Genomic DNA, 144,179 nt, shown 5'->3' with positions numbered 1-144,179 from the left:
TTCCACGCAAGCTAAAGACCTCAGTGCAGGAAGAATAAATGTTCATTGTATGCCATTGAGGTTTCTTTTGGGAGGGGGGCACCCAGGCATGCTCAAGGGTTAGTTCTGGCTCTGCACTTAGGAATTATTCCTGGAAGTGCTCAGGGGACCATATGAGATGCTGGTGATCAAACTCAGATTGGCAGTGTACAAAATGAGCACCTATCTGCTGTACTATATCTCCAGCTCCTACCACTGAGTTTTGGTTTTTGGGGCCACACCCAGTGGTGTTCAGGGGTTATTCCTTGCTGTGCATTCAGAAATCGCTCCTAGCAGGCTCGGGGGACCACATGGGATACTGGGGATCGAACCTGGGTCTGTCCTGGGTCAGCCACATGCAAGGCAAATACCCTACTGCTGTGCTATCACTCCAGTTCCTACCATTGAGTTTTGATACCATTTATTATGCAGGATGGCCAGAAAGATGGTACAGAAATTAAGGCACTTTCCTTGCTAGTTACTTATCACAGTACTACAGGGACCCCTGAGCACTACAATGAGTGACCCTTAAGCATAGATCCAGGAATAGCCCTTGACACTACTTGATGTGGCCCCAAACGCCCCTCCCTCCCCGACAAAAACCAACTTATTATGCACATTATTCTTTTTTTTTTAATTTTTATTTTGATCATAGTGGCTTACATATCTTTCACATTAGTATTTTAGGTACATATTAACATTGAATCAGGGGAATACCCACCACCAAATTTGTCCTCCCCCTTCCCCATTCCCTTTCTACAGCCCATATCCCCCACCATCACATCCCGGGATGCTAGAGTAGATGGTCCCCCTTTGTCTAGCTTACTATCAGTGATCATACACCTGTTTGGTCCTGGTGCCCTTCCTTGTTTCTCCCTCTATTTGAGAGGATAAGCTAGATAAATCAAATTATGTGGTTTTGTTTGAGGGAAAGAAAAGCAATAGAAATGGGTAAAGATGGGCTCGGAGAGGTAGCACAGCGGTGTTTGCCTTGCAAGCAGCCGATCCAGGACCAAAGGTGGTTGGTTCGAATCCCAGTGTCCCATATGGTTCCCCGTGCCTGCCTGGAGCTATTTCTAAGCAGAGAACCAGGAGTGACCCCTGAGCACTGCCGGGTGTGGCCCAAAAACAAACAAACAGCAGCAACAACAACAACAACAACAACAAAGCAAAAGAAATGGGTAAAGATTAAGAAAAAAATTTAAAAAATATGCTGAAAATGGGCAGAGTCCTTCTAGTGGCTATCAGCCTCAGTTTGAGAGAGGACTTGAAAAAGGTAATTGAAACACCATAACAATACAAAAATAAATGTCAAATTAAATATCCAGTGAGCCCTACAGCAATAAAGAGAAGCACCACACAAGTCTCGGTTCTGAATTCAAATCATGCCAGAGTGCAAAAAGAAAGAGAAAGATAAGATAAAATAATATAAAATAAAAAAGGAGACATCAACTTCAATATCTACACCAAAATAAGGACGTAAAAAAAAAAACCAGTCAATCAATAAATAAATATATATGTGGAAAAATGATTATTTTGTGTTTTTTTTTCTTTTTCCCCCTGCATAGGCACAGTAACTATTGGGGATATTATAGAGGGAATTCCCTTGGCCTAGGAGATACAGGGTTTCTCCATCCCTGAAGTATACTGTCATGGGATTAACTATAGACTCCTTGCATGATCATTTAGTCTCCCCTCGGTGCTTTTGTGGTGTATGGAAGACTTCTGCTTCGTCATGGATGGTAAAATCAGACCACTGTATCTAGAGATCTTGGTGACTGTGCAGCTCAAGGAATGGAGCTAATGATGAAGGCTTTCTTTGTGGTTCTAGCAGTTCTGCTTCTTCAGTGTCGTTTTAATTCATCTTCTGCAGTTGGTGTTCTTGGTCATCGTGTTGCTCCTAGGATGGAGCCTGGGACAGTCTTTCGTTATGTTTCTGGAAGACCCGTTCACTTGCAGTTGTCTCAGTCAGACCTCTGGAATTGGAGCTCTTGTTTGTTGAACAGATGTAGACCAAAAGCTAGGTTAGAGCTTTTTGTTGTTGGTGGTGGTCCCAGGATGCGTACTGTCTAGTCCTGGTTGTAACAACCAGTCATCTGTATATAGCAAACTTGATTTTTGCACAGATCAAAGAGTGACATATCTTCTGATTTTGTCTTATCGTTGTCTGGTGAGGAAGGATAAGCTCTTAGATCTAGTTGTTCCCATTTCCTCGTTGTCAGGTTATCAATTTAGAACTGGCGTATGTTGGCATCAGAGCAGCATTATGAATGCCCTGGAGGGGACTTGGTTCCTGGAGCTGTTGTGGAGAACTCTGTCATTTCTATGTCTGGGATCCAGGAGTTAAGGGTGGACGGTCGGTACCTATTTCCCTAGAGTCTAGGTTGGTTCCCCATGACATACAGTCAGGGTGGGAGATGTTCCTGTGTTGTAAAAAAGTATAAGTTCTTATCCCTAGTAGATAAGAGCTTGTTTTTAACACGTAAAATTTCTTCTACTTTTAATATGCTTTTTCAGGAAGAAGTGGTGCTACATTATATTGCTGGTGGATTTGGGGGTGGAGAGAGAAGAAAACAGACCCATGACAGAAACTAAAAATATATATGCTCAGACATAGCTAACAAAAAAAGAGTTCTTAAAAGAAAATAGAAAGATTAAATAAAGGACATAATTAAAGGAATAAAGTGGGGCCAGGAGGGATAGCATGGAGGCAAGGCGTCTGTCCTTCCTGCAGAAGGACGGTGGCTCACATCCCAGTATCCCACATGCTCCCCCATGCCCACTAGGGGCAACTTCCGAGCACAGAGTCAGGAGCACCCTCTGAGCGCCACCAGCTGTGACCCAAAAAGAAGTACAAAACAAATCAAATCAAAAAAACAAAAAGTAAAACAAAACAAATAAAAGAAAAAAATGAACAAGGAGGGAAAAAAGAAAAAAAACAAAGAAAAAGGGAGAAAGTGATACAGGAGATTACATTTGGGGAGAAACAGTATATGCACATTATTCTAACATTTGCTAATTGACATGGATACTAATGTTGTTCTTTCTTTATTATAATGCAAAACCCTAATTTTTTTGGAGCATATAGATCTCTTGTTTTAATTTTTCTGGATTAATTTTTTATTAAATATATTTTTTATTTAAGTAACATGATCATAGTTGGGTTACAGTCACAAACAGAACACCCCCCTTCACCAGTGTAACATTTCCCCTCCCCATTCCCATCCCTTGCCTGTATTCGAGACAGGCATTCTACTAAAGCTATTTGGGTTTTTTTTGTGTGTGTGTTTTTGTTTGTGTGTGTGTGTGTGTGTGTGTGTGTGTGTGTTTTGGGTCACACCCGGCAGTGCTCAGGGGTTATTCCTGGCTCCAGGCTCAGAAATTGCTCCTGGCAGGCATGGGGGACCATATGGGGCGCCGGGATTTGAACTGATGACCTTCTGCATGAAAAGCAAACACCTTACCTCCATGCTATCTCTCCGGCCCAGTTATTTGTTTTTAAGTTCAGTAAATTGTATTTTTTTTCTTAAAGGATAAGAGTAAAAAATATAGTAAAGGTGGATAGTGGCAATCGCCGTTGTTTGCATAGGTCCAGAAAAATGGGGAAAATGGGAAAAAAAAATCCTTGACCTGATTACAAAAAGGCCTCACCCCAGAAGTTTATTGGCATAAGACCGACTCTGGGTTCCAGGCATACCAGTCTGTCCAACCCGAGTCATTCTCCGTGGTCCCAGTGAAACTTTTTCACACTTTACAGTATTACAGTAATTACAGTATTACTGTAATTTTGTGCATTTCTTTCATCGATGTCAGGTTGATGTGGAGCATCCTCTAGTTTCAGCATACCATTAAATGCGGAGCAATCTGCCCTGCAAGCAGGCTGTTGCTGAGTCGTCTGGGTGTTGAGAGCACTCTTTGGAGTAAGACAATGCCAAAGCAGTGCTGTGTCTTCTCTGGTAGAGGCTTGGTTCCTGGTAAGGTTATAGACAATTGTGGTTGTTTCCATAGATGGTATCCATTGTTCAGGTGTGTATGGGCAGTGCCCATTCTTCTGAGGCCTAAGCCAAATCATTATGCCAATGTTCAGGATATAAGGCCTAATTGCATAACCAAATTTGTGTTCCCATCTCTATTAGATAAGAACTTGTTTGCATATGTATTATTTTCCCATTTTAATGTGCCTATGCAAAAGAGAAGCAATACCACAAGATATTGTTGGTGCATCTGGGGGCCGACGAATAAAGTCCAACATTTCCCGTAACTTGGTTCAAACATGAAATCTATACAGAGATACTCTTCTACCAGTATTGCTTATAAAATAGATCTCAAAGGGGGGGAAATCAAACAATCAAATAGCAAAACCAGTGGGCAAAATTGTCACTATATGAGGATGTTCGAAAAGAGTTATCGATGTTAAGGGAATACATCTGAGCTATACAAAGGAGATACACGTGTCCCTTTTATGTTTTAGAAATAGTCAAAAGGAAGGGTGTTGTTTCTGAGACACCACTTTGGTCTGTGATTTGGACAAACGAAGAGCACATGGAGCCATGTCCTCCCCGTGTTGCCTGTGGAAGCTTCCGACTCCCCGAGAGGCATTTGCTTTCTAATTGCTGGAAGTTGGAAGTTCACCAGTACCCTCCCAGCCCCTTGCAGGAACTAGGAAGCCTGGGGTCTCTTTTAAATTGCTCCTCGCCGGAACTCACTTGCTGGGACCCTGAGCAGGTGTCCAGGAATAACCCTGGAGACTGGGAGGAAGGAGAGAGAAGGCTGTGGGGGGCAGCCAAGGCTTCATCTTCCCCTTAGGTTGGCCAAAAAGCCTACAGCGTGGAGCCATGCTGTCCACGTGTTGCCTGCTGAAGCTTCAGACTCCATCCAAAAATTTACTGTAAAGGATTGTAATCCACCTTGGCCAAAACAAAAATCATTAGTACAGAAAAATGGTTAAATATGGGTTAACAGGAGGTGGGATTGAGGGAGTAAAGGAATAAAACAAGCTCCTGGACGGCTTTCAGATTATGACAAACAAATGGAACTCAATGATATCCAAATATTTGTCACTATGTTCTGCGCGCGGTTTCACAATGGACAGGTTTAGGAGGTAACTTCCCTGATAATTCCTGAAGCCAGAACCTATTGTGCTGCTATTTCCACCTCACTGGCTTGCCAAGGCATGGCTGCCAAACCCCATGCTGGCAGAACCTACTGGCTCCCAGGATGGAAAGAGATCCTTCCAGAGCTGGAAGGCTGGAAGGTCAAAGCCCCCACCCCAGACCCTCCCCCTGGAGCCGGGAGGGAAATGGGGGAAAGCCTAAGGAAACTAATAAGCTCCTCCAAGGGACCCACCTTGCTGGCTTGCCCAGGCATGTGGCCCAGGGGAAGCCCTGAAGTTCCGGAGGAAGGAGGTCGAGGGGTGCTGGGGTGACCCATGTCCCGCACCCCTTCCTAGGCCTGAAAACCCTAATTTTTAATTGAACTTTGTTTTCATTGTTGCTTCCTTCCTTCCTTCCTTCCTTCCTTCCTTCCTTCCTTCCTTCCTTCCTTCCTTCCTTCCTTCCTTCCTTCCTTCCTTCCTTCCTTCCTTCCTTCCTTCCTTCCTTCCTTCCTTCCTTCCTTCCTCTCTCTCTCTCTTTCTTCCTCTCTCTTTCTTCCTCTTTCTTTCTTCCTCTCTCTTTCTTTCTCTCTCTTTCTTCCTCTCTTTCTTCCTCTCTTTCTTTCTCTCTTTCTTCCTTCCTTCCTTCCTTTCTTTCTTTCTTTGTTTCTTTCTGTCTTTCTTTCTTTCTTTCTTTCTTTCTTTTTTCTTTCTTTCTTTCTTTCTTTCTTCTTTCTTTTCTTTCTTTCTTTCTTTCTTTCTTTCTTCTTTTCTTTCTTTCTTTCTTTTTCTTTCTTCTTTCTTTCTTTCTCTTTCTTCTTTCTTTCTTTTTCTTTCTTTTTCTTTCTTCTTTCTTTCTTTCTTTTTCTTTCTTTCTTTCTTTCTTTCTTTCTTTCTTTATTTCTTTCTTCTTTCTTTCTTTCTTTCTTCTTTCTTTCTTTCTTTCTTTCTTTCTTTCTTATCTTTCTTTCTTTCTTTCTTCTTTCTTCTTTCTTTCTTTCTTCTTTCTTCTTTCTTCTTTCTCTTTCTTTTTGATTTTTGGGACACATCCGGCAGTGTTCAGGGGTTACTCCTGGCTCTATGCTCAGAAATCACACCTGGCAGGCACGGGGAATTATATGGGATGCCGGGATCTGAATTATTTTTATTTTTGAAGAGCATTCCCTGAGTCTGCTGACATGGGAAGCAAGTATCTTGACTGAGAATCTCTCATCATAATGAAGTGTCTCATAAACCACAGAAGAAAAGTCACAGGCTGGAAAGATGTGTGAACTTGCCAAGCTGAATCACCCATCATCTTTTCTGAGTCTACCTTCAAAATGGATTGGAGGGCCAGAAAGATCTTACAGCAGCAGGTATGGCACTGTTCTTGCACATGGCTGACCCAGGTTCAATCCCCAGTACCACACATGGTGCCCTAAGCAATACTAGGAGTGATCCCTCAGTACAGAGCTAGGAGAAATCCCTGAGCACCCTAAGATTGAAGTGCACGTTCCCCCCAAAAAAAAATCGACTGTAGGTCATAGACACTTGTCCTCTGTTGTTCTGTGATCATTGCAGGACTGGTGCCACCCAGCCACAGGCCACTGAGTACCTGAGTCATCATCAGTGCCCTAGCACTGTACTTTCTTCAGGCTTCTTTCAGGTTTTGGGTGAGTGATTCATTGGCTGTTCATCCATCTGTTCTTCTGTTTCCAGAGGTCAGTCAGAGCTTTTCATACTCTCAGTAGCCATATAAGGATGAGACCCTTATATATAGATTCCCCATAGTTAGACGGTAGACTTTGATGCTACACTAAAACATGCTGATTATGGGTTTAGGCCGAGAGTGAGATCTTCAATTCATTTTAAATAGGCTTTTGTGAAAAATATTGTGTTCGTTCTCAGATTTTTATGTGTTATGTGTATATTTAGATGTGTGCATATTCTTCTAATGTATATGTGCACTTAAAATATAATGACAAAGAAGATTCGCCAAATGCTTGGAAAAATGCAATATTCTTATTTAAAACAGTACACTTGACACCACCAACTTGTGTTTAGGATTAATTGTAGCATGTGTAGATTGTCCATTTGGTGCTCTTTGAATTTTAGAAGCCCATAATGATTATGTTGGCATAGTTTCAGTTAATGAGCCAGAGAAATGATCAGCTAGTCTAGAGCGCAAGCTTGATAAACTGCAGATTTGAGTTAAATGACATAACCTGGAGCACTGTCAGGTGTGACTCAAAATTTTAAACGAATAAAAAGAAGATGAGAAAATTGAATAGTATCAAGGTAATGAAAATATAGATCTTTTAAACTTCATAATTTATTAATTTGTTTTCACTGTAGTTCGGATACAACAGGTTTTAATGATTTTTATGGATAAAGTTTGCTGAATCTCATAAATTTGTATGAAAATTATTATGCAAATTATTTTATACTTTCTTTTTTTTTTTTTTTTTTTTTTTGTGGTTTTTGGGTCACACCCGGCAGTGCTCAGGGGTTATTCCTGGCTCCAGGCTCAGAAATTGCTCCTGGCAGGCACAGGAGGACCATATATGGGACGCCGGGATTCGAACCGATGACCTCCTGCATGAGAGGCAAACGCCTTACCTCCATGCTATCTCTCCGGCCCTATTTTATACTTTCTAAGCTAAGGCTCTCATTATACCCTACTTACTTTGTGAATTCACTTATTTTAAGTAATCTTTTTGTTGTTGTTATTGTTGTTGTTGTTTGGAGCACACCCGGCAGTGCTCAGGGGTTACTCCTGGCTCTACGCTCAGAAATAGCTCCTGGCAGGCTCGGGGGACCACATGAGATGCGGGATTCGAATCACCGTCCTTCTGCATGCAAGACAAATGCCCTACCTATATGCTATCTCTGCCCCCCTTTTTTTGGTTTTTGGGTCACATCCGGCAGCGCCAGGGGCCACTCCTGGCTCTGCGCTCAGAAATCACTTCTGGCAGGCTTGAGGGATCATATGGGATGCCGGGATTCAAACCACCGTTGGTCCTGGGGCGGTCCTGGGTCTACCGCTTGCAAGGCAAACGCCTTACCTCTATCTCTCTGGCCTCTCAAGTAATCTTAAGAGGCAGTTTAGCTAACGAGTAGAACATCCACTCTTTAGCTTTGTGTCATCTATGTGTAACAAATGAGGCATTTATTTTTATTTTTTTATTTTTGAGATTTGGGACACACCTGATGGCACTCGGGATACTCCTGGCTGTTACCCCTCCCCCCAACTTTCTGCCTATCTCACCTGGATGGTGAGACCCTCCTACAGCAGGGAGGAGTCTGCAGTTGGCAATGAATGGGTTGCCTGGAGGGAGGAGAGAGATAGGACACTGGATGGATGCAGAGCAGCAAGAATGAGGCTGCTTAGTTTAGAGGCTATCAGAAAAAAGCACATGGCGATTAGGACCTTGTAATAAAGCTGGATGTCTCCTGAAACTTCAACTGACTGCCTGTGGACCATTTCTTCGTCGTCACCCTGCACCTACATACCTGCTGGCTGAAAAGGGGCTGTAGGATCTGGGCAGAGCGAGAAGGCCTCACCACCATCCACACCTCTAGGACTTTATAATTAATAATTAACACAACACTGACTCTGTGCTCAGGAATCATTCCTGGCAGGCTCGGGGGACTATATAGGATGCTGGCGATCTCGAACCTGGTCAGCCACATGCAAGGCAAACACTATACTTACTACCTGTGCTATCACTTTAGTACTATCACTTTACTTTCTGAGCACATAGCCAGGAGTAACCCCTGAGCGTCACTAGGTGTGGCCCCAAAACAAAAACAAAACACAACAAAACAAAGACAGATGACTTTTGAGAGGTCATAAACAATTTCTTCTTGGTCCGGAGAGATAGCATGTAGGTAGGGCATTTGCCTTGCATGCAGAAGGACATGGTTCGAATCCCGGTATCCCATATGGTCCCCTGAGCCTGCCAGGAGCGATTTCTGAGCATAGAACCAGGAGGAACCCCTGAGTTCTGCTGGGTGTGACCTCCAAACCAAAAATAAATAAATAAAATTTTCTTCTTGTTTTTGGTTCTTTGTGTTGTTTTGTTGTGAGGACACACTGGGTGGTGCTCAGGGGTTACTCCTGGCACTGTGTTCAGGGGTCATTCCTGGAGGACTTGGAGTATGTAGTGCCAGAGATTGAACCTAAGTCTGCCATGTTGAAGGCAAGTGTCCCTTCCCACTCCAACCCCCCCAATTTCTCCTAATTGTAATCTAGGTATTGTAGCTAAATGTAAGAAGTGAGAGAGCGACAAAATGTTTAAGAGAGAACATGATGAATGTTTTTCTGTTCTTGGGATAGATACCTAAAAGTGGAATTGCTGGATCATATGGCACCTCAATTTTGAGTTTACTGATAACCCTTCATACTGTCTTTCATAGGTGTTGGACCATGCAGCATTCCCACCAGCAGTGATGAGAGTTCCTTTCTCACCACATTCCTGTCAACACAAATTGCTCCCAGTATTTTTTATATGTGTCATCCTCACTGATATAAGATGATATCTCATTTCTGTCTTGATATCTCATTTCTGTGAGCATTTTTTCATGTGCCTATTGAACATCTGTTGGTCTTTCTCAGGTAAGTGTCTCTTCGTTTGCCCTCCTCATTTTTCGATAGGGTTTTTAGGTTTTGTGGAGTTACATTTGTGAGTACTTCATATATCTTAGATATCAAACCTTTTATCAGATGAGTTGAGTGTAAAATTTTTCTCCCACTCAGTTAGCTATCTCATAATTTTAGCCTGTTTTTTTTGTCATACAAAAAATTTTTAGTTTGATGTAGTCCCATTTATTAAGATTTGATACTATAATCTTTGCCACTGGTATCCTATCATTGAAGACTTTTATGAGGTCTAAGTCTTGGAGTGTTTTACCTATGTTTTTCTCAATAAACTTTATAAATATGGATATAATCTCACAATCTTTAATTCACTCTGAGTTAACTTTTGTGTAAGGTGTGAGATATGGATATTAATTTCTTACATGTGGTTATACAATTGTTTTAACACCATTTATTGAACAGATTATATTTATTCCATTTCAAATTCTTGGCTCCTCTGTCAAAGATTAGTTGACTATATGTATGGGGGTTTGTCACTGAATATTCTATTCTGACCCAAGGTCTGAAAAATCTGTCTTTGTTCCAATATCATGTTTTAATTACAATGGCTTTGTAGTAGAGCACCACCACTCCTGAATGCAAAGCCCAGAGTTTCCCTGAGTATTGCCAGTTGGGGAGGGAAAAAAAGAATCCCCAGATCCTGGATCACAAAAGTGATAACCAAGCAGTGGGAGCCTGAGGATAATAAGACTGAACTAGGGGTAACATAGGTACAGGTGTGGGGAATAATAGTACTGTGGTGGTAATGGATGCAGTAGTTTTATACATCAATACCATAAATTTTAACAATACTGTAATCATGTTATCCAAGCAATAATAAACATTTTGAAAAGAAAACATTTTAAAAATAATATCTTTATTTAAGCACCATGATTACAAACATGTTTGTAGTTGGGTTTTAGTCATAAAAAGAACAACCCCCTTCACCAGTGCATTCCCACTACTATTGCCAGTACATTCCCACTACCAATGCCCTTCATCTCCCTCTTCCCCCACCCCCTGCCTGTATTCAAGGCCAGCATTTACTTCTCTCACTTATTTACATTGTCATGATAGTTGTTAGTGTAGTTATTTCTTTAACTGCACTCACCACTCTGTAATGAGCTTCATATCGTGAATTGGTCCTTTCAGCCCTCATCTCTATTATCTCTGGGAATTATTACAATAATGTCTTTTATTTTTTCTTAAAATCCATGGATGAGTGAGACTATTCTGTGTCTATCTGTCTCTCAAACTTATTTCACTCAGCATAATAGTTTTCATATTCATCCATGTATAGGAAAACTTCTTGATTTCAACTCTCCTGATGACTGCATAATATTCCACTGTGTATATATACTAAAGTTTCTTTATCCATTCATCTGTTGAAGGGCATCTTGGTTGTTTCCAAATTCTAGCTGTTGTAAATAGTGCTGCAATGAATATAGGTGTGCAGAAGGCATTTTTTTATATTGTGTTCCTAAAGTATATCCCTAGGAGTGGTATAGCTGGATCATATGGGAGCTCAATTCCCAGTTTCTTGAGGAATCTCCATATTGTTTTCCATAAAGGCTGGACTAGATGGCATTTCCATCAGCAGTGAATGAGAATTACTTTCTCCCTACATCCCTGCCAGCACTGATTGTTCTTGTTCTTTGTGATGTGTGCCAGTCTCTATGGTGTCAGATGATACTTCATCATTATTTTGATTTGCATTTCCCTGATGGCTAGTGATGTGAAGCACTTTGTCATGTGCCTTTTGCCATTTGTATTTCTTCTTTGAGAAATTTTCTGTTTATTTCTTCTCCCCATATTTTAATGGGGTTAGATTTTTTTCTTGTTAAGTTCTGTTAGTACCTTGTATATCTTAGATATTAGCCCCTTATCTGATAGGTATTAGGTGAATAGTTTCCCCCATTCTGTGGGTGGCTTTTGTATCCTAGGCATTATTTCCTTTGAGGTGCAGAAGCTTTTTGGTTTAATATAGTCTCATCTGTTTATCTCTGCTTCCACTTGTTTGGAGAGTGTGTTTCCTCCTTGAAGACGCCTTTAGTCTCAATGTCATGGAGTGTTTTACCTATGTGTTGTTCTATATACCTTATGGTTTGGGGTCTGACATCAAGGTCTTTGATTCATTTGGATTTGACCATTGTGCGTGGAGTTAGATGGAGGTCTGAGTTCGCTATTTGCATGTGGCCGACCAATTGTCCCAACAGCACTTGTTGAAGAGGCTTTCCTTGCTCTATTTCACTTTTATTGCCCCTTTATCAAAAAAAATAATTGATTGTATATCTGGGGAAAAGAAAACATGTTTGTTTTTCAAAGTGGAAAAATAGGACATGTAAGGGGAGATGAAATGTAGGAGAGCCCTAGAGTCAGGGAAGGATGGCTTCACTGATACTGCACAAATCCTGGATAAAGTGAAAAGGAAGTATGGATTTTTAACAGAACAAGAAAGTTTAAAGGGAAGGAAGTGGAGTGTATCAGTCCAAGAGAGGATAAGGACAGTCTTACTTGCTGTTTCCATTCTCCTTAGAAAGAGGGAACCACCCAGAGAAGGCTCCCTTTTGTGTTGAGGACACTTTTGGTTTCGTTAAGCAGGGTGGTTCCATTAAGCAGGGGCAGGGCTCATCATCTGATTTCAGCACAGTTTCCCTTCAGAAACCCCACAGGCATGTGTCTGGCAAGTACAGCAGTCAAGGGATGAGCCTCTCTCCAATCCCTCCCCCACGTCTTTATTCCAGTCCTGCTATATCGTGGTTGTTAAAGCCCTGAAGTTTGAGTTAGTCAGAGGGCTTGTCCTGGAGTTATCAGAAGATGCTGCCAAGAGGGAGCAAGGACTCAGTGGATGAGCCTACTGCTGCTCTTTCAAACTTCTGTTTGGGTCTGGGTTGTTGTAGAGATGAGGGCAAGAGCTGGAGCTGGAGAGGGAAAAGGGGTTCATTGAGGCTTAGGGAGAGTAACCAGGAGGGTGCAGAGGAGATGGAAGGCAGGTAGTGGGAAATGTTAGGTTTTTAGGTGGAACATGATAAAATCTGAGACTCACCCTTTTGTTTAGACAATGTAAGAGTTGTTCGAAAATGTTAGAATGAACGCTCAATTCCCCCTGAGAGGCAGATCTCCCTTCAGTGGGTATATGATAAGAGCTAAGATTGAGAAGAAGTGAACCAGAGGGGCGTCCTCAGAGACGCCACCAGGAGTTGCTGGGTAATTGATCCTCCTCCTTGTTTTGTGGGATTGGTAAGAAAAATAAATTTGAATAAGGGAAAATAATAACCTGAATAAAAGGGTATCAAGGGTATAATAACCTGAACAAAGGGAGAAGAGGTTTGAGCGGAAAATTCAAGATTATAGAATGAACTCGGTTCTGACATAGTTGGTATCTCCCCAGCATAAATGAAGAGGTCACATTAAGGCTCCAAACATATCAGGAGCATCCTCACAAATATGGCTGCCTTTAAATGGAAGCCCTAGACAAATATGAAAAGTTGTTCTGCATGTTTATGTGGTCTGACTTGGCTGGGACTGGTTGAATGAGAGATGGGTCTCTACCAACACCTGTAAAGTCAATTGAAGTTTGGACTCAACATCTAAATGGATGGATCTGCATCTTTGATAAAAGCACTCATCAGAAGGGGGAATGCAGCAAAGCTAAGGTCTTGGGTGAAGCAATTTTATCTCATACCTCATGGGTTTCAGCACTGATTGGTGGAATGGGTAATTAATCACCACAATTGATATGTCATATATGAGAATGAAAAAGTATGTATTAAATAATAGCCTAAAGACATGTTACAGAATAAAGTTGACTTCTGAGTAGCATAGAAAGACATGATAGATCATCTGACCTCTAGGAAAAGGAGAAACAAGTTTATATTCACAGAGAGCTTTACAAATTAGCTCATATACAGAGAGTTAAAAAGAAACTCATTTCTTTAGTAAGGGGAGTTGTGAGCACAGATGGCTGTTTATCTGTAAGGGTAGTTTCACAGAATACTGTCCATTTGCTAAATATCTTGCAATAGACCTTTGGAATTTAGCCAAGAGTCCATCTTGCCAAAAGCACTATACAAATTCAGTGCATTCCCTATGAAAGTACCCATGACATAGACTAAATATTGTTGAAATTTATTTGAAGTAATAACCCCACCCCAATAGTCACAGGAATCCAAGGAGGGAAAGGAGATGGGAGGCTTTTCTTTCCCCAACTCTAACCTTATTTAAAAAACTATAGTCATCAATGTAGTGTGATACTGGAATAAGGATGGACACTAAGCTTAATGGAATAGAACTTAGAGTCCAGATTCCAGAGACATATTATCAAATATATGGATAGTTAATATTTTACAAAAGAGCAAAAAGTATAAAGTAGAACAAGGAAATCTTCAACAAATGGTGATGGGAAAACTGGTTGGTTGTATGCAAAAACCAAACCAAACCAAATCGAATTCAGATCCCTTTCCAATACAAAGCACAAAAGTCACGTAAAAATGAATTAAATACCTCAATATCAGACCTGAATCCTTAAATTATATAAAGTTTTGAAACATAAGCAGAATACTCCATGAAATGGAAGCCAGACGTATTTTCAAGTAATTGATGCCATTTGCCAAGCAAATGAAGCAGAGGTAAACAAATGAGAACACATCATATTAAGAAGCTTCTTTACTGCAAAAGAAATGATGACCAAAATAAAACAACACTCCACAGACTAAGAAAGAATATTTGTCCACCACGCATAGGATAAAGAGACCATATACAAGATGTATATTATCTGGTAGAACTTCACAAGCAAAAAAATCCAATCCCATCAAAAATCAGAGGAAGAAAACAAATAAAAACTTTCTGAAGAAGAAACACCAATTCCCAAAAGTCATATGAACAAATATTCTGCAACACTTATAGGGAAAGGCAAATATAAAGAACAATATGATATCATCTCATACCAGTGAGACTGGAACACATCAAAAAGAACAACAACCAGCATTGGTGAATGAGGGGTCCTCATTCACTGCTAATGGTCTGAACTAGAGAAAACTGTGAATACTTTTCAGAAAAATTAGGAATTGAGCTTCCATATGACTTAGCAGTACCACTATTTAGCATCTACCCCAAGAGGTCAAAAATGCTACTCAGATAAGATAATTTGTACTTCTACCTTTACCGCAGGACTATTCACAGTAACTAAGATATGGAAATAGCCAAAGTATCCAAAACTAGATAAAGAATACTACCCAATGGCTTGGCTTCAAGAAAATATGAAATCATGCAATTCCTGCTACCTAGATGAAGTTTGACAGTATCATGCTGAGAGAGATTAGAAGAACAGACACAAAGTGATTTCTCTTATATGTGAGAACATAATAGGGGAATAAAATAACAAATGTCCAAAGGCAAGAGAAATGAAGAATTGGTCTTCAACAGGAAACATACCACAGGGGTGTATATCTGCAGTAAAGGGAGAGTGTGGAGCTTTCATGTGTTATGTATGAAATCTAGCAGCAACAGTTTATAAACCACAGTGCCTAAAATTTTTTAAATTAAAAAAAAGAGAGAGAGAGGCCGGAGAGATAGCATGGAGCTAAGGTGTTTGCCTTGTATCTAGAAGGTCAGTAGTTCAAATCCCGGCATTCCATATAGTCCCCTGAGCCTTCCAGGAGCAATTTCTGAGCATAGAGCCAGGAGTAACACTTGAGCGCTGCAGGGTGTGATAAACAAAAAAAAAAAAAAAAACAAGAGAGAGAAAGAAATTCTTTTTCAGACACTGTCTTTGGAAGGTTAATTGTTACTGCAGCAAAATATTGCAAACAGGACATCTGTTTGTTTGTTTGTTTGTTTTGGAAGGAACATGCAAAGGTTATTATGAAAACTTTCTTAGAGTTGCGCAAAGCATAACAATATTTCCAAATTCTATTTTTAACCCACAAATATTGCCAACACAATAAAATCTGCTTTCAACCATTGTTCAAATAAAATATAAAATGAGTTTTTGTAAATGTGTTTGAATTCATCACCACAAAATAAAAGGACTTGCATTTCATTGAATGTTTTTCTTTAGTGAATGACTGCTTCCTCTGCTAGATCTGATGTGTGGCAGCTCAAGAGAAAGGGAAGAGGGGCCCAGAGAGATAGCACAGTGGCGTTTGCCTTGCAAGCAGCCGATCCAAGACCAAAGGTGGTTGGTTCAAATCCCGGTGTCCCATGTGGTCCCCCATGCCTGCCAGGAGCTATTTCTGAGCAGACAGCCAGGAGTAACCCCAGAGCACCGCCAGGTGTGGCCCCCAAACCCCAAACCCCCCCCCAAAAAAAAGAGAGAGGGAAGAGAGGTGATCAGTTGTTTGGAACTTTATTGTCCACATGACTCTTCTTCATGAAGAAGCTCTGTGTCAGCAGAAGAGAGAACCAAGAGTAGAGGTGCTTGAAAGGGAAATTTCCCTTCTTCACCCCAAGAAGAAGATGCAGTGGCATGGGGCTATCAGCTTCAGGTCTGCATGGAATGAAAAATTAGGATTAAAGCACAAATATAGGGCTAGAGAGATAACAGTGCAAGATAAGGTGCTTGCCTTTCAAGAAGCTGATCTAGGTTCAATCTCCAGAATGCCATATGGTCACCCAAGTCCACCAGGAGTGATCCTTGAATGCAGGGCCAGGAGTGAGCTTTGAGTACTGCTAGGTGTGGCCCCCCAAAAAACAAATAACACAAAAAAAACATAAATATCCCAAAATATTTAGGGCAGGAGAGGGAATAAGATATGACTAGATGGAGCACAGGGAATTTTCCAGTCTGTGAAACTAAGGTGGCTACATATCACTGTACATTCCTCACAGCCTACAGATTATACAACAGAGAGTATAAGTCTTGGGCTTTAATGAATAATACTATGTTATTATTGGTTCCAAAAGGACCACATTAAGGCAAGCTAGTACAAAAAAGAGGCTTTGAGCTGAAAGGTGGTTTGTATGTGAACTGGTGTTTTGGTATTTTCCATTCATTTTTTCTGTAAATCTGAAACTTCTCCCCAACCCTACCAAAAAAGCTCCACTGGTGGGGGGGGAAACAGATGGATATTAGAGAAAAACTATCATTCTTGTTTCTCCCTGTCTGTTATTACTCTTCCTCAACCAGATAACTACTAACCAACAGAAGAAAAATTAAAGAAAGAAGGTGGGATCCAGAGCATAACCTTGGGAAAAAGAACAAAGATATCCACATGGCCTACTGTGGGAGTTGGGCCCAAGGCCACCCAGTCCAGCACAGCTACAAGAGAATAATTTCTCATAGACCTTGGAGCTTTGTGCATTTACTATGCAAATAGTAAAAGATGTGTTTTCCTGATTTGTTTAAAGGCTGGTCTTTCCTCTTCTGGGAGCCAGAAGCTTTCACCAGCATGAGGAATAGCAAGGCTTCATGCCATAGGCCTTTTTATCAAGCTTGGGGGTGGGGAGGCTTTGAGTTTCGGGCTGCCCCCAACAGCTTTCCCTCTCCTTCCTCCCGGACTCTGGGACTATCCCTGGGTGCCCACCCAGGGTACCAGCGAGGTGGATGCTGGGGAGGAGTTTAAAGGGGACCCCATGCTTTCCCCAGCCCCCACCATGCACAAGAAAAGCTGGCTTGGGGAAGTTGCCAGCAACTTTCCTTTCCACCAGTGCCCATTCTCAAACCACATGGGGCTAGTGCCCCAGCACATAAAGTATAGATAGTTTAATATGATATCATAGTGTTTAATCTATGTTTGTAATATATAGCATGTCTATGTTGTATACTATCCTTACCATTTGACTCATCACCTTACAAGCTCATTTCTAGTCCTTTACTCCCTCACCCTTACTGCCTATTACCCCCACATTTAACCCTTTTTACCCTCAGTTCTTGACTCCTCATGAAGCAGATCATTATCTCAACTCAAGCCAGCTGCCAAACAGCTCCCAAAGTGAAAAATTAGACTCTCAGTTGGAGAAGAAACCAATACTCTGTTCCTATTTATCTACTCTCAGCGGCATCTTGTCCTCCACCTTCCTTCACTGTGTACCATGCTTGCTACCATACTCGGTTTCTGAGAAGTTCCCACTCAAAGACATTTTCTGATATGGGACTGCTGGGAGTTGTTTTGCAGACTCCACTAGGACAAATCACAGATCTAAGTGGTGTCCTGGATTCAACACCTGCCCCTCAACTATTTCTAAAGACATAAAAGGGACATGTATATCTCCTTTGAATATCTTAGATGTATTCCCTTAACAGCTATCTTTTTTTTCTAGTAATATCTTTATTTAAACACCTTGATTACAAATATGATTGTAGTTGGGTTTCAGTCATGTAAAGAACACCCGCTTCACCAGTGCAACATTCCCATCACCAATGTCCCAAATTTCCCTCCTCCCCACCCCCCACCTGTACTCAAGACAGGCTTTCTACTCCCCTCATTCATTCACGTTGTTATGATAGTTCTCAATGTAGTTATTTCTCTAACTGCACTCATCACTCTTTGTGGTAAGCTTCCTGTCGTGAGCTGGACCTTCCAGGCCTCCTCTCTTTTGTCTCTGAGAATTATTGCAAAAATGTCTTTTATGTTTCTTAAAACCCATAGATGAATGAGATTATTCTGTGTTTCTCTCTCCCTCTGGCTTATTTCACTCAGCATAATAAATTCCATGTACATCATGTGTAGGAAAACTTCATGACTTCATCTCTCCTGATGGCTGCATAATATTCCATTGTATATATGTACCACAGTTTCTTTATCCATTCATCTGTTGAAGGGCATCTTGGTTGTTTCCAACAGCTATTAACTCTTATTTAATATCCTCTTATATAGTGACAATTTGCCCACTGTTTTTTTTTCTCTTTGTGATATGTTCAATAAGGACTACTAATAGAAGAACCTCTCTGTTTAGAGTTCATGTTAGAACCAAGTTAAGGGGATTGTTGGACTTGTTCCCTCGGCCCCCAGATGCATCAATAATACCTTGTGGCATTGTTCCTCTTTTGTATGGGCACATTAAAATAGGAAATCTTGCATATACAGACAAGTTCTTATCTAATAGAGATGGGAACACAAATTTTATAATACAATTGGGCCTTATACCCTGAAAATTAGCATAATGACTTAGCTCAGACCTCATTGCCCATACACCCCTGAACCATGGATACCATCTACAGAAACTACCACAATTGTCTATAACAACACCAGGAAGCAAACCTCTACCATGAAAGACCCTACTGCTGCCCTGGCATTGACTTACTTCAAAGAGTGTTCTCTTAACACCCAGATGACTTAGCAACAGCAACAATCTGCTTGCAGGGCAAGGCTCTCTGCATCTAATGATGAGGTGAAACTAGAGGATGCTTCACATCATTCTGACTTTGATGAAGGAAATGCACAGAAACCAGAATCTTTAACTACAGGAACCTGACATCGACAACAGCTAATGTGTGAAAAAATTTCACTGGGACCACAGAGAATGCATGCCTGGAGCCCAGAGTCGGTCTTATGCCAGAAAACTTCAGGGGTAAGGTCTCCTTATATTTAGGCCAAGGCTCCCTCCCCCCATTTTCCCTATATTTTTCTGGACCTATGCAAACGATTGCCACTCTTACACTGTTATTACTGTATTTTTAACCCTTATCCTTTAAAAAAAAAAAAAGAAGAGCTTACTAAACTTTCTGCTAGTGCTTTAATGAATTCATTGGTGATTCAATAATATTCAAAAATAAACTTGCTACTGAACTTTTTCTTCTTTCCTTTCTGTTCCATCTCTAGTTTTTCTTTCAATTTTCTATTTTTTAAAATCATGTTGCTTTTGGTCTTCCTAAAACAAATGTAATATGATCAGTTATGTCAACTATGTGATACATTTTCTTTAAATTTAAAATAAAAAAATAAAGATGGTGAGGGGCCTGTCAAGGCATTGACTTTTCCTAGGTGGGGAGCTGCCCAAGAGACCCAGTCTTGCTTTTCTGGGGGGTAGCAGTGGTATTAGAAGAAAAATTTTCACACTACAAAATTTTGAAGAGTTGCAGACAGAGAAAAGTTTCAACCATAGAAAGTCTAAAAATGAAAATTCCAAAACCTTGTTGCCCTGATGCAGAGAAAGAGACAGGGCTCAGGACCAAACTAGCACATATTCAGTACTTGGAGGCACTCAAAGCACTGCTTCTGGAACTGCGCAGCTGATATCATTTGGAATGTCTAAGTGGTTTCCACTTATTGATGCAGTTAAGCTTGAAAAGGCTGAACCCACAACGCTCACTTGTCCCACTGTCTGGACAGGAGACTGTTAGATCTCTCCCAGCACTGGTGAAATACAAGGTGCTGCTGCATCCATCACACTCTGTGACCTTGCATGCTGCTCATTGGCTGCTTTGAAAGTCACCCCAAGTTTATGCATTGAACCTACACAGACACAGTCTAATTTCTCAGCTTGGGGGTTACCTATGGAATACTTAGTAGTTGTGGTTCATCAAGTGGGTGAGCTACTCTCACCACTGCCAGAGCATTTACAGGAACATTTTGTGGGCCAAATTTTTTTGTTGGGCCATATTCTGGCTCTGTGTTCAGGGTCTTTCCTGGCAGTAGTCAGACATGAAATGTGGTACCAGGGATCAAACTGAGGTTGACTGTGTGCAAGGCAAGCAACTTACTCCTGTATGTACTACCACTGTAGTTCCTTGAAAAGAATTTTATAAGAAGACAATAGTAATACCATTTTGGAAGAAGAAAAGTAAGAACCTACCAAGAAACCTCAAAAAAATTCACTCTTGAGCTTGACTGGAGAAAGCTAGAAGAAATTGGTTTATACCACAGACTTCTCAAGAGGGGAAAGCAGGATTGGGGCACTTCAAGGCCCAGCCCAGGGGAAGTGAGTGAAGTGGAGAGAACTAGGAAGGACTATCTGAGATGAAGTTGGCCTGAGTAAATATATGTACCTTGAGTTCAAGTATATCACCTGTTTGCTTTGGGTAAGCAATCTGTGCATCTACTGTCACCGTTCCTGACAAAGAACAAGAAGTCCCTGAGGACTTCCTGGATTCCATGCCACTAGGTACTTCCTTTTCTGGCCCCAACAGAAATGTTTCTGCTTGGAGAGAGTGACATATTAGGACTCTGGATTGGGGGCTCAGGGACAGAGAAATAGGGATGCACACAGACAGAGGAGTGGTGTCTAAAATCGGGGCCTCTTGTGCCTACTTGTTGCATGACAACTCTGTGGCATGATGTCATCTTCCAACAGGGCCCTAGGGATATTTTTGAGGGGCAGAGAAAAGGGACTGAGAAGCTCCAGAGGAAAAACCTAAAAACATGCCTCTTGGTTTCTGGGTAAACAGCCTGTCCAAATTCCTGACATGTGCTCAGACTCCAAGCACACAGATGGGCCTCCCAGAGAAGTACCCTCAAAAGTGGAAACTTTGGGGGGAAATGGGAAGAAGCACATGGGTGGGAGGATTAGCAGAGCAACTTAGCAGAAATGAGATGGGATGACGCATTTCAGGGAGGCAGTGAAGAGAGCAATGGGTCAAAGAGCAGACCAGGGCTAAAGGGACAGTTGAAGACACAGAAGGATGTCGGGGCCAGGATTTGGGGTACAGGAGAACTACTATTCCAGTAGAGTCTGCTTAATTAGCCATACAGCCTGAAAAAATAGTGCATCAGCCCCCTGGCTTGTGTTGACTATGGCCTAGGACATCTGAAGGAGGCAGGCCCCAAGGCTGGGCTAAGTAGATAGAAGTTAATTCAGTAAATTAAGAGGAGCCTGATGATCAAGGTTTGAGAACACAGGAGTGACTTGTAGAACTCAGTTAATTAGAAGAACAAGGCCCAGTGAGAAATCATGGTTGGTGACAGTAAGGTTACTGGGAGAGTTCAGATGCAGTAGGATCTGTGTTTTTGAGATGAGGAGGAGAGGGGAGACTGGCACCTAAAAATTGTTCCAAAAAGAATTGAGCCCTTTTGGAAGGAGAATAAGAACTCAAATGGAATGCAGGAGGGAGGACTGAGCAGAGAAAAAGAAGGCCCTTGCCAACCTGTATGAAAACAAGCACCTTAAACTCAACTGGGGACATTCCATGTTCTGGCAGTTTTCTCCTGGAAGCACCTGCTGTGCACCACGAATCTATTACATGAAAAAAGTTTGTGAAGCTGCATTTCCTAGGGAGTGTTGTATCCTTTGAGATATCTTTCCCCTCGGCCTTGGGCACAGGACTTCACTGACCCAGATAGCACAGCTGCTCCTTTCATGAGAATTGGCAATACCAGCCAAGTCTCCTGTGGAGAAAAAGGTCAACCTATTCTAGTCTGTCTGCAAACTGGAAATTTATTCCTGCTCTTTTCTCTGAGGAGGGTGGGGAAGGGTTTGATGATGTGTATAAACAACGGTCAGGAAAGGGAAATAAAAAGATCATTACTGAACATTCACACCTGGGTTCATGTGTCCAGAGGAAGGAAGTGTCTCTAGAGTGTATAACAATGGCGACAGCAGACACCTCAGAGAATACTGAACATGTTTGCACTCATTAGAGACTCAGATTTATGTCTCTGGGTTATTATTTCCCAACAGTGGAGTGAATTAAGACTCAGAGAGAATGACTTGCCTACAAACATGCAGGCAGTGTAGGCAAAGCTCCAATTTGAACTCGGGGCTTCCGAAGTCCAGATAGGTGACCTTTTTTGGGTGACCACTCCTGTGACAGTCTGAGGTGTGGAGCCCTCCCAGAGCTAAGAGTAGTGGGGGCAGGAATCTAAGGGACCCAAGAACAAGATCTAGAAGTTCTTTGAACATTCCCCCCACCTTCCAGAGTTGAGCTACTATCAAGCCTAAAGTCACTTATTGTTACTCTGTCAGGGGGAGTGAGAGAACAAAGCAAAGGCAGAGTGGGGAGTAGACTCCAAGGATCAACACCAAAACCCAGCCCTCTGTCCTAGTTCTGTGCCCTTCTGGAAGAGACTGTCATGGAGCAGGCAGCCTGCAACCACATCCCACTCTAGTCCTGTGACCAGACGGAAAACAGCCATGGGAGAGCAAAGCACCACCTAGGGACCTCAGCCCTCCTCCCAGGTTGCCACCTCTGCACATGGGACAAGGCTCTGAGTTCCTCGGGGTGGGAGTCACTGGGAAACAAGAAGCCACTCCTGTTTGAGGAGCTGGTTGATCTCTACAAAGGTCTTTACCTCCCCAACTCAGGTCCTGGACACATGATCACACAGCAACTACTAGGAAAAAAAAATGAGTAGTGGACCGGAGAGATAGTAAAGCTAGTAAAACATTGGCCTCACATGTGGCCAACCACAGTTTGATCCCTGCAACTCCATTTGGTTCCCAAAACATGACTGGGGTCACTCCTGAGCACAGAACCAGGAACAGGTGGTCCTCAAACCCTGCCTCCTCAAGAAGAGCAACATTATAGTAACTGAATTGAAGCACCTGGAGACTAAAGAAAGTGCCATTTGAGGTCAAAACTAGCCATACACAGAGTTGGATAAAATCCTGGAAATGGAGCAGTTTATAGCTGCCAGAGATTTTAGTCCAGTGCTGGACATAAATATAAGCAATAACTTTATCTTTAAAGCCAAGACAAGAAGGAGAAAAACCAAAATGCACTTTGAAGAAAGGCCATGTTGAAAATTCAAGGCAAGATGTGAGGCTTGATCCCATCCAGCCCCTCCCACCACCCCAACATAGCACATAACCTATAGTTTGCACATAATCACAGAAAGTTATATGTCTGCTGCTACCCATTCAAAGCTGAAAGACGATTAATTCCCACACCCTTTCCCTCAGAACTCTCAGGGGAAGAAGAAGAGTCTGGGAAGAAGCCCTTGGGTCATGTCTCCAACATCTCATTTCAAAATTAATAATCAATAAAAATGAATTGCCAGGATAGGAATTCATTTGTTACTCATCTGTCTTACTTTAATATTCTTGGTGGGCCAATGAACTCAATTTATTTCAACAGAGCACTGTAAGCCAGACCCACTGATGGTCCTGCTGATCCAAAGTAGAAACCAGCACGATAGAAACTGGCACAATGTCGCTGAGAAAACCTAAATATGAGTTATCATTCCAGCCAATGCTGAGTGAGTCATGGGGAAGCATGCAGGCAACAATCATTCCTGGATCCAACCAGGGGAGTCTTGACAAGACCCTGAGGCAAAGCTTCAAGTAGTTTGTATAGTTTTACAAACTTTAACAAATCAAGCATTTCATTGGTTAATACAATAATGCAAGCATTTCATCCATCAGAAATCAAAGGTTTACCTTTGTGTCAGGGGATCCTTATCTGGTTGAACATTTGGATCCATTCTTTCAGCTGGACAGGGAGGGCCTTTTCCTTTGCAGGATTTTATCTTTGGGCTAACACTCTCTATGAGGAAGTTATAGACAGGAAAAATAATTTATAGTGTCTTTACTGGGGGTTGGGATCACCTTGGTCCTAGGCCAAAGGGGCTTTGGTTCTCACAAGTTATGGGACAAGCAACAATGGATTTAACAGGGGAGGGAATGCAAGATATTAGTCAAAGGGCTTGCAACATTAACTGCTTGGAAACTGTTATTGGAATAGCCCTTTCCCCTTCTGTGTAATAACTACAATAGGAAGGCACTAAAGCAAGCAGCCCCTTATCAGCTCTGGTGCTTGGGTAGAGGAAATCTGGGTGAGTGGGCTTTCTCCTGGGTCTTAGCTAGCACCTACACAGGATAAGGAATAGAGCCTGCATTGGAGGAACTTAACATCACCTTCCTCTTTGTACACAGCTGACCTAGGTACCATCCTCAGCATCCCATGTGGTCCCCCTAGTATACCAGTGATACCCCCAAGTGGTACCAGGAGTGATTCTTGAGTATAGAGCCAGGAGTAATCCCTGAACACCAGTGGATGTAACCCTGCTGCCGCCAACAACAACAACAACAACAACAACAACAACAATAACAAAAAGAACACTGGGCAAGAAAAACAGTTGAAGCAATCGAGAGAGGATTGTTTCTTAGACAAAGCCAGACTAAAAGGGACAAGCCAGGAACAGGGAGAATATATTACATAAACAGCAGACTGGTACATTTATTTGAAAATAAAAACACCCCAAGACACATTCTCGTTACAATGACAAATCCCACAGATAGATATAGAATACTGAAAGCAGCAAGATTAAAAAGGGAAATTACATTCAAGGGAACATCCCTAAGACTTACAGCAGACATGTCACAAGAAACTCTCAAGGCCAGAAGACAGTGGTGGAATGTTATGACAAGACTGAATGAAATGGATGCCTCACCAAGAATACTGCACCCAGCCTGACTCACGTTCAGGTTTGAAGGAAGGATACATAGCTTCATGGATAAACAACAGCTCAGAAACTTCACAGATGAAAAACCAGCCTTAAAGGAAAAACTGACAGGTCTACTTTAAGACAAGAGAGATCAACAAACACAGCAAACTTATCTACAAAGATGACATTAAATCCTATGACAATCATCTCCCTCAATATCAATGGACTAAATTCACCAATTAAAAGACACAGAGTGGCAAAATGGGTCAAAAAGATGAATCCAACCTTCTGCTGCCTATAAGAAACACACCTGAATAATCAGAGCAAACATAGACTCAAAATCAAAGGCCGGAGGAAAATCATCCAAGCAAACAGCACCCTTAAAAAAGCTGGGGTGGCCATATTAATATCTGATGACAACAACTTTATACTCAGAAAAGTTGTAAGGGACAAAAATGGACACTTTGTACAAATCAAGGGATATGTGCAACAGGAAGAAATCAGACTTTTAAACATATATACACCCAATGAGAGACCAGCAAGTTATCTAATACAATTATTGACAAATCTCAAAGAAGACATCAATAATAACACAATAATTGTGGGAGACCACAACATAGTCTTGTCAACACTTGATAGGTCAACCAGACTGAAACCCAACAAAAACATACTAGCCCTGAAAAGAGAAATGGATTAAAAAGGACTAATATATATATATATAGGACATTCCACCCCAAAAAAACCTGGATACACATTCTTCTCCAATGTACATGGGTCAGTCTTCAGGATAGACCACATGCTGACACATAAAACATACCTTCATAAAATCAAGAGAATAGAAATCTGACAGGCTACCTTTGCTGACCACGAGGCTCTGAAATCAGATGTGAACTACAAAGGGACACAGAAGAAAAACTTTAACAATTGGAAATTAAACAGCCTGCTACTGAACAACCAGTGGTTCCAAGATGAAATCAAAGAGGAAACCAAAACTTTCCTGGAAACAAATGATAATGAAGATACAAACTGACAGAATCTATGGGACACAGCATTTTCCCAAGAGAAAAATTTATAGCTTTGCAAGAACACATCAGGAAGAAAGAAGGGGCATAGCTGAATAACTTAATGACGCAGTTCATAAAATCAGAAAATGACCAAGAAAAGGAACCAAAAATAGGGAGACAGAAGGAAATAACAAAGCTGAAGCAGAACTCAATAAAGTGGAAAACCAAAAAACAACCCAAAAGATAAACAAAATCAGAAGTTGGTTCTTTGAAAAAATAAACAAGATTGATAGACCATTGGCAAAACTCACAAAGAGAGAGAGAGAGAGAGAAAGAGAGAGAGAGAGAGAAAACTGATAATCTGTATTAGAAATGAAAAGGGGGAGATCACGACAGAGATTGCAGAGATCCAAAGGGTAATCAGAGACTACTTTAAGAAACTTTATGCTACTAAACATGAGAACCTAGAAGAAATGGAAAAATTCTTGGACACTTATAACCTTCCACAGTTAAGTAAGGAGGATATAGCATATCTAAACACCCCATCATTACTGAGGAAATTGAAACTGTAATCAAACATCTGCCCAAAAAGAAAAGCCCAGGCCCATATGGATTTCCTAATGAATTTTTTCAAATCTTTCAAGAGGAGCTACTACCAATCCTAGCCAGGCTCTTCCATGAAATTGAAAAAAACAGAAACACTCCCAAACAGCTTTTATGAAGCCAAGATCACCTTGATACCAAAACCAGACAGAGATGCTGCCAAAATAGAAAATTACAGACCAATATCCCTGATGAATGCTGATGCAAAGATCTTCAACAAAATCCTGGCAAATAGGATCCAATGCATCATCAAGATGATCATACACTATGACCAAATAGGTTTCATACCAGGAATGCAAGGATGGTTTAACATCTGTAAATATATCAACATCATACACAATATCAACAAGAAGAAAAATAAAAATCACATGATCATATCAATAGACGCAGAGAAAGCATTTGATAAGGTCCAACACCCATTCTTGATCAAAACTCTCAGCAAGATGGGAATGAAAGGAACCTTTCTCAATCTAGTTGAAGCCATCTACCACAAGCCAATGGCAGATATTATCCTCAATGGAGAAAAACTAAAAGCCTTTCCTCTAAATTCTGGTACAAGACAAGGCTGTCCGCTCTCAACATAGTACTGGAATACTTGCTATAGCGATCAGGCAAAGAAAAGATATCAAGGGAATCCAGATAGGAAAGAAAGAAGTCAAGCTCTTGTTTGCAGATGATATGATACTCTACTTAGAAAACCCTAAAGACTCTACCAAAAAGCTTCTAGAAACAATAGATTCATATAGCAAGGTGACAGGCTACAAAATTAACACACAGAAATCAATGGCCTTTTTATACACCAATAATGATAGGGAAGAGATGGACTTTGAGAAGGCAATCTCATTCACATTAGTGCCACACAAACTCAAATATCTTGGAGTCAACTTGACCAAAGACGTGAAGGACCTATACAAAGAAAATTATAAAGCCCTGCTCCAAAAAATAAGAGAGGACACACGGAAATGGAAACACATACCCTGCTCATGGATTGGCAGGATTAACATAATTAAAATGGCAATACTCCCCAAAGCATTATACAGATTTAATGCGATCCCCTTAAAAATACCCATGACATTCTTCAAAGAAGTGGATCAAACACTTATGAAATTCATCTGGAACAATAAACACCCTCGAATAGCTAAAGCACTCCTAGGGAAAAGGAAAATGGGAGGCATTACTTTCCCCAACTTTAAACTGTACTACAAAGCAATAGTTATCAAAACAGCATGGTATTGGGATAAAGACAGACCCTCAGATCAGTGGAATAGGCTTGAGTTCTCAGAGAATGCTCCCCAGACATACAAGCACCTGATTTTTTTTTTGTTTCTGTTTTTTGTTTTTGGGCCACACCCGGTGGTGCTCAGGGGTTACTCCTGGCTGTCTGCTCAGAAATAGCTCCTGGCAGGCACGGGGGACCAAATGGGACACCAGGATTTGAACCAACCACCTTTGGTCCTGGATCAGCTGCTTGCAAGGCAAACGCCGCTGTGCTATCTCTCCGGGCCCCAAGCACCTGATTTCTTCTTCTTCTTTTTTTTATTATGAGAACAAAGATGCAAAGAAAGAGGACAAGGTAAAGTTAAAGTGGGAAGACAATCACCCATAAACAGAATTCTCAGAAGAAATCTCCTTGCTGACACCTTAATTTTGAACTTTCAGCCTAAGAGCATTAAGAAAAATAAAGCAAAACCCATGCACAATTACTTTGTCCCTCAAGTCCCCAGATTGTAGTACATTATAACATTTCTTAGTAGTACACAAAGCAATCTAAAGCCACAAAATTTATGCAACTCCTTTAACATTGAAGGCATAGTATTTTTTTACAGTTCCATGCATATGCATATTAGTTTAAGTTGACCTCAAAAGTGTTTTTTTTTTTTTTGTTTTGTTTTTTTTAAGGATTAGAGTCAAAGGAGCACAGCAAAAACAGTGTTAGAGTGGCAATTGTTGCTTGCATAAGCACAGCAAAATCTGGGGGACATGGAAAAGAAAAGCCTTGGCCTAAATACAAGGAGACCTTACCCCTGAAGTTTTCTGGCATAAGACCAACTCTGGGCTCCAGGCATATTAGGTTGTCCAACCCAAGTCATTGTAGTGCCAATACACTTTTATTTTTCACACAGTTGCTGTTGTTGGTGTCAGGTTTCTGTAGTTAAAGATCCTGGAGTCTGTGCATATCCTATATCGAAGTCAGGATGATGTGGAGCATCCTCAAGTTTCACCTCACAGTTAGAGGGCAATTCAGAGAACCCTGTCCTGAAAGCAGGTCATTGTTGTTTTTAAGTCTTCTCAGTGTTAAGGGAAGTCTCTTTTGAGTAGGTCGATGTCAGAGCAGTGGTAGGGTCTTCCCTGGTAGAGGATTGCTTCCAGGTGATGTTATAGACAACTTTGGTTGTTTCATAGATGGCATCCCTGGTTCAGGGGTGAATGAAGTATGCCCATTCTTCTGAGTCCTGAGCCAGTTCATTATGACAATGTTCAGGGTGTAAGGTCCCATTGCATTACAAATTTGTGTGTTCCTATCTCTATTAGATAAGAACTTGTTTGTATGTATAGTATTTTCCCATTTAATGTGCCTATGCAAAAGAGAAACAATGCCACGTGGTGTGGGGGCTGCTAGAACAAATCCAACAATCCCCGTGATTTGGTTCAAACATAAACTTTAAACTGAGGGACTCTTCTACCAGAATTCCTTATTGAATAGGTCACAAAGAGAAGAACAGACAGTGGGGAAAATCGTCACTATATAAGAGAACTTTTAGTAAGAGTTATAGCTGTTAAGGAAATACATATAAAATATTAAAGAACATGTCCCTTTTATGTCTTTTGAAATAGTTGGGGGGATGTTATCCATCTTGTATTGTGACCTTGATACTGCCCTACAAATCTCATTTCTAATATTTTACTGCTCAGTCCCAACCCTTATTTCCCCCTGTCTTCTCAGTAGGTGAAGCTCATGACATGAAGCTCACCACATAAAGTGATGAGTGCAGTTAGAGAAATAACTACACTGAAAACTATCATAACAATGTGAATGAATGAGGGAAAAAGAAAGCCTGTCTCGAGTACAGGTTTGGGTGGGGTGGGGATTAGATAGATTTGGGAAATTGGTGGTGGGAATCCTGCACTGGTGAAGGGGGGTGTTCTTAACATGACTGTAGTCATACAACTACAATTATATTTGTAATCACGGTGTTTAAATAAAGATAATTTATAAAAAATATAGTTGGGGGATATTAAATACAGTGCAACACTTTGGTCTGTGATTTGGCCTGTACAGTACTGAAGGTAAAAAGGGTAAATGTTGTGTAATGATGGTTCAGGATGAGGGAGTGAATGACTAGAAATGATCTTGTAGGGGTGTGGGCAAGGGCAGAATACAAGATGGACATTCTGCATATGCAAAACATACATTAATTATAGGGATTATACTATTAATATATACTGTATGCACAGGGGTGCTAGTCCTCGAGTGGTTTTGAAAATGGAGACCGGTGAGAAAAAAAGTTGCCAGTGACTGCCTCAGTACAACCCAGAAACTCCCAGCACCCCCCAGGATTCGGTAGAGAATCCTAGTGCTGGGGAAGGGGTGGGGAAAGCCTGGGGACCCCTATAGAGTCCTCCCAGTACCCACCTTTCTGGCCACCTGGGCTGGCACCCAGAGAGGCCTAGAGACCGGGGGAAGAGAGGGACGGCTAAGGGCCTGCCAAGCCTCCCAGCACCCCCAAGCTATGGAGAAGGCCTTTGGCCTGGCATCTCCCCAAACCCCATGCTGGCAAGAGCTAGCCTCCAGATCAAGAAAAGATTTGGCAAAGCAAATTTTAACAGTTTCTTTAATGAACTTGCCTCTTTGACATCCTGTATTTTTAAAACACTGAACAAGAACAATAGTAAGAAAGATCAAAAATGCTATTTATATCTGAGGAAGAAAATAGTTTCTCAAATCTGTTATATCGTATACACTAAACATTACCTACTGAGGATTAACCATATATAAACCAATATCCCCTCAAATACACTTTTTTAGGGCACAAATTTGCATAATTCTCTTCAATCTCATATGACTAATTCTTGTCAAGACAGTATGAACAGAAGTAATATGGATGATTTCCAGGCAAAGCATATTGCTGGTGTGCAATTTTTTTTTTTTTTTTGGATTTTGGGTCACACCCAGCAGTGCTCAGGGGTTACTTCTGGCTCTACGCTCAGAAATCACTCCTGGCAGGCTCAGGGGACCATATGCAATGCCTGGATTTGAACCACAGTCCTTCTGCATGCAAGGCAAACACCTTACCTCCATGCTATCTCTCCGGCTCCTGCAAGCACCTGATTTTTGACAAAGGAGCAAGAAATCCAAAGTGGAGCCGGGAAAACCTCTTCAACAATTTGTGCTGGTAGAACTCGTTAGCCACTTGCAAAAAAGCGAATATAGACCCCCAGTTAACATCATGTACAAAGGTAAAATCCAAATGAATTAAAGACTTTGATATCAGACATGATACTATAAGGTATACAGAACAACACATAGGTAAAACACTCCATAACATTGAGAATAAAGACATCTTCAAGGAGGAAACTGCACTTTCCAAACAAGTGGAAGCAGAGATATACAGATAGAAATACATTAAGCTGAGAAGTTTCTGCACCTCAAAAGAAATAGTGCCCAGGATACAAGAGCCACCCACTGAGTTGGGAGAAACTATTCACTCAATACCCATCAGATAAGGGACTAATATCCAAAATATACAGGGCACTGACAGAACTTTATAAGAAAAAAAAACATCTAATCCCATCAAAAAATGGGGAGAAGAAATGAACAGACACTTTGATAAAAAAGAAATACAAATGGCCAAAAGGCACATGCATCAGGGAGATGCAAATCAAAATAATGATGAGATACCATCTTATCCCACATAGATTGGCACACATCACAAAGAACAAGATCAGTGCTGGTGGGGATGTGGAGAGAAAGGAACTTTTATTCATTGCTGGTGGGAATGCCATCTAGTTCAACCTTTATGGAAAGCATTATGGAGATTCCTCCAAAAACTGGAAATTGAGCTCCCATTCGATCCAGCTATTCCACTCCTAGGGATATTCCCTAGGAACACAAGAATACAACACAAAAATCCCTTCTGCACACCTATATTTATTGCAACACTATTCACAATAGCCAGGCTCTGGAAACAACCAAGATGCTCTTCAACAGATGAATGGCTAAAGAAACTGTGGTACATATACACAATGAAATATTATGCAGCCATCAGGAAAGATGAAGTCATGAAATTTTCCTATACATGGATGTACATGGAATCTATCATGCTGAGTGAAATAAGTCAGAGGGAGAGAGAGAGAGACGCAGAATAGTCTCACTCATCTATGGGTTTTAAGAAAAATAAAAGTCATTTTTGCAACAATCCTGAGACAATGAGAGGAGGGCTGGAACTTCCAGCTCACTTCATGAAGCTCACCACAAAGAGTGGTGAGTACAGTTATAGAAATAACTACACTGAGAACTACCATAACCATGTGAATGAATGAGGGAACTGGAAAGCTTGTCTAGAGTACTGGTGGGGGTGGGGTGGGATGGAGGGAGATTTAGGACATTGGTGGTGGGGATGTTGCACTGGTGAAGGGGGGTGTTCTTTACATGACTGAAACCTAATCACAATCATATTTGTAATCAAGATGTTTAAATAAAGATACTATAAAATAAGAAATAAAGAAACTGTGTTACATCTATACAATGGAATACTATACAGCTGTTAGAAAAAATGAAGTCATAAATTTTACTTATACATGATGGATTTGGAGACTACTATGTTGAGTGAAATAAGTCAGAGGGAGAGAGATAAGCACAAAATAATCTGACTCATCTGTGGGATTTAAGAAAAATAAAAAGCAGTATAATAATAGTACCCAGAGACAATAGAGATGAGGGCTAGAAAGATCAGCCCATGATAACAAGCTTATCACAAAGAGTGGTAAGTGCAGTTAGATAGAAATAACTATACTAACAGCTACCATGACAATGATAGAGGCCTGTCTTGAAGACAGGCAGGAGGAGGGGGGAGGTAGGCAATGGAGGGACAATGGTGGTAGGAAAGTTGCGCTGGTGAAGGGGTGTGTGCATTTTAAGGCTGAAACCAGATTACAAACATATTTGTAATCATGTGCTTAAATAAAGATATTATTAATTTAATAAAGAGAAAAAACTATTTAAAAATGGTATCTCAAGTGAATACTGTAGATAAAAAATAAAAATGCATTTAAGTTGCCTAGTGTAATTCCTAGCATATGTTAGTCTCCAGCAATAACCCTAGGGGTGAGAATAACTGGGATGGGGTCTATAGGTGGGCCTATATCCATCAATACATGTTCCCCAACTTCCAGCAAGATTCGATTAGTCAGAACTGTTTCCTCACTCCCTATAGCCTCTGCCAACAGGCAGCCCTGCCTGTTTTTGCATCATCACTTTTCTACCTTTGTTTTACTCCTGATTCTGCCTAATTGCTCTAGGGAAACATCCCTAGAAACTCCAGGGATGACTTCCTTTGTACTCTGGCAGCCAACTTGAGTTCCAGGCTGGTGTTTTCTTCCAGGGGACTGAAGTGGGGAGGTGCAAGTCTTCAGGAATATCAGGGAAAATCAAAGAGAGAGTGAGACACAGATTGCCTGAGTCAGAGCTGCTGTCACCCCAGGGCACACAGCTAGCTAGCTCCCCACCTCCTAGATCACATACATCCTGTTTCAAACTTCCTTCCTTTCTTCCTTTCTGGCCTTTACAAAACAGTGCCATAAGAGTCACCTTACCAGCACAGGGCTGCCAACCTTAGGAAACCAGTTTCTGCCTAAGCATCAGAAAGAGAGCTTTTTGGCAAGGGAAATGAACTGGGCCATCTGGTGGGATTTCCGACACCTTAGAATCTCAGAATTTGGACTAGTGACTATCCTCATTTTGATTTACTGCAAAAAACCAACATAATTATAAAAACATGAAAAAACATATATATTTGATTTTGGGGGGCCACACCTGGTGATGCTCAGGGGTTACTCCTGGATATGTGCTCAGAAATTGTTCCTGGCTTGGGGACCATACAGGATTCCAGGGGATCGAATCGTGATTTGTTCTGGGTCAGCCATGTGCAAGGCAAATGCCATACCACTGCGCCATTGCTCCAACCCCAAGATATATATATATATATACATATATATATACATATATATTTTTTTTAATTTAAACTTTGATGTTGTTTTTATGGGGCCACATCAGGCAGTGTGACTGCCTGGCTCTGCACACAGGGATCACTCCAAATGGTGCTCAGGGCACCACATGGGAAGCTGGAGATTGAACTCCTGTGGGTCCCATGCAAAGCAAATGTTCTACCTGTTGCAGTCAGCCCCTGAAGAGGTTGACTGATGGAGGGATGGAGGATGAGGCCTTTCTCCTCCAGCTCGCACACGTCTATTACCTTGTTCAGTTGGCGGTTCTGAGGTGAATGCGGTGGGAAGAAACCCAACAGGCAGTCAGGCTTCCGAAGAAAACAGCTCTTTATTCCGTGAAGAGGCCGAAGCCAAAAGGCCTTAAGAATAGGCCCCAGGAAACAAGCCTCTCACCTTCCACAGTCCCTTGCTTTTATGCCTTCGAATCAGGTACCACCCAATGGTGGGAGCAGAATCAGGTACCACCCTAGGGTGGGAGCAGAATGACAGGTCACAATCACTGATCAGGGTAGGGTTAGTAATTTAATAATCCCATTTAAATGTTTACATACACAACACTACCTACTATAGGTCATTCCAGCCTTGAGGTTTCTTTAAAAGAAAGAAAATGATTACTCATGATACTGTACTCTAACATCGAACTTCCCAAGTTCTCTTGCAGTTGTTGGCAATCAGAAACAAGTTTGAATACAATCTGTGTCCTCTATTCCCTGCTCATGGATTGGGAGGATTAATATCATTAAGATGTCAATACTCTGGAGCTGGAGATATGACACATCGGTAGGATGTTTGCCTTGCTCGTGGCTGACCCAGGATGGACCTCGGTTCTATCTCCCAACGTCCCATATGGTCCCCCTAGCCAGGAGCGATTTCTGAGCTCACAGCAAGAAGTAACTCCTGAATAGGGTGTGGCCCAAAATTCAAAATAAAAAACTGTTGGGGCCGGAGAGATAGCATGGAGGTAAGGGGTTTGCCTTGCATGCAGAAGGATGGTGGTTCAAGTCCCAGCATCCCATATGGTCCCCCGAGCTTGCCAGGAGTAACCCCTGAGTACTGCCGGGTGTGACCCAAAAACCAAAAACCAAAAAAAAAAAAAAAAAAAAGTCAATACTTCCAGAACATTGTACAGTTTAATGCAATCTCTCTAAGAATACTCATAACAATATTGGTGGATAACAGGGTAAAACATATACCAAAGGGCCAGAAAGGTCGTAAAAAAAATTGTAAAAAAAGTACTCATAACATTCTTTTTTTTTCTTCTTGGTTTTTGGGTCACACCCAGCAGTGCTCAGGGGTTACTCCTGGCTCTATGCTCAGAAATCGCTCCTGGCAGGCTCAGGGGACCATATGGGATGCTGGGATTTGAACCACCGACCTTCTGCATGCAAGGGAAACACCTTACCTCCATGCTATCTCTCCAGCCTCACCCATGACATTCTTTAAAGAAGTGGATCAAACACTCCTGAAGTTGATCTGGAACAATAAATACTTGCAAATAGCTAAAGCAACTCTTGGGAAAAAGAATATGGAAGGCATCACTTTCCCCAACTTTAAACTGTATTACAAAGCTATAGTCATTAAAACAGCATGGTATTGGAATAAAGACAGACTCAGATCAGTGGAATAGACTTGAGTATTCAGAGAATGCTCCCCAGACATATAATCAATTAATCTTTGATAACGGGGCAAGAAATGCAAGATGGAGCAAGGAAAGCCTCTCCAACAAGGGGAGCTGGCACAATTGGTCAGTCACTTGCAAAAAAACAAACAAACAAACAAACAAAAAAAAAACCAAACTCAGATCTCCATCTAACACCCTGCATAAAGCTCAAATGTAAATGGATTAAGGACTTTGTTATCAGACCCAAAACCATAATATATATAGAACAACACATAGGTAAAATACTCCATGACATTGAGACTAAAGGTATCTTCAAGGAGGAAACAGTACTCTCCAAACAATAAGAGATAAACAGATGGAACTATATTAAGCTGAGAAACTTCTGCACCTCAAAGGAAATAATGCCTACGATACAAAAGCCGTCCACAGAATGGGAGAAAGTATTCATCTAATACCTATCAGATAAGGGGTTAATATCTAAGATACACAAAGTACTGATAGAACTTTACAAGAAAAAGACATCTGACCCCATCAAAAAATGGGGAGAAGAAATGAACAGACAATTTCTCAAAGAAGAAATACAAATGGCCAAAAGGCATATGAAAAAATGTTTCACATCACTAATCATCAAGGAAATGTACAATGATGAGGTACCATCTCAGGGGTTACTCCTGGCTCTGCACTCAGATATCACTCCAGGCACTCTCATTCCACAGAGACTGGCACACAACACAAAGAACAAGAACAGTAAGTGTAGGCAGGATGTGAGGAGCAAAAAACTCTCATTCACTTCTAGTGGAAATGCTGTCTAGTCCAGTCCTTATGGAAAACAATATGGAGATTCCTCAAAAACTGGAAATTGAGCTCCCATATGATCCAGCTATACCACTTCTAGGGATATACCCTAGGAACTCAAAAACAGAATACAAAAATCCCTTCCTAACACCTATATTCATTGCAGCACTATTTACAATAGCTAGAATCTGAAAACAACCAAAATGCCCTTCAACAGATGAATGGCTAAAGAAACTGTGGTACATATACACAATGTATTATTATGCAGCCGTCAGGAGAGATGAAGTCATGAATTTTTCCTATACAATGATGTACATGGAATCTATTATGCTGAGTTAAATAAGTCAGAGGGAGAGAGAGACACACACAAAATAGTCTCACTCATCTATGGATTTTTAAGAAAAACAAAAGACATTATTGAAATAATTCCCAGAGATGAGAGCCAGAAGGACAGACTCACGAAATAAAGCTCACCACAAAGAGTGGTGCATGCAGTTAGTGAAATAACAACACTGAGAACTATCATAACAATGTCAATGTGTGAGGGAAGTAGAAAACCTGTCTCAGATAAGGGTGGGGTGGAGGGCATTGGTGATGGGAATGTTGCACTGGTGAAGGTGTGTGTGTGTGTTATTTTTTTTTATGACTGAAACACAAGTATAATCACATTTGTAATCATGGTGTTTAAATAAAAATATTATTTTAAAATAAAACAATCTATGTCCTTTTTTGTTTTCACTGTCTTACACCATTTATTTTTTTGGTCACACCCGACAGTGCTCAGGGGTTACTCCTGGCTCTGTGCTCAGAAATTGCTCCCAGAGGCCCAGGGGACCATATGCAATGCTGAGGATTGAGTCACCATCAGTCCTGGGTTGACCGCATGCAAGGCAAATGCCCTACTGTTGTACTATCTCTCAGGCCCCTGTCTTGCACCTTTTTCAGCCAGAATCAGTACAGCTTTCCTGTTGGTTTCTCTGACTCTCCCTAATTTCATATATTCCAGCAGATTTGATTCAGGCATAATTAATTATTCTTTAACCCCTGCGAATTCTCACTCATTCCTTTGAACCTTTGAGGTTGGCTCTTGGCAAAAATCTAAATGAAAGGAAGATTGTTTTCTTGTTTCCAGGCCTGTCTGCATCTCTTACAGCTTTTTTTCTCTACTAGTAATTTTAGCCAGATGTTCTCTATAATCTATACTCTAAAACTGAGCTAGACTTTTGTACTTTCACTCCGGCCAGTACTCTCATTCAGGGGGTTGTTAAAGACTAATAATAACATGCCATCCAGTGTTGCTTTGCACCTGGGAATATGTTCTGAGAATATGCTAGATGATGGTGTGAAGTATAGCTTGTGATCATTGTTGAATGTCATAGCAGGTAATTACATCAATTTAGATGATACAAGCTACTATTATACACTTGCACACCTTATCAGGTTTAGCCTCTTGGGACACCATTGGCTGTGTATTCATCATTAACCGAAACGTTGCTGTTACAGAGATAGTGGAGTAGGCAGATGCCTCTATCTACCATATGGTTGGTGCATGTAAGAGATAATCTGATTGGTCTTCATCTAGGTAATCTGATTGGTTGTTTTGTGTAGTTGTTCAGATAAAGCATTTTTCATACTCTCATTATCATTGGGCATAGCCAATCAGAAAATAGGGGTGGGGTACAGAATTTATAGAAGCACTGATCATGAACTGCTGGAAATTGTAGTCCTGGGAGAGAAAGAAATTTCTGGAGAAATTGCTGCTGGAGAGAAGTAACCCATGGAGCACTGCTAGGGAGAAGCCTAGGCCCCGTCCTGAACAAAAGTTGATGTTGACTTCTCAGGCGCTGTGATTAAAGAGCTGTATCACTGGACATAGTTGATGGGTGGTGCACTATTCCCACTCGCCATCCCCAAGAATCCAGAAGCTAGCTGCTTTAGTCATTGGCTCTGTAACATTATTAAGTAGTGAGCTAGTGTAGTTCTATTTCCCTAAGTATGAAAGCAGGATGTAAAAATAGAAAATAGACCCCCAAACTAGAAATTTACCATAGTCTTTATGCTAGTCTTTATATAGTATGCAACTGGTTCTTATTGCTCTTATAAATGCTGGCACTATATTCTTTTTGTGGTGATGGATATCAAACCCAGGTTCTCATACATTCAAGGCAAGTGTAACAACAGTGACTAAATGAGTGAGTAAATCTTGAAATGCTTATTATCCTGTGACTTTAAGTTGGGGGTGGGGATGGAACAAATAGGCCTACAATACATAAATTGGTACACCTATGGGTTGGCTAGTGGAACCCACAGTGGCATTCATTTCAGCTCCCCAAACTAGAATTTATATAGGAAAAAAGTAGAATACAGAACTAGTCATTGGGGGAAGGAACAGTAACTCCTGGCTCTGTGCTCAAAGATCATCCTGGAAGTTCTTACTATACTTCTATTTTGTGGGGGGAGGAGGGGTCGGCAGCGCTCAGGGGTTACTCCTGGCTCTGCACTCAGATATCACTCCAGGCAGGCTCGGGGGACCATATAGGATGCCGGGATTCAAACCCGAGTCCATCCTGTATTGGCCATTTCAAGGCAAACACTAGTGCGCTATCACTCCGGCCCCCAAGTATTCACTATACTATATGTGGTGCCAGGAATGGAACCAGAGTCAGCTACACAACAGGCATGCTCCTTACCTGCTGTGCTCTGATGGCCCTAGAGAAGTCATTTTAGGCCTCTGTTTCCTCACCTGCATCTCAGTAGTTGTAATCAATGATTCTCTCTTTGTTTTGGGAACTCAACCTCACATTAGCTAGAGCAGCTCCAGCGAATTAACTGTTTGGTCTTGTCAGCCTGAGCCTGAAATATGACTGAAGGTTGTTTATTTGAGAATAGGAATCCTGATTCATGTTCATAGCCAAGGGGCAGCCCTAAGGCATGTTGCATTAGGGCCAGTGCATAGGAGAGATTTAAAGGATCAAAGAAGGAAGTGGTCTGATCTGGGTCATTTATTGTTTAGCTTTTTGAGTTGGTTCTCAAGACCAATCTGCCTTAACTCCTTTTGGATTAGTGGTGCAAGTGTCCAGATAGGAGGCTGCAGTGAGAAGTCTACTGTCACCATCAGCAGATGACCCCTTGTAGTCATCAAATTGATTGAATTTTCATTCATTCATTGCTTCATTTTCTTTTGAAACACTAGGGCAGCTTCAAGACAGGATGATTTCAAACAAGTTTCACCTTTTCACCTTTTTTTTTTTTTTTGTGGTGAGAAGGTAAAATCACTTCAATGCTCAATCAAAATGGTTGTATTGCCAGAGTGAGGACTACTCCTCTGTTTTAGTTCCCTCCACTGACTACTGATTGGGCCCAGGGGAGCCTCCTCCCTGAGATTGTCCCTTCGGTTCTCCTGCTGGGAATCCATCAAGGTCCTGAAGGAGAATTTAGCAAATGTTTCTGTTTTAGCAAACTCTAGGGGCCGGGAAGGTGGCGCTAGAGGTAAGGTGTCTGCCTTGCAAGCACTAGCGTAGGATGGACAGCGGTTCAATCCCCTGGCATCCCATATGGTCCCCCCAAGCCAGGGGCGATTTCTGAGTGCATAGCCAGGAGTAACCCCTGAGCGTCAAACGGGTGTGGCCCAAAAACCAAACTCTAAACATAGGGTGAGAGAGAGAGAGAGACAGAGACAGAGAGAGAGAGACAGAGAGAGAGACAAAGAGACAGAGAGAGACAGAGACAGAGAGCCAGAGAGAGAGACAGAGACAGAGACAGAGAGAGACAAAGAGACAGAGAGAGACAGAGACAGAGAGACAGAGAGAGAGACAAAGAGACAGAGAGAGAGGAGAGAGAAGAGAGGAGAGAGAGACTCAGATAGCACAAATCTAACTTAAAGACATTTCATCCACAATGGGACAATTTATCCAAAAATCAATGACACAAGGGAACATCATCACAGTAGGAATGTTGGAGTGTTGGGGAAATCACAGGATTTCGGGAATCATGGGATGTTGGGGGTTGAACCTGGGTTAGCCACATGCAAGGCAAATACCCTACCAACTGTACTATCACTCTGGCTCAAGCTCCCCTTATTTGAGTTGACTGCCTTATCAATAGGCTACTGTTTTTTATCTAACAGGAAATGAGAAATTTTTCTCACATCATCCGATAATCTCCTGAGATTCTTTCTGGCTGAATCAGTGGCTCCTATGGAAGCCCAAGAATCAATCCTAGTGGCAAAGGATGAGGGCTATGATGTCTGAATGGCTTAAACCAGCATGTCTTAAATCTGTCTTGAGATACATTTCTACTCTTAAAAATACCAAGGATCTTAAGAAATCTCTTATTTTACGGTGGTGGTGTGATCCTCAGCAATGCTCAGTGGCCCAGGCACCACTCCCATTTTTTCATGTGTCTTTTGTGAAATAGTACTAGTGCCTGGCTTCTCTGGGGATCAGACTCAGGGCCTAATGAATGCCAGATCTCTCTTGCACAAAAATATTAAGAGAGCCACACCCGGCAGTCCTGAATTATTGCTAGTCATATGGTCAGGAGACCATATGGGGTCCCAGGGATCAAATCAGGTCAGTCACATTCAAGGGAAATGCTCCAATCATCTGAACAAAATGTTTAATGAAAGTTTTATTTATTGATATTTACAAAAGTAAAAATTTAATTTATTAAGAATTACAAAACTGGGGCCTGGAGAGATGGCACGGTGGCGTTTGCCTTGCAAGCAGCCGATCAAGGACCAAAGGTGGCTGGTTCGAATCCTGGTGTCCCATATGGTCCCCCGTGCCTGCCAGGAGCTATTTCTGAGCAGACAGTCAGGAGTAACCCCTGAGCACCGCCGGGTATGACCCCCCAAAAAAACAAAAACAAAAACAAAACCAAAAAAAAAAAGAATTATAAAACTAAAGGGTGGGAGCGGGGCAGAAAAAAAAAAAAAAAGAATTACAAAACTGGGCTAGAGACAGTAGTATAGTAGGTAAGATGCTTATCTTGCATGTGGCCAACCGTGGCTCAAATTCCCAGAACTGCTATGGTTCCTGAGCACTTTTTGCCAGGAGCACAGAGCCAGAAGTAAGCCCTGAACCCCACTCAGGGTGCACTTCTTGACCAAATAATGATAACATAATTCACAAATAAGAGATACAATAACATGCTAACATGACATGTTGACTCCAAAAAGCCAAGTATTTCCCCCAAAACAATAATTTGAAAAGATGGACTTTTGGTTTTCTTTTGCCTTTTTGTTGTTGTTGTTTTGTTTTAAATATTTCTAAGTCTCTATATTTTTCTTAATATAAGGCAGCTAGATTTTCATATTTGCTTCTGCATTTAATCTGTTGCAAATTTTTTTGGTGGAAGTACAGAAAGAACATTTTTGTTTTTTCTTTTTGGCCACACTCAGCAGTGCCCAGTGTTTGTTCCTGGCTCTGTACTCAGTAATTACTTCTGGTAAATTTGGAGGACCATATGGGATGCCAGAGATTGAATCTGGATTGGCTGTATGCAAGTCAAGTGCCCTACACACTGAACTAGCTCTCTGGCCCCCATGAAGAATTTTATACCACCATTTAATAAGAAAAGGGTATTTGGGGCCAAAGAGATAGCATGGAGGTAGGGTGTTTGCCTTACATCCAGATGGATGGTGGTTTGAATCCCAGCATCCCATATGGTCCCCCATGCTTGCCGAGGCTATTTCTGAGCACAGAGCCAGGAGTAACCCAAGAGCACTGCTGGGTGTGACCCACAAACCAGAGAGAGAGAGAGAGAGAGAGAGAGAGAGAGAAAGACAGACAGACAGACACAGACAGAGACAGAGAGAGACAGAGAGAGAGACAGAGAGAGAAGAATTTATTTGTTTTTAGGTCACATGTGGCAATGCTCAGGATTTACTCCTGATGGGGCTCAGGAGAACATATATGGTGCTGGGACTGAACTTGGAATGAGATGAGCACGTGCAAACCAAGTACTCTCTTACAAATATTTTAATAATCTTTGGAATAATTGTATGTATTCTTTGGTATAACACCAAAACTCTGTAAGAATAATTTCTTAAAGATTTTTTTGGGTTTAGAATCTAAAATGATATTTACAGACCTTTCATACTGTTCAACTGAGATCCATGGTCTGTCTTACATTTAAAATGGGTCTGCTACCCATATGATTTTGTAATATCTTGTATTGGGAAAATATGGATTCAATGAGTTGGTATTCTAGATGTGGACATCATGTCCATTATTCAATATTCCCAAGTCATATTGTTACAATGAAAGCAGATTTCTCCTGCATTAGTGAGTTCTTGAGAATTTTATGAAAGATTTGCATACAAAATCCAGGAACTTAGAAGTTTCATTTATTCAGTTCAAAAAGTTGTGTCCAATTCTTCCCTAATATCCAGGCACTTCTTTCATCTTTGACAGTCACCCTACGAGAGAGAGAGAGAGAGAGAGAGAGAGAGAGAGAGAGAGAGAAAAGAAGGAAGAGAAGAGAAGAGAAGAGAAGAGAGAAAAGAATAAGAAGAGAGGGGCTAGAGAGATAGCACAGTGGTAGAGCATTTGCCTTGCATGTAGCTAACCTGGGTTTGATTCCCAGCATCCCTAAAGGTCCCCTGAACCTGCCAGGAGCAATTTCTGGGCATAGAGCCAGGAGGAACCCCTGAGCACTGCCGGATGTGCCCCCCCCCAAAAAAAAGAATGAGAAAAGAGGAAAGAGGGGAGAGAGAAGAGAGGAGAGGAGGGGGGGGAAGAGAGGGAGAGAGAAGATAGGAGAGGACAGAAAAAGAGAGGTGGAAGAGAGTACTACTGCTTTCTTTTTGATCCCACCCTAATGATCTCACCATATTTTCTTGATTGGATAACTTTTTGTGTACGATTAAATTGATCAGATTAGATTAACTTTAGGCTATTTGTCTGGTGCTCTACCCTTTTACAATCACCTTATCAACATTTACTAATACAATTAAAGATTTCATCAGAAAAGACCTTAAACATTTAGTCTCTGTCAAATTCATGGTGGCACACATTTTTCAAAATTAGAACTTGAAAATGGAGATTTCTTCACACTGCAATGAATGTTTTTGGTGAAGCTGTAGGCTTCCTTATTTTGTTGTAAATAAAGTAGCTATCATTCAAGTAATTAACCATAATTTCTGAGTTGCTTTCTAAAAGAAACATTGGTGTTTCATGAAAATAAAAAGAACCAGTAGCTCTACTTGACATTCAAGTGGTGAAGGTGTTTGTTCTTCCTTAGACAACCATCCTACTTTAGTTTGCAACAAGTGTTTTATGTGTTTTTTCAATTTTGTCAAGTAAAATATTAAAAAGATGCTTACTCAAGAGTTGATCTTTTAGTAAATTTAATCATTTTTACTGCTCCATCAAGAGCATTCCTGCATGAAAGCACACTTCGAAAAACAACAATATAAAACCTGTAATCATGTGGTGATAAACATTTGTACAGATTGGTGCCACTACTGGATTTGTGTACTAACCATTGCTTTTGCACCTCCAGTGGAGCAGCTTGGATCATTAGGAAGTGAGTCTGATATTGGAGCAACCCCAACATCCCTGAGTCTGTGTTGGAGCATCCTTGACAGAGTCTCTGACTATTCTTGAGAACTGTTGCTAACTTAGCACAATCAAAACCTGCTCACTCAAATAGGAATGGGGGTAGATTTAACCTAATTTATATGCTACTCCATGGAAGGGAAGAGTGCACAGAATGTTGGGGGTAACCTCAATGAGTGTTCTCTTTTTTTGTTTTGTTTTGTTTTTGGGTCACACCCAACAGCGCTCAAGGGCTACTCCTGGCTCTATGCTCAGAAATCGCTCCTGGCAGGATCGGGGGACCATATGGAATGCCAGGATTTGAACCACCATCCTTCTGCATGCAAGACAAAAGCCCTACCTCCATGCTGTCTCTCTGGCCCCACAATGAGTGTTCTCAATCAGTCACCAAATACTGAGCATAAGGAACTGGAGAACTACAAAAGCAAGTTTCTGTTCCAGGTTGGTAGAATCTTTTCACTGATCTTTCTGATACCAGACTCTGGTGAAGAGATTCCAGGTAAGGCTTTAAGATCTGGTGGCTGATCCTAATATATGACTTGACAATCTCTATCATTTTTGTTGTTGTTGCAGTGCCAGGAATTGAGCCTGGGGCCTTACAAATGAAAAGCAAATCCTTTACCTGGTGTCACTTATCTGGCCCTAAGGGTCTTTCTCTAAATAAAGAAAAGTAGTTAAGGATGGCTTTGTTAGCTTGTTGCACAAATATATCAGTTTTTTCCCCACCAAATATAAGTCGGATGAATGAGGGTTCAGAATAAGTTTTGTATTCCAGACAATGTACAGGAACGAATGAATAGAAAAGAGGCTTTACTGGCAATGAAACACCTTATGCCAGTCCACCAGCACTGGTTGGAGAAGAACTTCAAAGAGAGGGTTGGGGTTTCGTTTTATGCCCAGTCAGTGGAGTGATGAACAACTTAAACATATTCTAACACTTCTTCAGGAAACTCATTCATATTCATGAGGAGAAAAAGTATGCCTGCACAATTATGAAATATACAAAGAAAGAACATACATGGCATTTGCGGAAAATATAGAGAAATGCTGTGGTTGTGTGGTTTGGGGCACATAATGAAGTTCAAGGAAATGAGAGGTTTTTAAGCAATGTTCCCTGGCCTGAAGGATACAACCCTGGCAGGGGCTGGGGTGTGTTTATAGGTGCAAGTGTCATTAAAGTTCTACTTTGGCCCAATCAGAGCCAAGAGAATGAAGTTAGGCAGCTTTTCCCAGAAGTCACATCTTTTAAATTATAAATCTCAGGTCATCTTAGATCTCCCTAATCCTAGAGAGTTCTTCTAGATTTTCAGGGGGAAGAGAAAGGGAGAAGTTGCAAAAAGCTTTAATGGCTTAATAGTTGTTCTGTTAGATTGGGACAGGCGACAGCTTCAAGTTCCATTTCTTCCTCAGCCCACTTGTCCAATTCAGGTGCTGGTGCCTTTCTTTCAATAGGCTTGGTTTTATGGAGAGGGAGTATCTGGGAGAAAAAGGACAGAAAGGCTGAGACAAAGAGATTTGATCAGGTCTCCAAGGAGGATCTGCAAGGAGGGTCACAGCTGCCCTGTCTAGCCAACCTTGCAAGGCCAATGCACTACAATGGGATCTCCCAGGGGCAGCTTTCTGATTACTAGCCTCAAAATGTTCCCATAACCTCACAGGAACGTTTTTATGGCAAATCCCCTTTGGGTGTGTGAAGGCAGCATCCTTGCAAAATTCTGATTGTCCCCCCCCCTGCCATTCTTACCCAGAAAAATCACTTTTAAAAATGCCATTTTTTTTTTCGCTTGCCACAGTGGGAAAAACCGGCTTTTTTTTTTTTTTTTTCCAAGTGCAACTCCTATACAAACGACTGAAAAGCGAGAGGGGGCAAGGTTCTCAACTTGTGCAAATACATTCGTCCCTCGGTGCCTTGGGTCTTTCTTTTTCAAGCTGAAGATTGCATCACAAGCAAGCCTTCCAGAAGCTCAGACAGACGATCCAGAAAGCTGGACCAGCAGCTTTCATTGATTGACGCAGTGAGCAAGCCCTGAGGCGCAGAAAGTCGCGGGGCGCCTGAGGCAGAGAGACACACGGCCAGACACACGAGCTTTCAAGGATCCCGAATCCCCAAACTTGGGGGCTCACTAATAGTTATGTCCTAGAAGTCTATCTTACCTTTTCTTCTCTGGAATGGGGGGGCGGGTGAGGGCCCTATGGAGATAGGGCCTGATTGTGCCATGGATCCGCCCCCAAAGGCTCTTCAGAGCAATTCTCTTTAATGCTTTGAGTAACAAAGCTCTTTTATTTTTAAGATTTTATTGAAGCACCATGATTACAAACATGATTATAGTTGATTTTCAGTCCCAAACAGAACACCCCAAAAAGCTCTTTCTTTGCCCCCCCCCTGACGAAACCAGCGAGCCATGACCGTTATCTATCTCCCTTTGGCTCCCACAAAGCAGCAGCTCTGCAAAAAAGCCAAACGCCAAGTCGCGCCCGGGTTGTTTCCAGCCGGACTCTTCTCTGGGAGAGGGGGCCCCCCAAAATTTCCCAGGAAGCCGTGTGTGTGTGGGGGGGGGTCTGAGGAGCGGGGTGTGCCGGCGAGCACGTGACTGCGGAAAAAGCCCCTTCCTTCACCTAAGCCGCCTTTACGCATCGTCGGCGCCATCCCTGCAACCTGGAGCCGATAGCAACGCGCGCCACCTCCTCATCGCCTCACATCACCTCACGCGGCGCAGCGCCCCACCGTGACCGACCTCAGCAGCTTCGCGTCTGGGGGAAGCGGCGTCGGACTGGAAGGGGTCGCGGCCAGTGGGCGGGGCCTCCGCGAGGGTCTCCGCGCGCTCCTATTCGTCCGTGGAGAGCACGTGATGTTAGCCACGCTCCCAGCCCCTCCTCCACCGGCGCGGGGGCGTCGACCCTGAGGGACGGACAGACTGTCTGAATGGGCGCGAGCGCGCCGCGCCTGAGGCGGGCCGGGGGTCGTGCGGCCCGCCCGGCGCCCCAGCCGTGAGGCGCGGATGGAGGGGTAGCGAACGGGGGATGCGTAGCGGCGTCCCGGGCGGCCGCGGAGCCCCTCGGAGGCGGCGGCACCTGCCGGCTGAGGTACGTGGCGCAGCCCCCGACTTGGCCACGGGGCTGGGGGCCGCTGTGGCGTCGCGCTCCGAACCCCTCTCTGTGCATTATGGATCGGAGGGGGGGCGGCTTTGCCTCAGGGCACCCCCATACAAACACACACACACACACACACACACACACACACACACACACACACACACACACACCCGTCTTGTCTTGCGGGGGATTTATAGATGCAGCGTGGCGTGGAAGATTCCGAGGCAGCGAAACGGGGGCGTTCGTAGCTCCCACGACAAGGGTTTTGGGGGACCCACCGCAGGGTAACTCGATCTTCCTGAGCGCCCCCAAACTGCACCCAGCGAGTGATGCTCGCTCGCGCTCTGCGGGTGGAAATTCGCCCGTGACCTTGCCCGCCTGCCCGCCCTTCTCCCCCAGCCTCGCTCGGAACACCTTCTCATGAGCTTTTGGGCTTCTTGGAGATTTGCTATGAGACTCAGTGCAACTCTTTTATTTGTGTTTTTTAGGAGAGCTTCTTCTGCAGAGAATCGCAGCAAAGAGGTAAAGGGACTCGAATCCCCCGACCCACGCCCGACCCCTCTTATGGGGCCCAAGTCCTGCTGATGCGATGAGGTTGAGTCCTTCCAGGCTGGTGATATGAAAGAAGGGTTCTGCGAAAATCCTGGTTTTCTGCTTCCCTAGAGGCCGGTTCATGGCAAAGTTAACAGTGGAATAGAATGGCTTTTTTTTTTTTATTATTATTATTATTAATCAGCTAGCCGCACTCGAGTGGCACCTTTGTGTTGTGGCTCTGAGGGCTGGGTGTTGGGTTTACAAAGAGACTCATCTGCCCTCTGGTGTTTAGCCAAACATTCCTCCTCTTGGTTTGTGTTAGATAACTCTCTTGTACAAAAGGGTGCTTTCCCCCAAACTGCAGAGGAGGAATCCACAGCTGTAAGTGAAAAGGTGCGCTGTCAGAAGCAGCTGGTGGGTAAAGTGGGGTTCGGGGGTTGCTTCCCTGTGATAACCTGAAAGCTTGCCATTTTGAAAATAGCACACATTTCTAGCTGCAGAGCCTAAGGCTCCCTGCATTGCAACCATTTCTTCGAAGGGATGTTGGGAGCTGCTGTGTGTTTGCCTCTGCTCTTCACCTGACATGCTGTTGTTTCTCTGGGTGGCTCTCTGTAGCCCTCCCCAGTTTTGGTTATGTTTAACCGCTAATGAATCAGTCTCTGTGAGAGACAAGAAATGAGTGGGAGGGTGCAGAGTTTCCGGAAGGGAGAGGGTTGCCAAAGGCCGAAATGCTAACAACCCACTTCTGATTGTCTGCTCTGGAAATGCGGTCATTTTGCCACCAACCCTCAAATTGTCCCGTGCTGTGGGTTAAAAAGCAAAAGAGCAAACGCTGGTAGTGAATGTTAAGAAACATTTTAGTGCAGAATTAGAACAGACCCTTTCCTTTGTTCTTGGATATGTTTCTTCCACTTCTTCCTGGCTTGCTTGGCAGGGATACTTGGCAGCAGTGAGAGCAGGTGGCCTCGTGGGGGAATAAAAAGAGTTTCCATGATGGGTGACGTCCCCTGGATATAGGGTTAAGGTTTGGTTATTTCACAGTTCCCAAAAGGGAAAGGGAATCCCTAAGTCCCCTATTCAGCAAGGATAGGGGAAACTGCTCTGGTTATAATCCACACAACTCGCAGTAAATAATCCACACAGATATGAGGGTAATGGGAGGCAAGAAACTAGTACTCAAACAATTCACCAACAAGCCAGCTGCTCCAATCCAGGAGTCCACAAGCCTGCGGGAGGTGGGGTGGGGTAGGGACGGGACAGGACGTCCTCTCCCTCGGCCCTCTGCCTCCCATTTATTCAGATCCAAAACTATACTCCTCCTCCGCGGGGGAGGAGAAAAAGCAGGCACTGAGAACGGGTACAAAAGAGAACTATTACCTCTATATACCTAATAGTTCCAGAGGCCTCTGCGGGTGCATGGGTCTCAGGGGACATGTGTTGGTTGGAGCCAGGCAGTTCTTAGGTAAAGGGATGCTCACTCTGCATGCCTTTCTGGTTCCTGACAAGCACTTTATCTGAGCTGTCTTGGAGACAAAGACGGCTGAGAGGGTTCCGCAGTGCCTTCAGTCTACCTGAGAAGCCTTGGCAGAAATCAAACAGCTGTAAATGTGTGCAGAGAAATAGGAGGGTGCAAACTCCTGAGCTGCAGAGGAATGGAAAGCAAGAAATGGGCCATTGTAAGTAGTATATGGCATCAAAGATATCTGAAGGGGGGATCTTTCTGACTTGATAGGAGGATATTCCTGGGCTCTCGCTCCTTGTCTTCCTGGATCTTAAGCACATGTGCAGAGGAGAAGACACTAGGGAGTGAGGGTGGGAGAATGAAGATGGGGGCCCGGAGAGATAGCACAGCGGTGTTTGCCTTGCAAGCAGCCGATCCAGGATCTAAGGTGGTTGGTTCAAATCCTGGTGTCCCATATGGTCCCCCATGCCTGCCAGGAGCTATTTCTGAGCAGACAGCCAGGAGTAACCCCTGAGCACCGCCGGGTGTGGCCCAAAAAAACAAAAAACAAAACAAACAAACAAAAAAAAAGAATGCCACCAGGCTTCTTCTATTGGGATAACTTTTGTTTTGTTTTGCGCCATATTTGGCAGTGCTCAGGGTGGTTATTCCTGGCTCTGTGCTTAGGAATTACTCCTGGGGGTTTTCGTGAGACTCTATGGGATGCAGGAGATGGAACCTGGGTTGATTGCACACAAGGAAAGCATTCTACCTGTTGTACTATCGCTCCGGCCCTTATCGGGATAACTTTTAAAAGAAGTTATGGGGAGTACAAGGGAATTCCAATCCTGGCGAACCAGATAATTCAATTTAAGGATCTGAGGATTTGGGGCTGCTTGGTAACTGAAGACCACCAAGGCCTCCTCTAGTGGTACTCAGGGCCTTCTGGGGTTACACCCCACAGTATTCATAGTGTCTGGGATTGAATCAGTGTCTTGTGTATATCAAACATTTCACTAACCTCTGTGCTATCTCTCCAACCCCTTCTTGTAACTAAAACAAAAAATTTTAATATGAGGGTCCAGAGCAATAGCACAGTGGTAGGGCTCTTGCCTTGCATATGGCCGTCCTGGGATGGATCCAGGTTCGATCCTTGGTATCCCGTATGGTCCTGTGGGATCCTGAGATTTCTGCTTTCCCCCATGAAAGTTTCTGCTTTTTGCTAAAGTGCTTATTAGCTTCTGTATACTCCCTTTGTTAGCTTGTAGGCCTATAGGAATATAATCTTCAGATAAGATTAGGAGACGAAGGGGATACCATCGGTCGGGACCAGATGGCCAGGATGTCCTGTGTGGGTGTAGGATTGGAGATATAGATAAAAGGGGACATTTATGCCAATGTCTGTTAGCATGGAATCAGGCTGTCTGAATTTTAACATTAAGTGGGACCCAATGGAATAGAAGATGTATTCTTTGAAATGTGGCAGGTGCCAATGGAAAAGTAACTGGGTGGGTCTAGATTGATGCTGTACATTGATATAACCTGAGTGGAATAGTGACTCGGGGTCCTTGACTGGAAGCCTGACCTCAGGTGGAAGTCTTGGACCCACCCTTAGCTAGCTAAGCAAATAAATTGCCTCTATGTTTTGCATTCTCATGTCTTTGTCAGAATTTACCAACTGCTCTTTCTCTCGAACCTGTGCCCAACAGTCCCTCAAGCCTGCCAGGAGTGATTTCTGAGAGCAGAGCCAGGAGTAACCCCTAAATGTCACCTGGTGTGACAAAACACACACACACACACACACACACACACACACACACAAATTTTTATTATGAAAAATTTACAAGAAAAGTAGGTATACCAAGAGTGTGTGGTTCCTGTTTATGTCCTCAGCGCCATCATCTAGAAGTGGGAATGCTCCTTCTTACTCCTTCCTCATGCTTCTTCCCACTCACTCTGATATCAGCCTGTCTGTGCTCAGCCTTTCCTTCTGGCATTGATGAGAAGGAAACAACCCAGGCTGATGGCAAAGGCCAATGTCAAGGACCTGCTTTCATTAGACTTTGTTTTGCTTAAACTTGCAGTTTCCATAAACCTCTCAGGAATAGTTGCACTAATGATACCATTAAATGAGGGTCCAGCGGTATCAGTGGAACCCCACAATGCTCCACTTCTTTTCTTCTGGATGAGGTTTTTGAGACTCATTCCTGATGCTGTGGGTAACACTAAAGTGTGCGCTTTTACTGCTGACATGACCAATGGCTGACTGAGATTCATCTATGTACTCTTGATGGCTGTTTGGATGGTTCCCAATCTTTGTGCTGAGTGGGCCTTCTTACACTTACCATTAACAAATATATAAGTGTATACATTTGCATTTATTTGGTGAGGGGCCATTTTGGGCCACAGCCATTTATACTTAGGGTTTGGTTCTTGGCTCTATGAATAGAGATCACTATTGGTGTCTCATGGGGGCCATTTGTAGTACTATGGTTCCAACTGGAGTGATTCGTGTGAAAGTCAACACCTTATTCTCTGTACCTTCTTTCAGGCCTGCTTTGTTGATTTGATCCTGGGGTCATGTATAATTGGGTGTTGGACTCATACGCGTAGTTGTGATGTACCAGATCAAGTCTTGTTTTGGCTCCAGAGATCACAAACAACTGGGTTTCCTAGAGCACACTCATGATAGAGGTGAGGGAGGGGGGCTTAGAAGGGCTGAGGATGGGGTTACAGGGCTTGTGTAACAAAGGCAGGTGCTCTACACTCTGAAGCCATCGTATGCCTTTCTGCTGAGGGTTTCTGCAGGGGTCTGATTGCTGGGTTCATGTGGCAGCAGCTTAGGAGTTACAGGTAATAAAGGGTATTTTATTCCATTCCTCTCTGGTTACTGAATCTTCCCAGAGATTAGCATCAGTTTTGGTGAAATTAACAAGGGTGTCCATTCTGGTCTATAGTCACTTCTGGGTCCCAAACACCCCTTCTGTCAGGCAATAGGGCAGCACTGTGGTAAGGAACCCCATGGTCCTGGCAAATTTCTCTGACAAAACTGCTTGAAGATCCTAACTCCCACCACACTTGATGCTGTGTGCACAGATCCTCTCCTCCCCCTTCTGCTGGCATCACATGGTCTCCACTTGTTTCTACTTCTCTGACCTGCCTTCCTAAAGTTCTACTTAAGAGCTACCTCACACCTTAATGGAAAAGTGGAAAAGTCCATTTCTTGTTTAGCTGTCTGAGGCCAGAACATTGTCACTCTTCCATTATTTGCTTTTAAAGCCTCCAGGATTAAGATACCAGAGAGTTCAGCAACTGCTGTAATGATGACCTCTTCTGTATCCCTTCAGATTTTAACATTGGAAATTGTAATGGAATTATACATGATTTGATCATCTTTTTATATATATATATTCTTTTGGGCCACACCCCGTGGCTCTCAGGGGTTAATACTGGCTTTATGCTCAGAAATTGCTAGGGGGACTATATGGAATGCCAGGAATCGAACCCAGGTCTGTCCTGGGTTGGCTGCATGCAAGGCAATCTCTCTACCATTGTGCTATCTTTCCAGCCCAACTTGATCATCTTTAAGGAGGAAAACCTTGAAAATATTATATTAAAAGAAGTGCTTTGATAGAATAATATTTCAAAAGTAGGTGTAATTTTTGTCATTAGATGCTTCCAGATACTGGCTTCTGATCAAGATAAATTTTCTAGACTTCCTCTTTTTTCTCATCTTCCTCTCTCCTTCCCTCTCTCTCTCTCTCTCTTTTTTTTTTGTTATTGCTTTATTTAAGGGGGGGGGGTCACACCTGGCAGTGCTTGGGGGTTACTCCTGGCTCTGTGCTCAGAAATTGCTCCTGGCAGGCTCAGGGGACCATAAGAGATGCTGGGATTGTCTTGGGTCAGATGCATACAAGGCAAATGCCTTACCGATGTGCTATCTCTCCGGCCCCTTCCTCTTTTTTTTTTTTAAATTATTTGTTTCTGGGGCCGGAGAGATAGCATGGAGGTAAGGCGTTTGCCTTTCATGCAGAAGGTCATCGGTTCGAATCCCGGCGTCCCATATGGTCCCCCGAGCCTGCCAGGAGCGATTTCTGAGCATGAAGCCAGGAGTAACCCCTGAGCGCTGCTGGGTGTGACCCAAAAACCAAAAAAAAAAAAAAAATTATTTGTTTCTTTCTTTCTTTTTGTTTTTTGGCCCATCGTGCTCAGGGTAGTGTTGGGGGGATACACTGTAGTGTTGCGGGGATCAAATAGGAGTTGGCTTGAGTAAAGCAAGTGCCTAAGCCTCTAAAAACATAGTATAACTCCCAGGCCTGTATTTTTTAACCTCCTAACTTTTTGCCTCTTTTCTGCCTTTTTTTTTTCTGCTTTTCACAAACATATTATTCTCATTTCTTTTCTAGACATAAACTTGAAGAGAGGAGAATTGTGTTGATAGCCATGAACGCCTTTTCTCTTTACTCGTCATTTTCTGCACCATCAGTCATCCAGGACTTAGAGGATTACGGCTTCTTGTTCTCTAGAACAGTAACTTAGCTATTCATGGTATTTTCAGCTTTCTAGTAGTGTCACTGAAAAAATTAAGAGAAAACAAGTGACTAAAGTTCAGTTTCCTAGGAAGATAAGACATTTAAAATCTTGAGTACCTGATAAGCAAGTAAAAGTGATCAAAGAAGGTGCATTTGCCATTAGAATAGGAGATTTGAACAAACTTTTTTCAGGAACTGATAGAACAAGTTGACAAAACCAGTTAGGGATTATTCCAGCAAACAATAACCTGAGTAAGCTTCTTTCAGCTAATTCTTGGGCTGAGGGTGGGTGGGATGCCTTTCATAAGTCCCATCCGTCCTGGACAGGGCTCCCATTCCACCCCTGTCTAACAAGGCTCCTGATGCTTTGCTCTCACAGCCAGTATAGAAAGTAAAAAAAATTAAATTAAATTTAAAAAGAGGCGATAAAAAAAAAAGGTTTGGCTGATGGAGCTAGCTGGCTAATTTGACTCAGGGACTCCTGAGATAGATCTATGAGGAGATGGTGGGTCTTTGCTGCTGATCTCGGCCTGCAGTTGTGAGCAGACTGTGCTTATTGTGAGCATGCTTCATGCTGGGGGAAAGACATGCTCTATGAGCAAGGGCAGCCTGTTTTGGAACCTGCCCCCATTCTGCCTGCCCAGAAATTGGGAGCAGAGAATCAAAGGGTTGCTTGATTGAAGAAGAAAAGGAAATCATGTGTTTGAGTCATGCCTTTTATAGGTCTAGATCTGTAGCATTCATTTTTAGGCATTCAAATTTATTGGACTTATTTGAAACCCAACAAAACTTCCCTTTGTCTTTTACCAAAATGCTCCCTCTCGCCAACCTGTCTGCTCTGGCTTGTTCCCAATCTTCCTGCAGCTTCTACCCTTGTCCAACTTGTGATTTCCTATGACTAGTTGGTTCTCTTCCTACAGGATAAATAGAACTATTGAATGCCAGATTATTGCATATGCTGCCTAGATAACTCCCCATTTTTCTTCTCTACCAGCTGCTCCTAGAGGAATATCTCTCAGGTCTTGTGTGGGACCTAACTTGACACTCTCAATCTTAAGACTCTATTAAGACCTTTCCTTTTTGGATGGGGTCCTTCCTGTTTCTGAATTCACACATACATATACAGTCTCAAACTTTGTCTTCTTTCCCATGGATCTCAAGTTAGGTGAAGTTAGATCTAGAGTTGCCATGTTAATTCAATGTTCACATTCTTGCACTAAGTATTGATCCAGCCCAACACTTTGTATTTGGGCCTCTCAGAGTCTGGAAGCCTCTGATAGCAAGACTCAGTTAGTTAATCTGGCTGGCTGGTTCAATGGCTGGGCCCAGTAAATTTATTATTGCTCTGGCCCAGTGGTGTTTGGGCCACCTGGGCCACCCTGGTAGTTCTTGGGGACCATGAAGTGCTAGGGGTCCAACTTGGATCCTTGTGTATGCAAGACATGTGCCATTGGCCCCCCGAGTTATCTCCCCTCTCCCTGTATTTCCCTTAGATATATCTTCCATTGAAAAGGTAGCTGCATGGGGCCAGAGAGATAGCACAGCAGTGTTTGCCTTGCAAGCAGCTGACCCAGAACCTAAGGTGGTTGGTTCGAATTCTGGCGTCCCATATGGTCCCCCGTGCCTGCCAGGAGCTATTTCTGAGCAGATAGCCAGGAGTAACCCCTGAGCAATGCCACCGGGTATGGCCCCCCCAAAAAAAAAACAAAAACAAAAACAAAAAAACAGAAAAAAAAGAGAGAAGGTAGCTGCAGGCTAGAGAGATAGCAATAGGGACTATTGCACCTCCTAACCTGGATTTGATCCCCTGGTTCCTTGCCTGCACTTGCCTGGAGTCACACTTCCCCAAGCACCTGGCATTCTACAAGATATGCCAAAGCCAGACTGACTTTTCTTTATTCTCCCAGTACTAATTCACCAGGTGGAGGAGGATAGAGTGAGATCTAGGTGGGCTTTTACATATAAAAGGGATAGTTTAAAGAGAAGAGGAAGATGGGGAAATGCCTTTGTTTTGGGTTAATAGCGGGGTGTCATCTTACAATTTCACCCTTTCTGTTCAAAACAAAAAAAAAATTGAGAAAAGCTACAAAAGTTTTGTTCTACTATTCTCTGCCAGAGGTGGGAACCTAGATCAGTACTAGAAAAAGTGGTTGCATTTTGCATAGGCACAGTAAAAGTTGGCTGTAAAAGTGTCAAAGGTTAGATTGTGCATACAACATTCTCAAAACAATCAGCTTTTTTTATATCCTTGTCTTATACATATCACAACATTTTTGTAGACTTCTCTGAACATAAACATTAGAACCTTTCTGCAGATATTGTCCATCAGCTATGAGGAGCAGGATCTTTTCCAGCCACTACTTCATTTTTCCAGTTGAGAATAACCTTATATCCCTGCCTTGAATCTCTCCTGAGAGGCAAAGGGTCCATTCTGGGGATCAGAAAGAGGGCATCAGGTTTTTGCTTTTCAGACCCAAGGGAGTCTCTTGACTCCTGGACCACTGTGGTAAGGACTCTATATCTCTCTTCTTGTATTTGCCTCTCCATACCCTGTTTTTTTTTTTTCATTCTTCTCTATACTCTCTTTCCCCTTTTATCTTTTAAAATCCATATCCTCTATTTAGTCCACTTTCTTGTTTATCTCTCCCAAAGAACCATAGCTTATTTGTGATCACTGAGTTAACTTAGTCTATGTTTCCAGTTCTACTTCAAAGGAAGGGGAATGAGAACTTGATATTTTAGTGGAGAAACATGGCAAGAGAAATATTTCTGTCCCCCAATTCCCATGTTATTAAGTGAGCAAATGTCTGTAGGAGGCATCTTCCCCAATTTGATATTTTTCTCTTTCTTCTCCTAGAAAATAAACCTGACACAGTTGTACTTCCTTACTTGTTGGTAGAGGCCTTTGGATTGGTCCTCATATTGCCTTCTAATTAGATGTCTCTCAATTGGTTCCTTTGGTTTACATGTTAAAAAGATGTTTCCCCATTGCCTCCTCATCTGGCTTTTTTCTCTCCCCTTGGGCATGGGCTTTGTTTTTCCCAATAAAGGCTGTTTGGAGGCATGGAGGGGAAGCTGCCATCTTGACTTGTTCCATGTGGTGGAGCGACTGGCTTGTGGGTGAACAGCTTGTGATGTGAGTTTCTGGCTTGCTTTTCCTTCCCAACAGTGTGGATTATTCCCTGAGTTGGAATTGCTGCTGGACCCAAGTTTCTTGTCCTACCCAGACTTGGGACAAGGGGATACCTTTGCTCTCTGGGGATTGTGGAACATACAACCCACCATTTCACACTTACTTGTGTGTAAGACAAGCACTTGACTTTTGTTTCTTTTTTTTTTTTTCTGATTAAAAACATATTTTTTTCTATAATGGCTTACATATCTTTCACAGTAGTGTTTTAGGTACATATTAACATTGAATCAGGGGAATACCCATCACCAACTATGTCCTCCCCATTCCAGTTCCCTTTCTACAACCCATATACCCCACCATCACCCCCCAGGCTGCTAGAGTAGGTGGACCCCTCTTTGTCTGGCTTACTACTAGTAATCTTATATCTGTTTGGTCCTGGAACCCTCGTTTCCCCTTCTATTTAAGGGGCAGAGCTAGAAAAATCGAGGTATGTGGTTTTGTTTGAAGGCAAGAAAAGCAATAGAATGGGGTACAAAATAAGAGGGAAAAAAAAAGTCAAAAGTCAAATACGCTGAAAATGGGCTGAGTCTCTCTAGAGGCTTCCAACCTCAGTTTGAGAGAGGATGTGAAAAAGATAATTGAAATACCACAGCAATACAGAAAAAATTATCGAATTAAATAACCGGTGAGCCCTACAGCAATACAGATAGGCACCACACAATAGTCTTGGTTCTGAAATCAACTCATGCTCGAATGCAAAAAGAAAGAGAAAGACAAGACAAAATAAAATAAAATAATATTGGAGACATCAACGGTAATCTCCACACCAAAATAAAGACGTCAAAAAAATCGATCAATCGATAAATAAACATGTGGAAAAATGATTGTTTTGTGCTTTTTTTTTCTCCTTTTCTTTATCCCCCTGCATAGGCACAGTAACTATTGGAGTTATTGTAGAGGGAATTCCCTTGACCTAGGAGACACAGGGTTTCTCCACCCCTGAAGTATACTGTCATGGGATTAACTCTAGACTCCTTGCATAATCGTTTACTCTCCCCTTGCTGCTTTCGTGGTGTGCGGAAGACTTCTGCTTTGTCTTGGATGGTAAAATCAGACCTCTGTTTCTAGAGATCTTTGTGGCTGTGCAGCTCAGGGAATGGAGTTTATGAAGTCTTTCTTTGTGGTTCTAGCAGTTATGTTTCTTCAGTGTCGTTTTAATCCATCTTCTGTAGTTGGTATTCTTGGTCGTTATGTTGCTCCTAGACTGGAGCCTGGGATAAAGTCGTTCGTTATGTTTCTGGAAGACCCTTTCAGTTGCAGTTGTCTCAGTCAATCTTCTGGAATTGGAGCTCTTGTTTGTTGAACAGATCGAATTCCAAAAGCTAGGCTAGAGCTTTTTGTTGCTGTTGTTGTTGTTGTTGGTCCCTGGATGTGTACTGTCCAGTCTTGGTTGCAACAACCAGTATATAGCTATCTTGGCTTTTGCACATATCAAAGGGTGACTTGTTTTCTGATTTTATCTTATTGATAGCTGTTTCTTTTTCTTAATGTGTGGACAAGTGCTCGTGCGTGCACACACACACACACACACACACACACACACACACACACACACACACACACACACACACACACACACACACACACACACACACTGACCCTGTCTGAGAAAGGTTGCTCATCCCTGATCTCCATATGCTGTGCTCAGAGCATTGTATAAATACCTGCTGTTATGGTGTGTTGGAGAAATGGAGGAATCTGTTTTTCTGACCTACCTCTCTTTTAGACTGTGCTGATTGAGAGTTTGTTTTTCTCTGGGGATCTGGCTGCTTGCAAGGCAAACGCCCTTCCACTGTGCTGTCTCTCCGGCCCCACCTAGTACAGAGTCCTTTGTTTTATTTCTCTTTTTGTTTTTGTTTTTGCTTCTGTTTGTTTGTTTGTTGGGTCACACACGGCAGTACTCGGGTTACTCATGGCTCCACGCTCAGAAATCACTCCTGGCAGGCTGGGGGACCATATGGGATGCCAGGATTCAAACCACTATCCTGCTTGCAAGGCAAACACCCTACCTCCATGCTATCTCTCTGGCCCCTCTTTTTTCTTTTTTTAAATATTTTTGGTTTTAGGGTCACACCTGGCTGTGCTCAGGGTTCACTTCTGGCTCTGCACTTAGAAATCACTTCTGTACTGTCCCTTTAGCTATTATTGACAGTACTACCAATTCTGTCCACTCAGCTACTGTTTTGGGTGAAGTTTAGACTCTACAGTGACTAATTCCAGAAGTTAAAGTTGGGGGCAATTTTGCTTCTAGTGTGACAATTACCCTGTCCAGACTCTCCACAGTACTGAGGGGCCAGAATGTCTCTAGTCTATCTTTCGGATTTTAAGTGAGGTTTTACTGAGCTATCTTGATTGTACAAGGAGAGTGGCTTGGCGTGTAGGTGGGCACAGATCTGGAATCAGTGAGAAGTACTGTCTCTGAGGCTCCCTGAATAGGCATGCTTTTGAAGACAGCCTCTTGACAGGTCCTGTTCAGATCTCTCCAGAAGGCTCCTGTTGTTTTATGGAATTTGTCAGTCTGGTGGTCTTCAATGCTATGGCTTAGCAAGGGCAATCTGATTTTCCTCTTTCCTTGCTTTGTCTCTTCCTCTCTCTATCTTACCCTTGGTACCCCTTTCCTACTACCTGTCCTCCGCCTGGAATCTGTGCCTTCTCAGTGCAGCAGCTGGAGCCCATACTCCCCACCAGGTTGCCACTGTCCTGGTGAAGATCACAGGATTCTTGCTGCTGAGGGCACAGTTTTCACTCACCAGCCTCCTCTTTCAGGCAGTGCCTCCCCTTCTTGTCCCTGTACTTCCCCAGTGGTTTTTTGCTGGGTACACCTCCTAAAGCCTGAGGGCACCTCATGATTGTCCATGACTTCTGCTGTTCTATTCACATCCCTAATGGCCTGCTCCCTAGAAGCAGGGGCTCTACCAGGAAACTAAGGGCAGGTGTTTTATGGAGGAAGAGGCCAGAAGAAAGGATGAGGCAAAGAGCAAAGCTTCAAAATCAGCTGATTTTTTTTTCTGTTTGTTTTTGGGTAACACCCAGCAGCATTCAGGGGTTATTCCTGACTCTACGCTCAGAAATCGCTCCTGGCAGACTTGGGGGACCATATGGGATGCCGGGATTCGAACCACTGACTTGCTGCATACAAGGCAAACAATTTACCTCCATGCTATCTCTCCGGCCCCCAAGTCAGCTGATTTTTAAGGGGCATTCTGGAGATTGAATTTCTCCCCCAAAGTGATCCCAGGTAAAGTGAGAGGTCATCCATTTGTTCCTAGGTTAGGGACAGGGAGAGAGCTGCAAAGAAAGGGGCATTTTGGATGTTAGCAGTCGCATCAAAGTTAGATAACAGGACATTGTGTGCCAGTAACCTATTGATTCCCACAGTCGGTGATACTGTCATCATCCCTACACCTCAGATAAGGTTTTTCACTTTTATTTATTTTTATTTTATTTTTGGACACAGATCTCAGGTGGAGAACAGGGGTGTAAACTGAGGATCTCACACATACAAAGTTGATGGATATTCTATTGGTGAGTCATGTCCTCAGCTATGTATGGATTTTTCTAGAAGAGGACCCAGGTTTATCTTTGCAAGCTTTTTGTTCATCACAAGTCTTCCTTTCAATTTTTCCTCTCTAGAGCTCTGGCCTGATCCCCTCCCATCCTCCTCTTCAGGATCTTGTGCAGCTGTGACAGTTCAGTATCTTACCCTCGTGCAAACCAAGCTTTTTGTTGTGCTGCTAAGTCCTTCTGCTCCATGATACTGCTCCATGATACCTTAATGGGCTATGTCTGTTGCCTTAAGAATCTCGAGGTGATTCAATTTAAACAATTGTATAGGGCTGGAGAGATAGCACAGTAGTAGGGTGTTTGCCTTGCATGCAGCCAACCCAGGAGGAAGAGTGGTTCAAATTCCGGCATCCCAAATGGTCCCCTGAGCCAGCCAGGAGCGATTTCAGAGCAGATCCAGAACTAACCACTGAGCACCACTAGATATGACCCAAAAACCAAAAACAAACAAATAAAACCTAATTATATATAAAGAATGTCTCTCTTGGGCTTCAACCCTCTCAGAAGCTCTCCCTTCAGCATTGAGTTTAGTCACTGCTCTCTTAACCTCAACTTTAGATTTTAGTGTATTACCATCTGTGCTTGAATATGCTCCCCCCTCTTTTTTTTTTTTTACAGAAATAGCCACAAACAAAAACTCTGCCTGTGACCCCTCTACTTCCGAGCCTAGAGACTTCTAATAAAGGAAAGGCCGAGTCCCAGGGGATAACACATGTCAGACTATGCTCTTCACTTGCTCACACGTCAGCTTGAGCAGGTTAGATGCAGGCCCATGAGGCAGGCTGAGGATTTGATGATGCCAACATGTAGACTTATGCCTGCCACTAAATATTAATGCTTCCACACTCTTGCCTCAGTAATTGTCTTCACAGTTAATTTGGCAATTCATTATGTGCTGCTTTGTGGTATCTGTTCTCGTCTTGGCTTCAGTGATTAATTCTTAATTTTGAAAATGTCAGCCCCAGTTCTACAAATGGACTGAAAGCCTTGCTTTTAGATCAGAGCCCTGAATCAGAATTATTTCTTCACTGGGCATGGAGGCATTTCAGAAGAGTCTGTTACATTTTCATATGTAAGTAAAAATAATACTGTGAAGGCCAGGCCTCTGTGAGCTTCCATGGGGAGAGTTCATGGTCTCCTGGGGAGACTGTTACTTTACCAGAAAGAAGTGTGGGATTTGTGAGTTGAGGAGCCCTGAACTCTGGGGGCAGCAGGGACTTCCTTAAGCAGGCAGAGGGGACTGTGACCCTCCTAATAGCCTTTGATGCTCTGTATGTGCCAAGCTCTGAGCTCCATGCGGGTGCTGGGATACACACAGTGGAGCTCACACCCTCAAAGGTAGGGTACCTACCATGTGCACAAATTAACTTTCAGTTCCTTGTGCTCATTAGAGAAAGAGGCATGCGCAGGGTGACTATGGTGTTGAAAAGTGGCTCCACAGAGAAGAAAGAAGTTGAAAGGTAGTTCTCTGGCAGGTTGTAGGGAGGGAATCCCAGCAGGATTACAGCCCAAAGTTGTGCAAAGGCACTGAGGCAGCATGCAGGCATCAACAGTATGTTGTAGCTACTATGGGACAGATGTTTGTCTCAGGGAGTGTTAGAATCAAGAACCACTAAGCAGGTATATGTTTTTTAAAATAAAGAGCATGTGTGTGCATGGATGTGCACGTAACTCCTTTGAAGGATGGAATTGAGTTAAAAACTCAGAAGATACCACCATTAAAGCAATGTCCATAGGCACAGGTGGGCAGGTCTGATTTAGATACACTGGGGATAGATGAGTTTCGAATGAGAGCTCAGTCTGGCCCTACAGTTTTCACTTTTCTGGCACCCGAGAACATAATGAAGGACTAGAGAGACAACATGGAGGTGAAGGCACATTCCTGGTCTGCAGAATACCCAGTTGGATCCCCACAACCACATGTTCCTTTGAATATTGTCAGGTGTAGCTCTGGGGATCCCTGAACACTGCCAGGTCTGAGCAGCACCCCTCACTCAGACCTGACCTAAGCACTGAACCATTGGTCTGCTGGACCAAGTGCTGCTCTGAACCCCCTGAGCACAATTGGGAGACACCTTCCCCACCAAAATGAGATGGAACATCTTCCCTTTCCAAGTGATAGTAATAGTAGCAACCAACACTGATGCTGTATGGTATGTGTAGGTTAATCCTGAAAAGTAGATGGTATTAATTATAGTTCAGGAAACTGAACTAGTTTTACTGACTTACACAGAGCTTACCCAATTGTTAGAGCTCAGGTGTCAGACTTCTGGTGCTCCCATAGGATCTCTCCTGAGCCCATCTACACGTGCTTTGCGTGCATGCAGATCACCTTTTTCTTATTTTTAGCATCAGAGGAGCAGAGGCACAAAGGGGAGGGAGTCAGGATTGTAGAACCCATCTTCTTCAGAGCCCTCCTTTTCTTGTCTGATTCCATTTTCCTTCAGGGAGAGAGGAGAGTCCTTGGTGTCCCAGTCAGTGTCCAGCCAGAGGACAGAGAAGGCTTTGTGAGAGGCTGATAACATAGACCTTGGCAGGCCAAAGACACCCAGAAGGAGTGTTAGAGGTCAGGAAGCTGTTGTCACGTTGTTGGAACTCATGCTTGAACTGGAACAAAGCTACTGGTGTCATATAGAGTGCATGAACATGCGCACATGTACACACATCATTACTTGCTGTTGCTGTTGCCAAAAGCAGAAGCAGTTCAATCCCTGACATCCATATGGTCCCTTAAATCTACCAGGAGTAATTCTTGAGCACAGAGCTGGGAGCAATCCCTGAGCACCCCAAAACTAAAGCAACAACAACAACTAAAAGCTCCAGGGTTGGCGTGGACGGAAGACTGAGAAAGGAAAGGCAGCTGCCTTCCTCTTGCCTTTTCCTCAGCTCACCCCATTGTCATGACCCAGCAGCTCTGTGGCAAGATACAGATGACCTTTGACCTGCTAGATCTAGTAGGTTATAGGCTGAAGAAGAGAAGTTTCATCTGGCATATATGTTGATAAGAGTGATAGCTTCTTGACTGGTTCTTAATTGGTTCCCTTAACCAATAATAGTATATGTTGACCATTTCTAATTGCTTTCTTTAGATTAAGTGCGATTTGCTCTTAGTATGCCTTCCCCAGTTTCTTATTTAATTTTTGCTCTATCATTGGCAGTTTTTCATCATTTCATTTTAAGCCTGTATTTATTTTGTGAATTTTGGTGTGTTTCCTGTAAGCTACAAATAGACAGATTTTGTGAACTGATCCACTAACCACTTTGTGCCTTTTGTTGAGAGAGTTTAGTCCATTGACTTTCAGATATTATAAAGAGAAAAATTATTGATATTTTTCTGTGTGGTTTCATTATTTATTTATTTATTTTGCAATTGACCACTTTCTTTTTATAAGGAATCTTTCATTAATTCTTGCAGGGCTGGTTTAGTTACAGCAAACATTGCCAGTCCTTGTTTGTCAGAGAATGTTTTGATCTGTCCCTCAAATCTAAATAACAGCTTAATAGGGTAGTGAACTCTAGATTGAAAGGCTTTTTACATTCAGTACCTTGAATATGTTATGCTTTTCTTGCATGTATGATTTCATATGAGAGATCGATTGATTCCTGTGGTATTTTCATACATTTGAGGGTTTGGTTCTTGCTATTTTGATTGTTGCATATCTTGGTGTTTTTGTTTGTTTGTTTGTTTATTTGTTTGAGCCTTTCTTTTTCTTTTTTTTCCCAATTTTTTTTTATTATTTTAATTATGACAACAAAGATGCAAAGAAAGAGGACAGGGTAAAGTTACAGTGGAAGCCCAATCACCCATAAACAGAATTCTCGGTAGTCCCATCAATGATATCCCAGCCTTGAACTTTCAGCCAAAGAACATTAAGAAAAACAAAACTGAACCCATGTACAATACAATTACTTTGTCCCTCAAATCCCCAGTTGTAGTACATACTATTTCTTAGCAGCACACAATATAATCTAAAGACATTAGACTTATGTAACTCCTTAAACATTGAGGGCAAAGTACATTTCTCTAGTTCCATGCACATGCTTACTAGTTTAAGTTAGCCTCAAAAGTTTTAGTGGGTTGTTTTTCTTAAGGATTGGAGTCAAGGGAACATAGTAAAAAACGGTATTAAAGTGGCATTTGTTTGCATAGGCCCACCAAAACATAAGGGATATGGAAAGGCAAATTATGGTCTAAATACAAGGAGACCCTACCCCTGAAGTTTCCTGGCACAGGACTGACTCTAGGCTCCAGGCACACTAGTTTGTCCAATTCAAGTCATCCTCTGTAGTGGCAATACACCTCCATTCCTCACTTAGTCTCTGTTGTTGTTGGTATCATGCTTCTGTATTAAAGATCCTGGAGTCTGCATATCCCATATTGTAGTCAGGATGGTGCAGAGCATCCTCTCGTTTCACCTCACTTAAGGGGCAATAGAGAGAACCATGTCCTGTAGAGCAGGTCATTGTTGTTGTCAAGTCTTCTCAGTGTAAACGGAAGTCTCTTTTTAGGAGGTCAATGTCAGACCCTTGGTAGAGTCTTTCCTGGTAGAGGACTGCTTCCAGCTGTTGCTATAAAAGACCTTGGATGTTTCGTAGATAGCTTGCCTGGTTCCGGCGTGAATGGAGGATGCCCATTCTTCTGAGGCCTGTGCCAGGTCATTATATCAATGTTCAGGGTGTAAGGTACATTGTACTGAGATTTATTAGATAAGAACTTATCTGTATGTATGGTATTTTCCCATTTTAATGTGTCTATGCAAACAAGGATCAATGCCATGAAGCGTTATTGGTGCATCTGGAGGCAATAGGAACAAGACCAGCAATTTCCATGACATAGTTCAATCATAGGCATCAAACTGAGGGACAGTTCCACCAACAATCCTTACTGAACAGCTTACAAAGAAAAGACAAGATGAAAAGTGGTTAGAAACATCATAGTAGAAGAATATATAGAGAGTTACATCAGTTAAAGAAAATACCCATAAAATATTCAAAAGATATATGTGTTCAATATGTGTTCAATTTCTGTCCTTCTAAGTAGTTCTGGGATTTGTTAGATCTACTGTATGTCTTTGGTCAGAGAATAGAACTGTGTGTTACTGAAGTTAAGAAGAGTAAATCTGGGGTACTAATGGTTGGGAGGAGCATATGTTCGCGCAGGGGCGCTAGGTTTCCAAAATGTAGACTGGTATGAAATTGCCAGTGACAGCCTGAGTATAGCTGAGCAGCTATCTGCCACTCCCCAGATTAAACTCCACCCCCTTAGCCAACCTCTGTAGCCAGCCTGGGAGTGGGGAAAACCCAGGGTGCCCCATCAGCTCCTTCCAGAAACCCACCTGGAGATCCGGAGGAAAGGGGGAGAGGGGGGTCGGGTGACCCATGTCCGAGCCCCCCTACCCTAGGCCGGGCCAAGAGGCCGCTGGCACATGCGGAGGTCTGCCAGCTGCCCGTCCGTGCCGGCTAAAAATCCTGCTCCAGGAAGGGAGAGAGACCCTCCCAAGCCCGAAGGACAGGGATTTAAGCCCCACCCTAGGCCAGTGTCCGGGCCCCGGCCAGGGAGTGGGGAAAACCCAGGGTGCCCCACCAGCTCCTTCCAGAAACCCACCTGGAGATCCGGAGGAAAGGGGGAGAGGGGGGTCGGGTGACCCATGTCTGAGCCCCCCTACCCTAGGCCGGGCCAAGAGGCCGCTGGCACATGCGGAGGCCTGCCAGCTGCCCGCCCGTGCCAGCTAAAAATCCTGCTCCAGGAAGGGCGAGCCTTTCTTTTTCTACTTTACTTAAAGAAAATGCATCATATAGTTAACAGTTGACCATAATATATTTGTTTCCAGATAAATGAGAGCAAAGGTATTTTTAAAAGAATAGAAAGATGGGGCCGGTGAGGTGGCGCTAGAGGTAAGGTGTTTGCCTTGCAAGCACTAGCCAAGGAAGGACCGTGGTTCGATTCTCGCGGTTCGATCCCCCAGCGTCCCATATGGTCCCCCCAAGCCAGGGGCAATTTCTGAGCGTTTTAGCTAGGAGTAACTCCTGAGCATCAAGCGGGTGTGCCCCCACCCCCGCCAAAAAAAAAAAAAAAAGAATAGAAAGAAAAAAAGGAAATGGAAGAGAAGAAAGAAAATTTAACTTTAAAAAAGATATGAGGGGCTGGAGAGATAGCATGGAAGTAAGGCATTTGCCTTTCATGCAGAAGGTCATTGGTTCGAATCCGGCATCCCATATGCTCCCTCAAGCCTGCCAGGAGCGATTTCTGAGTGTAGAGCCAGGAGTAACCCCTGAGTGCTGCTGGGTGTGACCCAAAAACCAAACCAAACCAACCAACCAAACAAACAAACAAAGATATAAGAAGCGGCAGTCAAGTTTGTGACAATTACTGTATCTCAAATGAAGTCATTAAGACAATTGCAGAAGGTTTAGAAAGTTCTTATTAACTTTATTATCCATTCCGATATTTTATTTGTTTGTTTTTGAACATTAAATGACCTCAGTTACATATTGGCATCTAAATTGGTGTATTCCTATAGGCAAGATAGCATCAAACAAATGAAGTATCCAGGAATTAAAAACATTATTACTGATACTGTGGCTTTTGTGGGGCATGTTCTCAGCTGCCAGGCCTCCTGGAAGAAGAAAGATGTGGGGGAGGATTCCCACACTCGCTCCAAAAAAGCTCTGATGATATCAGCTCAAATATTGGCATAAAGTTTGGTCATATTGGTGTTCATGAAGAGAATTATAGAGGAATGGTGAGGCAGGGCCACAGGCTAAACGATTATTATGGATGATAGATGCAGCAGGCATGGCTTTGGCAGGGCAGGCACTTGCCTTGCCCTCTCCTCCCAAGATTGCCAGCTTGGTTTACATCTCTCTTTTTTTTTATTTAATTTTATTTTATTGAAACCATTATGATTTGCAAAGACCTTTATAGTTGGGATTCAGACAAACAATGAATCCGGGCCAATCCCACCACCAGTGTCAACCTCCCTTCACCAATGTTCCCAGAATGTATCCCTTACTACCATCCTTTTCTCCCCAGCCTGCCATTATAACAGGCCCATTTAAAGTTTAGATTCTTAGAGTTTGAGTCTCTTGATTCTACTGTTGTTGACTTTGGCTTGGATATTTAGTTCTGTCCTTTGTTTTTTATCTCCACCAATGCACCTGAGAGACTTGGCCTCTGACCCATATCCTTTTATATTTGTGTTTCTCCTCCTCCACTCAGTTTCTTTCCTTCTCCTCGCTATACTCTGGGACCAAGGGTGTTCAAGACAACTCCATTTAGGGGCCAGAGAGATAGCATGGAGTAAGGCATTTGCTTTGCATGCAGAAGGACTGCGGTTCAAATCCTGGCATCCCATATAGTTCCACGAGCCTGCCAGGAGCAATTTCTGAGTGTAGAGCCAGGAGTAACCCCTGAGCGCTGCCGGGTGTGACCCATAAACAAACAAACAAAGAAAAAAAAAGACAAATCCATTTAGACCATTGCATTTATTCATGCAGTTACTCTAAATACCACATGTAAGTGGTATCATTCTGTATTTATTCTTCTTCTGGCTTACTTTATTTAATATAATATCTTCCAGTTCCATCCATGTTGCTGAAAATTGCATTACATCATTCCTTACAAATATGAGTATCCCATTGTAGATATGTATTACATCTTCATGATCTACTCGTCGTTGTTGGACATCTAGGTTGAATCCAAATTTTAACTATTCTTTTTTTTTTTTTTTTTTTTTGGTTTTTCGGACCACACCCGTTTGATACTCAGGAGTTACTCCTGGCTAAGTGCTCAGAAATTGCCCCTGGCTTGGGGGGACAATATGGGACGCTGGGGGATCAAACCGTGGTCCTTCCTTGGCTAGCGCTTGCAAGGCAGACACCTTACCTCTAGCGCCACCTCGCTGGCCTCAAATCTTAACTATTCTACTAAGTGTTGCAATAAATAGCAGTGTGCACGCATCCTTTGGGATGAATGTTTTCTGTCCTGAGGCTAGATATCCAAAAGTGGGATTGCTGGGTCATATGGAAGCTCAATTTTGAGTTTACAGAGAACCCTCCATACTGTCTTCAAAAGGGGTTGAACTAGGCGGCATTCCCACTAGTAGTGGATGAGAGTCCTTTTCTCACCACATCTTTGCTAATTCAAATTGCTCCTACTATTTTTTTTTTTTGCTCCTAGTTTTTTTGATGCGTCATCCTCGTGGTGTCAGATGATATCTCGTCTTGATTTGGATTTCCCTAATGATAAGTGATAATGAGTATTTTTTCGTGTGCCTGTTGGCCATCTGTTGGTCGTCCTCAGAGAAGTATTTGTTCATTTCATCTCCCCATTTTATGATGGGGTTTTTAGGTTTGTGGAGTCAAAAAAAATTTTTTTTTTGGTTTTTGGGCCACACCCAGCAGTGCTCAGGGGTTACTCCTGGCTGTCTGCTCAGAAATAGCTCCTGGCAGGCACGGGGGGACCATATGGGACACCGGGATTCGAACCAACCACCTTTGGTCCTGGATCGGCTGCTTGCAAGGCAAACGCTGCTGTGCTATCTCTCCGGGCCCTTGTGGAGTCAATTTTTATGAGTACTTTGTATATCCTAGATATCAAACCTTTATCTGATGAGTTGATTGCAAAAAGTTCTCCAATTCAGTTAGCTGCCTTCTAATTTTAGCTCATTTCTTTTGCTATACAGAAAAATTTTAGTCTGATATAGTCCCATTTATTCAGATTTTATGCTATAGCCTTTGACATTGGCATCCTATCATTGAAGACTTCTTTGATGGCTTACATCTCTTTAGAGAAAAGAGTAAGCATATGGAGCTGTTCTGGAGCAAACATTGCCAGTTTGAGCCTTTCTTCTTTGGGTCCCGAATCTATGAAGAAGTCTCTCTCTAGAGACTAGGAATTTCTGAAATATGATCTCTTCCATGCAACATTGCATATACCTCATACCACTCTTTGGAGAAATGAGTTATAGTTCTATGAAGGTTTCTTTATATGGGACTTAATTTTCTCGTATTGCTTCCAACACTTTGATTTTTTCAGGCAGACAGCAGAGCTGCCAAAGGAGCATGATAGGCTTTGAGTTTTTTTGGCTACTAGTTACACTTTGGGAAGTTTGCAAGATGTTTTCTTCAGTGGTGTAACTGACTTGATAGAAATCAGATGTGGACTGCTAGGGGTAGGGAGTCTTTGACTCCAGGAAAAAGCACTCTTAATAATTGTTTCGCTACACCTGTCAGCTCAGCTATTTTCCAGGGGTAGATGTAACTTCCTCAGGGATTTGCCCACAGGATCTATTACAATAGAGAATGAAATCCAATATATGTCCACAGTGCTGCTACCAGCAAGGCTGAGAAAGGTCAGCAAGATGGCTTCTGCCAATGATTCTAGCCCCTGTTTAAACCCTAAGGTATTTTGTTTTCCATGGGAACCTAGAAATGGGATGTGGGAAGTGCAGTGCATTCCCTCTGTTCCAGGATAAGGCTCCGCACCTTAGAAATGTCCTCCGTATTGCTGCTTATTGCCTATTGTGGCTGTTCTTTCTTGGTGAGGTTGTATCCCTGTCTCTGGTGTGTCCATGGCTGCCCATCTGTTCCTTGCTGTAAAGCTTTATCCAATAGGGTTTCAGGTCAATTTGTGTTTAGATTAATACAAGTTTTGTTGTATAGGGACTGGAGCGATAGCACAGCGGGGAGGGCATTTGCTTTGCATGAAGCCAAACAGGTTTCTCTCCCCGGCATCCTTTATGGTCCCTTAAGCTTGCCAGGAGTGATTCCTGCACTGTCAGGTATGGCCCAAAAACCAAAATAATAATAGTAATAATAATAATAATAACATTAATAACACAAAGTTTTGTTGTATATATGCTATATATTTGTTGTATATATGTGATCATAGGAAGTAAGTACAAGTTCTTTGTCTTTGGTTATCCTGGCCCCTCACTTTTAATAAACTTTTTCTTGTGTTTTTTTTTAATATACTTAATTTTTATCATACAAATCTTCAAGTATATACAGAAGTAGAGAGAATTTTACCATGAGCACACATACCTTCAACTTTGCTTCACCTATTTTCAATTTAGAACTAGTCTTTTCTTGGGCTGGAGAGATAGTACAGGAGCTGAGACACTGGCTTTGCAAATAGCTGCAACAGCCACAATACTAGTTAAATCCCTGACATGCCATGTGGTTCCCTGAGCACTACCAGGGTGTCTCCTGAGCCCAGAGCCAGCAGTAGCCCCTGTGCACCTTGGATCTGGCCTTCAAACAAGCAACCAGTCAATCAAAAAATAAAGCTGGTCTTTTCTTATATTGTCTCCACTTCTGAACATCTACATCTCCTTTGATTGCTTTTTTAAGCAGAACTCATTTATGCTTGTTTTATCTCTAAATATTTCCACTTGGACTTTTTTTTTTATTATTTTATTTTTGGTTTTTGGTTTTTGGGTCATACCTGTCAGCACTCAGGGGCTACTCAGAAATTGCCCTTGGAAGGCTTGGGGGGACCATATGGGATGCAGGATTTGAACCACCATCCTTCTGCATGCAAAGCAAACGCCTTACCTTCATGCTATCTCTCCGGCCCCCCCACTTGGACTTTTTTTTTTTTTTTTTGTGGTTTTTGGGTCACACCGGGCAGTGCTCAGGGGTTATTCCTGGCTCCAGGCTCAGAATTGCTCCTTGCAGGCACGGGGGACCATATGGGGCGCCAGGATTTGAACCGATGACCTCCTGCATGAAAGGCAAATGCCTTACCTCCATGCTATCTCTCTGGCCCCCATTTGGACTTTTTAATCTAGGGATAATTGCAGACTCTCAAGCAGTTGAAAGAAGTAATATAGGATCCTACATAGTTTTGTTACTATTTTTTTTTGTTTGTTTTTGTTTTTTTTGGGTGGGGGTTGGCCACATCCAGAGATGCTCAGGGGTTACTCCTGGCTATGTGCTCAGAAATTGCTCCTGGTGTGGGGACCATATGGGACTCTGGGGGTTGAACTGTCCTAGGCTAGCACTTGCAAGGTCTTACTGCTTGTGCCACCACTCCAGCCTTTGTTACTATTTTTTAAAATAGTAGCAGGGGTTACTCCTGGCTCTATGCTCAGAAATGGCTCCTGGCAGGCTCAGGGAAGCATATGGGATGCCAGGATTTGAACTATTAATATTATTTTAAATCATAGTACCTCAGTAAAGAAAAATCATTAGCAGTAAAAGTAATTTATTATAGTTGAAGTAGTTGGCTACAACAGTGTTAAAACTTATGTTTTGGGGGGCTGGAGAGATAGCATGGAGGTAAGGCGTTTGCCTTTCATGCAGGAGGTCATCGGTTCGAATCCCAGCATCCCATATGGTCCCCCGTGCCTGCCAGGAGCAATTTCTGAGCCTGGAGCCAGGAATAACCCCTGAGCACTGCCGGGTGTGGCCCAAAAACCACAAAAAAAAAAAAAAAAAACAAAAAAACCTTATGTTTTGATAGTTACTGTACCCCAACACCACCAAAATTGCTCATGACCCTTCGCCATTGCGCTGTGTCACATCTGGATCAATCTTCATTCCCTCAAACATCTCCCCACACTGTTAGTTAATGTTGTGAGCACAGCGAAGGTTTGTCAATGTTCAATACTACCTGTTCCTTTGTTTTGTCACTCTCTATTGAACCAATGAGTGAGGTCATGCATATTTGTCCTTCCTCGGACTTCCTTTGCTTGTTAGCCTGATATCCTCAAGCTCCACCTATGTTGTAACAAAGCACATGGCTTAATCCTTTCTTATAGCTACAAAATATTATATTGTGTTTGTATGTGTATATCACATCTTAGTCTATCATTTGTCCTTGGACATCTGGATGATTTCCTTTTCTAGAGATTGTACTGAGTGCTGCAATGAATTTATGCATTTGCTGTTCAAAGTAATATTTTTAATTGGAGGGTAGAGGCCAAGAAATGGAATCACTAAATATCCCTTGTAATTTTTTAACATTTTCTCCCAAGGATAAATATTGTAGTTTGTTAAAAAACAGACTACAATATTACAACTGGATACCAACATGAGTACAGTCAAGATACAAAGCATCACCATCACCACAAAGATCCCTCTTTTGTTTTTGTTTTTGTTTTTTGTTTCTGGTCACACCTGGCAGCTCTCAGGGGTTACTCCTGGCTCTACTACTCACCGTCCTTCTTACCTCCAGGCTATCTCTCCAGACCCAAAGATCCGTGTGTGTGTGTGTGTGTGTGTGTGTGTGTGTGTGTGTGTGTTGGGCCGCTTCTGGTTTGGTCCTTTATCCTACCAGAAATGATTCCTATGCACAGTGTGTGTGTGTGTGTGTGTGTGTGTGTGTGTGTGTGTGTGTGTGTGTGTGTTGGGCCGCTTCTGGTTTGGTCCTTTATCCTACCAGAAATGATTCCTATGCACAGAACCAGGGCACAGAACCAGGGTAAGTCCGTGTGTGTGTGTGTGTGTGTGTGTGTGTGTGTGTGTGTGTGTGTTGTGCCACTCCTGGCGTGTGTGTGTATTGGGCCACTCCTGGCTATGTGCTCAGAAATCGCTTCTGGCTTGGTCCCTTATCCTACTAGAAATGATTCCTATGCACAGAACCAGGGTAGGTCCTGAGCAAAGCCAGTTGTGGCCCTCAAAAACAAAATACCAAAACCTTTCTTTTTCCTTCCATAACCACAATCTTTCCACAATAATCTGTTCTCCATTTCTTTAATTTTGTCATTTTAAGAATGTTATCTTTATATAAATGAAGTCATACAACATGTAACCTCTGAGTAAGGACAGTTCATCCAAATTGTTAGATGTAAAAACTTGCTCATTCTTTTTTATTACAAAGTAATGTGGCATGATATAAAATGCAAAAGGCTTTCAAAGAAATAAACCAGTTTACTTGTCCCTCTTCTTCTGCAGTCTCCTCTTCCTCTCTTTTACAACAATGCAAAGTGAGGATAACGGTGTGATTCTGAGAAGCACTTGCTCCAGACCCTCCCTGCAATGGTACATCCTCGTTGAAAACAAGATGAGAAGAGCCAATTTGCTGTTAAAAGACTTTCTCAAGTGAGTTCGTGCCCTTGGGCATTAGGATTCCTTTCATTTTGGTCAACTGTGTAGAATGAAGAGGAAAATTCAGTGTGAGCCCTTAAGATGGTTCTCATATTTGGCCGAAAGATCATTTGAAGTGCATAGATGTTGGGTTAGTATCTCAGGTTGTATGTAATAAAAGTTTCAACCAACCAACCTCTTACTTGCCTTTGACGCTCCTTGTGGGCCCATCTTTTCTTGCTATTTTTGATAAATGAAGAACCTTTAGCTCAAATATAAAACTAAAGTCCCCTTCAATGGAGCCAGAGATAGCACAGTGGATAGGGTGCTTGTCTTGCATGTGGACAACCTGGGCTCAATCCCTGGCACCCCATCTGGTTCCCTGAGCCCACCAAGAATGATCCTTGAGTGCAGAGCCAGGAATAAGGTGAGCATCATAAATAAATAAAATAAAGTCCCCTTCAAATCACGTTAACTATTGAATATTTAAGATGTTTCTACCGAGTCTCCTTTTTGTCCTAATAACTGTTTGAGTTGTTTAAAGAGTTTAGTGTTAGTTAATTCAAGTTGAAAATTACCCTTTTGAGGTCCAAAGATAAAAGCGCAAATTATCGCATGTAGGCCAGTAAATAGTATAGATGCCATATTTTAATTGCCCATAATCTTCCAAAAATAAGATTATTTTTCCCTTAAGATAATTTCTTAACTTTTCAATTAACAATTATTTAAAGCAGGGGCCGGAGAGATAGCATGGAGGTAGGGTGTTTGCCTTGCATGCAGAAGGATGGTGGTTCAAATCCCTGCATCCCTGAGCCTGCCAGGAGCGATTTCTGAGCATATGCCAGGAATGACCCTGAGCACTGATGGGTGTGACCCAAAAACAAACAAACAAACAAATTATTTAAAGCAGTAAATTCTTTCTTGAACTTAATTTAAATGTTTTATTGAACATACATGTTTGTAAGTTTTAGGGGTACAGTGGTATCATGGCACATCCACCACCATAGTGCTAATATTCCTCTACCACAGTGCATTGAATCCATACTCCACCCTTTCAGCCCAACCTTCATCGTTAATAATCTCAATTTAAAGAGGTGATTCTTAGGAGCTAGAGAAATAATTAAGCCATTTATTTGCACACAAATGACCCCAGCTCAATTCCTGACACCACGGGTGACTCTGAGTATCAACAGGAGCTATCTATGCTTCTTTTTTTTGGGGGGGGTCACACCCAGCAGCACTCAGGGGTTACTCCTGGCTCAAAAATCGCTCCTGGCAGACTCGGGGACCATATGAGATGCTGGGATTCAAACCACCATTCTTCTGCATGAAAGGCAAATGCCCAGTGCTATCTCTCTGGTCCCTATCTATACTTCTTTTTTATTTATTTTATTTTTTTTATTTTTATTGTGACCAAAGTGCATTACAAATCTTTTACTGCATCATTTATGGTACATAGTGACAATGAATGAGGGGCATTCCCACCACCAGTGCTGTCTTCCCTCCGCCCCTGTTCCCAGTATGCTTCCCATATCTCCCTCCTCTATCTCCCAGTATGCTAGTACAACTGGTCTCCACTTTACAGCTTGTTGTAGATTGAGCATCCATTCCACTGTCATTGGAGATAGAAAGGATAAGAAAAAGGGGAGAAAAAAATTTGGTGACAACTACAAAAAAAAAAGAAAGAAAGAAGAGAGAGGAAAAAAAGAAAGAAAGAAAAATAGAAGAAAAAAGAAAAGAAAAAAAGAAAGAAAGAAAAATAGAAGAAAAAAGAAAAATGGACCTGGCAAATAAAAATAAAAATAAATCTCTAAATAATAACCACAAGTGTGAAAAAGAAAGAGAAAAGTGGAAGAAAAAAGAAAAGGAAAATAAAGTAAAAAAACTAACAAATCAAAACAAAACAAGAAAAAGTATTGGTGCTGGAGTGGTAGGGTTTGACGTTCCCCCCACTTTTTTTTTTTTTTTGGCATAGGCACAGTAAGCATTGGGGAAGAAAGGGATTTCCCGTGGCCTAAGAGATTCATCCTTGAAGCATACCATCATGGGATCAACCCCTGGCTCCATATATACTCATTACCCCATCCCAAAGGCTTTTTTGTGATGCCAGGAAAGTTTCCTCTCAGTTGTGTGTGAGAAAATCAAGCCACTGTAGCTAGCGATCTTGGTATTTGCGCAGGTTATAGGTCAGGGTCTAGGATAGTGTCTCTAGGTTCTAGAGATTCCTATTCATCATTGTTGTGGTGTTCAGTCTCTGCAACACTTGCTCCCTGTTTTCGTTCAGTCCCTAAGCTGAAGCCTAGGATATTATGGATCCAAAGGTTCTGCTCAGTCTTTTGTCCAAGTTGGACCTCTGCAATAAGTCATCTTATTGTTGTTGTTTTTTATGTGTCCTGGACTACAGCCTAGGGTAGGGTTTTCCTTATTAGTCCCAAGGTAGGCTCTGTTCAGTCACAGTTGTCAAAGTCAGTTTTCTGTTGTTGGTGCTCTTATTTTTCACAGTTCAAAGGAAGATAGCTCTTCTGATTTCCATTTAGTGTTAGGTGATGTGATAGGACAGCCTGGTCTTAGGTCGAGTTTTCCTTTCCTCGTTGTCATATCAAAACTGGCATAAATTGGTGCCAGAGTAGTGTTATAAACCTCCCAATGGAGCTTAGTTCCTGGTGGTGTCCGGAGCTGTATCATTTCTACATCAGGGATCTGGGGTTTCAGATTGGACTAACACTGTCCAATCTCCTGGGGACTGGTTGTATCCACATGACACATGTTCAGGATGGGAGGCACCCTTCTGCTATAAAAAGTGAGTTCTTATCCCTAGAAGATAAGATCGGGTTTCTGTGTCTATGGTTTCCCCTTTTTTTTACTGTGCCCATACAAAAATGTATGGTGTAACACTGTGTTGCTGGTGCTATTCTGGGTAAGGATGACAGGCTGCACACACAGTCTCTGTCTGGTTTTGTTCTGAGCTTTTATAAAACCCAGTCAAGGCTTTTTGTACCAAGCAGCACCAAAAATGGTAAGGATAGAGAAAAAAATGTATATATTAAAATAGAACAAATAAATAAAACTGAGTTAAAAAGAAAAGGTATTCGAATAAAACAAGTGGTGGAGGAGGTTACTTGTATATTTAGGAATACACATCTTAAGATGTATTGTTATACAGGTATTGAGCTTCCATAGGCAATATAAGACTCCCAATTAGGGGCCGGGAATGTGGCGCTAGAGATAAGGTGTTTGCCTTGCAAGCGCTAGCGTAGGACCGACTGCGGTTCGATCCCCCAGCGTCTCATATGGTCCCCCCAAGCCAGGAGCGACCTCTGAGCACATAGCCAGGAGTAGCCCCTGAGCATCAAACGGGTGTGGCCCAAAAACTAAAAAAAAAAAAAAAAAGGCTCCCAATTAAGTCTTTTGATATATTCTTGTGGGGAGTAAAAACCAAGGTACTTTTCGATTCACAGGTCTTGGAATTGAGTTTGAGAGATGCTTTGCTGCATTACGAGACTATATAGTGTCTTTGAGCTGGGAGTTTTGCTGAGGCCGTGCAACAGTCCACGATTTGGTAGGGATGAGAGGGGCCATCAAGCATGGTCAGCAGGCGTGCTGGTTGTAGTTCTTTGCCGATGCATGAGAACAGGGACCCAGAGGGTGTCTTTCACTGAGAAGCTGGAAGGTGGTCTGTTGGGTCAGGAGGTCAATCTTGGTGCCTACCGAGTTAGGAACCATAGGAGAGGAGCAGGAATCCTGGCATGTGGGATCGTCTGGGTCCAGCTGCAGCCTCCCTCTCCAGTATGAAAAAGCATGGGGGAGGAGTTTGCCTCCTCCCCATCCCTCCAGAGCTCAGATGCCAGACCTGGCCTTGAAAGCCAGCTTGGCGTGGGGGGCTCTTGGTCTCCAGAACTAACTGGTCAGTCCTGGGGCCTTTGGCCAGCTGTCTGTCCAGATTCCCAGCCATGCCAGTAGAAGAGGAGCAGTAATCCTGGCATGTGGGATTTTCTGGGTCCAGCTGCAGCCTTCCTCTCCAGTTTGAAAAAGCATGGGATTGGAGTTTCCCTCCCCCCCCCTCCCCCCAGAGCCCAGTTGCCAAACCTGGCCCTGAAGACCAGTTTGGCATGGGGGGATCTCGATCTCCTGGACTAGGTGGTCAGCCCAGGAGGCCATTGGCCAGCTGTCTGCCCAGATTCCCAGCCATACCCGTAGGAGAGGAGCAGGAATCCTGGCATGTGGGATTGTCTGGGTCTATCTATACTTCTTAACATCTAATTTAAACTTTATTCAAGTTTAGTTGTCAATAACATTTGGTGACTTATTAAAATTTGGACTTCTAGGGGCCGGAGAGATAGCATGGAGGTAGCATGTTTGCCTTGTATGCACAAGGACAGTGATTCAAATCCCGGCACTCCATATGGTTCGCCAAGCCTGCCAGGGGTGATTTCTGAGCGTAGAGCCAGGAGTAACCCCTGAGCACTGCTGGGTGTGACCCCCCCAAAAAAATATTTGGACTTCTAGGGGCCTGAGCGGTAACACAGCTGTATGGCATTTGCCTTGCATGTGGCCAACTTGAGATGGACCCAGTTCGATTTTGGGCATCCCGCATGGTCCACCAAGACTGCTAGGAGCGATTTCTGAGCACAGAGCTGGGTATGGCCCAAAAACCTACATAAATAAATAAATGTAAAAAAATATTGGACTTCTAGAACCAGAATTTAACTTAATTCTTTTATCCTAATTCTGGGAATGTTTATATACATGTTTAAAATGTATCATAAGGGCCAGAAAGATAGCACAGCAGGGTGGGCATTTCCTTCATGAAGCCAACCTAGGTTTGATCCTAGCATCCTATATAATCTCCCCAACCTGCTAGGAGTTTCTGAGCTCAGAGCCACAAGTAACTCCTGAGCAGCACTGGGTATGGCAAAAAAGAAACAAATAAAACAAATGAATTTTTAGAATTTAAAACCATTTTTTTCAGCTTGGGAGGACAGTTCAAGGATTAGAGACTTGCATGCTAGCAACCCTCGTTTGATCCCTGGCACCAAACCTGGTCTTTTGAGCACCACTAGGAGTGATCCTTAAACACAGAGCCAGGAATAAGCCTGAGTACCATTGGGTATCATCCCAAAACAAACAAATTATATATATACACACAGTTTAAGTCAGGGGTCCTCAAACTTTTTAAATAGGGGGCCAGTTCACTGTCCCTCAGACCATTGGAGGGTCTGACTATAGTAAAAACAAAACTTATGAACGAATTCTTATGCACACTGCATATATCTTATTTTGCAATGAAGAAACAAAACAGATACAAATACAACATGTGGCCCGCGGGCCATAGTTTGAGGACCACTGGAACTTTAAGTGAATGGTTTCAAGGGTTTGATTGAAAGTACTCAATTAGTATCATCTTTAGGTATAAATCTTTTGTTTGTTTTGGAGCCATGCCCACTTTTTCTCAAGGCTTACTCCTAATTCTGAGCTCAGGGATTACTCTTGGTGAGGCTGCGAGTGCTATATGTAGTTCTAGAGATGGAATCCTGATTGGTTGTGTACAAGGCAAGTACCCTACCTGTTGTACTCTCTCCCTAGCCCCAAGATAGAAGTCTGTAGATTTCTATTTCTCAACACTTTCCCCTTTCCATCCTTATTTTCTTCTGGTGGCCCCGTGTCTTTTTTTTTTTTTTAATTTTTTTATTTTTAATTATGAGACCAAGGATGCAAAGAAAGAGGACAAGGTAAAGTTACAGTGGAAGGACAATCACCCATAGCATAATTCTCAGAAGTCCCCTTGCTGATATCTTAACTTTGAAATTTCAGCCAAAGAACATTAAGATAAATAAGACAGAATCCATGTACAATTACTTTGTCCCTCAAGTCCCCAGATTGTAACACATTATAATATTTCTTAACAGCACACAAGGCAATCTAAAGCCATAAAACTTATGTAACTCCTTAAACATTACAGGCATAGTATTTTTTTACATTTCCATATACATGCATATTAGCTTAAGTTAACCTCAAATTTTAAGTGGGTTCTTTTTAAGGATTAGAGTCAAAGGAGCACAGTAAAAATGGTGTTAGAGTGGCAATTGTTGTTTGCATAGGCCCACCAAAATTTGAGGGACATGGAAAGAAATAACCTTGGCCTAAATACAAAGAGACCTGACCCCTGAAGTTTCCTGGCACAAGACCAACTCTAGGCTCCAGGCAAGCTAGATCATCCAATCCAAGACATTGTCTGTAGTGCCAACACACTTTTATTTTTCACACAGTCTCTGTTGTTGGTATCATGTTTCTGTATTAAAGATCCTGGAATCTGCATATCCTACATTGAAGTCAGGATGTGGAGCGTCCTCTCGTTTCACCTCACAATCAAAGGGCAATGCAGGGAGCCCTGTTCTGTAAGCAGGTCGTTGTTGTTGTTAAGTCTTCTCAGTGTTAAGGGAAGTCTCTTTTGAGCAGGTCGATGTCTGAACAGTGTAGGGTCTTCCCTGGTAGAGGATTGCTTCCAGGTGATGTTATAGACCAGCCTGGATGTTTCGTGGATGGCTTCCCTGGTTTAGGGGTGAATGGAAAATGCCCTTTCTTCTGAGGTCTGTGCCAGGTCGTTATGTCAATGTTCAGGGTGTAAGGTCCCTTTGCACTACAAGATTTGTGTGTTCCAATCTCTATTAGATAGGATCTTATTTGTATGTATAGTATTTTCCCATTTTAATGTGCCTATGCAAAAAAGGAGCAATGCCACGTGGTGTTATTGGCGCATATGGGGGCCATAAGAACAATTCCAACGATTCCCATGATATGGTTCAATCATAAACATTAAACTGGGGGACTCTTTCACCAAAATTCCTTGTTAAACAGCTCAAAAAGAGAAGATGGTTAGAATCGTCACTGTATAAGACAACATTTAGTAAGAATTATAGCTGTCAGAGAAAAAACACAAAATATTCTAAAGAAATATGTGTCCATTTTATGTATCTTGAAACAGTTTGGGGTTGTTACACACAATGCATGGCTTTGGTCTGTGATTAGGATTGTACACTACTGAAGTTAAAAAGAGTAATGTAGGTTAGTGACTTTGTGGGGGGTTAGAGAGTTAAGGAGTAAAAAAGAGCTTTGTAGGGGTGTGGGAAAGGGCAGAATACAAAATGAACATTCTGGATAGGCAAAACATAACATAAGAATAAGGAATACTCTTAATACATGAAGTACGTGTGGGGGCTCGCCCCCGCGCGGTTCTGTAGTTTTTGGGTGCATAGGGAGGAATTTCTCACCCCCTCCCCCCAGGGCCCGATTAACCAGGCGTGGCAGGGGGCCTATGGGACCCATGTCTTACTTATTGTCCTCCTAGTCTCATGTTGAAGTTCCCCATTTACATGATTTTCACCCTTAGCTCCTTGGAATGTTGGGGAAGGAGCTTGTACAGGAGGATATATGGACCTTAATTGAGAAACACTACTTTAGAGAAATTAGAAGTAGATTTTGGGGCCAGTGAGGTGGCGCTAGAGGTAAGGTGTCTGCCTTGCAAGAGCTAGCCAAGGAAGGACCTAGATTCAATCCCCCGGCATCCCATATGGTCCCACCAAGTCAGGGGCAATTTCTGAGCGCTTAGTCAGGAGTAACTCCTGAGCATCAAACAGGTGTGGCCCCCCAAAAACAAACAAAAAAAAAAAAAACAAAAAAAAAGAAGTAGATTTTTTTTAATTTTACCTTCTTATTAAGGATTCACAGTATTTATTATTATTTTTAAAAATTGTGGTAAAGGGGCAGAGAGATAGCACAGCAGTAGGACATTTGCCTGGCATGCAGCCGACCAGGGAGGAACCCAGTTCGATTTTTGGCATCCCATATGGTCCCCCAGCCTGCCCTGGGCGATTCCTGAATGCAGAGCCAGGAGTAACCCCTGAGTGAGTAACCTTCTGGGTGTGGCCCAGAAGCCAATCAATCAATAAATGAAGTTTAAAAAAAACTTGTGGTAAAAGGAACAAGAGAGATAGCACAGTGGTAAGGCATTTGCCTTGCATGTGGCTGACCTGGGACACATCTGGTTCTATTTCCGGCATCCCATATGGTCCCCCAAGCTTGCCAGGAGCAATTTCTGAGCAAAGACCCAGGAGTAACACCTGAGCATTGCCTGGTGTCCCAAAACACAATCAATAAATAAATTGCAGAAAAAAATTGTGGTAAATGGGGCCAGAGTGATAACACAGCGGGTAGGGCATCTGCCTTGCACACAGCTGACTCAGATTCAATCTCTGGCATCCCATATGGTTCCCCAAGCCTGCTAGGAGTAATTTCTGAGTTCAGAGCCAGGAGTAACCTCTAGGCACCAACAGATGTAGCCAAAAAACATTAAGTGAAAAACAGTAATTCTGTGTATACATCCATGAGGTTACATGCACTCACATTTTCTGTTAACATCCATATCCAAAAGCTCTTTCTTCTTATAAAATTGCCCTTTCATGCTGCATAGCAAACAACTCCATTTGGTTTAGTTCTTAACCTATTTCTCCTGATGTCACTAGATGATCATATGTCTGCATATTTATATATTATTGATCTTTTTCTAGGTGTACATTGGTTGTGTTTGGAGTGTGGATTCTTTATATCCTCAAATCAAATTATCTTACTGAAGAATGTGACATGAAAAATATGCATTATGTGGACCCTGAACGCATAAAGGTTAGATTTTCTTGATGTGGTTTAAGTCAAAGCATTTTTAAGTATACACTTAGTAACATCATCTTGAGAGTATAGTATTATAAGTAAATTTTTATGGAAGTTATAGAGAGGACAATACCTATATTTAGTACTCTAAAACCCAAATTAGAGACAACCACCATCCTAACAAATAATTCACCCTCTTTCTTCACCCAGAGTATCCTAGCTCCATTTGCTGAAAGGGGAGGAGTGTTGGGAAAGGGAAATATTTCTGTGTGTTGGGATTTAGTCACATGTTCCATGTTATAAGGTAATTATGCTAAGTTTCTGCTTCACGTTCTTAGAACAGGAAGACATTCCTATGTGATTTTTCTCTTAATGATTTTGTGTTATAGTTCAAGACTTTTCCTTCAATTTATTTTCTAAATTAATTGAATTTTAATTTAATTGAAATTATTATTAGATACTAATTTAACTGATAGTTTGCATGATTATAGTATTTAAGATTGTTCAGTCCTAGATGAAAGGATGATTTATATATATATATATATATATATATATATATATATTTTGGATTTTGGGCCACACCCAGTGATGCTCAGGGGTTACTCCTGGCTATATGCTCAGAAATTACTCCTGGCTTGGGGGATCATATGGGATGCTAGGAGATCGAACCAAAGTCCATCCTATGTCAGCGCATGCAAGGCAAATGCCCTACTGCTTGTGCCATCACTCCGGCCCCTGAAAGGATGATTTAACTAAGGTTGTTTGGTCATCGTACAAAGGACTTGTAGACATACTTTATATATTTTATTTATGTCATGATATTATCATCTTAATTTTTTATTTGTTTGTTTGGGGGCCACACCTATCTGTGGAGTCAGAAATCAAAACTGGATTGACAATGTGCGAGGCAAACACCCTACCAACTGAACTGTCACTCTGGATCTGTTATCATCATCGTCTTTGCAGAGGAAACCCTAAAGTTTTTCTACTAGAGGATGACCTGAAAGGTTCAACTCTTTGTTCAAATCACATCTTGATTTGTTGATTATAATTTCTGAAAGGGTGTCAAGGCTATATACTTAGTGAAAGCTTGTGACAGGGCTGTAATGATTACACTTTTCCCTTTTTACAGCCGAAGACATTAAGGGTCAGGGAGACCTGAACCATCCAGGGATGACTCACCCAAAAGTGGTGGAGTCAGTCAGGACTTGTGCCCAGAAGTGGTGTGGTGAAAGGCGGGGCTTGTCTCTCGGTGTGCAGTGACTGGAAACTCCTGATGACTGCTGAGTAGGGTATTCCTGTAGAGAAGCAGACTAGGTAGTAGCATGACACTGAGACAAGAGAGCTTATATTTATGACCCAGATTCAACCAAGTGCCACTTGGTAACAATGATATCTCAGGCTTGTTGTTTTTTTGAGTCTCAGTTTTCTCAGAAGTGAAATGCTGTACAGTGGTCTTCAGAGTTGAATTAGATCATATACTCAAGAGTTCCTTTCTGAGTTATGGTTTCCAAGTGCTGATTCCAAGTTTCTATTAAAGAAACATATGAATTATATATTTCCTTGAAAATCCCTCAAATTCTTTAGTGCCACTGATATGAGTAAAGAAATCAGTGAAAAACTGAGCCTCAGAAGTGGGTAGACTGCACACACCAGGTGGGGTCTCTGGAGTCTTCCTGCCTACAGCCTTTTCCTTGCTAGGCCTGTCCTCAGCTGGTTACAGATGCAGCTTATTCACAGGTCCACACACTTTTGCCTGAGTGGAACAGAACATGTGCAGTATTTTCTGCTCAGGCCTCCCTTCCCCGCCTGATAAGGCCAACCTTGCAGATACCCCAGATCCATTTCAGTTCCATAGCTCTCAGGGAAGGAGTTTATAGATATCCTGTCTCTGATGTTTCACTTCTGGCCTGAAATGATGACACTTAATCTGACATACTAACAACTATGAACTCTCCCTGCCTTTGGCAGCCTTTTGCTATCTCTATCTTCTTTCTCCTGGCCACTTAATGAATCATGCCATTGATCACCTGACCCACTGCACAAATCATTGCCCAAGAATCTAGGTTAATAGAGGAGAAACATGGGTTTGCTTTTTTTTTTTTATAGGAGTCTAGCACACCATGTCACTAGGACAAAATAGAAATACTGGATTTAGTAATACTGTGGGTGAAGTCAACTTGGTGAATCTAATGCACAGGCCGTGATGTCTGCACAAGCTATGGCTCCTTGTGTGTGGGGATCTTTTGTCCCTGCTACATTCACACTGGTGTCCCCACCCAATACTGCAGACACAATTAATTCCCCTTGAGAAATTCTGGTGACTTTGTAGAGTCCCCACTATGTCCTTATAAGTCAGTTTCTGATAAATCAATACACAAATGCTACACATCATTTGTGTAGTCAGAAGAAGAGGGGAGGGAGCCCTACTCCCAAAGACCCAGAGGCTCCTGTCAATAAGCCAGAGACCAGGCCTGTGGAAAGGTTGGTCTTGCCAATAGGGCTTTAATGGCAAAGAAGCATATTGGGGTGAGAGCCAGAGTTGAAAGAAAGTATAGGTGACCTGCAACATCTGAAGATAGAGTTGAGGCTGGAGAGAGAGTAAAGCAGGAAGGGCACTTGCCTTGCTAGGTTGCATTTGGTCAACCTGGGCTTGAACTCCAACGACCTATATGATTCTCGGATCTCACCAGGAGTAAGCCCCAAGCACTGTAAGTGTGGCCCACAAACAAACAGAAAAAGCCCAACAAAGATAAAGTCAACAGGCTGCCATTGTGGTGAATCTCTGCTGGCCCTCACTCCAAGGTAATTACTTTGGAAGCCCTGTACATAAAGTTAACTGGAAAGATGGTAGAATTATAGATCCCTTTTGTCATGAGATATGAGGTATTTTAAAGTAAACTCATATTGTATGACGCTTACCACAGTGATCTGACAGAATTTCCTTCACCTCATTTAGTAATCATGTCTGTAAATAGCGTCTGTTGCCAAGCACTGTGTAGCTGCTCTCCAAGGACTGTGCAGCTCTCCAAGGACTATGCTGTTCTTCAAGGACTGTGCAGATCCAAGCAGCAACCACAGCCAATACTGCTGATCTGCGGTGTGGAAAGTAATAGGAGCCTACAAAGGGCCATAGAGTGAAAGGGTTGGCTACCCGATTGGGCAACTCCTACATTTGCTCCCAGGTTATTCAGTATTAAAATCAGAATTGAAATTCTCTCACCAGACCCTGGAAGAAAGGAACTGGCCCAAGAAGCAACTTTGTGCCTTGCTGTTCTGAAAAGCTATAATGGGGGCCGGAGTGATAGCACAGTGGGTAGGGCATTTGCCATGGATGCGGTCAACCTAGATTCAATCCCCAGCATCCCATATGGTCCCCTGAGCGCCACCAGGAAAATGACTCCTGAGCGCAGAGCCAGGAGTAACCCCTGAGGACTTCTGGGTGTGGCCCAAAGTCCAAGGAACAAAAAACATGAAAGGCTGTGATGCAAAAGTGTTCAGATCAGTGGGAGCACATTTCAGAGCGAGCCCTCCAGGCTCCTGGTGGCAATCAACCCTTAACTCTCATAGCTCTTAGGTTAAGCTGAATTGTAGATTGGCAAAGCCAAGAGAAAGGGTGCCCTGCTATTGACAATTAAGCTATAAAGTCACAGCTTCATTGATTACATTTAGCAGTTTGTGGTGTTGGGTGGGGAACCTTGGCTGCCCCACTGGACATAGGTGTTATCTGGGCAGCCCTGGGCCTTCCTGCTTTTATTCAGCTGAGTGTGGCCAGGTGAGCTCTAGGGATTACACTTTCATTCAGAGATTCCCCTCACTGTGACAGTTAATGAAAAGACAACAGCTCTGCAGGAAAGGCGTTCATTCCTTGAAAGTGGCTTAAGGGCCGGGCGGTGGCGCTAAAGGTAAGATGCCTGCCTTACCTGCGCTAGCCTAGGACGGACCGCGGTTCGATCCCCCGGCATCCCATATGGTCCCCCAAGCCAGGAGCGACTTCTGAGCGCATAGCCAGGAGTAACCCCTGAGCGTCACCGGGTGTGGCCCAAAAACCAAAAAAAAAAAAAAAAAAAAAAAAAGAAAGTGGCTTAAAAGACATTTGAAGTTTGATGTGAACAAGTTTGGAGAGGAAACACACCTGGTGGTGCTCAGGAGATACTCCTGGCTCTGCACTCAGGAATCACACCTAGTGTTGTTCAGGGGACCTTATGGGATGCCAGGACTCAAAACCAAGTCTACCATGTGCAAGACAAGCTCCCTACCGACCATACTATCTTTCTGGCCCAGTGTAAGCATGTTCATATCCATTTCAGTTTGGACTACTTGGTTCAAAGCCACTTGAATTCTGCCAATTCTCCTTTTAGAGAGCTGAAGATAACATGCCACTTTGGGATCTTTAGTCTGTGCTGGGTCATTCATCAAGGCCAAGTATGTACTTCTCTCTGGTTGTGTGTGCATCTATACTCAAGTATTTAGAGTAAGGCCAGCTCAGAAGCATTGGGCTGAGGCATTAGGTTAGTCCAGACTTCCACACTTCCAAACCCATCTCTTCTGACCTCCACGCTGCCCACTATCTTCCCAGACCTTCCTTGAATGCTAGAGACAAGGGATATCTTGCAGCCGGTACTTAGGCATAAGTAACTAAATTTATTTATTCATGGTATAAATAATCTGCTCATGAAACTCATCGAGAATTGGTTCTGGCATCCAGTTAATTGGTTTTATGTCATTAACAGTACTTGACACTGAAAGATACCATAAAGATTATCCCTTTCATACATATTATCATTCTTTTAATACCTATTTTTGATGAGTGTAAGGGAATTTCTTTTTACCACCAGAACAATTCAACATTCAAGCATCTTTGTTCCCTCTTACCCTGTGTGGTGATATTCACTCTACCCTCAACCCCAGACCCCCAAAGGCTGGTTGAGTTCCCTGTGGGAGTCTCTCTGTGACCCGCCTTTTTATAGACAGCCACCTTTAGCTGCACTAATGTGGCACTAACTTTGTTCCCAATTTCTGTTCTTGAATGTAGCAGCAAGTGTAATGGCAGTCCAGGGAAGGAGAGACCAGGCCCCATGAAAGTTGGAGCCTCCTTGAGGAAATGGAAGTCCTCAGTCCTAAAGCTGAGACAGGATACCATCCAGTTTAACTCCAGATTCTGCTTCTGCCTAATGCTCTGCCAGGCCCTAGATCAGGGGTCTCAAATTCGCAGCCCGAGGGCCGTTTGCGGCCCTCCGTACAATATTTTGTGGCCCGCGGCTGGCCTTCAAATATCGCAATAAAAATAGCATTAGTAAGAAAAAAAAATCGCATTAAACATTCTCATACCCCCGAGCAGTTCCGTTTGGGGTATGCAAATGTTTAATGCAATTTTTTTTCTTACTAATGCGATTTTTTATTGTGAATATTCGGTAAGCGAAATCCCTTATGCGGCCCTGCCTCACCCCGACTTTGCCTCCTGCGGCCCCCAAGTAAATTGAGTTTGAGACCCCTGCCCTAGATGTAGGCAAGTACTTGTCTAAAAGAGAGTACTTTTTCTTAGCACTCTTAAGAAATATGCCACTTTACCTAGATTCTGAGAAAGATTCACCTCAGCTTGAGAGCTAAGTAACTGCGGAAGTAGTATGAATGGTAGGGCCCACACTTAGTATATTCATGGCCCTGAGTTTGACCCCCAGCACCCACTAGGTTACATTGATTATTTATAGCAGTCCTGGCCCATTGCTAGGCTCAAGCACTGAACCACAGGTCTTCCAATCACTGTCTGAAGTACCCCAGGCCCTCTTAGCACTGCTGGGTATAGCCCTTGTGGGGCAAAAAAAAAAAAAAAAAAAAAAAAAATCTCTGAAGCAGAAATGCAGGTGGAGATTTTGCCAAGGAAAATTACTTTAATTTCCTTTATATCTTTTAGTGAATTTTCACATTGTGGTTTCCCATGGCAAATTGCCACCTTACTGATAGTTGGCATCACCCAATACCTGTTTATTCTTCACTGTAATCACCGGAAGACTTTTACAAACTAAAGCTTCACCCCCAGGATTTGATGGGAGTCTCATGTGTTGGAGAATGTGTGGGTTATCTGCTTCCTGAGGAAGGAGTGTCCTCCCCATATGATGTCTCCATTCCCCCTCACCCTTAGGGGCCCTCCTTCCAGCTTTTAGGCCACTTGCAGCAGCTCAGAAGGGAAAATTATCCTGAAGCCAGTTCTAGCCACCAGGAGAGCAGCTCTTCCAAGCTTTTGTCTTGGGAGCTTTGAAACTCAGAAAAGGATAGAGAAAGATTAAGATAGTTCCAGGTAGATAAAATTCCCCTGAGGGTTCTCAGAGCTTGTTAGACATCATAGAAGAATTGAAACAACCAAAGAAAGGTCGTTTCTGACTTGCCATTGTTAGTACACTTCGGCTCTCATGAGGAGGAAGACAGGCTGCAGTAGGATGAGATGACCGAGCATGCTCTGCTCGCTGTGCATGCCCGCCTTAAAACTGGGAGTGTGGCATGGAGCTCTGCCAGGTGGGCATGGAGTGAAATTTCACTCCTCCTAAATCCGGTTGGCAGGCAGGTTGTGTGGCATCCGTCTAGTCAGGAGACTGCTACAAAGCTCTGTGAGACCTTTCATTTGAATGTTTCTCAGAGACTCAATTCTGCCTGATAGGATGGAGACGGTTGCTCAGGATGCCTTTCTAGGTGGAGAACTGAACCTTGTGGCTTCTTCATCTTGTTCAGAACCTTTGAGCATGGACTAGAGACACAAGTGGCACCCTGTTGGCCCTAACCATACCTGTGGGTGTGCAGTGCTTCTTGGGTGCATAAACAGGGGAAGGCAGCTGGGAGTGAGAGTAAAAGAATTGAGACAAAGGCTGGCTGTGGAGAGGACGAAAAAGCACATGGATGATAAGAGAACTTCCTGCCTGGAGGTTCTGAGGTCTCCGTTTCAGATAGAGAAAAGAGGAAGCCAATGGAGTTGTTGGTTTACTGGTCCTATCCTAATCAACATTCGTTGATTCCACTCACGGTATTATCTGGTGATAGGATATTGGATTATTCCCTACTTGATATTCCTCTCCCACCATAGGGTGTGGCCTGATCTTGTCAATAAAAGCAGGGGCCTGAGGAATGCAAGTATTCATTCTTCAGGCTTTTTCTACTAAGCTGCTTTCCTTCTTAGGAGCAGAAAGCTTGGATGGTTGAATTCCTGGCTTGAGTGCTGGATTTCCTGAACCTCCTGAACCTGTTCTTGTACCTCTTCACTGTGTGGGTTATTTCTTGTGTCAATGTTTGCTTCCAGATTTGTATCTCACCAGATCCTCATTTTGGAGCCCGAGGCTTCACTAACAGAGGTCTTTTTTATCTCAGATCTGTGCCTTGCTGCATTCGCCTGGACCTACCGTGCCTGGGTCAGCCCTTTCTTGTATATAAAACATTAGAATTAGGGAAAATTGTCTGTGAAAACAAGGCAACTTGTCACTTGAAAGTATAAACATAAAGCTATTTGCATTCCAGTTTTATGCACTCATGATTCCAGCCGATAAGTGAATATATATTTTGCAATGTGGGGAAAAATTATACCACCTTAATCAGTTTTTTTAAATTACTTTTTTTAAACACCATGGTTTATAAGGTTGTTTATAATATAGTTGTTTCCTTAACCAGTTTTAAATGTTTAGTTAAATATACTGTTAAGGATATTTAGGAGATAGTGAAACAAATTTCTAGAACGTTTTTAACTTTCAAGACTGAAACTCTGTTACCTTTAAACAATTTCTCCTTTTCCTGCCCTGCTCCACACTCTGTGGTTCTGTCTCTATGAACTAAATTTAGATCCCTCATGTAAATGGAATCATTCTGTTTGTCTTTCTATAATGATTTTATTGTGTCACGGTAAATATCGTACGAAAGCCATGGGTTCATCCTGGTTGTAGCATGAGTCGGGACTTTGTGAAACAGGAAATTATGAATACTTCCAAGTATTTTTTAAACCAAAATTTACTTGAACAAGGATAAAATGAGAGCAGGTGGAAAGCAAAATGAGATTGGGTGGGTGTTCCATCTTTACTGTGTAATGAAACCAATATTCTTACTGAATTTATCAGTATCATGTGACTTTCCCTGGCTGCTGCTTTCAATTCTTGAGCATCAGTTGAAGAGTGAGTGGAGAGTTCTAGGGGCTTGGGGAGAGACAGAACCATCACTTAGAGTGTGTTTCTAATTTGAAAGGGATTTTTAGCTCATATGGTTGTGATTCCATTCCAGAGAGTTCAGAAATTTGCTCAGCACATCTTAGAAAAGGAATGCCGGCCCAGGTTTGCAGAGAAGTTGATGGCACAGTTGTTTGAGCCTGGCTACACTGTGAACTTAACACCTTTTGTGAAGAGGATCCCCCAAGAAAACGAAGCCGAGTACCAGTACAGGCCTCCTTTTGGATTCCGGGAGTTCTCTAGGGAAGTCCAGACCCTCTTGGAAATCTTGCCAGAGCACGACTTCCCTAAACACTTGCAAGCGAAGAGCTGCCGGCGCTGTATGGTTGTTGGCAATGGTGGGATCCTCCAGGGGCTAGAGCTGGGCGAGGTCTTGAACCAGTTTGACATTGTGATAAGGTATGTTGGTTTCACAGGCAATCTGCCTGCTTGAGAGTAGCATTCACCACCCATGTGTGTGCCTACCACACACACACACACACACACATACAAACATAGACATACATACATACAGAGACAAACATGCATAGACACATGTAGTCACACAGGGACACACACAAATATGAACACAGACACAGAGACACACAGATGCACACACAGACACAGAGATATGCACAGACACAGAGACACACAGATGCACACATAGACAGACATAACACAGACAAATATCTGTGTAAGACACAAGCAGTGCCCTAAGGAGACCCAGTCAGGGGCTTTGGAACAGAAACATCAGCTGTGATTGGCTAAATCATACAGACCCAGTTTGAGCCGAACCTTCCAGAGGACGGAAGGACCTGAAACTTCAGTCCTTGATGTGTGTCTCCAATTATTTTCTGGAAATAAGTTTTCCTTGACAACAACCATTATTTTCTTAGAAATGATCCCAGGATTGCTGATTAAATTATTTGACATGGTTTTCAAACACTTTTAAGGCTCTTGACGGGTTTTAGTAGATTTTAATTAAGTACGTGTATATAGTGGGTGGGAGGGAAATGGGACAGTGGAAGGAAGTGGACACTGGTGAAGGAAATATTATTATGTTTGAAACTCGATCATGAATAGCTTGGTGATTCACAGTGACTCAACTTAATAAAAAAAAAAAAGTACAAAGAATTAGGAGCATGATGCATGTTGGGTCTTTGGGTGGGGTCATAAAACAGTGCCCAGTGGCCTGGGACTCACTCTCAGAGATTCTAATTCAGCTGGGCCAGATGGTTCAGTATGATACAGTGCTGCTCAAGCTGTCAATGCAGGGGCCACCTAGGAAACCCCAGTGATGCTTAGGGGACCATGTGGTGCCCAGAACTGAACTCAGGTCTCTACATGCATGGCTTATGATCCTAACCACTGAGTTTCATCCAGGCCTGAGTTATACTTGACTGACAGTAGGTACTGGTTTGACTGATGACAGGAGAGACCAAGGATGGATGTGTGGTTTTAGAGGTTCTAATCAGGAGTCTGTGGATCAAGTATGAGAGAAAAAGCAAATGGAGACTAAGGCCCCATTCAAGTGTTCTGTTAAAAAGGCAAGTTTCAGGACTTTCTCACATATTAGGGGCCACTGAGATTTCTGGCCTGGGAGTCTGATACCTCAGGGGGACGACCACTGTCAGAGAAGAGAGGTCAAGAAGGCAAAGGGAGGGGAATCCGACTGGCAGGAGGCTGGGTACGAGGCAGTGATGTGCAATTGGTGGGCGTCCACTGAACTTCATATGCAACTGGGAGGCCAGGGAATATGGGCACAGAGCCAAGTGACAACCTCATTATGATAGTGGGGAGAGAGCATTTTTTCATGGTGCTTTATAAGAAGGTTGCTTTGATCCTGGGATTATTCTCAGCTCTGTGCTCAGGAGTCACTTCTTGGGGAACCATTTGGTGCTGAGGATCAGAACCAAGGCTCCTTCAAGCAAAGCCTGAGTGAGCTCTGTTTCCAGCCCTAAGATTTCTTGCTACAATGACTTTGAAGTATAAAGCAATTCTAAACTTAACAGAAATATTTATATTTCAAGAACAAAGAGTTCCCATTTACTGTCTCCCAGATTCCCTGATTTCTAGTGCTTTATTATACTTGCTTTTTAAAACTTTTTTGGCATTTCCCATGTTTATATTTTTCTTTCCTGAATCTTCTGCCATTTGGATCAATTTCTTATATTCCTTCAGCATGCATTTTTTTTTGTTTTGTTTTTTGGGCCACACCCAGTAACGCTCAGGGGTTACTCCTGGCTATGTGCTCAGAAGTTGCTCCTGGCTTGGGGGACCATATGGGACACCGGGGGATTGAACCGCGGTCCGTCCAAGGTTAGCGCAGTCAAGGCAGGCACCTTACCTTTAGCGCCACCGCCCGGCCCCAAGCATGCATTTTTTTAAGCACAAGGACATTCTGTCACCTAACCACAGAACAACATTCACGTTAGCAAAGTCACACTCAGATAATAAAGAATTTTCTGCAGTCTTTATTTAAATGCCACCAGTTATTCCACTAAGGTCCTTCATTTAATTAATTTTCTTACATTTATTATTTTCGGAGAGGCCATGCCTGCCAGTGCTCAGGGTATATTTTTTGCTCTGTGCTCAGGGATCACTCCTTATGGAGCTCAAGAGAACCATATGGGATGCCAGGAATTCAACCCAGATTAACCATGTGCAAGGCTAATGCCCTACTACTATCTCTCCAGCACACTGCTTCTCATTTTAATTATTTTATTTTTGTTTGGGGACCACAACCAGTAGTAATCAGAACTTACTCCTGGCTCTGCACTCAGAGATCACTCCTGATGGTGCTCAGGGAACCCTATGGATTCTGGGGATCAAACTCAGGTCAGTTGCCGCAAGGCAAACACCCTGGACCCACAATAATGTTGCTTATCCTTTTGTTGTTGTTGTTTTGTTTTGTCTTGGGGGTACACCTGGCTGCAGTGCTCAGGGGTTACTTCTGGCTCTGCACTCAGAAATCACTCCTGGCAAGCTTGAGAGACCATATGGGATGAACCCAGGTTAGACGCATGCAAGGCAAATGTCCTATCCACTATGCTATCACACCGGCCCCTTGTCCTTCATTTTAAAGAGAAGAACCAGGATTAGGATCATGCATTTGGTTATCAGATATAATTGTATCTTTAATTCACTCAGGGGTTAGGATCTTAGATTTGAGAGAGAAAGGTATCAGTAGATTAGGAAAGAAAGATTGGATATAGATGTGTATGATAATTTGGGAAAGAGCCAGACTTTTTTGGTGGGTGGCTTCCTAAGCACTGCTCAAGAGGCCTGGAGGCCACTCCTGGCTCCACAGGCAAATTCAGTACTTGGGCCTAACTTTGCCCATTGCTGGTGAGGGCCACCAGTGCTATACCCAGTGGTGTCTTAGGGGCCATTGTGGTTGTAAGGTTCTGATTTAGGGCTGCCAGTTGCCATATCTGAACCCAGTTCATGAAGCCATCTCCACAAATCTGGCATTTTTTTCCATTCACATTTCAAAACAGTGTATTAGTTGTGCAATTGGGTAGGTGGTGTTGCATTTTGGATCAGTATTTAGAATTTCCCCCCAGTCACCCAGGTGGTGATGCTTTCATTAAATCAACAGTTATCAGTGTCCTGAATTGTTTAGGACCAGATGGCACCTAGTCCTGCTCTTTCATCCCCACCTTGTCCATAGAACTGGGACTTGTACATCCTCCGCCTCATTTCCTGGGATTTTCTTCCAGGTTACCTTTTTATGTTTGTTTGGAAGCCATCCACAGCTGTGCTCAGCACCAGGCTCACTTCTGGCAGAGCTCAGAAAATTGAATGTGGTTTGGGAAGTTGAACCCAGGTCAGCTACATACAAATCCACTGTATTATCTCTCCAACCCTCCAGTTACTTTTTAAAAATTCTGGCAAAAGCCATAAGTGTTGGCACACAATAGGAAACTTTCAAGGAAAGAATAGTTAGTACCCAAAGAAAGCCCAAGATGGACCGGAAAGATAGTCCAACCAGTAAGGTGCTAATCTTATCTGCAGCTGACCTATGTTTAATTACCAGCATTCCTTACAGTCCCCAAGCCCTACCAGGAGTAATTCCCTGCGTGCAGAGCCATAACTAACTCCTGAGTATCACCAGGTTTGTACCCCTACAGTCTCCCAAAACAAACGCCCAAGAAAAAGTGTGTTTGGATTGGTTTAACATAGGAGGAACTACTTGACAGTTAGAGATGAGATTGCATCTCTCATATCTCACTGCGGCCATGTTTGTTCTCATCACACCTGGAAAACCCACTTTGTGATTTGAAGACTGGCTGGCTTTTTCTGCTGGGGTAATCTACAACTTGCTTTTCTTGTCAACTAACATCCATTTTCTTTTACCTGAATAGGTTAAACAGCGCACCAGTTGAAGGTTATTCAAAACATGTTGGAAATAAGACAACTATACGGATGACTTATCCAGAGGGTGCTCCACTGTCTGATCTGGACTATTATGCCAATGATTTGTTCGTTACTGTTTTATTTAAAAGTGCTGACTTCAAGTGGCTTCAAGCAGTGATAAAAAATGAGACTCTGGTAAGCACTGGAAATTTAGCTAGCCACTGCACCTTCCTGAAAAGTTAAGGAAACTCAAATTATCATCACAGATTTTTACTTTTTAAATAAGCACTGGAGTGAACTTTTGTGCTGTCTTTCTACTAACCACCCCTTGCAGGTCCCAGGAACTCCATAGTAAGAATTGCTTTTTCTCTCTCTTGCTTCTCCTCTGAGCTTGTATAATTTATGAAATCAAATATGGAAGTTTTGACCATGATTTACTAGGAATATGAAATCTAGAATAAAAATTGCTAATGTTGGGGCCAGAGAGATAGCACAGCAGTGTTTGCCCTACAAGCAGCTGATGCAGGACCTAAGGTGGTTGGTTCGAATCCCGGCGTCCCATATGGTCACCCGTGCCTGCCAGGAGCTATTTCTGAGCAGATAGCCAGGAGTAACCCCTGAGCACAGCCAGGTGTGACAAAAGCCAAAAAAAAAAAAAAATTGCTAATGTTTAGGTTTCCTACGCATCGGACTCATCCAACTTGAATTTACATGACCTTTGGCTATTTCCAGAAATTTAGATTTCTGTGGATGAGTATAAACTATTATTGAGGCTACTCAAAAGAATATAAATAAAATCCCCAAGAATTATTCTCGAATGAGATTCTCCCCAAAATGCTTTGATTGATTTTCAACTATGATGGAAAATTCACAACAACCAGAGGAACAAATATGCAGGAGGTGGCCCTCACTTGATCAGATACTTATTTTTTTTTATAAAAATGAGTCACTTTATTCTGTCTTTCCAAGTCTCTATCTTGAAATGAGCTTCAGAGATCAGCTGTCAAATTGTGTGTGTGTGTGTGTGTATGTGTGTGTTCTCGCGCATACTAGCATGTGTTTAGATCTGCAAAATTACTATGAAACTTCACATAAGCTGGAGAACAGGCCGAAGCTTGATTCACTGTGGTGGTGTGGTTTTCTGGGTTTTCTTTTGAGAAAAAGCTATACTAGTTAGAAAATGAAGTATATAGGAAATAACTTAAAGCCACCAGGAGACTTTACAGATGGATAGAGAATGCAGGATGAGAGCCAGGTAAAACAGGGCACTCACTGCATTTAATACCTCCTGGAATTGGAATTTCTCATTCATTCCAGGCAGTGATGACTCTCAGTCTTATAAAACGCTGTCTCGCAGAGGTAGGGTGTTTGCCCTGCATGCAGCCAACCTGGGACAGACCTGGTTCAATCCCTGACATCTTATATGATCCCCTGAGCCTGCCAGGGGCAATTTCTGAGCACAAGCCAGGAGTAACCTTTGAGCGCCACTGGGTGTATTCCAAAAACCAAAATAATAATAATAATAATAATAATAATAATAATAATAATAATGAATAAATAAATAATGCTGTCTCAGGGACTGGAGCGGTAGAGCATTTGTTTGCCTTCCACATGGCCAACCCAGGACTGACTCAGGTTTGATCCAAGTTCGATCCCCAGCAATCCCCCCCTAGCCTACCAGGAGCGATTTCTGAACACAGAGCCAGGACTACCCGAGCACCAAAGGATGTAGGTCAGGGGTCTCAAACTCAATTTACCTGGGGGCCGCAGGAGGCAAAGTCGGGGTGAGGCAGGGTCTCATAAGGGATTTCGCTTACCGAATATTCGCAATAAAAAATCGCATTAGTAAGAAAAAAATTGCAAAAAATTGCATTAAACATTTGCATACCCCAAATGGAACTGCTCGGGGTATACGAATGTTTAATGCAATTTTTTCTTACTAATGCGATTTTTATTGCGATTATTCGGTAAGCGAATATTCGAGAATACTGCAATATTTGAAGGCCGGCTGCGGGCCACAAAATGTTGTATGGAGGGCTGCAAACGGCCCGCAGGCTGCGAGTTTGAGACCCCTGATGTAGGTTATTCCCTGCAGAATTTCTTCCCCCCAAATAAAGAACTGGTTTTTCAGTTCCTCAGCAGCAGTAGCAGGTCCCTGAGAACTGTTTGCTTGAGTTAAGATCCTAGGCTGTGCCAGGCTAGAGAATGCATCTCTTTCTGTACTGAATCCCTCTAACTGTGGCTTGATTTCTTCCCTTAGCCATTTTGGGTACGATTCTTCTTTTGGAAGGATGTGGTAGAAAAAATCCCACTACAACCAAAACATTTGCGGATTTTGAATCCGGTTATTATCAAGGAGACCGCCTTTGATATTCTTCAGTTTTCAGAGCCTCAGTCGAGGTTCTGGGGCCAAGACAAGGTATGGAAAATCAGGTTTCTGTTTGTGCTGGAGATTTCTCTCTGCCAGGGGATGCCTTAGCATTCTCCAGTTCAGCAATCTCACCATGGTTAAATGTTACAGACATACACTGAATCTCAACCCAGGGATCATCAGTATCTGATTGTTCACTCCCTCATCTCTTCAATTAAGTCAGTATGTAGGTCACTAATGTTCTTTAAGGTTTTCTTTCTCCCAAATTCCATATATCTGAAGAACACTGAAACATAGGATCTGAATTTATCTCTGTTTCTGTCTATTTCTCCCCCCCATACCAAACTGTGCTCAGAGCTCTGTGGTCAGGAATTACTCCTGGCAAGGATCAGGAGCCATATGTGGTACCTGGGATCAGACTTGGGTCAGCTGCATGCAAGTCAAGTTCTCGATCCGCTGTCCTTTCTCTCCAGCCCCAAGTTTTTCTCATTTTAAATTCTGGGGTCACTCTGGTGAGAAATGTCATGCTTTGAAGGTGATAATAAAGAAGTCATCCTCCAAAAAAGTGCTTTTCAGTTGATTTCTGGGGCCTGAACTAGACTCTGATTTTGGTCTGTAAATTGAAATTTTCCAAGATATCTGGGTGGTTTTAATTTGAGAAGTTGAACATAAAGATAATACAAGCCTTTTACTATACTGCAGTAGGTTCTTTGCCTGCAATTAGCCAGTGTGGTAGCTGCAAGGAAGATGCCTCTATTACCTATTCATCCTCTGAAAACCTGTGTTTAAAACCCATTTCAAAAAGCCTGGTAAATACATTACTGTGGCTGCTCTTTCCCACATGGGAGTACATAGAGATGCTGGAACAAAGCATTTTAACATCAAACCCATTAGCTCATATTTAACAAACCATTTTTTAAAAAAGAGACTTAATGGGCCAAAGCAAGAGCACTGCAGATAGGTATTTGCCTTGCATGCAGCAGACCTAGGTTTGATCCCTGGCATCCCATATGGCCCTGTGAGCCTACCAGGAATAATTTCTGAGCTCAGAACCAGGAGTAACCTCTGAGCACCACCTGGTGTGGCTCAAAAGCAAAAACCAAAACACAAAACAACATTAAAGAAATCAACAGACTTTGGCAAGATTCTTAAGCACAGTATGTAAGTTTTGCTTGAATTACTTGAGAATTTTTATTACCTCTTTCCTAGATATTCTTTTTTTTTAATGCATATTAAATTTATTTTACTTGGCAAATGAATTGGAAAAAAGGAAGTGGTAAAATTTTATAGGGAACAAAATTCTTTTCAAAGATCACAAAGGTTGTATTTGGTATTTTAAGCATTATGAATATGAAACATCAAATATACAGATACATGGGGGTCAATAGAACTATGTAATATGTTTGTTATTTTTGTTTTGTTTTGTTTTGGGGTTTTGGTTTTTGGGCCACACCCGTTTGACGCTCAGGGGTTACTCCTGGCTATGCACTCAGAAATCGCCCCTGGCTTGGGGGGACCATATGGGACGCCGGGGGGATCGAACCTTGGTCCGTCCTATGCTAGCGCTTGCAAGGCAGACACCTTACCTCTAGTGCCACCTTCCCGGCCCCAGAACTATGTAATATGTTAATAAAACAACTTAACATGAGACTTAGATGGCGGCGTAGAAGAATTTGACACGGGGTAAAATATATCTAGAGCAGGAAAACAAAATACTAGTTACTCTTCGATCTTTGGCTCTATTTCCTAGATATTCTTATCTTTCTGTATCTTTTTAGTTGCCTCATGTCTGTATTAAAAACTGTCATTTTTAAAAACACAGGCAAATGTTTATTTGTTGGTTTACAGGTAAATTAAAAATTTTAAAAGAACCCTTTAAAACATGTATAGATTTGGGGGCCAGAGTACTGAAGTTTGCTTTTATTACATAGAAGATCATACTGTCTCCTGAGCTCTCCAGGAGTGATCCCTGGGCTCCAGGTCAGGATTAAGCCCTGAGCAAAAGCTGGGCAAATCCCAAAAGCTGGGGTAGTAGAAAGAAAAGGTGAATAGATTTGGGACCAAAGAGATAGTATGGGACATTGGTGATGGGACTGTTGCACTGGTGAAGGGGGGTGTTCTTTACATGACTGAAACCCAACCACAATCATGTTTGTAATCAAGGTGTTTAAATTAAGAAAAAAATGATTTTTACCTTATATATGACCAAACCTAGACAATCCCTGCCACCATAAATGGTTCCCCAAGCACTGTCAGGCATGACTCCTAAGCAGAGAGCCAGCAGTAAGCCCTATGCACTGTAATTGTGATCCAAAAACAAAAACAAAAAAATTTAACAGATTTAGGGGCTGGAGAGATTGTCTATGGGTAAGGCTATGAGTAATATGTGTATAATATGAAATTACGTATAATAGGAAGGTTAAAAGGTATCAGAACAATAGAGCACAGAATAAACAGGAAATGGTATATAAATAACAGATTAAATTGTCTCTAAGTACAGAGCTTATTAAAAATAAAAAGGGAAACCAGTTAAAATCTAGGAAAAGAATATGAATAGATATTTCACAAAAATAAATTAAAATAGCCAAAGAATATGTGATAAAATATTCATCCTTACCAAATCAGATAAAAGCAGATCAGAACCATGTCAACATTTTCTGGGGGAGAGGAGCATCCTGGCATTGTGCAGGGAACCATGTGTAGTACTGGGATTCAAGCCAGAGCCATACCCCGCCACATGCTAGATAGCCCCTTAACCTGTGTCCTGTCTCTCTGACCCCACAGTGACATGCTTAGCCTGTTTCCTTGGCATAGATTTGAAAACCAGTGAGTGCTCTCATTTGACAAAGTATTTTCTGAAGGGTAGTTGACAGCATTTTATCAGTTTCAAATCTCAGTAATCCTTGGCCTTGCACTTTTACTCACAAAGCATTTATTATTCAGACCAGAGATGCAGAGAGCTTAAGGTATATACCAAGTCAGCCTTAAAGCAGGGGTGATACTGTGGAAAACCCAAAATATCTACATACAATTGCTCTAAACCCCTGCTTCTTAAACTATAGCCCATCACTCTATCACTTGGAATTGGCCACAATAAGTTTCTGGATTAATTCAAAAGCAACCAGGTTATGAATTCAAGGTGTTCTAGCCATTCTGTCCATACTGCATTTTATTCTCTCTCTCTTTTTTTTTTTTGGGGTTTTAGGGCTACACCTGGTGGTGTTTAGGGGTTACTTCTGGCTCTGCACTCAGAAATCATTGGTGGCAGGTTAGGGGGACCATATGGAATGTGGGGATTGAACCCAGATCTGTCCTAGGTCAGCAGCATACAAGGCAAATGCCCTACCTCCGGCCCCTCTTTCCTTTTTTATTTTTTTGTTTTGTTTATTAATATCCCTTGTCATGTGTTGCCTCAAAAATCACATCACCATTCAGACTCAGAAAAATGATAAAAGGCTTTGAGTGGCTGCCTTGTAGATATATAGTCACAAATTCAAACTTGGTAACGTCATGCATCATGCATGATCCTGGCATCTCTGTGGTCTGAAATGCCAGATCCGTGCTACATTTCTGAGGCAGAAGGTGTGCCTGGGTGGAACAAACTGAAGTAGCTCTTTTCTAGCCCGGAAGGGACATTTGGGAAAGCACAAATGTGAACACCCTTCATTTGGACCTACAAAGGTCATGTACCCAAACAGGTGAGCAGAACCTGTCTTAAGAGATTTTCACAAACAAGTGAGCTTTTCTAGAAAGGCAAGGAGGCCTTGTGTGGGTTATATTGTAGTGGAAGGTGAAGCCTGGTTCCATGCTTAGACAGAGTCATCCATAAGAGCCAGGCAGGAAAGACAGAAAAGCACCAGAACAGCTGGTAGAAGTCACTCCTCAGAGCCCTACTAGACATGTGTCACATAGAGAAAACTAGGCAGCAGTGAGACTGCAGACTAGAAGTTTCAGAAAAGCTTGGTACAAGAAGTGCTAAAAACATCCACACCAGGGGCTGGAGAGATGGTTCAGTGAGTAGGGCACCTGTCTTGCCTGCAGTTTACCTAGTACAATACCAGCACCCCATTTGGTCCCCTGACCCCTGCCAGAAGTGACCCAAACACCAAATACTACTCATACTATTAACCACATTTTGGTGCTTAGTTTCCCCATCCCCAACTGACTTTAAAAATCAAAGAATATATGAAAACACACCCTGAGAAGATTCTGTTACTTCTAGTGTACCTCGCTCTTGGAAGGCCAGGAACCATGCTAAGAATTCCTCTGTGTCCTTTCTTTTCAGAATGTGCCCACCATTGGGGTCATAGCTGTCGTTTTAGCCACACACCTGTGCGATGAAGTCAGTTTGGCGGGTTTTGGCTATGACCTTAGTCAACCCAATACACCTCTGCATTATTTTGACAATCAATGCATGGCCGCCATGAACTTCCAGACGATGCATAATGTGACCACAGAGACCCAGTTCCTGCTAAAGCTGGTCAAGATGGGCGTGGTGACGGACCTGAGTGGGGGCATCCACTGAATTCTGAGCAGAAAACCTCGCTGTGAAATGTCTCAGCCTGGACCTGAGAGGGCGACCTTGCCTTGCCTTCTTCATGCATTCTTCCTACTCTGCACTTGGACCAGCAGCTGCAGTTTTTAACTTGGTGTCAAAACACCTCACACTGGAAACAGTTTTCTCCATCCTACTTTCTTTTTAATTGGGCCTTCCTTGATACCATTGTTTTTGTATCAAAAATTTTGTAAGCTAACTTTGTGAATGGAGTGGGAAAAGACTTTACCAGGAGAGTAGCATCTAATGGAGTGTTCTGGTATTTCAAGCAAGACGTTTTCTTTGTGAAAATTCCGTCTTGGTCTACTGTCCATGGAATGGCAGAGAGTTAAGTGCTAGGTTTAGTGGGCTGGTCCATTGGGCACCTTGAGGTCTGTTTTCCTGCACCAGGGATTTAAATTCTTCTCAGTAGCTAATGACCAGAGAAGTCCACGCTCTCTCCCTGTGTGCCTCTCAGGGGGAGATTGTGGCTTATAGAGCAAAACAGTGTTTTTCTGGTCCTGTGTCTTATGCTTTTCTGTGAATTCTTGCATTTCATGTTTAAAGACTATTTAAGAGAAAATACTCTTGAGCCAAGGATGTGGCTTGCATGTGTGCAGCCCAGTTGGAGCTTTGGCAATGAGAGAGAGAAAAAAACACTTTCATAGTCTTACCACTTTGCTGACTTTATTTTGAATGTTGGCACTCAGGTGGTGGTCCATGGTTGTCTGTGGCTCAGGCAAGACCACCAGGTCTGTACTGTATATCTCCAATGCCATACTCGGGGTCTGCTCACAGAAATCCATATGTATATATTGATTTTGGTCCACACCTGGCAGTGCTCAGGGGCTACTCCTGGCTCTCAGCTCAGAAATCACTTCTGCCGGGGCTCGAGGGACCATGTGGGTTGTTGGAAATTGAACCCCGGTCAGCAGCATGCAAGACAAGTTTCCTACCTGCAGTACTATCGCACCACCTTCTGACACTCTAATATTTAAAGAAAAGACCAGGGTTTGATACATCAACATTCCCAATAGTTAGGTCCAAATAATGGAGTTAGGACTGGTTTTTGGAAAACTTAGCCACTTTACCTGGAACTGGGCCTCCACCCTTTTCCTTCCTTTATCTGGCTAACTTTTGAGCATCGTGAAGAGTGATATGGGTTAGCAGGTTCTCAGCATTGTGTGGATTAACTAGTTTTAACGAGGATCAAAGATTTGGGGTTACCCATTTTGTAGAAGACAGGGTCAAGACCTCTCAGTGTCTGTATCTGGGTTGGCATTTCTGCTGGAGATACAAGTAGGGGCATCTCCAGCGTAGAGGCCCTCTGCCTCTTTGATTTTCTTTGTCCATGGACATTTTCTGTCATGTCACCTGAGCCTCCCAAGACTGAGGAATATGGAGCTGGTGTTTTGGCAAATGTAGGCCTGGTCCTATTCCACTCCTGTCCTCTGTGTGACCTTAGTGCCCACTTCCATTCCAAGGTCCAGGCCTCTTGACCTCTACTCATTGGCAGGCATTACATACCCTCATCTTTTTGTCATAAACTTTGGATCCTTGCCACATGTGGAGTCAACATAACTGACAGTAAGGGACCTGAAAGATTCCTTTAAAATAAATGTATGACCTATTATTAGCAGTGTTTGATTTATAAAACCTAGTTTTTAGAGCCATGTGAAAATTTCTCTGGCAAAAGGAATAACAGGAAAAGAGGTTTAAGGAGCTTTGTCCTAAGCAAATAAAAGGTAAAAGTTTTTCTTTTTAATAGGGATCTTACAATTTTATTTTATTTTATTAATTTATTTTGGGGGGTTGGTACCACACTGAGTGGTACTAAGGACTTACTTCTGGCCCTGTGCTTGGGATCACTCCTAGCAGAGCTTGGGGGCTATAGGAGGTGCTGGGGATTGAACCCAAATCAGCCGTTTGCAAGGCAAAAGACATAGCCACCTTACTATTTCTCCAGCCCCATAAGGTATATGGGTTTTTTAAAAACCTTTCGTAGAGTCTACCTTCCACTCATAACTGACCAAAGACCATCTTCAAGAGATTTTAGGCACTTTGGCTGAAAGTATTAACATTCTTGGAGTTTTCTTCTCTGCTTCATGGTTGTTCTTATAACCCCACCTTTGCCCAATAGCTTTATAGTAGCTCCAGGGTGGCCTAACACTCCAGAAACTGAGGTTGCACCATGCTGCCTCCAGCCTGGCCTCCTTTTATTGGTTCACACGTCCTTCCTCCGACATGGAGGGAGCACTGATTTTGAGGCTACTTAAGATAATGTACACATATTGTGTAAATACTTCTGACTGGAACTGTGAGCCGCTGAAAATTACAGTGGGTGTTTTATTTGTTTGTTTCCTTAAAGAGAGTATATTCTTCCCAGAAACTCAGGATGGCCATGGAATACAGGGACTAGAATGACTTAGCTCCTTATATTCTCTCTGTCTTGTGTTTTTAGACAAAGTTAAATCAGTCTTCTAAACAACCTCTTGGATTTTTACTGCTCCTCTGTGTCATGCTGTTGGTTTTTTTTTTCACCCAGAATGAAAAGGCCATAATTAGTTGAAACATGTCTATTTTATTTTCAACAAATTTGAAAGATCTCATCATTTGTTGGACCTTTGACTTAAATTGTCAAAGAAGCTATAAGCACAAGGGAAGAATCTCATATGGTGTTGGGGACTAAAGAGCCATGTTGATTATCCTCTCACACATTGAGTTATTCTCACACATTGGGTTATTCTCTGACAGAGGCCCCACAGTTAACTCAAAATAGATTAAAGATTTGGATGGCAGATCCAAAACTATAAAATACAGCAAAGAGCATAGGCAAATACTGTGGTGCTGGTTTCAGTTTATTTTCAGGAATTTGACTCCGTCCGCAAAGAAAAGAGCAAAAGTCAACTGGATTCTGCTTATCTTCACAGCAAAAGGAGTAATCATTAAATCAAAAATAATCCTACTGATAACAGCACATTCAAACAGCACATCTTGACAAAGGGCTGCTCTCCAAGTTCTACCTATAAAAAACTCAACAACAACAAAACAAACCACCCCATGGAAAACCCAGAAAAGAGTTAAACAGACAGTTTTCCAAAGATCACATACCGATGGGCAATAGGGCCATGATGAGATCACTTCATGGAAATAAATATCAATCTGCCTGTGAGACGCTATTCACACTTGTGACAGAGGTTTATATCAAAAGGGTCAAAAGTAAGCACTGGTGGAGATGTGGGGAAGAAGGAACTCTCATTCTTGATATCTGGGAATGTAGACTGATCCAGCCTATGAAGAAAAGTATGGAAATTAAAAAAAAATGTTTAACTAGAACTACCATATGGTCTGATAATTCTGATTATCCATCTTCTAGATGTCCATCCAAAGAACCAATTCAAAAGATTATGTGCACAGTTATGTTCCTAACAATTGACAAGATACTGAAAGTACCAAATGCCCAATGACAGGTAAGGGATACAGAACATGTGGTCTGTATTCACAATGGTATACTGCTCAGCCATTAGGAAATATAAACTGTTGTCCTTTGCTCTCCATGGATGGAACTTGAGGGGCTCACCTAAGAGATAAAAGTCAGAAGGAGAAAAAATACTAGGTGAGCTCCCCCATACATTTTACACTCAAAACACTAAGCCAAGAAATGGCCACTGTTGAAGGGAAGCAAACCCTTAGACTCTGAGCACAGAACTGAGGTTAGCAGGGAGTTGTGTGTTTGGGGAATGGAGTTGTGTGTTTGGGGAATGTGTTGTGAGCAGAAGGGACCCAAGGAACCATGATGACAGGAGATGAACACCCTGGAAGGGGATATAGACTGGTACCATTGAACCCCTTAGGTGTATAATAATTACATGTAAATATACATGTAAACATGTTACCTCAATGAAAAATTACTTCTAAAGACAACAGAATGAAAATAAATGAAGTTAATTGTCACATCAGAATTTTGTATTTTCTTTTGTTCGGTGGGAGTGGGCATCTCCAGGGGTGATAAGGGATCCTGGAAACTTCTTTTACTAAGTGGTTAACCAGCCTGCAGTTAGTGCTCAGGCCCGATGATGTGGTGCTGCTCAGGGCCTGTTGTGATTGAAAAGCACTAGAGCCATCCTGGTAGCACCAGCAGCCACATCCAGTGGTGTCAGAGATCAAACCACAGTTCCATTCAATCAAATCATGTACCCCTCACCTCATGCTACCTCGCCAGGCCTGCAGCTGTATTAAAATAACTTAAATTATGAACCACTTGCACTTTCTCCTTCTTAATCCCAGCGCTTTGGGGCTTGATATCCAAAAAGGATTGTAGAATTGACCTCATTCTGTCTCAGAAGAATTTCTTAGACCTGCATCGAAGGAAGGTTAAAAAATGGCAACTGCGGGGCCGGTGAGGTGGCACTAGAGGTAAGGTGTCTGCCTTGCAAGCGCTAGTCACGGAAGGACCGCGGTTCGATCCCCCGGCGTCCCATATGGTCCCCCCAAGCCAGGGGCAATTTCTGAGCGCTTAGCAAGGAGTAATCCCTGAGCATCAAACGGGTGTGGCCCCAAAAAAATGGCAACTGCTGGGGTCAGAGTGGCAGCACAGTAGTGGGGCTTTTGCCTTGCACATGGCTGACTTAGCACCGATGTGTGTTCAATTCCTGGCATCCTATATGGTCCCCTGAGCCAGGAGCAATTTCTAAGAGCAGAGCCAGGAGTAACTCCTGGGCGCCGCTGGGTGTGACCCCTCAAATGGCAACTGTTGCATTTTATTGATCAAAGCAATTTTTGTGATAGACCCAAATTCAGTGAAAGAAGACAGACTCCATTGTATGCAGGAGACCTGGGTTCGATCCCCAGTATTACATGGCTCCTTGATACTATGCTAGAAGTATCTTGTGTGCACTTCTTGGTGTGCCCTCCTCCAAATAAAAGAATGTAGATTTAAAATTAAAAAAAAAGAAAAAACTTTCTCCTGTTTGATAGGTTTATAGCTTCCAGTGTAACCATTTCTTTCATGCTTCTGTGGGACACTTTGGTCATCAAGTCCACTGAAAAAGATGAGAAAGGAAGAGTATCTGATTTAGTTAAGTTTACCCTCTGAATGAAGTGAGTCTTTTGGCCAACTGTATGAAGAACTGTGGAGATGTATGACCCTTCGGCCTTCATTTACACTTGGAATAAAATGCTTCCCTGTGTTTACTGCCCACGGACCTATTCTTTTCCCAGACACTGTCCCTTCTACACACTCTTAGCTCTGGACAAGAGCTTGAGGCTCTCCCCACATGGTGAAGCCCCTAGTGCCTGCCTCTGCATGAAGACTGAGGCACCCTCTCTAGGCCTCTCAACTTCTGCTCACCTTTTCTGACAGCCATTTTACACCATATGGACTGATCTTCCCAAAAACAAGGGATTTATCTGCATATACCTACTACAGACATTCAAAATTGGACTGAAATGACTGGGGAAGAACAATTCATTAAACCTGCCACACAAATTCTATCGAGTAGAACATCATTTCTCATATGGAAATGGCAGTCATCTTAAGAATATAACGTTTGGGGCTGGAGAGATAGCATGGAGGTAAGGCGTTTGCCTTGCATGCAGAAGGTCAGTGGTTTGAATCTCGGCATCCCATATGGTCCCCTGAGCCTGCCAGGAGCGATTTCTGAGCATAGAGCCAGGAGTAACCCCTGAGCGCTGCTGGGTGTGACCCCCTTCCCAAAAAAGAATATAACGTTTATTATGAGAATAATAAAATCTGACTAATTCTCAGTATTAAATGTCAATCATTTAGCAGACAAGAAAACCATATTAGCAGGCTAAGGTACCACAAGAGTTTATGGAATGCTTTGAAAGTTTATTGTAATGTTTTTAAAAGCAGTTTTTCCAATGCACTACGTCAATAAAACTCATAGGAAGGAAGACAAGCTTATAGATTTTCTTCTGTCTGGAAAAAGTGAGGTGTCAAGCTGCCATCCACAGTTTGGCAGGTACAGCCTTTGTAATCTTTAAAGTAATCTGCAAAGTAGACAATTGAATTTTCTGAAAATTAAACAATCAGGAACCTCAGTGGATACATCATAGCAGCAATACCAAGACCCAGTTGCACAGGAAAATGGGTATCTGAAAGATCAACATATTTTTCACACCATCCTCTGTGACTTGGCTTATGTTTTCTGATTTAGAAAAAAAATCAGTTCACAGGGAAAATTGACATTAAAGATGATGAATTCATTTGGAATATAGGTTCAACTTTTTTTGGTGGGGGGTCACACCCAGCAGTTTCAGGGGTTACTCCTGGCTTTACACTTAGAAATCACTCCTGGTAGGCTCACGCGACCATATGGGATGCCGGGATTCAAACCACCATCCTTCTACGTCTAAGGCAAATGCCTTACCGCTTTGCTATCTCTCCGGCCCCCATAGGTACAACTCTTGATAGGAAAGGTCACACCAACTTACCAGGCATAGACTGTGACAGTTATAAGGACAAGCATGTGCCATGAGGAACAGTCAAGGTGATTATGTAGTGAAGAGCAAAAGTAGGTACATGTAAACTGTGCCCCAATAACTTCTGCAGATCTCATAGCAGATGCCCTGTTTTGGGTGGAGAAATGGTCTCAGCCCAAAGACAAGCGTCTATCTGTAACTACATTCGGAATTTTCTTTTTTTTAATTTTTTATTTTTAATTATGAGAACAAAGATGCAGAGAAAGAGGACAAGGTAAAGTTACAGTGGAAGGACAATCACCCATAACATAATTCTCAGAAGAAGTCCCCTTGCTGATATCCTAACTTTGAACTTTCAGCCAAAGAACATTAAGATAAATAAAACAGAATCCATGTACAATTACTTTGTCCCTCAAGTCCCCAGATTGTAACACATTATATTTCTTTTTTTTTTAAATATGGAATGCTTCACGAATTTGCGTACATTATATTTCTTAACAGCACACAAGGCAATCTAAAGTCATAAAACTTATGTAACTCCTTAAACATTGGAGGCATAGTATTTTTTTTACATTTCCATGTACATGCATATTAGTTTAAGTTAACCTCAAAAGTTTAAGTTTTTTTTTTTTAAGGATTAGAGTCAAAGGAGCACAGTAAAACGGTGTTAGAGTGGCAATTGTTGTTTGCATAGGCCCACCAAAATATGAGGGGCATGGAAAGGAATAACCTTGGCCTAAATACAAAGAGACCCTACCCCTGAAGTTTCTGGCATAAGACTAACTCTAGGCTCCAGGCAAGCTAGATCGTCCAATCCAAGACATTCTCTGTAGTGCCAACACACTTTTATTTTCACACAGTCTCTGTTGTTGGTATCATGTTTCTGTATTAAAGATCCTGGAATCTGCATATCCTACATTGAACTCAGGATGTGGAGTGTCCTCTCATTTCACCTCACAATTAAAGGGCAATGCAGAGAGCCCTGTCCTGTAAGCAGGTCGTTGTTGTTGTTGTTAAGTCTTCTCATCGTTAAGGGAAGTCTCTTTTCAGCAGGTCGATGTCTGAGCAGTGGTAGGGTCTTCCATGGTAGAAGATTGCTTCCAGGTGATGTTATAGACAAACTTGGATGTTTCATGGATGGCTTCCCTGGTTCAGGGGTGAAGGGAAAATGCCCATTCTTCTGAGGCCTGTGCCAGGTCGTTATGTCAATGTTCAGGGTGTAAGGTCCCTTTGCACTACAAGATTTGTGTGTTCCAATCTCTATTAGATAAGATCTGCTTTGTATGTATAGTATTTTCCCATTTTAATGTGCCTATGCAAAAAAGAAGCAATGCCAAGTGGCGCTATTGGCGCAGTTGGGGGCCATAAGAACAAGTCCAACAATCCCCATGACATGGTTCATTGAAAAGCATTAAACTGGGGGACACTTTCACCAAAATTCCTTATTGAATGCTCATAAAGAGAAGATAAAACGTGGTTATAATTGTCACTATAAGAGAATATTTAGTAAGACTTATAGCTGTCCGAGAAAAAACACATAAAATATTCAAAAGAAATACGTGTCCATTTTATGTCATTTGAAATAGTTGGAGGTTGTTACACACAATGCACGGCTTTGGTCTGTGATTAGGATTGTGCAGTACTGAAGTTAAAAAGAGTAATGAATGTGGGTTAGTGATGTTTGGGGGGTGAGAGATTTAAGGAGTAAAAATGAGCTTTGTAGGGGTGTGGGAAAGGGCAGAATACAAAATGGACATTCTGGATACACAAAACATAAGGATAGGGAATACTCTTAATACATGCAGTGCGCCCCCGCGCGGTTTTCAACATGTAGACTGGTCAGAAATTGCCAGTGACAAACTTAGTGCAACGAGCAAATCTCAGCACACCCCAGTTAGGACCCACCATTTCTGGCTGCCTGGACTGCCACCCCAGGAAGGCCTGGAGGCCAGGGGCAGAAGAGGGGAAGGCTGGGGGCCTATCAAGGCTCCCAGCACACCCAAGTTAGGGAGAAGGCCTTCCACATGGGGTCTCCCCAAACCCCATGCCTGCTAGAGCTACATTCTGAATTTTCTAATGACAGACTTTGATACATTTAGAGGCCTCTAACAAAACTTTGCCTATCAAAGCATCAGTGTGTCTGCTGGGGTGCTCCCTAAGCAGGGGACCCAGGGGCCATCACCAGTGATATTTGACCATCAGGAGAAACGGTTCAGTGTTTAATCTGGGGGTGCAGCTCTGCTCAGGTCCAGTATTACTGAGGGCCTTCAGGGCTGCATTTGCTGGTGCTCAAGGAACCATGCAGTGCCAGGGATCAAACTGGTCCTGACTATTGAGCTCCAATAAGATACATTTTGGTTATTTTAAAGATGTCAGCTGAGCTTTTCAGTGTAGGAGGTAGGTGAAGGATATTCAGAGTATTGCAGACACCTAAATCCATCAATGAATGCACCTGCTTTTCCTACATGGACTGTTGTTAGTGATGTAGGTGTTTTAATAGAAACTAATTTGGCCTGTGTACTTAGCCATACATTTTGGAAAACCAATTTATTGCTAAAATGTCCAAAAATAAATATACTTGATATCACTTCAAAGACCTTCCGAATGTGTGTCAAGGTATGGGTTGAGGTTTTACAATTTATTTATTTTTATTTATTTATTTATTTTGGTTTTTGGTTTTTGGGCCACACCCGGCATTGCTCAGGGGTTACTCCTGGCTGTCTGCTCAGGAATAGCTCCTGGCAAGCACAGGGGACTATATGGGACACCGGGATTCGAACCAACCACCTTTGGTCCCAGATCAGCTGCTTGCAAGGCAAACACCGCTGTGCTATCTCTCCGGGCCCAAGGTTTTACAATTTAATAAGGAAGCTCCTGTATCAAATCTCTGCATTCAAAACACCTAAAGTGATCTCACTTAAGGTATTTGGGTAATAATCCCCTTTTGCATCACATCCTTGTCTGCTTTGTTTTGTTTGTTTTTTTGCTAGTATTTACTTGATAAAGATTTTTTTAAGACGGTAATTACTAGATCATTTTGAGTTGTGCAGTACTGTATTTAACAAAGGGACAAAGATTTTGTTCTGGAGCTTCTGTCTCTTCCATTCTGCTAATTAAGTATAAAGCAGTGAGTGAAGAATTTTTCACACATATACATGTGCACACCACCACTATCAAGCAAGCAAGAGTACTCTACACCAAGAGTCTTGTACTAAAATAAAAGGTTGAATAAAATGCCACAATATTACTTTCCTATGTAAATTGCACCTAACCTAAGAACACTTGGTGCACTGAGATCCCGGGCATGAAGGAGAGGTGAGAAGGGACAGTCCCTTTGTCTTCTTGGTAACCTCTACCACTCCCACTCTCCCAACTGCTTGCCATTTCTTGTCACATGGAAGACTGACAGAGAATGAGACAGGGCAATGGTCAGTGCAAATGGGATATGTTTGCTTAGGTGAAGACAGAATCTGAAGACTTTGACTCTCAGGAAAATTCCTTAGTATCAACACTTCAAAGTTTAAAAACAACTCAACCATGGGACACAGATCATTCTGTGTACTGCTAAGAAATGTTATAATGTACTACAATCTGGGGACTTGTGGACAAAGTAATTGTACATGGGTTCTGTCTTATTTTTCTTTTTTTTTTTTTTTTTTTTTTTTGGTTTTTGGGCCACACCCGTTTGATGCTCAGGGGTTACTCCTGGCTATGAGCTCAGAAATCGCCCCTGGCTTGGGGAGACCATATGGGACGCCGGGGAATCGAACCGCGGTCTGTCCTACGCTAGAGCTTGTAAGGCAGACACCTTACCTCTAGCGCCACCTTCCCGGCCCCTGTCTTATTTTTCTTAATATTCTTTGTACGTTCAAAGTTTAGGCGTCAGCAAGGGGATTTCTTCTGAGAACTCTGTTTATGGGTGACTGTCCTTCCACTGTAACTTTACCTTGTCCTCTTTCTTTGCATCATTGTTCTCATAATTAAAAATAAAAAATAAAAAATAAAAATAATAAAAAGAAAGAAAGAAGAAATCGCCATCCCCAAGCCCTCTCCATCCTTTGAAATTTTGTTTTTATTCCATCCCTTACTAATTTGTTGTTCCTGTACCAGTCTGACCTAGGAATTTGTTAGAAATGATGCTGCTGTTTCTAGAGTAGGTTCATACTTGGACTCTTGAATATGACTTTTACTCTAATAAACTTACTAAGTTGTTTGGTTTTCTTTTTTTTTGATTTTTAAAAAATATGGAACGCTTCACGAATTTGCATGTCATCCTTGCGCAGGGGCCATGCTAATCTTCTCTGTATCGTTCCAATTTTAGTATATGTGCTGCCGAAGCGAACACAACTTACTAAGTTTTATTCCTATGACTCATTCTTGAACTCTTCCCTGTAGCAGTCAGGAACCTGAGCAGGACTGACAGCTTTGGTCCTGATCAGATTTTCCAGCAACAGAAATATCTGGTCAATGTCTTGCATCCAACCAGCCTTTCCTGCCTCATGGGTTCGTGCCTGGCACCCCTCAGCTGGGAGGCATAGGCAGTCTCAATTCTAATTGCATTGTCCCACTAAAAGGTCACATTTTCTGACTCTGACTTGGAATAATATTACCACCATGCTAATTACATTGCTTTATCTACTTACTAGTGATCTTTTTTTTAGGGGGACGCACACCTAGCGATCTCAGAGGAACTCATGTAAGCCATGTGCAAGGCAACTCCCTACCTACTGTATTATCTCACCAGCCCCCATTAGTGGCTTATTTTGTATGTTTACAAATCCTAATACATTTGGAATCATGACAATTTCCAAATTGGTCTGTAGCTACAAAATCTTTCCAGAATCGTCCCCAGATGTCCCTCCATCAAAGTCAGTATTGATTTTTTTCCACCTCCCTTTTTTTTTTTTTTTTTTTTTTACCCATTTCAACCTCATGCTCATACCCTGTATGGAACATTGATTCAATTTTTCTCTGACTAGAAAGAATTCTTCAGACAGCACAATTGGGCTGATGAACGGAATCTGTTCAGGGCCCAGGAGCCACTGCTTTGTTTCTACTTGCCATATGGCAGAACAACTCAGGAGCAAAGCACTGTCTAATGTTTATCATCTGATTTTGAAAACTCTTGGAAAAGATAATAATTTAAGTATTACCTTTGAAATTCAAAGTGGTGTGTGGAAAAGTTTAGTTCAAAGACTTCTCATTCCTTTAGACTTTCTGAAGTTTATGAAAGAGGTGACATGAGGCCTCCTTTGATGAACAAACTTGCCCTGAAGTAGTCCGACAGCTCTCAGACATATGCAGTGGGGAGATTTGAAATCCCCATTAATACACACAGAGAAAAATGTTTCTATAAAAGAGAAAGTTGAAACTATTTTTGAAGTGTTGGTTTTATAAGCCATTAGCCCAAAGGTACCATATCCTCGTGGGGTATGTGGCCCTTCTGTGCTGCCATCAGTGTCTGGTTCAGAGGCCTCTTAGTCTAATGTGGGAAGGATTTTGACTGGGCCAGAACAAAGGTCATTTAGATATCTATTTGCTCCACCAACACCTCCACTTTCCCCCAAATTTGGGACTAAAATCGAACTCAGTGACTGAGGCTTTTCAAACACTGAAAAACAGAAACAAACAAAAATTCTTAGAGGGGGCTGGAGGGATAGCATGGAGGTAAGGCGTTTACCTTTCATGCAGAAGGTCATCGGTTTGAATCCCAGCGTCCCATATGGTCCCCCGTGCCTGCCAGGAGTGATTTCTGAGCACGGAGCCAGGAAAAACCCTTGAGCACTGCCGGGAGTGACCCAAAAACCACACACACAAAAAAAAAATTCTTAGAATATGAAAGTAATACAAACAGGGGACCTATCTACAGGTCACCCAATTCTGGGAACCTGGCTAATGGTTCCAGCTGACCTTTCCCCTTAAAAACCATTTGTTCCGGCACCAGACAAGTTGACGGTACCTACATTTCTGGATAAGATGTGTGCTAGCACAAAAGAGAAGCATACTTTGTGGATCAGTGAGTGGATGTTGGCTGAGAGCGTCTGAGACCAACGGCCTGGCTGGTGGGGTGTGGGAGAAGAGGTGAGGCAGGAGGGAACTTCTGTGGAGGTACTATTGATATTATCAGACAACCTCCTCCAAACAAATACAGACTCAGGGAGACCTTCCTAAAGCAGGGCAGCCCTGCTGGCTGGGCCAAGGATACAAATACCAGCAAGGAGAAAACTTTGGAGCCACGGAAGGAAGTGTTAATGGTGTTAATGGATAGAATTGATCCGACTTGTACTGAAAGCATTACCGCAGCTGCATCACCATGGGATGGGAGTGTAGTGAGTGACCAGAAGCAGAGCAAAAAAACAGAAGCCAAGGACAGTGATTTCACTGAGGGCAAGACGGGAAAGTGGGTGGTGCGGGGATCTGGGTATTTCGGGCCAGCCTCCTTTCTAAATCCATCTCTCCAGTGTGACCAGAGAGACTGGGACAGGAGCCAGGAAGCCAGGGCTAGTAGCCCCCATCTCTGCTGCTGCACCCCAATCTACTGGGGAGGAAGTCCCAGCCCCTCTCTTGGTTTCTCAGCTGGTAAACTGGGTTAGCAGGATCCCAGCATACAGCTCTTACTACAAAGAAAACCACCACCAGGATAGGAATGAATGATGGGTTATTCTAGTACTAGAGCGACACCCAGTGTCCAGGAGGGGAGTGCATAGCCTGCAGAGCACAGGCTTCTGGGTGAACCTGCACCCTGACCTCTCAGGTCCCACCTGCTGGGCCACTCATTCTGGGCAGCAGCTGGGCACGTCTCTCCTTCCTGTGCAGTCTCCTCTTCCCCTCCTCTGCTTCTGAACCTCTTTGCCTCTCTTCTCATAGTCATCTTTTCCTGGGAGGCCCCCATGTTCGGGGATGCTGACTACTTGTCTTCTGCCTCTGTCGGCCTCACATCCAGCCAGTAGGATTCTCCCCTCGTATCTCTTGACCACAGAACTTTTGCCTCCTGCAGGGCATTGTCATCCCTGACCAGCCTGAACCTCACACACTAAGATGCAGAATTGTGTGTCACATCCCATTAAGCCCCATCCTGACGGTGCCAGCACTTACTGCCGCCAAACTTCTGGTGGACCTTCCCTGGAATCTACTTTCATCTAAAATTGTCATTTGCTAACAAGACAAATTGGAAGTGTGAGGTGACAGAAAATGTATGATAAATTCCTTCGCCTGCTATTCCCTGCATCCACCTTCTGGAAGAAATCCAACTTGAGTTTTTTCTAAATTAGACAAATATTATATATCTAAAGGAGAGGCACTAATTTTTACATAGTCAAAAAACAAAATAATGATTTAAATGATTTATGTTCTTATCCAAATATACTATTAACAAGTCCATATAAGTTTTTAATAAACTTCGCATAAAGATACCTCAGGACGTCACTGGCAACTTCTATGAGAAATTTAAAAAATTAATAGCAATTGTTCAAAACTTTCCTAAACCTTACAAGAAAACAATACCCAACTGAGGCCAATATTACTCTTATCCCAAATTCATGAAATGTATCACAAGGAAAGAGATACATGGAGCAAAATATTCTCTGAAATTAATGTAAAATTCTATAAAATAAAATCCAATCAAATAGAAAGGGAACTGTGACTGGTCAAGAGTTATACCATGATTTTATAATTGGTTCAATATGCAAGGTTCCATTTTTGTAGTGGTCATAAAAATAGCAGAGAGGTAAATAAGGAGTTTTCCTTGCATGCAGCTTGTCCTGGTTTGAGTCACAGCAGTATATGGTCCCTGAGCATAACCAAGACTGATCCCCAGGCACAGAGCCAGGAGTAAACTCTGAGCACAGCCAGGTGTAGTACATAAACCAGTATATTTTCATATTTGTAATATACTTTATCAGTAGAATAGACAACCCCAACCTGACCTGACAATTTGATTCCAAGTAAATATTCAAGATAAAATAAAACATGTCTACATGTTTTATAAGAGCTTGCTCATTCATATTTGTAACAATAGCATTCATAAATATAGACACTAAATCCTACTAGCTGACAACTGGATAAATAAAATATAATATAGCCATAGCATAAAATATTATTAAGCCAAACAGTAATAAAGTACTAATATAACAGGGATAAGTCTTTGCAGGGACAGTTTGGGTTTTAGGTCACACCTGGCATCTCTCAGGGGTTACTCCTGGCTCTTCACTTAGAAATCAATTCTGCTTGGCTCGGGGGACCATATGGGATGCTGGGGATCAAATCTGGGTCCTAGCATAGATGTGCCTTGAAAGCGTTATGCTATATTAAAAATAAAACCAGTCCTAATGAACCATATTTATATAGTAGTTTATGCAAAAATTGGAACAAATTAGATACCAATAGTAGATTAAAAACTGTTTTTAGGGACTGGAGCAATGTTGCAGCGGTAGGGCATTTGCCTTGCAATTGGCTGACCCAGAACAGACCTTGGTTCGATCCCAGTGTCCCATATGGTCTTCCAAGCCAGGAGTGATTTCTGAGCGCATAGCCAGGAGTAACCCCTGAGCATCATCGGGGTGTGGCCAAAAAAAAAAACTGTTTATAACTGACTGAGGGGGAGACTGGAGTGCTAGCTTGAGGGTGCTGAATTTGAGAGGTTTTCAGTCATGAAAATTTCTGATAATTGTTGATGAATAGGTGTATAAATAGGTTCAATAAATATATGAAGAGCTGCTGGATGAATTCAATTCACTTGAATGAATTGATTGTATGGTCTGGAAAGTGCTTTTTAAGAAAACTGTTAGAAATACTGTTCAGATTTTCTTGGTCCTGCAGACAGACACACAGCCTCCTCAATGTCGAGGATGTGCACCCCTCTGGGATCATTCAGGGGCTGCAGCTCAAACTTCAGGGTGCTCAATCCTTCTGCATTCAGCTCTTCCCTGAAAGGTAATCACCTCACCCCCTAGGACACTCCAGCTGTCCTTTCTGCTGCACAGATTAGACCTACTTCTAAACATCTCCTAGAATCTGAGAAATGAAGATACAATACCTTCTTTTCTTGACCCAACAAAGTGTGCCTCACAGGAGGCATGGGAAGGGTTTCTATGATGATGCAGGCCACTATCTGACACACTCAGAGATCAGCCCAAGTGACATATCCCTACTGAAGAAGAGAACCAGGCAGTTGTATGCAGTGGTTCCCCCTTCAAGTCATAGAAAGAATTGGATGCCCCAGGACACCCCATCAACTATATTTGCACTTGGTCTCATTCCTGGCTGCAGAGATCTGTTGTGACCATTTCCTCAGGCTAGGCCCTGGGGCTTCAGTAGCTGCTCTGCCACCACAGAATGTCCTGTATGTGTCCCAGTGCCCAGTCTGAGAGCCATTTACGAAGTCTGGACATTCACAGGGAGGCCACCATGCAGACTGGAACATAATCACCAGCAGAGGCAGGTCAACCTCTAGTGGAATGAGTTTTTGTCTCTGGCTCTGCTCATTGCCATCAGAAACCAAAGTCGACACAGCTCCCATTTGAGACAGGGTATTCTATTGCTCAGAATGTGGCTTTCCTCTGTGTTTCCTGTGAACTGGAGTGGCTTAAGCAATCTCAGACAGGGCATAAGCAACAGAATGTTTTTGCACAGATCCAAAGGCTGGAAGTTTAAGATTGAAGCATGTCAGGCCTAGTGCCTGGCAGGGACTGGCCTTCATCCTACAGAAGGCTGCTCACCCACGGTACCCTGGTATCTCTTCTCATAAGGCCTCTAAGAGTGTCATAATAAGGGCTACTATAAGGCACTCATTGCCCTATCCCTTCTTCCTTAGACCTCAGGCTCCCATTGGGGGTTGGAGTTTCAATATGAGCATGTGGCAACACTTTGTGGGAGCTGAAGGAAAAGACCTTTTCTGCTCTTTTCTGCTCTCCTTGAACCTCTCTATGAAAGGCAGCTCAATTCAGGTACAGTTGTAGCTGTGCAATGAAGTGACTGAATTATTGATTTTCTGCCTCCTGAATCTGGCCCGTGATTCAGCCTTTTAGTATAATATAAAAAGCAATAGCACCCATGCTCTTTACATACTGGAACAGAAGCAAATCAAGGCACTTTTTTAGCCAGCAGGCCACTGAACAGGAGATGAGAATATGTGTGTATTACCTCCTCCTGTGACCTGGGAGTGTGTATGGAGCATCTTTATTTTTGTGTGTTGGGGGAAAAAGATGGCTTTTGAGTGTGGACCATAAAGATGGACCATAAATAGGGAGAGGAGAAAAAGGTTCATGAAAAGTTCCAAGTTCTGTAGCCCCCAATTCAGGGACAGGAGGTAGCCTTGAGTTCCTACAAGGCCTCCAAAGAGAGGTTCTAGCTCAGAGAGACCCTAAACTAGCGTTCATCAACCCTGGACTGCAGACTGGTGCCAGCCCACAGACGTAGAAAGGCTGAAACCTGTGCTTTGCTGACTTGACAATAACTGTGACCAGTGCAGGCCAGATCAAGAAGGGGATGTGAACAGATATGAACAGATTGAGGAATTCTGGCCTAGAGCATAAATATAAGGGGGCTTTAAGGACCTAGTTTTTAGTGTGAAGGTGAATCCGAGAAGTTCAATCCAGGCATTTCGAGGACCACACAGGCAAAACATACTATGTCGACCCCGTGCTGAGAGTTGTAAAAAACCCTAACCAGCACCATACTAAGGTCCTTAAAATACAAAAACAAACGAATAAACAAAAAAACTGACACAGTCCCAAGAAACGGAGGCAGACAGACTGTGGAGTCCTCCTTATGATGCAGAAGAGTCATTTTCACCCCCAGTCAGTGTGCCCTGAGGAAGGCATGGCAGCTCTGTTTTTTTCCATGCTATGTATTTTTTTCTAGTCAATGAACCCCACTATAATACATAAAAAAAAAAAAAACCAACCACACTATGAAGGTCACAATGGAAAACCAACACAGAACCCCACCCAAACTCAGTGAATGACAACGGTAGTTCTGAAGATCCAGCTAGTATCAGCCACCTATATAGCTTCTCTGATAAGAGTTTTAGAGAGGAAATGTTGAGGATGTTCAAGGAACTCAAAGAAACCCTGGAATAGACATCCACTAGGACAGAAAGAGAATATGAGAGTAGAAATGAGAAAACTTCAAACATAAATGACAGAACTAAAAAATTTCATAGATGAAATAAAAAACTCACTGGAAGGCCTCACCAGCAGAGTAACAGCTGCTGAAGATAGAATTAGGAACTTGAAGATGAGCTGCATAAAAAATGAAAATTTGTAAAGGCACATAATAATGCCACTTGAAAGATGGGAAAACTAAAGCCCTGAGGGGGAAGTGACTCACTTCTTCCCTAGAGCTAATGTCTCAAGAGCTGGAGCTTGTTTTTCAGGTAGCAACAGAGGCTCCCAAAAGGGAGAAGGCCCTTGGTAAGCAGGGGACAGGGATTTACTGTCACTTTAAGTCAGATGACCTGGCACTATTTGTCCCTGTCAGACCCAGGGTTCAGGCCAGTGAGACTCAGGGAAGCCTTGCAGAGAGATTAGAAACCAAGTGGCCCCCAAGGATGCTATTCCAGCTACAGCCTTGACCATGTGGCCCGGGTGTAGAGCCCTTCTCTTCCTAGGATATCCGCTGTGCCAGCCACAATTGTAGAACCTGGTTGCACCCTATGAGCCTCAGAGACAGTACGGGGGTTAAAGTGTTTGCCTGGTTCAATTCCTGACTCTGCATGTGGTTCCCTAAGCACTGCCACGAGTGATCCTTGAGTACAGAGCCAGGAGGAAGTCCTAATCACAGCCAAGTGTGGCCCAAACTGCTCCCTGTCATGAAAAACTCAAGCTTTAATGGTAAATTTAAATTTTATACCAGACACAAAATCTTGAACTTCATTATGCCTTGCTTTCTGTTTGTTGGTTTTTTTTTTTTTTTTTTTTTTGAAACACACCTGGTGGGGTTCAGGGTTTACTCCTGACTGTGCTTGGGGGGGACTATATGAGGCACCAGGAATATACCAAATACAGGTTAGCTCCACAGGCAATACCTCTACAGAACATCACTGTAGCATTGTTAAGTAATAGCAAAACTGAAAAAGAAAGTTTGGGAGGGAGGGAGGGAGAGAAAGTGAAAGAGAAGAAATAAAGTATCTAATTTTCCGATAGTAGAGTTAGTGCTTCTTGGGTCCCAGGAAATACCCTGAACTTTATGTACATTGGCTCACTTAGTTCTCAGAACATCCTCATAAAGTGGGTTCTATTATCATCTTAATTTTACAAAGGTAAGTTGAAGCACAGAAAGGTTTGGCCACCACTCTGAGATCGCACAGCTAGCACCTCATGAATCTGGGATTTGCTGTCTCATTCTGGATGCTATTAATCAAGACATTGTTTTGTAGGTATTGATGACTGTTTGTACCTTAATTTAAATAATAATACCTTTCTCCAGCTGAAACAATTTACATGTTCTTTATAACACAAAGGGAATCCAATAACAGAATAGAATAGAGTCATATCTTATTTGTGAGGTTGGTGCAATCTTCTTTAAATTATGTCAATCCTGGGAATCCAATCCAAGGAGTCACACTTTAAATTTATTGGTGACTGTCACCAAGCTATTCCCTTGCCCCCAAAGCAGAGTCAAGTCTAGTGCCACAGGGACACAGCTATGACCTAGCAAGTTTGCTACTGGGGCTTTATTTATTGCCACAAGATTCTCACCAGGGTGAAGGGAGAAGGGACTGTGTGAGAGACTGTTTGTCACAGCATGTCATGCAGGGGTTTGCTTGGGTATCACATTGTCCATACAGCCCTCTGAGCATAGTGCAGCAGTGAGGAGAGGCAGGTCTGCTGTATTGCATTAACAGGTCCACCTGAAAAGCCAAGAACTAAGTTTGAAAGGAAACAGGCAAAAAAGATCTGTATCCACCAGCACCCAACTACAACATGGAGACCACTGGAACATTTGATTTATTTTGATTTCATGCAGAGTGTTAGCAGGAACAGGCTGGAAATTTCTGTTGGAAAGAGAGAGGAAGGAAACTGACAGCTAGACCTGCTGGCAGCAAAAGGGAATGAGGTGAGCAGGAGTTCCCACTGCTACTGAAGAGCTTCTACCAGAGACATCTCCGCCAGCAGCCCAGTACTACCTCCCCAACTGGTCTACCACCACCTATTCCCCCAAAAGACAGCAAACAGTTCAATATAACCATCTGAGGATGAGATTCAGTCAGGCCTGAGAGTTTGGGATTATACAGGCCACCCCAGTGGTGGTCTGGGGCCTGGAGGACCACACTTGGTGATGCTCCAGGGGTCTGTGGTGCCCAGTACTGAACTAGGATTGGTCCTGTGCCAGCCCAGCATCTGTTCATGCTCTCCTGACCCCACCTTCCCTGTCTCAACTCCCAACATTGCCTGAAGGCAGGTGAGTTTGAGGAAAAGGGTTTCATGATAGACTGGAAAGCAAGTGAAGCTCAATAGCCATGCATGGGCATCCAACAGCCCTTCTTCCCTGGTGCCCATAACCCCTCATCCCCCAGGACAGCAGGCCCACAGTGCCTTCTCACCTCCAGGACAGCATGCTGACAGCTCCCTCAACCTCAGGACAACAGGCCCACCCAGCAGCAGAGGATGCACTTGGTTACCCTACCTGTGGTCACCCAGTGTCTCCATCCCACCAGCCTGATTTCAGCTCAGGGCAACATTGCTTTTATTCTTCTCACTCACTCACCAAAGGTACCTGGATTTTCTGGAAGAAATATCCTGTGGGTCACACCTACTGCTGGTACCAAGGCATTGACTGAAATCAGAATGCTCATGTTTAAAGTTCTATAGATGTATTTTTGGGGGGGTTTCTGGCTGGATACTTTGGGGGTTACTTGGGGAAGCTGGGCAGTCCTGGGAATTTGCAAACAGCATTAATGGGTGCAGGTTAGGGGTGAGCCTTAATGTAGATCCTGGAAACCCAACCCTGCTTCCCACCAAATTATCCAAGACTGTTTCCTGGGGTTTCCTCTGAAACCAATTTCTCCAAAGCCCTCACTTGGACCAAACCCAAGAGGGGCGGCTTCGAGGTCCCTGCAGCCCTGTCTCCCTTGAACAAAGCTGCAGTGAGCTAAGGTGTGAGGTCTCCGTGAATGCCACCAGTAGCAGGAATAGCTGTCGCCCCTAATGACTTTTCTAGGTCGGAGGAAAATACAGAAAGAACTACTCACTTTGGTTTTAGATGAATGTTCCTTTCATAAAAACAGAAATAACCTCGTTATCCTTAAGCTATTTTCTGCAGTTTACAAATCTTGTTATTCTGTTTATAAGTATGCCAAGATAAGAGTAGTGACCTTTAATTTTCTTAGATTAACGATCTATTAGCTCAACTTGAAGACCTTAAATTTCCTTTAAAAAATAATTTGCAAACCTAATTAATTAAGTGCCCTAAAAACTTTGAACTACGTTTGTAAATTAAACATATTACATCGGCCTTTGTAAGTACTTCAGTGGCCTAGCAAAGCAGACTTTCTCCCACTAATAAATTCTTTTTTCCTCTCAGCGGAGTCTCCTCTCAGTCTCCAGAGACACCACCACTAATAAATTCTGATAAAGCTTATGGGGGGTGGGGAATAAAGGCATTAATACAATGAAGTACCTGCTCTCTTTAAAATATCATTACTACTCACAAAAATGAAGTCAAATGTTCTCTCCCCTTCCAACTTAAAATCAAAAGTCCAGGTTCCATGACATTAAAGCCTGATGCAGCAGACGAATTCTTTACTATGATAGATTCGCTGACCTGTATACATGACCTAAGGATGCAAACACAGTTTGTTACTTTTGCTTTGTTTGTTTTTATTTGGGGTCCACAGCTAGCAATGCTGGCGCTCCTCCTGAATCTTTGGTTAGGGGCTTTTCCCCATGGTTAAGGGGACCATGCAGTGCTGAGAAGCAAACCCAGAACTCCTGCATACTGAGAAACACACTCCAGTCCTCTGAGCCATCTGTCCCATTCTCTCCACTCCCACCTCCACCCCAGCCCAGGTGATTCTTATACTTCACATAGAGATTTGATGATCCTAAAGGCTTAATGTGGTGGCTAGAGTGAGAGTACAGTGGGAAGGGCACTTGTCTTGCCTGCAGTTGACACAGGTTTGATCTTCAGCATCTCGCCTCGTTCTCTCTTGAGTACTGCCAGGACTCAACCCTGAGAGCAGAGCCAGGAGTAAACCCTGAGCGAAGTGTGGCCCCCAAAACAGGCAAAGGCTTAGTTTGATTTATTGTCTTCCAATTTGTTTCCTCCCACCTGCCTTCTCTTCTCTGCCAGCTATTGTGAGCTCCAGTTGTAGAGCTCATACTCTTGTGCTGGCTTCAGTGTAGCCAGAAACCACTTGTGGTGCCAGATTCACTAATCATGGGCCCGCCAGGACTATATTTGGCACATGCAGGACACTGGGGATTGAACTCGCAGCCTTCCACGTACAAGAAAGGCACATTAGCCACTGAGCCTTCTCTCAGCCTTATCATCTGCATATCTGAACCTGAGTTGTTCCTGATTGGATGAGTATAAAATAAAAATCCACAAGTTGTGAGATCACCCCAGACATCATATTTCTAACCTCTTAGATGGAAGGATCTGGAGAAATAGGGTAGTGGCAAAGAAATAATACAGCAAACCAATCAGGAAAGTCAAGGAGTCAGTGGCTTCTCATGGCTTCTTCCTCGTGATGTCTCTGAGAACCAAGTCAAAACTTACTTTTCTTTATTATACCAATATACCCATCCACCGGGAGGGAGAAAGTTGAGAAAGTACCTATCCAGTAGACTTTTATATATCAAAGTAAGAGATTTAAGGAAGGAGAAAGTTGGGGAACACCTTTGCTTGTGGTTGATAGCTGGGTGTCATCTTACAGAGGTGGTGCTGAAAGAAGCAGACACATCTTTGCAGACTGGCACAGAGGGCAACCCACAGCAGGGGGTACTGAGCTGGCAGTATAGAACCATGATGTGGATGTTTGGGGATCAAAGATTCCATGTTGAGAATTCAGCACCTGTTGGTGTACCTATCTGAGCCTAAATCCAGGGTCTCAGATAGGTACACCAACAAGCACCCTCCAAGCTTTCTCCCCCTTTTATTTTTTTACATTTTGGGTAGTGAGGAGTCCCCACACCCATGATTCTCAGCTAACTAGATCTGCAATCAATGGGAGGCACTGGAAAACTCAGAGCTATTCAACCTAGTGCTGCTGAGGTTGTCTAAACCACTGCACTCGATGGTGCCTAGGGCAGCAGGGAGCACTGGGGAGCAAACCAAGCCTACGCATACATACAAAGGCATGATCCTAGCTCCAATGCGATCTCTCCAGATTCCCCATTTTATCTGGGGGAACTGATTATGGTCTCATGTACAAAGCAGATGCTCTATCATTGAGTTATAACCCAGCCTCTTTGAGGTCTTTTAACACTTGGGCGACAGCAGGGTTGATTTCTTTCTGAAAATTGACTTTACAATTCCCCCTGCACATTTTGCCCCTTCTCTGGTTTTCCATAAGCTCTGTTTAAACTTTTATTGGTTCCGTTGGGAAGCTGGCTTGCCCAATGCCCAGTTCTACTCTCCAGGTGCCTTCAATGAAATTCAGCCATTTCCAATCCGAGTCTTACTGGCATCACATGAAAGACACTCCAAGGACCAGTGTTTTCCCACACATACAAGTGGCTCCATCCAAGTGGAGAAATGCATGAACTTTTTCCGAGATACTCATTTTCTGATGGATCTTGATACTGTTTCCAGCCCTTATCCAGCCTTTTTTTTCCTGCTTCTATTTTCTGGATTGTGAGCAATTTTCAAAGGATTAGGCTGGGGCTTGAGGAAAGGAGAACATGGTTCGGGGAGAGTTTAGTGGCCAGGAGTGGTGCCTAGGAGGGAGGGAAAAGCCTTCAGCCTGGGTTGTGTGGGACACAGGCAAAGAGTGGGCACGACCCCAGAACTGAACATTTAACACAACACCCTCCTTCCTCTTGGTCCTGTGGTGCATTGGGGTCCTGAGCCTTGGCAGAGGACTTAATTTTAATGATATGAAGAGTGGTGCTATCTCCTGTAGCCCCAACTTCTCAGACTTATGAGATAAATTTTGCTGGAGTGAATAGAAGAGCATTGCAAGAGGGACCTGGTTTGACCACTTAGTGTCTCCAGAATGTGGAGCCAGAAAGAGAGTACTGTGGGTGGGGTACTTGCCTTGCATGCAGTTTACCAGGGTTCAACCACAGGCATCCCATATTGTCCCACAAGCCTGCCAGAAATTATTCCTATGCAGAGCCAAGAGCATTGCATAATGTGTGTGGGGGGGGTAAAGAACTCGAAAACACTTCTCTTGATTTTTTAGTTTGTAAAATAGAAATGGGCATCTCATCTACCAGTCTCTCTCCTGTGTCAGTCCCATCCTTCAACCTAGTCTTGGGTGGAACCTCAAGCAGAATAGCGGAGGCTGGAACAGCCAGTGTGGCCAGCAGAGAGCGCTGGCATGCCGTGGAGACTGTCCCACCTAGGCCACGATGAATGGGGTGCAGACGCCACAGCCACCAGCGCTCTGGACTCTGAGGAGCAGGATGTGGGGTTTGGATCCGTCCCACTTTCTGGGGAACAGTCCAGATGTCTGGGTCCCTGGGTCTCGTCAGCCTTTAGCCATCACAGCTTCCAGTTCTCATGTTCCCAAGATCCCATTCACAGATTCATGTTTGGGAAGCGTCCTTGGGAAGCCCCCTTCAATGGCTGGTGTGTGAGCTAGAAGCGGTCTACACCCACCTACTGTCTACAACCACTGTCTGCACCCACCCACCATCTGCATACCATCTCTCCACCCACCTTCTCTACCCACTGTATGTACCTACCTACTTTCTACATCCACTCACCATTTACATCCATCCATCATCTTCATCCATCCATCATCTTCATCCACACATTGTCTTCTTCCACAGACCCACTACAGTGGTTGCAAGCTAGGAGCTGTTCACACAGTAGCCCACCCATGCATTGTGCCTGTCTGCAAGGGTCCAGGCAACCCCCAAGACACCCCACCCCAGCCCAGCTGAGACTCACCAGTCCAGACTGCCTGAGGGGGTCCCAATCACCCTCCTAAATGAACCAACCCCAAAGCCCCCAGAGTGCCTGGCTTTTGCTGCCTCTGTTGCTTACTCTCAAGCACAATTAAAAAGCTGACATTCTTTTTTTTTCTTTATACAGGAAGGAAGGAAGGAAGAAAGTAATGAAGGAAGGAAGGAAGGAAGGAAGGAAGGAAGGAAGGAAGGAAGGAAGATGGGAGGGAGGAAAGGAAGAAGGAAGGAAAGTAGGAAGGGAAGAAGGAAGGAAGAAAGTAATGAAGGAAGGAGAGAGGGAAGAAAGGAAGGAAGGAAGGAAGGAGGGAAGGAAGGAAGGAAGGAAGGAGGGAAGGAGGGAAGGAGGGAAGGAGGGAAGGAAAGAAGGAACAGAAGCTGACATTCTTGCCCAGTGAAACTGAGGCCTGGGAGTGCCTATGTGAGTACCCAGGCCTTCAGGACGGCCATAGTAGGACTGACCCACCACTCCAAAGGCTCTGTGACTTCTATGATCCTCAGGACTGGGGTGGGGACTCCAGGTTTGGGCTCTGGGTGCATGTTGGGGGGCTCTAGATTCCCAAGGGGAGGGTTCCATCCAGGGGTGGGATCTCAGAAAGGGGTGTCCTAGAGCAACCCAGCCTTGTTTCCTTCCTGTGCCCACACTCCGTGCCTCTGCTCAGTTCCCTGGTTTCCTGCGGTGGCCCCTTAGAATAACCTGGGGTGTTTGGGGGGCATATGGCCCCTATCTAGAAACACTGGCCTAGTGGGCTGCCTTGGGCAGCTCTGTCTAAGACTGGTCAGGGCCCACGGGCATCCAGTCGGGCAGGAGCACCACAGGCTCCCACACACTGACTGTTGTCACTTGACCAGACAGAACATGCATGGGAAACCATCGCATTGTCTCCTTGCAGCTGGCATGGGTCCCCTCACAGGGTTCCCTCGCCCCATTGTGAGGGGATGACAGACCTTCAAGAGAGAGGGACAGACCTTCAGGTTCCTTCCCAGATACTCGAGAAGGGAACCCAGAAAGGGCAGTGTTGAGGTTCTAGGAGGGGCATGACTCTAGGGAAAACAGAGGCCAGAACCAGAGACCCAGTGGGAGGTGTGCAGATGCCGGGGAGGAGACAGGAGGAGTGACCAGGCCAGGTGGGCCCCTTCCCCGCTCCCCACTCTGAGACTGACATTGGTCCCTCGGGGCCCAGCACACAGTGACCTTGACTCAGCCAAGCCGCTCCCTTCCGGGGGGGGGGGCTCTAGTCTCTGGAGCCCCCAGAGTGCTGCATGCATGATGGATGGCGGAATCTGAGTGCCGGCTTCTTCAGGCGGCCCCTCTCCGCCTTGGACAGCTGGAGCGGCTTCTAGAAGTTCACACTTGCCAGACGGAGCTGTCATTAGCGACCACCTCTGACTCGGGGAAACCTCTGAGGGATCGTCCGGGCCAGTGGGAGGAAATGAGGCCTGGTCCATGGCCACCCGACCCCCAGGACCTCCAGGAATACATACGCACACATACATGCACATGCACACGGGCGTGTGCACACATATGTCCATGCATCAGGCACAGACACACACGTCCACACACAAGCACATATGCAGACACAAACCTATCACGCACGTATGCACACGCGTGTGCAAGGACACCCATTCCCAGACATGCACACTGCAGAGGAGCTGCTGCAGCGGCTTCTGGACCGTGCTGGGGCTCTGTCCCAGTTTGGGGGTCCAGGCTGGGGGTCTTCTCAGGGGCTCCGCATCCCCTGTGGGGGCCCCCTCCCTGCCGGCGGAGGAGCCGCGGTGTCTCCAGCGGCGCAGACAGGAGTTGTGTACACAGGGTTTTAGTGTTTCCTCTCCGGCTCCAGCCCCAATTTGAGGGCCTGTAAAAGCTTGACTGGCGTCCAGTGCGGCGTGGTTTGCCTGCGCCCGGCTCCGGCACCGAGTCAAGGCGGCCCACACAGGGGCTGCGGGGGGCGCCTGCGGGGCTCAGGGGCCGCCACACCCTCGTCCTGGCCGCCGCTGGCTGCCGCCTCCTCGCCGCCCGCCGGGCTGCCGCCCAGCCCGCCCAGCCCCGGCCGAGCCTCCTTCCCCGGCTCCCCTCGGAGTGTGCGCGGGGCTGAGCTCGGCTCCCCCAAGGTCCCGGGCGGGCGCCCCTCCCTGCCGTCTGGCTGGGCGCGGTGCTCGCTCGCCCTCTCAGGCTCCGCTCAGGTGGGGGCCGGCAGGGAGGCAGGGGTCCTCCTTGGGGGGGGGGGCTGTCACCCCAAAGGGCCTGCGAGTCTGGGGGAGGTGCACAGGGCGGGCGGAGCGTGAAAAGGGCTGCCAGGACTGGACCCGGCCTTACGGGGGTCCCTCTCTCCCTGGGACCGAGACGAAGGGCGCACAGGCCCCCAGGCATGAGAGCCAACCACCCACCACCCGCCAGCCTCAGTCTCTCTGTCTCTCTCTGTCTCTCAGTCTCTCTCTCCATCTCTTTCTGTCTCTCTCCATCTCTCTGTCTCTCCATCTCTCTGCTGTCTCTCTGTCTCTCTCCGTCTCTCTCCATCTCTCTGTCTCTCTCCCCATCTCTCTCCATCTCTTTCTGTCTCTCTCCATCTCTCTATCTATCCATCTCTCTGTCTCTCTCCGTCTCTCTCCATCTCTCTGTCTCTCTCCCCATCTCTCTCCATCTCTGTCTCTGTCTCTCTCCATCTCTGTCTCTGTCTCTCTCCATCTGTCTGTCTCTGTCTCTCTGTTCCTCTCTGTCTCTCTCTCCATCTCTCTGTCTCTTTGTCTCTGTCTCTCTCCCCATCTCTCTGTCTCTCCGTCTCTCTCTGTCTCTCTGTCTCTCTCTGTCTCTCCATCTCTCTCCATCTCTCTTTGTCTCTCTGTCTCTCCATCTCTCTCCATTTCTCTGTCTCCCTCTATCTCTCTGTCTCTGTCTCTCTGTCTCTCCATCTCTGTCTCTCTGTCTCTCTCCATCTCACTCCAACCCACCAGGAGAATATTCATGTGTTTGCTTACAGGAGACTGAGGGGCTGTTTCAGAGGGAACAATGAGGCTCTCTGGGGCTTTTCTGACTCCCCCCCCCCCAGAACCTCTCAAGCCTGAGGCCAGCAAGGCCTCCTGAGAAAGAAGCGGGACCAGTAACAAGCGTGAAACAGTGGCTAGACAGAGGCCAGGCGAGTCCATCTGCTGTGCTGACACCAAGTGATACTGTGGGAGGGGCCCCTCAGTACACCGTGGGATCTTCTCGAAGTTGGGGGGGGGGGTGACTTTGGGTAGGGCAGGAGCAAGGCTGCAGCATCCACTCCCCACACCCCATGTCAACCTGAAAGTCCTATCCCTGAGGACAGAGCCAGGAGTCAGTCCTGAGCACTGCTAGGAGTGGCCCCAGTAGAAGAGTGACTTTGAATAAAATGATACTTATGAACTAATGACCTCTAAACCATCTTTCTTTTTTCCTGAGACTCTATGATCCTATAGGGGCCCGGAGATAGTAGAGGCATCTGGGGAGCAAATCTGTCACGTGCTTTGTTTGGGTTTAGTTCTCAGCACACATGTTCCCTGAGCACAGCTGGGGGCAGCCCCAGAAGCCCCCGCCAGCATCTTTGAGGTAACCTGGAGACCCCAGTACTGCAGGGACCCAGCAGCATCACCCCTGAAGCCTTTGTATTGAACCAATGGGCCCACTTGGCCAAGAACTGTCCGTGGGGCCCCTGAACCTTCTTATCACTGCTTGGGAGTCCCTGAAATCTTATTGGGGGACTGGAGAGATAGGCCAAAAGGTTGGAGCACATTTCTCATGTAAGGGGACCCAGGTTCAATCCCTGGCACCCCCATGGTTTCTTAAACCTGACTTAGAGCAACTCCCCAAGTTCTGAGCCAAGAGTCTCCCTGAGCACCACTGAAATGTCCCCAAAGTTTTCAATTTCTTATTTGGGAGCTCAGAGATGGTTTAGTGACAAAGCCAGCAGGCAGTCATCAGGCCTGAGTCAGAGCCTGGGAAGGGGAAGGGGAGGGAAAAGGTGGAGAAGGGTGGGGAGGGGAGGGAAGGGAAGAAAGGGAAGGTAAAGAAAGGGGAGAATAGAAAAAGGGAGGGAAGGGAAAGAAAGGGGAGGAGAGGAAAAAGGAAGAGAGGAAGGAAGGGAAGGGAAGTGATGGGGATGATAGGGAAAGGGAAGGGAAAGGGAGAGGAGGATAGATAAGAGGAGGAAAGGGGAAGGAAGGGGAGGAGAGGATGGGGAGGAGAAGGGAGGGAAGAAAAGGGAGGGGAGGAGAGGGAAGGGAAGGGGAAGAAAGGAGGGGGAGGAGAAAGAAGGGAGAAGAGGGAAGGGGAAGGGAAGACAAGGGGAGGGGAGAGGAGGGGAAGGGAGGGAAGGCAAGAGAAGACAAGGGAAGGCAAGGAAAGGAAAGGGATGGAGGCTCGAGGTACCTTTCACCAGCCTTCCCAATATTATACATTTTATGTCTCCTTAGTACAGTGTCAAAACAAAGAGACCAACAGTGCTCTAATATTTAGAACCTATTCAGATCTTTCCAGATAATAACTCCTTGTGTCCAACTCCTTGCAGTTTTATCATATATGTTGTTTTGCATCATTTTCCTTGATGCTCTTAAGAGTCTTTCAAAATGTAAGTGCTTGGTTGTTTCAATGAAATCTGCTTTGTCAGTATGTCTTTTAGTGATCTAGATCCAAGAGATTTCTTCTATGCTTTTCCAAGGTTTGCAGGTTTGTGCTTAGGCCCATAATCTGTTTTGCATTTATTTTCCCTGAGGGAAAGGGACTGAAGTGAGGATTGTTCTGGGCATATAAACTCCCAGTGGTTGAAGGAAATGGGACCCAGTTTTTACTGTTGGTGGCATGAAGTGGGCCCAGAGAAACAACACGGCCCTCCAAGTTAGAATGGTCAGCAGGGCTGCTCTGGAAACAGTCCCACAATCTGTCTCTCAGGCAAGAAGCAAATCATACTCTGCCCTGCTCCTGGACCAGCTGGAGCCAGGAGGAGTGAACAGAAACTTCGAGTCTTTCCTAAATCAGACACTTTCAAAAAAATGTTTATCAAATCACTGTGAGATAGAGTTAAAAAGTGGTGGTTGAATTTCAGTCATACACTGTTTCCAACACCCATCCCTTCACCAGGCAGGCCCATTTCCCAACACCAATGTCTTCAGTTTCCCTTCAGTCTTTCCCCACCTGCCTAGATACATTCTCTCTCTCTCTCTCTCTCTCTCTCTCTCTCTCTCTCTCTCTCTCTCTCTCTCTCTCTCTCTCTCTCTCTCTCTCTCTCTCTCTCTCTCTCTCCCCCTGTCCCCCGCATTGTGTTCTGCAATACTATTACTGAAAGTGTATCAACAAGGGACAGGAGCAATACCACAGCCATAGGGCATTTGCCTTGCATACAGCCAACCCAGGATGGGCCCCAGTTCGATTTCGGGCATCCCATATGATCTCCTGAGCCAGGAGCAATTTCTGAGAACAGAGCCAGAAGTAACCCCTGAGCACCACCAGGTGTGACCACCCCTCCTTCCAAATAAAGTGTATCGACAAGCAAACAAGAATCCACTTTGTTTCTGTTATTTCTTCCTCAATAGAGGCCATACCCAGCATGTGGTACTCAGGCCCCAACTTGCTCAGGAGCTGCAGGAAACCCCCAGGTGTGCTTCAGGGCCTAAACATGCTGGCATGTATTCTACCACTTGAGCCATCATGCTTGCCATGAAGTCAGCTCATTTTAGTTTGTTTTGTTGTATTTTATTCTTGGTTTTGGGGCCACACCTGGCAAATGCTCAGGACTGACATAGGGATCACTCCTGGCAGGGTTTGGGGGACCATATGCAGCTCTTGAGATAAGATCAAAGTGGAGCAGGCATGCACAAGGCAAGCACCTTCCCTGAGTTCTATTCTCAGATCCCAGCATTACTTTTATTGTTGTTGTTATTATAACACTGATTTGCCAAGATGTTCATAGTACAGTCATTTTCAGACATTAGGTGTTCAAACACCAAATCCATCACCAGTGTGACCTTCCCTTCACCAGTCCCCAATCTCCAACCTGTCACTGTAGCCTGCCTCCATGTAGACACAAACAAATTTACTTCATGTTGTTTGTTCCAACACAAAGTCAGATGGAATGATCAAACTTAAATTAGTACAGGCCAATTTGATTGTTCAACCCCACCATGGTGTTACTAAAGTCAGTGTCTAAGGATTTATAAAGCTGTGGTTGATGCTAGCTGAGCCTTCTGTGTTATTGTTTAGGTTCACTGAGCTTGGTGGAGTACTAAGTAACTTTATCATCAGATTTCCTGTGATACTACTGGGCTGACACTACTATAAAACTTTGAGGTGTCTTTTCTGTTGCTTGTGGTTACTCAGCCCTGAATCTATATATCTGAAAACAATGTAGTGACCTGGCAGTTTAATAAGGTTAAGTTGCAAAGCTGGGCTATTTTTGTCAATGGTGTGGACTAGGCTGCTGGGCTTTATGCAGAAAGGAGAACTGCCCTCAGCCCATTCTGAGAAGGCTGCAGGGAGATCAGTCAGGACCAGACAACCTGGGAAGTATCTGCAGTTATTATTTTCTCTTGGAGTTTGGTAGAGGACCTGGGCCATTTTTCTCCTGCGGTTCCTATTAAAGTCATTTGCTAACACAGCCAGGCCAATCTGACCTGTCAAGTTGGGCAGATTTTGGTGAGGGCACTTGGAGGGTCTGGCAATGATGTTTGTGACCCAATATGACCCCCCATGCTTCTGAGCACACAAAAATTCCCTGACCAAAATTCCCCAGACCTCCCCAGATCTTTTGAGAGATTAAAAGGCCCCTGGAAGAGGGTCAGAGACACATTGGGACCCACCAAGGAGCTTGGAGCTGACTTAATGAGGCCAAGGCAGAAGACTGCACGAGGAATCCTTGCTCTGACACCATAACCACTAACTCAGAAAACACTTCCTGTCTCAGGTGGTGATGGGGGACATGCCTACAGCCCAAAAGCATCCTTACCTGTGCCTAACCCTGGCCCTGCCTGCTAGGTTTGTTCCTTGGACTACAGGCTTTGCTTCATGCAGAGCATGAGCTGGCAGAATGGACACACTTCTTGTCTCTGCTTCATGGCCCTCCCCCCAGATACTGGGGTGCTCCGAAGATGATCTTTGCATGAATGGCTGAAGCACACACTTCTGCTTTCCTGACAAAGGGGGGCGTGCTCAACTGGTGTGTCCCCCTCTTCCCATGCTATTATTTTTTAATTGAAGATGAGCTCACACACACCACACAGGCTCACAAATGAAAAGCCAGAAGGCTCTGGGAGTGGTTGAGTTTTGACACTATTATAAGCACTATCTCATAGTTTGTTTGTTTTTAGGCCACACCTAGTGGTGCTCAGGGATCACTCCTGGAAGGCTCAGAAGACCATAGGAGGTGCCAGGAATTGAACCTGGATGGCAACATGCAAGACAAGAGACTTACCTGCTGTCCTATTCCTCCAGCCCTACACCCTTCCTTGTGTTGACAATGTTTTTAATCTTTAAGATCATGAGGGATAAAAAATCATATTTCAGTATTATCTTGATTCCAAGTAGGGATAAAAGCAACAGCAATGTTACTTCCTGGGGTTGTTGTACAGATTAACTGAATTAAAATAATATCTATAGTTGTTAATACCCAGTACATAGAAAACAATTGCAAGTATATAATGTTATTATATGCATTGGTTAAATGAGAGAGTAGGAGCAAGGCACAGAGCAGTATGTATAATGTGTAATTTATGAACTTAAAAATAAGCACCACAGATATAGTACAATGGATAGAGCATTTGCCTTGCTTGTAGCTATCCCCAGCTACCCATATTTTTCCCCAGTCTGCCAGGAATAACCCCTGAGTACTGCCAGGTATGGCCCCCAAACCAAAAATAAAGCCCAACTAACTATACATATACATACATGTGCACATATACGTTCATGTGTTGCATGCAACACATATAACATTCTCAGGAAAGACTCACAGTAGAGACCCTGAGCCTCTGCACAGAACACTGGAGAAAGTGACAGGGAGAAGCTGGAGCTGCCTTCTCTATTTCTCCTGCTTGGGGAAACAAGACCTGAATGGTGTCTTCCCAGTCCCTGACCTCTTCCTGTGGGGAGGATGCACCAGCAGGAGGTTTTTCAACAGGTGGCACAGCCTGGTTTGCCACCTTTTTGCCTAGCCTCCGGAGGGCACCAGATTCTACCTCAGTGGCAGCTCCAGAGAGGTTGGCATTGCCACCAGATAAGGGATGGAAAGGGCTGAAGCACCTGCACATTCCTTAATTTCCCAGCTCTCTCCTACCATCCAACGACCAGGCCAGGAAGAGGAAGGGCCACCCAAGGAGGGGGTGGAGCCTGGGCCATATTCCCAGAGGGAAGAAAATTCTACATTTAGGTGCCTTCTCCTCTTCTCAACCAGGGCAGTAAGCTCCTAAAAGTGTGGGAACCCATGGGGCTTGAGTTGGCTCAGGAAGAAAAAGAATTTACTGAGCCCTCAACCACATCAGGTGGTTTGGGATAAACCATGGCGAGGGAAAATAAAAGCATGAAATAAGGGCATGAAGTGTAAGTGTGTGTCACCTGAGCTGTCACCAGAGAGAGTGGTGGTTCAGGTGTACCACAGTGCCCATTCACAGGATACCTGCCCCCAGCACAGACCTCTAAGCTCCATGTTTCTTCTAGGAAAATGGATTGGAGCCCCGGGCTCTACCAGACATCATAAGAAAAAAATCAAGAGACAAAAGACACAGGAAAGACAGCCAACCCCAGGCTTTTCATGTGTTTCTGGGAAGTTTTTGTTTGTCCTGGAACCATCAACCCTTGGTAAAAGTCCACTCTGAAGAAACATTGGATCAGCTAAAGGACTTGAAGAGAAGCACATGAAAAGATGCTCAGCATCACTAGTCATTAGGGAAAGGCAAATCCACATGAGAAGGAGCTCTCACCTCACAACCATCATAAAGACAGACAAGAGTTGGTGAGTGAGAATGTTAAGAAATCAGAGTCATTGTGTGCTGTGTGGGGGCTATTAAGTGGTAGAGCCACTGTAGAAAGCAGAATGGAGGGAGCATGAAAATCAAAACTAGTAACACCATATGACCCAATACTTCTGTTTCTCACAATCTCCCTAAACTATCAGAAGGCAGGGCCTCACAAGATAGCTTTATACCCAGGTTCCCAGAAGCACTATTTTCAAGTGTTAACACATGGAAGCAAATCAAGTGTCTGTCAACCAAGACACAAATTAGAAAAAAATGTAATATATACAAATAACATAGTATTGTTCAGCATAAAACAAAAGAAAATTCTAGGCCAGGGTTATAAGGGCTTGTATGTGAGAGGTCTCGAGTTCAATCCCCAGAATTTAACTCTTTTTTTTTTTTTTTTTTTTTTCTTCAGGGCAAACTAAAGTTGTTTTTTTTTTTTTAAGTAAGAATTCATTTAAAGGACAAAATTGATTAACCTAATAAGGTAAACTAATATAACATAATATAGTGACATAACATAACATATAATATAATTAATATAATAATAATACATGTAAGTCAAAGAAAGTTTCTGATTAAAAACACAATTTTTTTTTCCATAATGGCTTACATATCTTTCACTGTAGTATTTTGGGTACATATTCACATTAAATCAGGGGAATACCCATCACCTAATATGTCCTCTTCTCAATCAAAAATCAAATATACTGAAAATAGGCAGAGTCCTGTCTAGAGGCTTCCAACCTCAGTTTGAGAGAGGATGTGAAAAAAGTAATTAAAATACCACAACAATACACACACACACACACACACAAAAATATCGAATTAAATAACCGATAAGCACCACAACAATAAAGACAGGCACCACACAATAATCTCAATAATAAACATAATAACATAATAATAATAAACAACAACGTGGATGGACCTAGATCATGTTATGTTAAACGAAGTAAGTCAGAAGACAAAAGAAAAACACAGAATGGTAGCACTATTCTGAAACACCTAGAATACATAAAAAACAAAAAAAGGACATTGAAAAAGCATAACTGCTAGAACCACAAAGAAAGACTCCATAAACTCCATTCCCTGATCTGCACAGCCACCAAGATCTCTAGAAACAGGTCTGATTTTACCATCCAAGATAAAGTAGAAGTCTTCCACATACCACGAAAGCAGCAAGAGGAGAATAAATGATCTATTTTTTTGACGTCTTTATTTTGGTGTGGAGATTACGGTTGATGTCTCCAATATTATTTTATTTTATTTTGTTTTGTCTTTCTCTTTCTTTTTTGCACTTGAGTATGATTTGATTTCAATCCCCAGAATTTAAAAGAAAATTAAAACATAAACAACAAAACAGTATGGGGCCGGAGAGATAGCATGGAGGGAGGGCATTTGCCTTGCATGCAGAAGGACGGTGGTTCGAATCCCAGCATCCCGTATGCTCCCACGAGCCTGCCAGGAGTGATTTCTGAGTGTAGAGTCAGGAGTAACCCCTGAGCACTGCCAGGTGTGACCCAACCCCCCCCAAATAAAAAACAAAAAAATATTAACTCCCCACCCTACATCCCCTTGTAACAAGACAAAAACAAAACCAAAACGGAAGGAAATTCTGCTTTAAACTACAGTATGGACAAACCTTGAAGGCATGATCCTAAATGGAATAAGCCAATAACAGAAAGAAAAACAATGTATGGTTTCAGTTATCTGAGGAAATTCAGAGAAATTATAGTCTTAGCATCAGAACATTGAGTGGTGCCTCCCCGGGGCTGGCAGGAGATAGGTGCAGAAGTAGGGAATGGGGAATTAATGGGGTAGAGTTTCAGAGTAGTGCTAGGGATGTATTATATACCTCTGAAGCATACACTCAACCATGGTCATCTGGTAAACTTGTAGTATTTGGGGGGGGATTTGGGGGGGCTCACACTCGGCAGCGCTCAGGGGTTACTCCTGACTCTGCACTCAGAAATCACCCCTGGCATGTATGGGGGACCATATGGGATGCCAAGATTTAAACCACTGTCCTGCTGCATGCAAGGCAAACACCCTACCTCCATGCTATCTCTCTGGCCCCTTAGTATGTTTATTTTAACACAAAAAGAAACACAAAAACTGCAAGGGAAAAGGTTTATTCACAAACAGTCCAATGACTTAAAAACAAGGAAGTGCTCAGTGAAGAAAAGAATAAAATAGACATTCTAAGATAGGAGAGAAACTTGAGGACATTGCACCCAGTGCAATAAGCACAAAAGTCCACTCACTCATGTGAGGGACCGTGAACACACATAGCCAGAGACCAGAATGTGGGTGGTAGTTTCTAGGGGATAAGGGGGGTGTGAATCTGAGTTTCAGGTTGGAGTAATGAAGAAGAAAGTTCTGGAGATGGAGCCAGTGGTGGCCCAATTTGGCTTTCAAATGTCCCTGTGCCTGGCTACAATGGTACATTTCAGCAGTGTGTAAATTCTGCCACTTCCTACTGGCAAAATAAAGTTTATTCATACCGATGAGATTTTTCTAGAGTAAATTCTCACAATATCCCCAAAAAGGGGAGAGAGACTCATTAATACTTGAAGCAAGCTCAATGAAATCACCTTAGGTATTGAAAATAATTTGAAAATAAAGTTCCAGAAGTTAAAAAACTTTTTGTTGTCTTGGGGATACATCCTAAAATATTCAAGAGCTACTCCAGGCTCTTCACTCAGAGATCACCCCTGAGGACCATATGGGATGCTGAGAATCAAACCCAGTTTGGCTGCATACAAGGCAAGTTCCTTTGCTATTGTATCACTCCGGCCCCAGGATCCAGAAGTTAAAAAAAATCCAGTCTTGGTAGAAGAGATAGTACTGCGAGTAGACCTGCCTTGCATGAGGTTGAATTGGGTTCAATCCCAACTCCCCAAGCCCCACTAGGAGTGATGCTGAGCACAAATTGAGGAGTAAGCCCTGAGCAACAGTGTATGTATCCCCTTCCCCCCAAAAAAAGAAAATACTAAAATATCCAGTATAAAAAAAGACTAGTAGTGGAGGGAAAGTGGGAAGTGGAAGGCTGACGGGGGCTGCAGGGCATAGGGGGAGAGGACCACCAGAACCAAGCCCTAGCTGCCCCTCAGCCACACTGAAGAGCACTAGTTATTAGTGAGGAAGGGGCATCGAGGCAGAGTCCAGAAGGCCCGGGAGAAATTCACACTCACGTGGGCTCCATTTGTACAAGCAGTTCAATAAGGCCCATAGGACTCTCTCACCGCCATGGCAGACCATTGAGGCTGGAACCAAGTCTTTTTTTTGGGGGGGCCACATCCAGTGACGCTCAGGGGCTACTCCTGACTCTGCATTCAGACATCAATCCTGACTCGGGGGACTATATGGGCTGCCCGGGGATTGAACCGCGGTCCATCCTAGGTTAGCGCTTGCAAATCAGATGCCCTACCACTGTGCCACCACTCCAGCCTCTGGAACCAAGTCTTTAGATGACTTCATGCAGTACTGAGTTTAGCAAAGAAGGCAGAGGAATCCTATTAGCTGATGACTTGAGCCAGAGGCAATCCTAACTAGCTATTGAAATTGTAACTCTTGCACTGGAGACATAATACAGAGGTTAAAGCACTTAACTTTGAATTCTCAGTACCACTTATGGTCCTCCGAGTACTGACAGCCAAGGCTCCTAAGCACAGAGCAAGGAGTGGCTCCTGAGCACTGCAGGGCCTGTTTTCCCTCAAATATTATAAATCTTAAAAAATTAAATGCAATTGATATTCTGTAATTCTGAGAGGGCAGATTCAGTGATGCTGCAGTTCCATTCCTCTTAATAGAATTCTGGGCAAATGAGGCCTGGTTTTGTGTGTGGCCCAATGCCATCTTCAAGGAGCATCTTCAGCTCTTCAGGGCTATCTCCAGCTTTGTCCCCACCATGGCAGAGGATAATCCTTCTCGAAAACGATGGAGTGCCACTCTGCAGTTCACTGCCTCTGCCATAGAAGGTGACTGGTCACGTCTTCCCTGTGGCCTCTTGGACCAGAAAAAATCTGATTCACACCTGGCCTGTCATGATCCACCATGACATGCCCTTTTCGGGGCACCCCTACCCAGGGCCCACTCTCAGGAGAGTAGCACATGCTACATGTACTAAGTCACATCTCATGTCAGAATGAAATCAGTCTGTTGTGACCTAGATCCCAAGCTTTCCAGACTTCATTACCATTATAGCACACAGAGAAAATGGGAACCATGGTACAGTTTAGTGAGATTCAGGAAAAGTTCGCTTCTACTCATAGGTTTCGGGCCAGGGTGGAATTTCTTTGTAAATTCACATCCTATTGTCAGCCCACTGACATTCATCCGAGGCCCTTGGTTGGGAGGTTCTGGCATTACCTGTGTGGTATTTCTCTCTCCCAGAGAAGAGTAAGCTGACTCTGCTCTCTTCCATCCTGACCCCAGTCCTCACCTTTGCTGTTGTTGCTCCTCCTTTTCTAGCTGGTTTCCTCTGTAAGATCCAATATAGCACATCTTCCATCCTGAGACAGCAGGAGAGGGAGGAGAAAGCCCTTCCATTCTTGTAAGGGCAGGTGTCAGAAGACTACTGTGACACAAGAACTTACCCCCAAAACTTCTCTTTAAATCTCAACATTTATAATCTCAATTTCTTGGAGTTAGGGATTCAGAGGCTACAGTAGCGATGTCTGCCAGAGCCCTAATCATCTGGAGCTGAATGAGTTGCTTCCAATATGGCAGACTCATTCCTTTGGCAGGAAGCCTCAGTGCCTCACCTCATGGGCTTCTTCCATAAAGCTTCTTGATGGTTCCATGACATGGCAACTGGCGTCCCTCAGAGCAAGAGACTGATCTGAGGGCAAGAGCAAGGAGAAAGCCAATGGCTATTCCATGCTGATCATAGACGTCACACAGAGTAACTTCTGCAACCTTTGATTCTTCAGATCCAAGGCATTAAATCATCATGCATTTAAGGGGAGGGGGTTTGGGCTTAAAGAATGTCAGGGAATTATACATCAAAACCACCACAGGACACATCCGGGAAGTTTTGTGCTTGCACCCCATTGGCTAGAGCTCAGACACGTGAGTACACGGAGTGGGGGAGGGGTGCCAGGCTACACTGTCTGTATTGTGGTGGCTGCACAGGCTGTTGAAAATTGGTGTTTTATTGCTATGGAAAATAAATGGGAAATGAATAGGCTTCTCTCGGAAGAAGCAAAATTGCAGATATGCTGGCAAGGAGACTCCCATAGAATGTAATTTATGTTCTAGGAGAGGGAAAACATATTTCTCATTGCTGGCATCCTTGAAGATGCTCATGACATATGGATGAGTGGGGAAAAATTGCAGGTTGAAAAACAGCAGGATTCGTTTGAGACAATTTATACATGCAGAGCTTGGTGAGTGTGGAGGCAGAAGGTGAGTGGAAGGATGCAGCTCACCAACACAATCACTGGCTATCTGCAGAAGACTGAAATGCCATTGTTTTTGTCATTTGTTTCTTTCCTTTTTTTTTTTTCAGATCAAAGCATTTTATTGGGGGTGTTTTTAGGGGAGGATAAGCCAATGTCCTCTGTAAACCAGGATCTTCGAGCCATACGGCCATAGAAATACTTTTTTTGGGGGGAGATGGCACATCCAGTGATGCTCAGGGGCTACTCCTGGCTATGTGCTCAGAAATCACTCCTGGCTTGGGAGTAATATGGGACGCCGGGATTCAAAACACTGTCAGTCGTGGATCAGTTTTGTGTAAGGCAAATGTCCTACTGCTGTGCAATATATTGCTCCAGCCCGATTTTTGTCATATATGTCTACATGATTTTTTACACTGCTGTTTTTTACCCAGATGGGAAAAGTTATAAAGTTTTTCTTACCTCCCAAAGCTGGCCTAGAGCAATGAGGGTTGATGGGGAATTCTTGGGAGTCCTCCAAGGATGGATAAACCTGTCAGCTCCGGGGCAATGAGTATAGATGGAGCAGCAGGAGCATGGCCAGGGGCCAGGTGGGCAGCCAGAGTGTGCCAGTGGCTCATAACCCAGCCATAAAGTCACAGTAGAAACCCTGGGATGAAGGTGATGGGCATGCTCAGAATCATGAGAACAAAAGTTAGAAAGGCTATGAATCAAGTCAAAAGTGGGAGCAGCCCAGATTTCATGATTGATCATGGATAAGCCAGGGTCTGGTAAAGTCATAATGTAAGCACTCAGTGATCTGGACCATGATCCAGAAGGAAAAGAAATTCTATGAGTGATGCTGAATATCAGACTAGGGAACCTGCATTGACTGAAGAGAGCTCAATATCCTGACTCGACAAAGCTAGGCAGGGGAAACAATGGACCTAAAGCCCCAGAGCAACCAAGAAGCAACCAACCAGCTCTTGCCTCTTGGCTTGTGATGGGTGAATGGGTTTGATCTTGCCTGCCAGCTCTAACCTGTGACTAGACACTCTTTGAACTACTGGATTAAGAATGAATCTAAGACTTGATTGATAGGATGGATTAGTGATGTCTGCCTGGTCACAGAATAGTATTATAGGTCAAACACCATCATTTCAGTAGCTCATTCTTTCACACTTGGAGTTCACTCTCATCAACTCTTCCTTGACTTGCCTACTTACCACAGAAAAGAAAAATTACCTACAAGCTCTACTTTCATTTTGGCTGATTCACAACTAGAGCTGCTAAGTAGAGTTTTTCTGTGTCACTAAAACATACCTGTACTTTTAAAAACACTGAATTTTTTTCCACTTGGCATTTTAGCACAAGGATTTTCCTATGATTGTTTTAAATATTTTAAGTTATATAATTTAGTGTAGATGGTCCATCGCATTGGGTGATTACAAATGACCTTCCAATCAGTGCACATCCCCAAACAAAAAAGAACAAACTCAAGCCTTTAAAACATTTTTAATTCTAAAATCCATAGAGATCTTGAGAAATTGTTATTAGCAAATCTAAAAGATGTTTTCTTTAGAGAGATAGTTTTAGGGCTATCAGAAATATCTGGACTTTTTCAAAAAATGAAATGAACATTCCCGTGGGGCCAGAGAAATAACTGTTTGGAGCATATGCTTTGCATGCAGAAGCCTGGATTCGATCCCTGGCACCACATGTTCTTTCTCCTGAGCAAAGCTGGAAGTGATCCCCGGGCACCAAACAAACTAAAAACTCAATAACAATAATAATAAAGAAATGAAGATTTCCTCTACAATTTTGCTACTGACTTCCCCTGCTACACACACCCTATACCTACCCCACACACACAAAAGACTCAAGCAAGCAAGACTATGAACAAGATAATTCAACGCTCAGAAATTGGAATTCAAGGGGTCAATAAACAAACCTACTCTTCTCTAATTATTCAGGAAAATTAAATTTCAAACAATGAGATGCCTTCCCCCTTCCCCAGCACACTGGCAAGAATTCAAATGTGATAACATCCAGCACAGACCAGGAAATGGGCATGATTGCTACAATCTCTTGGGAAAGTAATCTAGAATCCATTCTTAACATTCACAATGCTCAGCAGCCTCACCTCCAGAATCTACTCTATAGCAAACTAAAATACCACAGCATAAAGGTATAGGTGCCTATAAGACATGACTGAAGCGACACCTGGCTCCTTGATAAATAGTCAATGATCAGTGTGTGCTCTACACCAAGTTGTGTTCTAAGCATGAGGGAGATAGTAGGAAAAGGGGCAAAACTTCTTGCTCTGTAGTGTTTCTCTCCCTCTGTAGAAGGAGGAGATCATCAATAGATATTCAGTTTAAAAGATAGCGTGTTGGGCCAGAGCGATAGCACAGTGATAAGGTGTTTGCCTTGAATGCAGCCAACCCCATCTGGAATCCAGTTAGATACCCAGCATCCCATATGGTTATCCCCCAAGCCTACCAGAAGCAATTTCTGAGCTCAAAGCCAGGAGTAATCCCTGTGCGCCACTGAGTTTGACTCAAAAACAAAACAAACCAACCAAAAGGGTAGCGTGTCATTTAGTGATGAATACTATGGAGAAAAATAAAACTGGAAAGAACAAGGGAAAGAGAAGGGGAAAGAAAAGAAGGAGGATGGAAGGGAGAGAGGGAAGATAACATGAATTAAGTAGTGTGGAGATAAGGTAGTGACTTAGAATTAAGTAATCATGGAAGAAAGTAGAATTGACTCAAAGGACTAAAGGACTCAAAGAACTGAAGAAGGCGAGAAAAGAAATGAGGATGTATGGGCTCATGAGCTTTCCAGATGAGGGTCTCTTCTTTCCAGAAGAGATGGGTCTATATTAAAGAACTGCAAGAGATGGGGAGAAGGCAAAGTGGGGTGATATAATACAGCATGAAAGGCTGTTCCTTGCATGCAGCAAACCTGGTTTCAATTCCTGGCAACCCCTATAGTTCCCTGAACACCACCAAGAGTAATTCCTGAGTGCAGAGCCAGAGCATAGCTAGGTGTGGCCCCAAATCAAAAAATAAATAAATACAATTTTAAAGGGCTGCCAAGAGAGCCGGCTGGGATGTGCTTTGAGCAGCAGAGTCTTGTCTAGATAAGGCCTGTGTTTGATTGCTGGTACTCCATGCTCCCTGAAACATCTGGCCTGACTCCTACTATTCTATTTTTAATAATAATAATAATAAACAAAATGTTGTTTTTTAAAGAGGGGCTGAAGATGTGGTTCTGTTAGAGTACATACAAGGCATGCATGAGGCCCGAAGTTCAGTCACAGCACTATAAAAACAAAACAAGACAGAAAACAAAAAGCAGGGCCCAGAGAAGACAGCAGCGGTGGAGAAGACCCAGGAGGCAGCAGGCAGACATGGCCTGGGGTACTTTGCTCCAAGAGGGCAGTTAGCATTTTCTGGGAGGCAGGAAGGAATTTAGAGGTCAGTTGCCTACAAAGGGCATCCCATGGCACAAGACCCTGGTTCTAACCTAAGGGATTCAGAAGATGCCAGTGAGGTTCGCAGCACCCCAAAGACTAAGCCTGCTTTCAGGGAGAGCCGTGGCCTATGTGGTGTGAACCAAGGTTCCTTGATGGCCATAGAATTGTGGGCAGCTCTCTGTGGAGGGTGGAAGAGGCCAGCCTGTGGAACAGGCTGCATTTGGCAATGCAGCGGCCCCTAAGAGGAAAGTGGAGAAAACCAGACCTTGGGGAGGGGCAGGAGGCAGCAGCTGACAGTACCAGGAGCAGATGCCTGAGCAGCTGGGTTTCTTCAAAGAACAATGGGGAACCCTGTGGCCTTGCTGCTGAAGTGGACGCCTCTCCAGGGCTGGGGGACATCGGATCTTTGCATGAATTAAATCTCACCAACAGTGAGCTAGTGCTTGTCCAGTGCTGCTCCAGGTGCTGCCTCTGGGCCCCAGGCTGCACTTGACTCCTTAAGCAAGTGCTCAGGTGTGCAGGAATGGAGGTCCTGCCTCTGCAGGAG

At 43.3% G+C, this 144,179-nt stretch overlaps 1 protein-coding gene and 1 non-coding gene across 2 annotated transcripts; one reads left to right on the top strand and one right to left on the bottom strand.

Annotated features, from left to right (window-relative positions):
* Window positions 1-46,862: 46,862 nt before the first annotated feature.
* On the top strand, window positions 46,863-103,053 carry ST3GAL5 (ST3 beta-galactoside alpha-2,3-sialyltransferase 5). Its single transcript, XM_049784934.1, has 8 exons — window positions 46,863-46,881; window positions 47,382-47,412; window positions 73,055-73,201; window positions 81,751-81,862; window positions 90,101-90,444; window positions 94,392-94,578; window positions 96,644-96,802; window positions 101,040-103,053. Exons 3-8 carry the CDS (start codon window positions 73,080-73,082, stop codon window positions 101,277-101,279), a joined length of 1,164 nt encoding a protein of 387 aa, XP_049640891.1. The 5' UTR covers window positions 46,863-46,881; window positions 47,382-47,412; window positions 73,055-73,079; the 3' UTR covers window positions 101,280-103,053.
* An 8,917-nt stretch (window positions 103,054-111,970) lies between these two features.
* LOC126025015 (U6 spliceosomal RNA) lies at window positions 111,971-112,077 on the bottom strand. Its single transcript, XR_007501067.1, has one exon. It is a non-coding gene; the product is annotated as a U6 spliceosomal RNA (small nuclear RNA).
* Between the last annotated feature and the right edge of the window lie 32,102 nt (window positions 112,078-144,179).

This window comes from Suncus etruscus, chromosome 12 (genome assembly GCF_024139225.1).
Source record: "Suncus etruscus isolate mSunEtr1 chromosome 12, mSunEtr1.pri.cur, whole genome shotgun sequence".
Lineage (NCBI taxonomy): Eukaryota > Metazoa > Chordata > Mammalia > Eulipotyphla > Soricidae > Suncus > Suncus etruscus.
The sequence above is the reverse complement of the archived record's forward strand: the minus strand, read 5'-3'. Positions and strand labels throughout refer to the sequence as shown.

What these genes read in the sequence shown, in the direction of transcription:
- ST3GAL5 (XM_049784934.1), top strand. Translation starts at nt 73,080, where the DNA reads ATGCAAAGTGAGGATAACGGTGTGATTCTGAGAAGCACTTGCTCCAGA. An exon ending in TGGACCCTGAACGCATAAAG is followed by an intron (nt 81,863 to 90,100) that starts GTTAGATTTTCT and finishes ATTCCATTCCAG; the next exon opens with AGAGTTCAGAAATTTGCTCA. An exon ending in GGTTCTGGGGCCAAGACAAG is followed by an intron (nt 96,803 to 101,039) that starts GTATGGAAAATC and finishes CTTTCTTTTCAG; the next exon opens with AATGTGCCCACCATTGGGGT.